This window comes from Varanus komodoensis, unplaced genomic scaffold (genome assembly GCF_004798865.1).
Source record: "Varanus komodoensis strain SLA01 unplaced genomic scaffold, ASM479886v1 scaffold1, whole genome shotgun sequence".
Lineage (NCBI taxonomy): Eukaryota > Metazoa > Chordata > Lepidosauria > Squamata > Varanidae > Varanus > Varanus komodoensis.
Window position 1 is genome coordinate 138,117,316 of NW_025335268.1, and position 144,179 is coordinate 138,261,494.

The following is a 144,179-nucleotide window of genomic DNA, read 5'->3' on the forward strand; positions in this document are numbered from 1 at the left end:
TGCCACATTCGCTAGCCACCTTGTGATGATAGTAAATTTGGTCCCCACCACCACTACCACCAAATGTGTGGCCACTTGGAATTGCAGCCCGGGAAAAAGCTTGGTTCACATGGGAAAGATGATCACTTGTTGAGGGGCTGAACATGTGAATGAGCCATCATGTATTAATGCCATAACACATATTAACTGCCATGTCACTTTAACCCACAGTGTTCTTCAATCAACTCAGTTCACACATCCAGCCAGCCACTAACAACTGTTGGGCATGCATGCATGTGCATTAACTGTTCCTTGTAACAGCAAGTGATGTCTTGTATATGCTAATAGCCTGTGGCAGACAGAGTTCATATCTCCCCACATTATTCATACCACAGACAAAGTTCACTTCTCCCCACATTATTCCAAACTAGGGTGATCACCCACATAAAGAAGGCTTAGTTCTTTTAACAGTTTCAGGCTGCCATTTATCCTAGTAGGTCTGATGTGATAGGAAATATAGTACAACACATCTTGGATTTCCCAGTTTGGAGAAGGCTGTGGTACACACATTTTTCTGAGAGTAAGCCCCAGTGAATGCAATGGTTAGGTTCAGACAATGCAATAACCCACCCTTAAGGGTTGAGTGTGGCTTAAGTGTTGGCTGTTGTTGGACCATGGGAGGTTATTGAAACATGGCTTGTCGCATTTTCTGAACCTAGCCATGATGACAAACCATGGTGAACAACCCCACTGCTCCTTATCCAACAGCATATCATGGGTTCTCTTCATGGGTTTTTCATGGTTAACAAGCCATGGCATGTTCATGTGGCCAGGTCAAGAACAACATATATTTCAAGAGCAATCCACTCACAACCCATTCTCTGCCCTTGAGAGTATAGGTTCTCATATTGTTTTAATCTAGTCAATGGGGCTTAACTCTGAGTGTAATGTGCAGAGGATCACGCTGTTCATGAATGAACCCCTTGAATAATAAGTGGTCATTCTGAAGTGGGTTTGGGGCGAGCGCACTTCCTCGGCAGGGGTCATTCCAAGAGAGGCATTTCCATCCCTCATACACAGCAGCAACGACATCTAAGATGAGAATTCTGGTCTAGAGTTTGCATAAGTGTTTGCATTAAAAAACAAACCAACAAACACCATTCTGCTCCCAAATGAAAGGTGAGCATCTTTGGAGTCAACCAGAGTCTTTCCATTTTGCCGGCCTACGTCGAACTCCAGGCTCTTCCGTGATGCCCCTTCTCACTGCCCATAATCCAGCGCAGAGTGATCCGCGGGTGCCTGGTCTGTGAGGGAGCTCGCTATGAAGGGCGAGTTTCTGCCTCCCGGGACTGCCGGGACTGCCGCCCTTGGCACTTCCGAATGCTACGCGGGAGAGGCGCAATGCGAGAGCCGGGCACGTCTAATAAAGAGAAGCTGCTCTCTCCGGCTTCCCTTGCCCAGTCGCGCAGGCTGGTGAGAACTGCTCCACCTGCTTGCATCGCCTTTTCCCCAGCCCCCATCCAGGGACGTGCCACCCAGCCTGGTGCCCCCCGGATCCTCTGGACTACAACTCCCATCCTTTCCAGCCAGCATGGCCGGTGCTCAGGGGAAATCGGGGCTGATCGAAAGATCTGGGCCCCCTCCAAGCTGGGGGAAGCGTCTCTTCCTGCGATGCCCCAGAAGACCCTTCCTGGAGGGGGAGTTGGAGTGAGGGGGCCACAGCAGGAAAGGGAAGTAGCACGCACCTGGAGAGCCTCGACCAGTTCTTTCTGTTACCAGACATGCTGATCTCCGCTCCCTGCTCTTGCAGTGGCGGGCGACTGCTCTTGCTAGTAGCAGTGCAGTTTTCTTCAAGGCTTTCGGGCGACCTCCCACGGCATCAGGGAAGAAGCCCGACCGGGCGCGAGGAAGGCCCCTCCCGCGCGCGAAGGCGAGCCCCGTGGCCCGAGCGGCTCCGGTCGCCCGTCTCCTTCCCTTCCCCGGCGCTGCGCACCTTTACCCTGCGGTGCCACCCGTCGACTGCCGGGCTGCCTGCATCACATGGTTTCTTATCTACCTTGACAGGCTGGGAGCTGTAATTTGCCTATTAGCAGCACCTTGCAAAAGGCACCCTGCGAGGGTGGGACGTGACCCAGCCTGCGCACAAAGGCAGCCATTCTTTGGTTGCCCGGGCTGGGGAAGGGTTTGAATTCAGCTCCACGTTCGGGCCAAGGCGCCCTGGATTTTCGGGGGCAACTCCCTGCTCAGAACCAGTTTTTCCTGCCTCGCCGTCTCTGCCTCTGGTTTCTCCACGACTGTGCAGGCATAGGGGTGGAAGGCAGTGAGAGGAGGAAGAAGGGGAGGGAGGAGAAACGCTCCATCAAGTCATCCGTGTCCTCCTTCCTCCGAAGCGCCCACTAGTAACCTCGTCCCTTTCATCTCCACTTCAGCAAGGAGGAAGGAAGAATGTTTGCTTCTGCAAGGAGCTCCTTGCTCACCATGAGCCTCCCCCAACTCTGGGTGTGTTAGGCTGCAACCCCATCATCCCCAGTGTTAGCCCAACACATCTGGAGGGCACCAGGTTGGAGAAGGCTTCACAGAAATCTGCTGTCACTGACCATTGGACAATGCTTTATTCTCATTTCTATCACTGCTGCTTTCTGTGAGTTAGAGCAATGACTGATTCCCAAGGAGGGAGGCCTGATCTACCCATGAGTTACAGAAGATGCAACACTTGAGAAATTAAGAGCCTGGAAGAAGTTGCAGGGGTGCAGTTAGAGCTGGACCTTGGGATCAAAGTCCAGGGTCCTGCAGCTCTGCCCACAAATGAGTGCTTGAAAACAAGCGAGTGATGAGGCATCAGGGAAGCAGAAGCAAACTCCATTTAATTCCTGCAGTCATTATGGTACTTTGATCTAAGTGAGTTTAAAATGCAAACCTGCACACATGCAGAGTCTTATTATTTAAATCAGGGCTGGCAAATGGTTTGCTTAGGGGACTGGACCTGCACTACTGCTCTTCTCTAGTGTGAATCCCAGGCTTTGCTCCAGGGGTTATCTTCAGAGGCAGAGAATCCTCGGGCATTCATACATGCATACTCAGCACCCCATGTCTGCAAGATCAAGAGATGGCCTGAATGTATGAAACTGGCATCTGAAAGAAAACTCATCTTTCTTGGCAGGATAACATGGTGCCTTCCTTTCAGTGTTCTGCTTGTACTAAAAGAAACAACAGCAAGCAAGGCAAGTAACCTATGCACACTTAGGTTGCACAGGTGCAAATCCATCTGAACTCAGTGGAAGGGTGCAAGACAAAAGTGCAGAAGCCTGTGGAACTCTCTACCCTGAGAGATCTTCTCCTCCCTTCTTTATGCATATCCCACCACCTTCTGCAGATTTCTTTATTTCAAGGGGCCCTTGACCTGCCTTTTGTTTGTTTATGCTTCTTCCAATTGTAGTTGATTTATTTTTCTGGCCTTTGGGGCTGCTTGGTTATTGTTTTTAATTGTTATATTGCTTTTAAAAAATTATTACATTGTTACTAGTTGTTATTAAATTGTGCTTTTTTCTTTTTCTCCTTTATGTGTGTCTGTTTGCCTCATTATGAAATGGAAAGTTGGGCTACAATCTGGAAAAAAATCAATTTCCTTCTAAGTAAACATGCCTAGGACTAGGCTGAAAAAAGAATATCTGGTCAGCCACCCTATTCACATCATGGAACATAGTCCTTCTGCTAAGTATTTAGCTCTCTGTTTTTGGAGAAATCCTAGGCACAGAACTGCATATCCAGCAGGGAGTGGGTAGATATCACAGGAGCTTACATTATGCCTTTGGTCTCAAGCCAAGGTGTGTGTGTGTGTGGGGGGGATCTTTTCAGGTGTGGACACCAGTTCTGTCCTCCTTTGCCCTGCATGACGCCAGGACACAGGGTCCTGCCCCTGCTGTAATCAGGTCCCTTTGTGGGGAAACTGAGGGAGGGCCATGGCCCCTCTCCCTTATGTGGGGTAGGATTTTGTGGAAAGGGCAGGGCTGCAGGTAGGGGAGGAGCCTTACCTGATGCTCTGCAGGCTCGATGTGTCAGCTTGGAAGACCAAATTTGGTCTGTAGGCTGCACTTTACTCACAGTGATATAAGGGAAAGAATACAAACAGTTGAGCCCAGTGACTCACCAAGAAGTAAACAGCTCCCTTCCATTACTCTGGCCAATGAGTTCGAAAGCACTGGAATCACTGACAACTGACAACATTTAATTCCAAGTTAATGCAATTATTTGATAACAGTAAGGGGCTGTATCTAAGGTTGGTCTAGCCTGAGCCCCACTCATTTCAGTGGGTCTAGTCTAAGTAAGACTTACCTTGGTTACAATTTTTAAAACTTAAATGCATCAGTTTATTGGGTGTCTTACGGAGATGGATTCTTGTGGTGCCTGTCTCCTGTAGGATCTCATGTAGCACCACAGGACTTTCAGCTGGCTTAAAGAACAATCAGTCTTGCCGCGCTCTCTTGGATCCTCTATAACCCTGCAAGAGTGTGTGAACTGCGGTTCCCCAATACCTTTTTGAAGCAGTTGCCAAGGGAAGAGTTCTGCTGCTGCTTTGTTTTTCGCCCCGTGGGAATCCAGAATGTGCTCACCACAGAATGTGCCACATTCTCACTCCAGCATTTTCACAGCTGAGGACAGAGCAGAGCTTGTAATACGCCTACGGCGCTCATTGCCAGGGACTGCTGCCCAAACCTCTCACTCCCACCCACTGCTGCACTTCTGCTCCCCTTGCCTGCTTATGGGCCACAGGCCTATGGAACTGCCTCCCCAGGGACAGGAGGTGAGGCCCCGCTCATTTGTGGCATTTCAAAAGGTTTTCAAATCACACCCATTGTTTCAAAGAGTTTTTAATTGGCGTGTTTCTATTTTTAATTGGTTATGCTTTATTGTGGAAACAGGCATGTTTGTTCTGAAAAACTGGCTGGATTTATATTTGAATACGTTGTTGGTTGGATTTAGTTTTATGGTAATACAATTTTAGTGTTCTTTTAGTTTGACGCTTGTATTTTGTTCACCAGCTTGGATTGACTTGGTCCAGAAAGCTAGCTTCTAAATATTTCAGCAAGCGAACAGGCATGCTCTCTGTGCTTCTTCTGCAATAACTGGGGGTGGGAGTTGAACCCTGAAAAAACATGTTTGTGTTCACTCTTATACAACATCTAGATTCAGGTCACTAGTAAAACATTCCCTGGACAGCTAACAATTAAAAAAAATATTTTCTTCTTAATGGCTTCCTGGCAGTCATATATTGCATGTACACTGAAGCCAGGAAACTAGAATGAGGCAAGATTTCTGTATAGAATAGATAATTTTGCATGCATAGGGGGAATGTACATATTTGATATACAGAGTCTTTCAGGCTTTCTGGATATACAGAGGGCTTAAAGAGGGAGAGCAATGGCAAAGAAAGCCTACTTCTATTTGCTTCTTATTATTAATGCAAGAATTAATGTTATTTTTAAAATAATAATCATCTCTCAGTTGAGATGCCTACTCCCATATGAAGGAGGAATGTAATATTTTACAGATGCAAGAATTTAGAATTTTGAAGGGTACAATCCTTGGCTCATTTAGAAAGGAAAAGGGACTACAGATCCCAGTATACCCCTGGCTAAGGCATGCTAGGAGTTGGAGACCTCTTTTGTGTATTGTCCCAGATTATGCCTTAAGTCTATTGGTATTCTATGCATTGACACATATAACTGCAGCAAATGCAAAACTACCCAGGCTGAGTTCCATGTTTGGAGACCATTTTTCTAGATCCTCATAAGTGGTGAGTGAAAAGGTTGCTGGAGAGCAGATCAAAATGGCACAATAGTACATGCTATGCTCTCCATTAAGGTCTCTGAAGCATATGAAGCTTCTCTTGGGTACAAACAAAATTGAAGGATTGTCCTTTTGATCCAGGGCAGTGGATTTTATATTGTAAGCCTAAAGACAAGACCTGCCTCGTTATTCAGCTTTGTAAACTATTCTCAGGCCTTTTTCAGTCCAGAACAAGGTAGAAATGTATAATCATATGGCATAGACTAGTGGAACTTGTTTGTGAGTTGGCAGTCAATTCTTTGCACTAAATTGATACATAAATTAGATAGTGCTAAGGAAAGAAAGTCCACCTTAGTGCTTAAATTATCACTGGAAGAAAACTGCTGGGAGAAGCATGATATGGCTCTAATTTTGAGGCAAGCATGAAGGAAGAAAACAAAATAAAAGGAAGTCCCAGGTGCCTAAGGGAACCCCTTTATTATTGCCCAAAGCATTTTAGGAATCTTAGTTTCCCTCATCAGGCCCGTCTTATCTTTCCCCTAATGAAGGGAACTAGCGTTTCCAAAAGGCACTGTGCAATGGCTCAGGGCTTTCCAGAGGCACTTGGAGCTACACCCCAAACACCGCCCCCCCCCGTGCTTTTTTGTTCTGTTTTTTTTCATGCACATGCCTACCCTCCTGTTTAACTAAACAAATTTGAGGCATCGCAGGCAGAGCTTACAGGGTTTTGTCAAGGGCTCCCTCAAGCACTGGGTGCAGCTCCCATCCCACAGCAAATGTCCACGCCTCCTTAAGGGGGTCTGCCTTATCTCCTGAGGACTCTGCATCTCCCCCTTCTATGGCCTTTCCAAAAGTTCTGTTCAGCGGTATGTGGCATCCGATGCACCCAAGCGCTCAACAGTGCACCTGCTCAGCAAAGGAGCAACTGAAGGGGTCTTGCTCAGGTGCTCCTGCAGACCAGGCAGGTCTCCCTTTCGCAATACCATCCTTGCTGTCACCTCCCTTATTATTATTCCCCGCATTTAATTTTCATATCCAATAAACCTGAGTGACTGGTTGGTTCACAAGCAGGCTCCCCTCCCGCAGGCAGAAAGGGAGGGGGATTTTCTTGTTTTTGACAGTTGAATGCAGACTGTTAACATAGCATTATTTTAATGAATGGTTCCTGGCTGCAATTATCCTTTGAAACGATAAATCTGTCAAAAGGCCTTCTTTTCCATTTTTGACAAAGTTTTCTCTATAATCTGCTCATCTTAAGCAATTTTCCATATGCACAGAAAATGCACTCCATTTGAAGCAATCCTTCGGAGTGGTAATGGGGGTGGGACCCACAAGGGCTGGAGACCCAAATCCTTCATTTGGAGCCCCTTATCTGACCTCCCCACCCTGCTGCCATGGACACTTGTTCAAATAGTACAGTGGCCCTGATGATCCTTTATGCAACGGATCGCCCGAATTAGTTGGCTCTGCCCACCTGTGGTCCACCTCCGGCTGCTCACGCCTAAATCTTCCTGCCCAGAATTTCTTTTGAAATCAAAAGCCTTCCTCTCTCTCTCCACACATTCCTTTTTACAAACAAGGGTGATCACAGGAGACAGGGCCTTTTAAAAATATACACACCAATTCTTATGCAGGCTTGCTTTTTAATTGATCTTTGCCATACCTTGCATTGCCCCATAATGATAATAACAGTAAGAATAATAGCTCTACATCTTACTATTTGTGATGGTGAAGCAAGAGACCTTTGCTTTACACACTCAAAACAGAATTAAGCTCAGGAAGTCATTGCCATAGGACATGGTTGAGGCTAATTGCTAAGCAGATTTTTCAAAGGGGTTAGATGTTTACATGAGTAGTGGAATCACCTATAGTTAGCATAAGCACTTCTAAAGGAGAGAAAGCTTCACACTACATGGATTAGCCATAATTGCAGTAGTATAGAATTTAACTATTAATATGTAAAGTTGCATTAATTAGCAGGCAGCTTTGCTTCTGCTCATGTCAGATTACTGACAAATGTGTATTAAGAAGATGCCAAACTGCTGTGTGAATGGATCAGGGCTGATGCCTATGCTGGGAACAGGCATCATAGGCACCAGGCCTACCAACAGCCGACACCCTGATAGGGGGCCACTGACAAAAGGCCCCTGGATTTGGTCCTCCAGTTCACAGCTGTAGCCTGCTTGTTTACTTGCCTAACCTACCTCATAGGGCTGTTGTGAGAATAAATGGATGGGGGAAGCATGCATGCTGCTTTTGGAGAAACAGGCAAAGTTTCATCCAGATGTTTTTCAGGAGTTCTGTTAAAGACAAAAGGCCATTATTATTTCTCACAGTGCTATACTATGATTCATCCTTAGTGGGATTAAAGGTTGACCTTTTGGCCTCTGTAGTCGTATTGATTCTTCCCTGTATGATTGTTTCCCTTCTAACCCCTAGAACATGTTCTGTGTTTTTCACAATTCCTTGTATCAGACAGAAATTAACAAGTGATTTTCCAGCATGGATACTGAATATTGAGAAAAGCATGCTTCCTTACCCAAACATCCTCCTACTCTTGTTTTTTGGGATACAGGTGGGAATTCACATACCTGTTGAAATTTCTGGAAACTGACCCAGAAGAACACCTTTGTGCCTATTAACAGAGACCTGTAGAATTCCTTACCACCTTTTTCTATCATTCTTTCAAATGTGAATTCTCTCCAAGACAGAAACTCAAACTTAGACCATCATAAAGCATCTGTACATTAGTAATATGTGTACCAAGAGGCATGACGTAGATCCAGAGAACATTTGACATTTGTGTCATGCAAAGATAGTTAATTTATATTTTCTCTTTTGGCTCACACTGCCTGCATGGTTTCCATGGGCCTTAGTAAGCTTATGAGCTGATCCTAAGACCTTTAAAACATGGATGGATGGTTTTCTATAAAGCTGTATGACTCAATGACCATTCTGGTTCGTCAGTGCAATGATTCCTTGTTTATGTCCAGGTATACTGTCTGGTAGGATGGAACAGGAAGAAGGACCCTGGCTCAGGCGTAGAGCACATTCTTTCATGCAGAATGCCCTTGGTTTAATCTCTGGCACCTCCAATGGAATGGTCAGATAGTGGGAAAGGGGAAGGACCTCTTCTGGAAGGAAGCCAATGCTCATCAGAATAAGCAACAGTAAGCTACATGGGCCAGTGGTTTAACTCATTATGCTGCCAATTATATACCTAACTTCATCTTTTCCATGGTGCTGTTTTGCCCTTGGTTCAAGCTAAGATGTTGCCATCACATGAGGGTGCACAAACATCTGGGAGGGCTGAACATCCAGATCCTTACCATGAATTAATTGCCCTGTTGGGACTATGGATAATGATTTTATGGCTATTGGACTTACCCATGTGGTGACAGGTCTGTAGGATGGACCCATGAAGAGGTGGTTCCCAGCAAGCTTCTGTAACACTGGAAGGGTACCTCTGCAGCTTCAGGCAGTGCACAATGGGCCATTAGCAATAGCCAGGCAGCAGACCACTCTCATACAGCAAGATAACATTGTCATATTGCCTACCAATACGTTCCATCCCCACCCACCCCCCAAAAACCCACAAAGTTCATAGCACAACAGTTGGGTTCTAACTGGATCACAACAGCAATTAGTTGCAGTTTGGACGAGTTGCCCAGATCCCACCCCTCTGTTTTTATTTTCCCAGTGATCATAAGTTTAGACTTTCCCTATCACCTACCTTGAGTCAGGTGAGTTGTGTGCCCACATCTGCCTTTCATCTCTACTAACCTGAGCAAGCAATAAAGTTTTAATAACCTTGCATTTGTGTCAGCAAGACAATATGCCCCTTATATCGCACCAGTAAGTTCCATTTATCCTGCTTCCTTGAAAGATTTATTATTCAGTCTTGCCATCCAAGAAGCAGTCAGCACCTAATATTTCCCAACCAGCAATTATTTTAACCTTGGGTTAACTTGATGCAGGGGGCAGGTTTATGGCTTGGATTGTAATAGTTTAGATTATCTACGACACTTTCCTTTTATGGCACAGTTGAAACTAAGATGCTTTTCGTGCAGCAACATAGCAAGCCTTTGTGGGTTTTGTAGCAAAAGCATCACACTTCCACTTTCTCTGGACTAATAAATACACAGCAACCACTTTCAGGTACTGGGACTCATTTGACATTTCTGAAATAAAGGTTTTGAATTTCATGGAAAGAAAACCTTTTAAGAGATCTGTTAAAACAAAATGGTACCAATAATTATGCACTGCAGCCAATAACATCAACCAAAAGGGACATCAGACCTTGTTGATTTTATTTCCTATCTGCACACTCTGAGGTTGGAGCAGATATGATGCCTACAAGGGATTGGTACACAGGTGTGCAAAGTGGAAATTGCAAAAGATGCTTTTTAAAGAGGTGTTAATGGCAAGATGAAGATAGATGATGGATTCTGTCTACTAAACACTGGGCTCTATACATAGTTCAGGGTTGAGAGAAACTGTTACTCAGTTGGAGGAAATGGGGGAGACAGAAGTCTGCAATTTGTGACAACTTGGCAAGAGGAGCCCTTAAAGGTTCCAAGAACATGTTTCCTCTACCTGCCTCACTCTAAATGTTTTGCAGTATGTGCTCAGGATTCCTGAGCCTTGGTCATACAAGCTTGGGATGATGGCATTTGCAGTCCATCAAATATGCAGAGCACCAGACTGGGGGTGGGGGGCTGCTTTAAAGACTAGCATTGCTTGGATGAATGGATGGCTACCCCCACCCACCATTATTAGACCTGTATATTTGTAAATGCTCAAGTATTCTACAATGTCATATGTTTCCAGCTTTCTCTGCCCACATGGGAACTTAGAAAAGGGTGACACTGTATTTTATTTCCATTTAGGAAAATGGGAGGGCTCTTAGGCAAGTGGCTGGTTTGTAATATTCCCCTTTTTGATATCAAAACTCAAAAATCCTTGCAGTTTACTGGTTTAAGATGTTTTAAAGTTATTGTAGGTTTTTAAATTATTTTGTCATTTATAAATGAATGGTGTGATATATTTTGGTTCCCTCCTTCCCTGTCATTATCAGACCTTCCTGCTCACCAAAAATTTTTTTTATTGCTCTCTTAGTTTTAGCAGAAGCTAAACTTAGCTATTTTTATCTCAAGATTACTCTCTCCACTGCCCTGCAGTGCACACATGCTTTTCAGCACGCTACACTCAATGTACACAAGTGCTCAGATACAATTGCATAAGGCTTAGGCTTATTTTAGCAATAAAATCAGAAAAAAATCCCAATTGCACTTCCAGTAGAATGTATAAATATATATAAAAAACCACTAGGTACAATTACCTTTTGTACTATGGGACAGTTGGCAAAATAGAGACATTCAGTAAATCAGGGAGCTGGATCATTTGGATGCAGTTTTGTGGAAGCGTCTCTGAGTGAGCTCACAGTCCACCTGCTACCCTGCAAATATAGACTAATTCTCCTGAGTTTACCTCAGTCTGTGGTGTGTGTTTTTAACAAGTGAGGCCAGAATCTGTCCTCAGATCTTTTCACTAAGCTCTTTGGCTACTGCCTTGTTTGTATGTGTGGCAAAGTTTAATCAGCAAGCCACTTACCTGCTCCAACCAGGGCATCCACTGACTCGCTGGGGGGCAGAGAGAAGGTAATGTTTAACTTTATCTTTGCTCTGCTTTTGGTACTTTAGCCTGGCAATAAGAAATGTAAAACAGCAGCATTTTGATTAAAAACAAAAAAACGAAACAAGCAAAGAAAACAAACTGTACTTCTGACCTAAGCAAAACTGGGGGTCACTTAAACTGCCTACCTGTCTTTGTGATTTGTCCACTTCCCAAAGTTATACCAAGTGCTACTGACTCTCAGGGAGAGAACAAATTATACTGGATCCCCAACAGAACTTAGAAGGTGATGGTGGACTTACAGGAAGATGTAGTCCTTACTATATCCTAGCCCCAGGTAACTGGGCCTCCACTTTGAATGGAAGCCAGTGAAGTTTCTCAAGCCAGCGAAGTTTCTCAAGTCCATTTATGGCTTCCCTCCAGGAGAAGTTTATTGAGTTCTACTGAGGTTTCTTCTTCCCTTTTCATTGTGAGTGGAAAAATTGTCTGTACACACATCTCTTTCTGGAGTTTGTATTTCTTTGCCTTTCCATCTTAACCAACCACAACAGGTATTCCAACAGGTGCAGTTTTGTGGGTTTGCTACTTTTCACAAGCCTTTGTTCTGGTATGTTGTGGTTTAAAACTAGAAAACATGGGAGCTACTCTGGAGGGTGATGACACCATGAAAGGGTCCTGCAAACTACCTGGCATGAGGGATCACAGCAGCACAATACATGCCACATGCACAGAAGCTCTTAAAGGGTGACGCCTTATCTCCTGTACCTGAAGAGTTCCTGTCTTCATCACTCAAAGACTCTGCCTTTCCTCTGAGTCCCACATCAACTGAAATTACGGTGCTCAGAGAGAGGGTCTTTTTGGTCATGGAACCATTCTTACAGCTTTGCTTCCCAAGGAGCTTTGTCTCACACCAACTGATGGCTTTCATGTATTTGAGGGACTGATTTGTAAGCTGTTTGATTGGTAAGCCATCCAGAGACCCACAACATAATTGAATGGGATAAAAATACCCAAATCAATAAAAATAAATGTACAGCTGTTTGTCCACCCATGCATTCCACCATATAGCATGAACTGCTTTTAAGACTTTTTCATCCTTCCACTTTTCTTTCTTTTTCACTGCCACCATGATTTGTTCTGCACCTTGTTTTAATTGTAATTCTACTGATTTCTGTTTTATCATCCTAATATATACCTCCCTTACTGAAGGATGGCTTAGAAAGCTCTTAACTAAATGCATTCTATATTTCTTCATGCAAACACTTGTTACAGCTCATTAAAATGCACAAAATAATTCCACATAATTTAGAATGGAAGTAAGATGCACGGATGCACTGACTCTCTTCTCAGCCATTATCATGTAATTCTGCTGTCTTTATGGTTGTATTTTTGAATGCTTGAATTATTTTTGCAACTGTGTTCCCTTATTATACATTCCTTTTTTGCATCACTGGCTCTTTCAAAATCTCATGTCAAAGCTCCTTTTGCCCACACACACACTTCCATCTACACATTTTTTTTTCCTGACATGCTGCATGAAAGGTATCAGGGTACACAGCTAGGAGGCAGTTCTGATGATGTACCATCCAGAATCAGGATGATCTAAGTCAAAAGAATAGAAACTACATCCATGGTACATTACAATTCAGGGGAGTATCACAAAGGAGAGGGTAGGATTAAATTCATGCCACCACTTAACAACCAGGAATCACATGACTGGGCAACAGGCTACACTACACTTTGCCCTGTGGGTACTCAATGTTTATGGCAAGTTGTAAATTTTACAGGCTATACTAACAAGATAGTGAAGTAATTTACTCTTTGATTTGCATGTATGGGTCAAAGTGGAATACTTGGGATCTGTAGGTTTTCTCAAAACTTTCCTTCCTTTTGATAGATTTTACTGATGGAGTGTCAGAAAAAAAGGGTCTTGTTTTTTAAAAAGGCATTCAGACACTGCTACTAATACCTAAAAGTGGGCACACCAAGGACTTTGCAACTTAGTCTTCAAGAAACACTTCTTTATTTTGAGTTCCCCTCTCAGCATTCTTTCTATTACCCACTACTGATTAGGTGGCACGCCATGAACTAGAATTTAGCTCACCCTGAAGGATAATGCTGTGAATGTACACTCTGTGTACATCTGTTTCTCTCCTAACAACAAACTATTCAGACTTCTGCATCAGACTTCATTTACAAGTTGGAGGAGAAACTTCTACAATGGGGAGCAGGGTTCACTATGTAATTTGGTGTTGCTGTTTTATGTGGTAACATTGTCTCTACTTTATGGCAACCGTGTGAATGCAGGCTCTCCAAAATGCCCTATCCTTGACAGCCCCAATCAGCTCTTGTAAACTTAACCTGTGGTTTCTTTTATGGAATCAAGTTATCTCATAACTGGTCTTCCCCCTTTCCTTCTGCTTTCAACCTTCCCTAGTACGGTTATCTTCTCCAGCGAGACTTGCTTTCTTATGATGTGTGTAAAGTAGGAGAGTTTCAGGTTCCTCATTTTTGCTTCTAGGAAAAGCTCTGGCTTGACAACCCATTTGTTCATCTTTCTGTTAGTCCAGAGTATTCACAAAGCTCTATTCCAGCACCATGTTTGAACACATCCGTTTCCTTCTTGTCAGCTTTCTTCACAGTTCAGGTTTCACTCCCATACTTAGTGACTGGGAATACACTCATGTGGGGGACCTTGGCCTTAGTCTCCAGTGAACATTCCTATACAGGATGAACTTCCCTAGTCCCTTCTTTGCTTCCTTTCCAAGTCTGTTCTCTGAGGAAAAACAGTTCTGCTTTTGCACTTTCATTTTCATCAGGCCTCGTGTCAGTTTATTGCTACTTTCTGCCAGTAAGATGATATCCTCTGCATATCTTATCATATTAGTGATATCTGTTCTGTCCACTTTCACGCTTTCTTCATCTGATCCTGTATTCTGCATACAGGTTGACCAGCCAGGGAGATTAAATACACCCTAGGCTGACACTTTTGTCTATAGGAAATGATTCTCTTTCTCCATATCTAGTCCTAACAGTAGCTTCATGCTGAAGGTTGCTGATTGTGCTTCAATCAAGTGCTGAAGCACACCAATTTCTTTCCAGACCTTCCATAGCTTCTTCTGATCCACACAAAAAAAGGATATTCTGTAGTCTAGAATGCATAGATTGATCTTCTTCTGAAACTCTTCAATGTAGACAAATTATATTTGCAATATGATCTTGAGTGTTGGGATGTGTGAGGGATCCATTTTGGGGTGGAATCTGTCAGATTCCCTGGGCTTGGTTCCCTGGACTCTGGTCCACTTTGTCATGGTCGTGAGTCTGAATTCCTGGTAAGTTCGCCCAGTGTTCATGCAGTTCTCTCCAGGAATCAAGCCCCTGAGATTGTTGCATGAGCAGTAGGCCTCTTCCACATCAGGTGCATGAGGCTTTGTTTCTGCTGCATGTGAAGCAGCATGAAGGTTGTACAGGTTTCATTCTGTGAGTGTTTACAGCCTTTCTCTCTGCTCGGTTCACTTTCTAAGACAGGGTTGAACTCAAGAGGAAGTCCACAAATGTTAAAGGGCAGAGCTTCATCACAACCTTTCTCAAGCACTCTTCCTTTTCAGAATCCATCTTGAATGCCCGGTATTTCTCACTCCATATAGGCTAATATCCTTGAACATCACTTTCCTTGCATAGAAAATAAGTGCAATGGTCCTGTAGTTGCTTTAATCTTCAGCATCTCCTTTTGTGGGGATTAGAATGTATATTAAATATTTCCAATCTATGGGCCATTGTTTTGTTTTCGATATTTGTTGGCATATCTTGTAAGGATTTGGACTGATTTGGTCCATTGGTACCCTGTCTACCCATGGTGCTTTATTCCTTCCAAGTGCTTTCAGAGCAGTTTTCACTTCTCTTTCTAATATTGCATGTTCTTTTTCTGCACTATTCCTCTCCAACGCGGTCTTTAATTTTTTATCTCTTCTGTATACTTCTTCCATATACTGTTTGCACCTTCTAGTTATTTTATCCTGTTCAACAGTATGTTAACCTGCTGTATTGCAACATTCTTAAAATAAGTTTGAATTTCTCTTTGATTTCTTGGATCTTCTGGAAGTGGTTTCTTGTTGTTCACTTCTGTTTCTTTGTATAGGCTATTGCAATAATTCTTTATGTCTCTACATGATAGTTACAGATTTGACCTTATTTCTGTCACCTTTCTCTTTTGCTTCTCACCTAACTAGAGCAATTGTGAGTGCTTCTTCTCTCATCCTCCTAGACTTTTTCTTTCATTTTGCTAAAGGAATCGTCTTTCTGCATTCTTCCCTAATAATGTTTCTGGTTTAGTCCATAGATCTTTCAGTACACAGTTCAGTAATGAAAATGTGCAAGTCTAATGCAGAATTATATTACAAATTTATACAAAAATTATTTATGCAATAAATAATTTATATTATATAAAGAATTATTATCCAGGAATGCTATTGAAGTTGTATTTTGGCATTATGCTTTTGTTAGTGAACTTTTTTCAGCTTTACTTTGATTTTTTGATATTAAGAGTTTTGGGTCCTGTTTTGGCACTGCGAATACAGATTTTCCATCTCTTACTTCCTATAATATAGTCTATTTTATTACTGTACTGCCCATATGATGTTGTACATATGTAGAGTCATCTGATGAGTTGTCTGAAAAACATGTTTGGGAGTAATCCATTTCCCTTTGGAAGCCTGCATAAAAATGTTTGATATCTTCTTCTTCAGCATGTGCTTGAATGATGGTTATGTAGATAGGTTTCCTGAGAATTCTGATTGATACTATTTGGTCAGACTTTCCACTGTAGACTCTGATTGCCATTCTTCCAGCCATGCCTTCCTTTCCTTGAACATTTTCTTTATCCAGTGACAGTGACAATTCAGAATCCCATTGGATAGGCATGGTTTTATTGTTGCTTCCCCCTGCTCTCCCCTTTGCTCTCCATATTCATTCCACTGATAAGTCCTTCTACATCTGCCTTGCAAAAATACTACCCATTCTGTTCCTCTGGTCATTACTACAGCAACCATCTCATATTAGTTGCACACAATGATTGTCCATTGTTTCCCTTAGCTTTCCTCTCTGCTTTCCAAAATTCTGCAGCTATAATCATTTGCCTTTGTCATTGCTCGGATAATATAATGCCCTGTCTTAAATCCTTACACTAGTTTCATAGACACCCCTCTATCTAGCACAAACTCCATATCCTTTAAGAACTTCCATGGCTGTGTCCTCCACCATCACTTCTTCACCATTACATCTTGATATATCTCTGATCATAACCTTTACTTCTCCAACCCCACCATTTCAGAAGTCCAAATGTCTCCAGTGCCTCAGACAACCCTGTCCTTTCTCCCTGATTGCTTTGTATGTCTTGAACCTGATTCTTGATACCTCTCTTCTTCAGAAAACACCTTTTTTATCAAATCTTTGGTACAACTCCTTCACTGGAATGCTCTACTTAAGTACATGTAATTATGAAATAAATGCATATTCTCCACAATTTTACTTGTATCTCCATTTCCTCTAAACACCTGAGGGCAAGAGGATATACTTCTCTTGTACATTATAAAGCATCATGGATTAGATGGAATAGCAGTACTTCTGCTGCTAATAATATTAATAATAAATAGTTGTAGTGAAGCCTATAGTAGTTTAACCAGATTTTCAACCTCAGACTGGACTGAGGAACATGTTAGCAGTTTCTCTAACTGAGACCAGAATGGCTACTGGCACATCTATTAACTGCATTCTTCTGGTATGATGTGGCCACATTTTTCTATGATGAACAAAGAACTCTGTGAACTTAGTTACTGGCAAACTGCAGCCCAGCAGGCAACATGGTTTGTGCCTAAATGCCCAACAAGGTGAAAATATGTTCAATTGAGGTACAAACTGCTTAGGATCAAATATTCTCTCAGGGAAAGCTCATGGTAGGTACATAATATGAACTTCAGCATATTTAAGGATTTAAGTTTCCTTTCTCACTAAAAAGGAACTGCAGTACTGGGAGCAGAAGGATTCAAACTAACTTAAAATTGTCCCTCCCTTCCCCAGGACATAGAAAAACTCGAGCATGTAGCTGGCAAACCCCACAGCAGGTAAACTGATGAGTCACAATGAAAGGCTTTATTGGCCCACCCAAACACTGATTGAGATACAGAAACTGCCAAGACACTTTCGAAAGTGCTGTGCCCATTTGTTTTGCCTGTCTTTCCTTCCTTCCTTCTTCCTACTTGACACTGCATAGGCAAGGGTACTTCAGCAGACACGATGCTCTTCTTCACCAACTTCCATGCCATTTTACTTAGGCTTGCACAGAACTTTCTCAGGCATTGGGAGATCTGATGACAAATCTCCCATGTCAAGTGTTTTCCTTCTCTTTCTGCTACTGACATGGGAGACATGTTCTTCAAATCGCCTTTGGCTACAGTCATGCACAAATATTTTTTATAGGATCAGAAGAGCCATAGGCAAGTGCAGAAGCACCCATGTATGATTCATGTCTTTTGAAGGCTCTCTTTCTCACAGTAGCATCTCCCTGAAAAGCCACTCAATGCTTGGTAAGTCTGGAGAGCTTCCACAGCAGCCTCTGCAGTAGTGGTAGAACCTGAAGTCTGGAAAGGGCTCCATGTGTGATACATGGAGAAGTGCCTGAGCAAGCACTTTGCATAGCTACAGAAATTCTCAGCTAGAAGCTACCATCCCAGTCATGAGACTTGTAGCACAAATCCCAATTTAGTAACCCTCAAAAAAAGACCTGAAGTTCCTTTGATTGTCAACATTGATGAAGGTATTTTGACAGTGCTTCATAAAGCAGTGAATCATAAAGCCGTCATTAGGGAACCTGCTTATATCAAGTCAGCCTTTCCCAACCAGGTGCCCTCAAGATATTTTGGACTACAGCTGCCATCAGCCCCAGGCAGAATGGCTGATGGCCAAGAATGCAGTGAGTTATAGCCCAAAATATCTGTAGGATACCACAGTTGAAGAATACTGTGCTAAGGCAATGACAATGAGACATTGCAGGAGTCCTGCTTCCCAGACTAGTTCCCTATGTTATATGGAGAAGAATGCCATCTGCTGCTAGTCACCTGAATTACTTTCTGCCCAGTGCTTAAAGCTCAGCCAAAATGAACATTTTAGAAACAGAAACTGCTAGTGCCAAAGACCAGAAATTCCTAAGCACTAATCTCAAAGTCTCCACCAGAGATGGGATTAGTGCTTAGGAAAAGGCAAACTTGGTGGTGTTGCATGTAAGAGATGGAATGATCAGAATTATGTCAATGAAATTATTTTTTTGAATTTTGAGTGTGTGGAGGATAGATGATGTCAGGGACTGGGAAATGATCCTGGGGTATTAGAGGACTGAGATGTGTGACCCCAAGCTCTCATGCTGCCTTTTGGTGTGTTGGAAGCTACTGTCTCATTACCATGTTGCTGCATGATTCAACTGGTGTGGTATGTGAAATTGGAAGAAGGGCGCTTTACCTCAGGCAGTAAAATTACTTGGCCCAACCCTATTATATACCTAATTCTCACTAATTTGTATGATTGAACTCTTATAGGAATTGCTATTTTACCCTGTAAGTGAGTGAGGAGGGAGTCTTCATGTGACTGCTCCCCCACTCAGAGAAATCTTATGCAGAGACAATGAGTATCAAGAACAAGGTTCTAACCTAGCTTTCTCCCTGATGTGTTTGTTTTACCTGTGTGGCAATTTTGGTTGCTCATTTATTCATAATACATGGAAGAGTGTCCACTCACTCAATCAGTGGTGCAGCTCAGAAACAAGTTTGCCACCTCAGTAAATTAGACCTGAGTTTGAGGATTCTGTTCCATACAGCTGGGTAGTAGAACGTCTGTTTTCTTGTTAACACCTGTATGGTTCACAGATGGTAGTGATCATGTGCATAGGGAATTTTTTCTCTTGGTAATTACTTCACCCGTTTTGTTGTTGAGCAGGCAACAATGGGGTGACCATGTATCCTACTTTGCAGAGCACAGTCTTCTGTGTGATGACATCCCACGTTTGAAGAGTTGCCAAGCCCAGATCCCAGGTAAAGTGTAAGAAACCCTGAGAAGGGAGATGAGCAGGAGGTCCAAAGCTGCCCATCCACATTTAGCAGTTGGACAGCAGGCGGAACAAGCAGACAGGGCATCTGGTCACAGGTTTCACTTCTTTGGTGAGATTTATACTCCTATTTAAATTGCTTTGAAGTTTGCAGCTAGACATGAAGGTTAGCCTAGGCAAATTTTATGCAAAAGGGTAGTCTTTTTGACATCTTTTTTGGCCATCCCATACAGTAATCACTCTCACTTTTCACTCCTTTCCATTCTTACATCGTACAAATACAGCAAACAGTCTCCCAATGTCCTTATCTCATTCTCAGGATGTCAGCAGCAGTTTAGTGGGAGCTTTTCAGAACCACTCCCAGGAGAAACATGCTACTGAGAACGCCGATAAGCTCTGCTTGGGAAGCCGACTAATTTCTAAAGGGAGTGAACAGTTTCTCCCCATTCCAGCCTCAATCACTGCAATTATATGGTAGGAGTAGATGCACATGTGGAACTTCTGCCTCCCTCAGAACAGTTAAAATATAGAGTAGGCCAGTTTTGAATATCCTCGCACCTGGCTTCCTTTGTTGCTGTTTGCACCTCCAGGAGGCGGAGCATAAAAGTGGTTTTTCATGCATGTCTGCATTGTTCATCTGAGTTTTCTTCACCACTTCTGCTGCTTGCTTCTGTTCTGGCTTCAGCCTTGCCTTCACAGTAAGCGGGTTCACCCAAAGCTGGTATTTTGCTGCAACATATAAGAAGCTGTATTCTACCAAGGCAGAGCAATAGATCACCCATCCTAGTACTGGCTAGACAAGAAAGAGGCTTTTCCTAGCCCTGCTATTTTGGAGCCTTTAACCAGTAAATTAAATCTAGAAGCTTACCCATGCATGCAGAGCATGTGCTTGGCGACTGAGCAGTGGCCATTCCACAAGAAGGGAGGCATGTTTCAAGAGAGTTTCAGTGGAGTAGGGAGCATAGAAACATAGAAACAGAGTGAGTCAGAAGGGGCCTCCTAGCCATCTAGTCTGACTCCTGGCTGCAGCTGGCTCTGCTCATGACTTGTCTGCCATGTGCATGTCCAGCCTGTTTTTGAACTCCCTCATCAATGGAGCTTCAACCATCTCCTGTGGAAGCCCATTCCATATCCTAGGGGTCCTAACTATGAGGAAGCGCTTCCTGGCATTCAAATTGAACCTTGGTTTCCTGTGCTTTGCTCCACTGGAACATGTCCTCTCCTCCTCCACTGGGGAAAACAGGTCTCGACCCATCTCTGTGTGACACTCCCTCACATACCTATATGTCACCAACAGATCCCCTCAGAGCCTCCTCTTCATGGGCTTCCCACCACTACTGAACTTTGTATTATCACCAACAGCAGCACAATCCAACCAATATCATGTAAAACAGGGGTGTGGGGCCTTGGGCCTGGGGACCAAATCTGGCTCCATGGGGTTTCCCAGAATATGACACCCCTTCCCCTAGCCTCACCCTTTTCACCTTGCACCAATCACTGAATGTTTCTTGCTTTTCTTGCTTTTTCTATGCCCTTTTCTAAATATTCGAAGTGCTTTAATGCAGCTGCTAAGGCTTAGCTACTAGCAGAAAAGCCTTTAAGCAAAAGTATGCTGGTATTTTTAGTATTCGAGACCCACCCCTTTTGCTTTGGCCCAGCCCACCCCTGAAATGTGGCCTCTAAGAGTTTCTCCAAACTGGAAGTTGGCTTTTGAGTTTCCAGACTCCTGAACTCTTCAGTCCTGATGCAAAGCATTTGAGAAAGCTGAAAAGAAACACACATTTTGTATATTTGCCCTGAATGCTGCTGGGTGTTTAGTTTGCTTGATTTTTTTTTAATGAACAGAGAGACACAATGGCTGCATCTCCAAAACTGTACAAGTCAGAAGAACTGGCATGGAGAGAACAGAGGACCTTCTGGCTGAGAAGAGCAGGCTACCAAAGCTTCCTTAGCAATGTCCTTGTCTGCATGCAACCAGTCAGTTATGGCAACACCGCAGGCCTTCTGTTGAGCAAAAGACGCATGACAGATGATCGTGTGTGGTGAAGTATCTTCCTTTTGTACTTAACGCATTCATATCTCAGGACTGGCATGACTCCAGCACAGCTGATATGGCTTTGGAGGGAATGCTACATTGCAAGATAATTGCAATGGTCATTCCAGGGACTCATGCTAGCAAGATACTGAATGTTTCTACTGCTGGTTTGATGGACTCATGAGGGGTCAAGTGGCATGAAGCGCAAAGATGTAATAATCTTTTAACAGTGTCCATAAATGCAGTGACTGTACAGTTAATGCAGGAACATGTGATAAGATAAGGGAACACCAAAGGGCAAAGGAAAGAGATGTACGCAGGCACTGGGGGTCTTCACATTTCCAAGCAGAACCTGAAACAAATGATCAGAGAATGCAAAAAACAGCTTCATTACATTGGAGTTAGCCAGTTGACAAAGTATTTCTAAGAAGAAGCCCTGTTTAATAACAAAACAGGCAGAAGAAGATATTCTAAGAAGGTGAAAAAATGGGTGTGTATCATGGTTGGGGTGACGAAACAGGTTGCCTGAGCAGATATTCCCAGAAGAGGCACATGTCAAGTTTCTGCAGAGGGATATACTGAGTCTGTATAAGGCTTCTCACACATCGTATAGTGCCAAGTGACAGAGTCAATGGTTTATTGCTGCCCATCTGCATCAGAATATGCTCTAGCTCACCACAGTTTATTTAAGTCATTATGGGCTGTGGCACTTGCTGGTGCCAGTGGGTGACTATGTTGAATATTCAGGCTGTGACTTGTGATTGTGCCTTGTCATTGCACCCAGGCAGCAGGGTTATGTGAGGCTTAAACAAACTTAGCACAACCCAAGGCCTGTTCTAGGGCTATGTGAAGACTTGAATATTCAAAAACTGCAGTGGCACACATCGCAGCCAATGAAAGATTAAGCAACCCATCATGGGCCACTTGGTTTTTGTTGCATAAAGAGCACTATGTCCCTCTCAGCTTGGAGCTGGCGACTGACAGATCCCTTGCCACAAAAGACACCACACATATTCAAGGTCAATGTTTTGGAAGACAGTGAGACAGGAGAATGATGGCAGTTCTGCTTATTCTTGCAGGACTACAGTATGTTTCCCTTTCTCAAGTCCTATGCTGAACTTAGTCCTGCTTCCCATTCAAATGATTTGGTCTGGAAATATAAACTAAGCATCTCATTCAGTTGTTATCCTACACTGTGCATACTGTTGAATTGAGGAAAAGATTATTTAGGACAACGACTTTCAGAAGGGTTGTTAAAGAAAGAGCCCATTAACTCGGATGAGTATTAATCCAATTTTGCAGAAGTCAATGGAAAATTTTTTTAGAAATCAAGAAGACTGTGGCTGGTTCTCACACACAACTGGGCAAGATTTGGTTCACTGTTTCTTACACTGAATGGCATGCAGAACCTATTAAAATATTAAACATTTGAACCCAAGTGTGTATGTTCAGCAAATAAACATTGTTTCACATCATTATCGCTAAGATTGTGATGCAATGCCCTGCCTGGTATGTCCATTACTGTACCAGCAAGTCAGCCTCCTGGATGGCATGTTAATGGGGCACTCTCATGCTCAGGCTTGTACATCTAATGGCATGGGGCTATAAATCCAATTTCCAAAGCTGTAAACTTTTTTTCTCTTTTTTTGGTAGTGTGAGATGCAAAGCCACAATCCACCATGGAGATAACATAGAGCACACCCCCAAAGAGCTCTGTAACTGTTTCACTTCAACAGGCAGTGCTGCTTACAGAGCTAAGACAAAAAGACGCAGCCCAAACTTCTGATACCGAATTGAAAGTTATCATTGGGCATGCAACCCTATGGACATAGAAGAGAATGCTGTTGAATGTGCTACAGTTCTAACTATCTGGTGTATTGTATGGGTTCTACTGGAAGAATGGTAAGCATGTTATTAAGGGTCAGCAAGTTGTATAGTGAAGTTTCCCAAAGCCCAAAAGCTAGGAGAGTTTCTTGAACCTATATCAAAGCCTTATAGCCTTTAGCTGGTTTAGGAGAATGAAAGATAATTGCTCTGAGCTGCTTTCCCCAGTTATTTTGCAGATAGTTTGCTGTGAAAACAAAGCTGTTTACTGAAGCAGCTTCACCTAGGAAGAGCAGTTAGAGCCTGTGAGCATAGTTCCAAACTTGGAATAGTTGGAGAGAGGAACTTTATAAAATCCTTGTCACTCAGGCAACTTTGGAGCATCCCCTGAACTCCCCTCCCCTCCCCTCTTTGCATGTTTATAGTCTGCATTCATACTTCATCAGTATTCAGCTATATATCATCTTTGAAACAGTTTGTTTTGTTTCTTCTAACTATGCTCAAATCTAAAGTGAAGCATCTTTCCTAGACAAAGCCCTGGAATTCCTACTTCTGGCATTAGCAATACAAGCACATTCAGCATAATATGGGGACTGGGTCTCTTTGCTGATGATAAACAAAACTGATATGGACAGGATACTAAGCAGATAGGAAGAAATTAAGAAAATGCAGTACTTTTCACTGTCCTGTTGGAGATTTGGCAGCATCGAACATCTTCTTCCTGCCCTCCATTCCTGACATGGCCTCCACATTCTTACGCCAATCACCCACTTCTACAGGACGCTCCTGTGAAAGGAAACCAGGAGATTAAATCCATGCATTAGTATGATAAGAACAGTATATTAAGGGTCAAATTCTATGTCCCAAGTGGAGACTGTGTACATTGCGTGATTCCATGTAATCAAATGCTGTATGTGCACAGATTTCAACTTCTTGAGAAGTCTGCTCTCACTACAAAGTGGCAAGTGCTCATGGTTGTAAAGATAGAATTGAAAATGGGTGAGCACTGCCTTGTGAAATCTCAGAATCCAGAAAGGAAGGACTGAGCAGAATTTTCAGTGGGCAGGAGTTGTGTTGACATCCGGCATTGTGCCTGCTTCCAACAACTGGCAGAAATAAATTACACAAGCTGTTTTGATTTGCATATTGCATTTGATTTTGGTGGGAAAGATATTATACATACTCTCATCCCTGTCTACCAGGCTTTTGTCAAATTACTGCTCATGTCTCTTCCCTGCCCAGTGGCAACCCATCACAAACAGCCATTGCTATGTACAAGGTTCAAGAGTATGAATGTCAGTGCAAATGTCCTAAGGAATAAGGATGTAACTGCATGCAAAAAGTCTAATCCTAAACTTTGCACTTTTAAAGGGGCCAGTAATCTCGACCAGACCAAACCTTAGCAAACACAGAGAACATAAGCTGTTTTCCCAGTATTTGCCACTTCATGCAAAAAGTAGTCTAGACCATATCAAGCTCCCTATAGACTAAGAACCAACACACATTGTGCGTATGTTCAAACAGCTGCCACATATATACAGTTACGTTATTCGACAGACTCAACGTGGCTTACTTCATTCTCCTGCTACTGCTCTCAGTCTTATTCCTACAACAACAACCCTGTGAGGTAGGTTGGGCTAGGAGTGTGACTGGACTAAAGTCACCCAGTTGGCTCCATGGCTGGGTAGGGACCAGAACCCAGTTTGCCTGAGTCCCAGTCATGTGCTTTTAACTACTCACAACACTGGACCTCAGACAGTTGCAGAAAAAGGCCCTCATTGGTGTTCATGGAGTTTAGAACACTGAGCAAACCATGACATATTTTGTAGGTCAGATTCAAAGTAATTTCTAAAACTGAATGTCACAGCTTAAAACATGTGATAGTCTTTGGATGAGCTTCATCCCAGGAATTTACCCCATGCTAACATTTTTCAGGTATGAATGACTTTACTGGTAATAAAGATGAAGAAACGGAACATTAGCCCTCCTGCTTCCTCCCTTTGCAATCTTGCAAAACTGGCTGTGTGTGTTATGGGTTCCTTTCCTTATTATGAAATATTCTGTGTTAACCTTTGATATTGGAAAAGCAGATATTTATCACAGATTCCAGGGAAAACTCCTTACATGCATATTTACAAAGTCAAAGCCATCCTGGGACATTTTTCCCATGTAGGATGGGATATAAAAGTTTTAACTAAATAAATAAAGCACAAGCTTTGCTTCCTAGGAAAATCAAATGTACGTAGGTCTGCATAGGTACATTATGTTATTCATAGAATGCAGATGAAAATTAATTTCCCATGATGGACACTCACTGCCCTAATGGTGACATTTGCAAGTGCTCACAACTTGACTTGCCCCTTCATGTTTCTAGCCACACCAGTGGGTAATGCCTGGATTAATTCATGAGCTTGGTAAGGCTTTGTGATGGATCTTGTTAACTTCATTGATGGCATGTAATTTCTGAATTTATTATGTCTTCAGTCATTTTTGATCTCACCTTGCAGACCGGCGTCCATCTCATCACCATAGGCAACTTCATGCATTGGATTTAGCTATAAAAGCTCATGGCACAATACATGGGTTAGTCTTTAAGATGCCACAAGCCTCATCGTTTTTTTCCATGCTTTCCGCACATGTTCTTGGCACCTATTGGACAATGTGTGATTTGCAGTTCATGGGATAAACACATGGAGGCTTTGTGATAAACACTTTGTCACCACTGTGATAGGGATCACTTTTTGTACAGGGAGACCCTGCAGTGACCCTAATACGGCATGTCAGCCTTCAGATTATTGCCTTAAGATGCAATCCTATACATGTTCAGACTGAAAAAAAGGTCCTCCGATTCCCAGCATGCCACAGCCAGCATTGTTGGTTGAAGGGATGATGGGAATTGGATGTATTTTTTCTATCTAAACATGCACGGGATTGAGTCCTTAAATATTTGAGCAAGTGCCCCAAATGAAGGATAACATACCCAAGTGGTTAACTCGACTCTGGAAACCCTTCAGAAGAGAAAAAAATCAGTCATGCACTGTCTTGACCATGCATGATAACAAGACATGATATAAGGATTGGGATAAGCAAATGTACAAATCACAGTTAATGAAAATCTCAAATATCCTTAAAGTTATTTACCACATACAGACTTTAAGCTGCCAGAATAAAAGAACCCATTTTCTCTAACTAAAATCTCTCTTTTTTTGCTAGTAAATGCTTGATTTTCCAAGCATGCAGTAAGATGGAAGTAGTGCAGAAGTTGCTGGAAACAGAAAAATTAAGTAAAAATTCTGATACCCTTGTTGTCTAGAATCTGTAACATTGAACCCAGACTGCAGAGGGCAATTGCTCTAACTTTAGCTGAGTAGAACAATTTCATCGAATACCACATCCTAGATTGGTTAACCAAAACACATCCTGCTAAATAAAGACATCCCTACAACTATCCCCCTAAATGTTTGATTAGCAATTGCTTACTTAAGATTTTAAAAGTTAGGAAGAATCCATAAAAATGCATTCATTTTACTTCCCTTTGTAGCCAATCGGATGAAATGAAACAGATATAATCTTTCCTACACAGTAACTGCAAAAATGAACATCACATGTGACACTGAGCAAAGCAGGCACGTGTGGGACCTCCCTTCACTGACCTTTTCCGTGTCCTCCTTCTTGACAGACTTGAGGTTGGCTCTCAGGTCCATGGAAACTTTGTGCTTAGAACCAAGCAGAGCCCGAAGCATGGCATCAGCAGAGACACGGACACGCCGCAAGGGAGGGCGCTTGAATTTTCCCCGAAGGTCAAGCACCTTCAATTTTAGATCTTTAATCTACAGAGAAGGAGATAAATAATCAGCCATGTAGCAACCTTGTCATTTCTAAAGCAGAAAGCATGGGACTGACCATCTTGCTCTAGCACAGGAAGGAAAGCTTTGGGAATGCATTTCTACTCAGAGACTCTCCAGACACAGAGAGGTATTCCTAGTAGCAATTTTACACCTGGAACTGCCATTGTCTCTTGCCATACGCAAAAGAAAAATATGCACAGAAGAGAAAGTGCACACTGACTGCCCTCCCCACTTTTCCTTTTGCATGTACTGTATTTGTGGCACTAATAACAGAATAAGTAGATCCTGAGCTGAAGCAGAAGAATCCCTGGGCATTAGATAACATCAGAAGTCAACCCAGTTAGAATCTAGAACAAAGGAGGACCCTTGACCTTCTTTTCAAACTAGTGTTCCAGAGTTCTTATGAAAGTTCCGTGAGATCCTGAAAGTTCCTGTTACCAGTCAAAAGTCAACTCTACTCTCATCGTTTCAAGCCTGGCTACCATATGAACCAGGTCCCAATCCCAAATATGTATATTTTATTTTGTATCGCACCTAATTTTCCACTTGCAAAGGACCCAGGGTGGCTTACATTCCTCCTCTCCATTTCATCCTCAAAACAACCCTGCAAGGTAGGTCAACTAAGGGTCAGTGACTGACCCAGTAAGCTCCATGGTCATGGGTTTGAATGTGGGTCTTCTGAATCCCAGTCCAGTACTATAAACTCTAGATGGGCTCTCAAATGCAGAGCAAAGCAAAGAATACAAATTTGCTGTTAATATCTGAGCACTGAAGCAGGTACAATTTTGCCTTCTTCTTACCTCCCGTGTATTATGGGTGCATTTTGCTTCAATATCATATCTCTCCTCATCCACAATGTCTACCTTCTCATGTAGCTCCCGGCACAGATCCTATAGAATAAAAAGGGAAGTGGCCAGTGGGTGTTTCTGAAATTGTTAGCCCTCTGTTTTGCTAAGTATATCTAGCCATAAATACTATTCCTTTTTTGAAGAAAATATGGGAAAACTGACAATTTCTAGAAATTGGTGTGGAGGAAAATATACTTTGATGCTCATAACAAAGTAATGTTAAGGCTTCCCACTGGCAAGGTGTTCTCATGACGCTTGGCATTGTAATTCCTGATATTCAGTGTATTAGATCTTTTTCTTGATACTTGCATACCTGAGCCACAGGAAAATATCTTGCTATCTTACATTGGCAGTAGCCAGCAGCTATATTCCTGGGAACTTCTCTGTCCTTCAGCCAGTAGTCTGCGACCCAGCACTGCTACACTGCCGCACAACCTGGCCCCCTTTAAGAGTGGCTAAGCACCAAAATCAGATTGTCTCCATCTAGTGTGATAGGCTTCTGGCATAAGCAGTATATGTGCTCAGACGCTCAGTTACAAAAATGCAGCATGTATGCACTGCATAAATTACAAGTTACATATCGATTCAAAAAGAGTCAGATATTATTAAAGTATGGCCTCTCTCTCTTTCTTGCAATTTCGAATTAGAGTTTTCCTTCATGAATGTAATGGAGAATGACATTCTTATCATATATTACATAAAATTAATAAGGCCTTCAGAGGTCAGATGGACAGGCCTCCTGGCTGGATGTAAGCTGCAGTCCACCTAGAGTGACCACATATCCTACCTCATAGCAGGCAGTCCTCTATTGACCTAAGTGATCATGTGGCCTCCATATACTTTATGACAGTCCAGTTTAAAGATAAAGAGCCAAAAGAAAAGAAAGCAGGAGCCTTGAAACTGCCCGCCCACACTTGGCACCTGGGCAATGAACCAGGCAGGAGCACAGGGCCCTTCGTCACCCCGCCTGGCTTTTTTCCTTCCAAGGAACTCAAACAACTCAATAACACAAATGGGTGTATTAGTTATATATTTATTTCTAAATCTATCTCTATAAAGGAACATATGCAAACTTTATGCAACACTGCACCATCTTTTATCCTCATTTCTGGTTATGCATTTCTTCCTTTGTTGTGGTATGTCCATGGCCGCTGTCTTATATACCTTCAATGCGATGGCAGCGGGGCTATTTTCTTTTCCCATTATTTACTTGAAACACCTCTAAGGTCTACATTAGGCAAGAACTTCTCAAATATAAATGAGAAGCTCTTGTCTTGGACATCTTTCCTACATCTGTGAATGACCATTAAACTGACTGGAGATCTGAACTGAACCTCCTGTTATGGGTCATTAGACCTCTCTAATGCTCAAACGAAATTTTCAGAAGACCTGAAAGAAGATTCTACCTGGAGCTGGGCATAGGAAAGTCCACTGGTATGCAGGGGTGTAATCCTCTCTGCTAAATATCTCTCCTTCTCTCCTTGTTTGTCTACTTGCTCTTGTTCCCATTCTTCTTTTGCTTTAGCCAGCATCAAACTCTGAAAAAGAGAGGTCAAGGCATTTCAAGGTATAAGATCTGTCAACAGGGAATATTTCAGCAGCCTTTTTTCTGAGATGCTAGCTACACCAGAGTATTAAGTAAAGAACTGACAGGTCTCTCATACAAGGCATGAGGCAGAAATCCCTACATAATCGCCAAAGCTGCATGGAAGAGCTACATTTCTGTACAAGCTACATTTTAGGTAGTGCCTTTTAACTAACATGATCACATGATTGCAGCTTCATTGCCTCTGTTTAGACAAGTCCAAGAAGGCTGGGATTGCATCATGACTCACCTTCAAAAGGAGTTTGCGCGAGGCTGTGATCTTGGATTTCCTCTGTGAAGGAAAAGTAAATAAATCAATGAAGCTAATTAAGAAACAAAGCTAATTGACCACACAGCCATATATAAAATTCTTAAGAAAAAATAATGCAGGAGTTGTTCTTACCTCCCTGCAGAAATTCATTTGGAAGAAATAATAAAGATAGGAGAAAAAAGAATAAACAAGGTGAATATACAAATTATAATCTTCTGCCTAAGAGATTGTTAACATGGAATTAAGTGATACACTATGAAAAAAAAGAATACATTCCATTCCAGCTATACTACCCACTGGTCCCAGCAAGTGTGTAACCCCCTCAGTAACCTCCTTACTTGACCCTGTTTTATGAAGCCCACCAATGAGACTCGCTCCATAAAAACCACAACTGGTCCCTACTTCCAATTCTTGTTATCTTCACTGCTTGCTGCTTGCTAATGGGTCTTGGTGGGCTACTCCCACTCAACCATGCATACTTCAAATTTGACCAAGATTTCATGGAACATTCCTCACCTTTCCCCTCCAGCTGTTGCTACGCCTTTGGATCTAGACTTTCCTTTGTCACCTGTCTTTTCCAGGCAGCAGGCTCTCAACCCCATCAGTTTCAACTCAGGCCTGACTCCAGATGTGGGGCCACCCCTAGCAAAATGACCTCCCCCATTTCTGCCCCCTCCTAGCTCGCTTACCGGCAGCAGGGAGGGATGGCTGCACTATGAGGTGTGAGCTTTCCAACACTGTGAATAACCACAATGCTCAGGTGTTACATCTTTCTGGATTATTATGGCCCATATAGAGTGGGGCTTCCCAGCTGCTCACCACTGTGACCCAGTCAGCTCCAGGATGCAGGCAGGGAGATGAGCCTATAATAGGCATCAACATTAGCAAACCCTGCTTGTGACTTTAGGGCCCAGGAACTGCCCAAGGATGCTGATACTGACTTGGACCTTGTTAAATATATGGTGACACTGCTGTGTCCAATTGGCATGGGGCAGGGGGAGACATTCTTTCCCACTCCATTTTAGAAATGGTCTTGGAAGCCAAAATATCCCCCCTCCAAATTGAAGCTCTTGCTGCCAGTAACAAAGCCTTAGAAGAAGCGCCTCAGCCCTTAAGAGTGGGAAAACCCTGTCCAAAAACCTAGAGACTACCAAAGGACTGGTAACTGGAGGAAAGTAGTGGCTATTAAATAAGTCCCAGAGAGCCGTATCAGGATCCCACATAGGCCAGACTTGGTCCATGAGGTTCTGCACTGCTGGGTTAGCAGGAGTGCCAGGGGGATGATGGAATATTCTGGTCAATCTGTGTATAATGCTGAGTGTTAATTCTCCATTTCTTAATAATCAATGAACAGAGCCCACAATTCCAGAAAGGGGAAGCTAGTATGTGCTGGGAGCATGTGCTGATCAGTTCTGGGAAAGAAGGGAAAATGCTAAGCAATCCAATGTCACACGACCCCTGTTGTGCTCAGAAAATACGTAGATATTGCATAGGCAAGATGCAATTTAAAGCATTATTTGGAATTTCTGCACCCTTTTGACACTCTGTGATAAAAATATCACAAACTCTCACTGGGCTTTCCATAGAGTAGGAGTATTCATATTCTGAACAGTGGCTCCCAAAGTGAATGATGGCTTTGTTTTCACAGCTGAGCTCGAACGCAGCCGGTCCCACTTCATAGCCATGTGTGCAAGCGGGAATGCGGGGAGAGTTGTTGCTGGGAAGGTGGCTGGTTTTCCAGCAGTGGATGTTGGCCTCACTGAAACAAAATGGTGGGATGGACTGACCATCCCCAGTTCGGTGGGGCAGGAAAAAAACCACATTCCCTTGGCAAACCACAGGGGAAATGTCGAAGAGCTGCGCACAGAAGTCCTAAGTTCCTCTCTGCCATCTAGTGGTTGGTCGTAGTTTTATGAGTTTTACTAAAGCTGAAAGAGATTTATTCCCAAAAATTCTCCCCCAAATTCCCTTTGGGTATTTAGGATTCACCCAGTGATAGCTGAATTCAGTGTTTCATATCAGACCATTGACATATGTGAGCATTTTTTGGTTGACAAGCAATGGTATTATGGAGTTGATTTATTTCTAAATTTCTCAATTTGTATGCTGCATTTCAGGGCAAAACCCTCCCAAAGTGTTTCACATCAAATCCATTAAAAATGGGACACAATTCATCAAATATACTACAATTCAAAATTTGAAAGATAACATTAACACACCAGCTGTTATAAACTATACAGAGCACCCTACATGTTCATTTAAAGCAGCTCGAAATAAATTGGTATCTAAGTTTACTTCAGAAGCCATTAAAGTTGCACCCATGGAGATGATTTCCACGGATGAGCCATCATGAAGAGTCCTATCTGTACTGCCCCCTGTTTGGATAGAACTTGATCAAGGCTGATCTTAAGGTACATGCTGGTTCTTATGGGTGACAGTGGTCCTTCAAATAACCTGGGCCAACCATTGAGGGTGCATTCCTACTGCAGTGATCCTAAAAGGGCGAGGGACTCAAGGCTTGCCTTTATTCTATGCAAACAGGGGGAGCAGTGGAAGCAATCTTCACATCACGCCCTGCGTTTTTTCTGCATGTAGTGAGTGTTCAGAGAGGGAAGGAAGAAGGCTGCAGAGACCCCAGATACCTCAAGATCTCCCCCACCCCAAGGCCAGACTGCCTCCAAACTTGGCTCTGGGAATCTGAAGGATCCCAGTGGACCCTCAGAGACTGTGTAGGGGGCATAAGATTGCTCCCTGCAGCTTTCAGAGCTGCTTTCTCATTAATGGCCCTCTGATAAGCTTCCAATGAACCCAAAATGCCCAAGAAGCTAGTGTGAAACGCATTGGTATTACGTTTGCCTATGCTTCTTTTTTAATTTTACTGCAATCAATAACACTAATGGTATTGGACAATATTTGAAAGTTGATAGGTTTTGATATCCAGCCAAAATAAAAACAACCAAGTGATGCCGACAAGCCTAAAGCATCCAGTTTTCAACTCATGGGTAAACATTTCACATTCAAATCTGAATCTGGATTTTGAACATTGGAACTTAAAAATTGGAAAAATCAACATATTTTGAATATTGGTGGTTTTCTCAAGATCTACTACTTATACAAAGAACAACACTATGGTTGCAATCCTATGACCAATATCTGGGAATGAGCACCAAGGAACTTTTTAGGACTTACTTCTGAGCAAATATTCCTAGGATTGCACTGTAAGATTAAACCAAGACATGATTCTCAACATGGGATTGCCTTGACTCAAGTTCTCCTGTCAGATGCAGGATACAAACAAGTTTGGACTTGGGCAGCACTGGAAGGAGGCCAAGTGTGGCGTCACCTGCATAGCATCTTCTCCTTGGGTGGGTGGGGAGTGCTTCCCCAGCTGTCAGGTCAGACTAGGCAGCTTTATTAAATGCTTGTCCCCTTCCCATTGAGGCTTGTTGATAGCAGAGCAGGTTCCTTGTTGATCCATCCTGTATGGATGATCCACCCTGTATATTGACCAAGAACCAACTAATGTCACTGGGTTGGGGTGTGCCTTATGATGTCATTTGACCAATGGAAAGATGGTTGAAGAGTCAACCGTCTCCGCATTTGGTTTCCATAGGGGTTTCCTACCCCTAACTTGCATTGTGAGTATGGTGATGGAGGGTTCAGCATTAGGGTGTCATTTTCAGCAGCATACCCTTGAAATTTCTCACACTTATTCTGCTTTAAGTCCCAAATGCCATGCATAAGGTCATGGGGACCAAAGCGAACCACTGGATCCAAGGAGTAAGATGATTAGCTCTGAACTGCAAGTGAATTGAGTGCAATCCAGCAAAATAACAAGAAGAAATTAGTATCTCCTACTTACGGTTCAGGCATTGTGCAAACAAATTGTCCGCCTGTAAGTTGAAAGAAAGATAATCAGCATCAATGAATGAAACTCAAACCCAGAATTTAAAACCTGATGCAAACTTTGTTGAATAACATGAGCAGGTCCCATTGAAGTTTTTGATACACCTTAAAATTAAACAAAGCAGCCAGCCCTGCCATTCTACTCTCAAGCTACTAAAAATTATTGTCATGAAGGAAAACAATTTTTACGGTCGTTGCTCATCCTCAAAGTAAAAGGATATATAGGAATATAATAAATTTAAGTAGATGAATACATAAATCATGATCTAGCTGTGGACATTAAATGCAAGAGCCTCCTAAATTTATTTATACAAACCTTTGCCTGTGAAAGATACACTATGACTGTCCTATTCTGATTAGTTTCATGAAGGCAGCCACCCTGCGTTGACAAAGGAACTCATTTCTGTCTTACACGTATAGGACTGGCAGCATGCAGTCTGTGCCTCAACTGTGTATGCAACTCAGTCTATCTCATGGCATTAGATTTGAAGGTAGGGTTGTCTGCACAGAAAGAGAAAGCAGTTCCGAAATGGTAGATTTTCAAGGGATTTTCAATCTGCCATCCAACAGCCTACAGACTCAGAATTTGCACAAAAGCATTTGGATGTATTTGGATAGTTTTGTATTTGCATAAATTAGCATTCCTGAAAATGTGTAAATTGGCTGAAAATGTGTAAATTGGTGCAAATCCCCCAATTTGCACATTTGTATAAATGGTTATTTGTATGCTTTACTCTGTAGGAAGATTTGCGCTGATTTTACTTTGTGCATTTTTCTGTGGCTAAATTTGCACAGGAATACACAAAATTCAAAAATCACTCCATAAGCCCCACATTCTATAAGACTCCATGCAGCTTGAGAAAGGTGATCCATTGCAAAATCTATAGGTTAGCTCCAACAAATCCAGACCCCTTGCAAATTTCTCGGACTGGTTACTTTTTATAGGTCTTACAATTGCATAGCACATATAATATCGTGCCTGCCTTTTGAATAGTGGATTCCACACTGTCCGAATGGTGCATCAGTGGGAGAGCATTATTATTCCACAGATGGTTTCATTCAATTTATTCTTGGCCTAGTAGTTCTACCAGTCCTCCATACAAGTAAAATCCCATTAATTAAAGAAGCCAAGAGATTACAATTTTCTCATAAAATGTTTACACAAACTATATTTAGGGATCCCTGATGGATTTCCCTTGCTCTGTTCAGACATGTTCCATGCTGTTCCAAGAAGAATTATCTAAAGGATTGGTAGATGAAGTGAAGCAATATGCATGCAGCAGCCTAACATCTGGTGGAAATGCAGACTTCAGGTCAAGATGGAGTGTTATATTCTTCAACACTTGAAAGCCAAGACTTCTATTGTTTATGAACTGCTGCCACCATAGCAGAGCAGTACGAGCAAAGATGAGATGTACAGAAAGGCAGTCATTAATAAAGAAAGAAAAAATGAAACAGAATGTGGATTACAGAGTAATTCCATGCATGCCAACCATTCAGCATTTGGCCTCAAGAATTCAACTTCTTCCAAATACAAATGTCTCATTTTTTCATGGTGTAAAAAATATTTCTTTTGTTTGCTACTTTTGGCATTAGGAACTTCCCTGGACGGAATCAAATACTACACTCGTTTGTTATACACATAACTTTTAAATAAATGAACAGATTCACACTGAAGAAGTGAAATTTGTGTAAAAGTAATTTGATTAAAACTAGTATGCATTTGAAGATCTGTTTTCTGCTTTACTTCAGATATTCTGTATGTGCAAAGGCAAGATAGAAATATAAGAAATTGGATGGATACCCTAAAAGACCTGCATTTAAGGTCAAACTCAGCTATAGGTTTCTTGGCTTTTGGCAAAATTGTTGTCATTGAAAGTACCATAAATAACTTTAAATCAAGTGGAATTTGGATTTAGGTTCAATGAATCCCTTGATTCTCCTGTATTCCCTTGATTAGAGGAGCTTAATTAATTTCACATATTGCAGTATTTCCAAAATAATTACAATACTGGCAACAGTATGATTCTCTTTTGTGCTGATGCAAAAGTCTCACTTGCACTCCAGCTCCCTTGGGGCCCGAAGAATATCATTTTGAGGATTTATATGCACACCTGTTTTTTTCCTAAATTGTTTCATATTTATGCCCTTCTTTGCAGCAATGCAAAGAATAACACAAATAATACACCAATTCCATGAATGGCACAGAGAGAACACAGAATCTGTAAATGAAACATTCTGAGCTGGTTATGTTTTCTCTTTCAAATGAATTCTCTTGATGCCTGGGGATCACTATGGATAGCACTCAGAAATAAATAATTCCTCCAATTCAGTTTCTGATCAGTTCTAATCAAAATTCTCTCATAAGTCTGTGGTAAGGCAGCAGATTTGTTTGGCTTCTTTATGTTATGCAGTCAAGAGAATACAAGCATCCTCAAAAACACAGAGAAGGCAAATTCAGTGTAGAATACTTGGTCAACTATAGAGGTGTGTCTTCACAGACACAAAAATCCTTAACATAATTAGAATTCTTCTATAAGAGCTGAATAAAAGCTGGAATTTGATGAAGGAGCAAATCCATTTATTTATTTTTTACACATGCCCTTTTCTAAAGACCCTATTGCAGACTATTACACAGTCAGACACTTTGTGCATTATCTTTTCCACTACAGATCATCTACTCCAGGAAGTTTTCCTTTGTGCAAACATTTGAGGATCTAGAGATTCACAGCCAAAACTTGCCCTTAAGCTTCTTGCTATTCTCTCTGCCTAGTATCTGCAAGGTGCTCAGGATAATCATAATAAAAAAATTATCTCAACTTGCCAACAACTACATTAATGCTTATGTGGCCCTGTCTTTGCAAAAGCAATTGGTTTAAACGGCACTTGCCTGGCTATATCCCCCACCAATCTTGTTAGCCCGCTAATCTTTCATCTGCCTTGAGCAAAATAAAGGAATAATTCCTTTCGGCCTGTTCCATCTCATAAACTATCACAGTTAATGGATGCATGATTCCCCAAGGCTAGCTGTTTGCTGCAGCACCTTACCTAGTGCAGTCCAGGCAGGAGGGAGGTGGTGACTGGAGGATGGAAGCTTTCGGACTGTGAGGGGATGAGAAAAGAATAGGAATATTAAATTGAAGACGGGCAGCAACTGGTCAGTAAAAATAGAACAGACACACACACCCTTTGGGTACGCCTGTATTCACAGTGCAGGAGATGTCCACATATAGATCACATACCCACAATGTGTATACTTTGTACGCACTACACACTCACCACACTGCCTTTATGTTGTGCACATTGTGTGTCACACTCTCTGTACATACCTATCAATACCTAGCATATATTCTACAGATCAGCTAACCTCACCAAATGCATTAGACTCTAGCTAGGGTGGTCACATGTCCTCTTTTACAGGGGGTGGCTCTGTAATTGAAGGGCTGCCAGAGGACTATGAAGAAATCTTTTGGAAGGCTGTCCGATCCAAGTCCAGTTTAATGGCCATAAGAACCAGCAGAGGCTAATGACTCCTATAGCAATTGAGCTACTCATCCATTGCAGCTTTTGAGCTTTATTGTGCCCCATGATGCTCCTATTGTAGTGAGCCTATTTTTGGGGTGCAGTTCAGCAACCTGGAGAGCACCCATAAAACTCAAAAGAAAAGCTGCAATAGGCAAGGAGCCCCATGACATAGGAGACACCAGCCTCCTGGTGTGAATGGTTGTCCATCAATAGAGAAACCCTGGACAGCAGAGTGGGCAGGAGGAGCACAGAGGTCACCTGATCAGAGGCCTCCATAGGACAATCAGATGTAATGCGTTTGCATTTACATTATTCAAATTATTTCAATATGTCACCAATGCATGTATGCCTGTCTATTCGAATGTTATGCAAATCATTGTCCTCTTTTTTTGATTATGCGTGTTCTCTTTCTTGATGATTCATAAGCTGCCACTCTTTCAACTCCAAGCAAGCCAACCCAAGGTGGCCAATAGACAGAAATGTGGACAGAAATCCAAAGCATCCGAGAAGCACCAGCAAGGCGGCAGCAAACATAATCCAGAAGTGAGAAATTTCAGGCCTATGGTCCAGTTCCATCCTCCTTGGGTCTCCATGTGGTCCTCCAGAGCTTCTCAAATAGCCAGGAGCCCTTCCCATGGCCCTGCAGCCTTCCCCACAACCACCCACCATAGGGTAGTTTCCCAGCTTTTGTACAGTTTTTCCCCAGTTCGAAAGGTTCAAATGCCTTTCCTAAAGCTTAGTTACTGGACAGAAAAAATTTAGGCTAAAATATGCTGGCATTTAATTTAACTTTTCCCCTCACCTCTTTTACCTTTGGCCCTGTGCTATGTGTCTTCAGCTCCTCTTAACACTGGCATGTCCCCACCCACCCCAAACCTTCCCTGCACTGGCATCCAACCTTCTGAGGTTGCCTAGTCCTAAGCTACTCAATCAATCAAACAGAATCCAATTTCAAATCAAGCAATCAGCTGCATAGCTCAGCTTCAGTGAAACAACCAACACTGAGGCTTGTGTTCTTGCAGCTAAGCAGGATCAAGAAAACGTAACCAGATCCACTTTCTCCTGCATTTTGCTGACACATATTTGCATCATCATCCTAGTCATAGCTGATTTATAAGCACCTATCATACTGAAAAGCATCTAACCTAAAAGCCATACAGTCTGGCCTGTAGGCTTATGATCTAGAAAAGTCCCATGATTTCTGTGGAGGAGAAGGACCCATAGGATGTCCCCAAGGAAAACCTAAGCGATCCTACCCTGCCACTTCCAGGGGAAAGGCAGCCTAGGAGCAACAGTAGCTGCAGCAGCAATAGAAGTGTGGCCCTGCACCAGCATTGGTTCTGGGATCCTAGTTCCACAAGTTATTTCTTAACAGCTCTTGTAAGAAGCGGCCACTTTATTGGTCATGTTACAAATGAAAATTCCAACAGCTGTGATCTAACAAGGTGAACTGCAGGTGAGCTGTTGGTTTTCGACATGGTGTTCCTTTTAACCTGCTTTGTAGACAGTCCCTATTCGATATCCACCTGCCCTCTTGCAAACTCCCCCTGGTCTTCTAATTCTTTGACTGAAACCAGGACTGCCAAACTTTGACAGTCATACCTGATATTAATTTTATCAATATTAATACTTTCATTAATTATATTTTATTATTGTGACTTGGGCTGGAGTCAAAGGGTAGACCCAGAAAAAGGGGAGCTAAGGCAGCACTAGGCAGGCTGAGGTCAGAATCTGATCTCCCCACCATGGGGTCAAAGTATACATGGAAATCCGTATGTTGTGAGGGAAGCTTAAAAGGGTTTGATGGCTTGCTCATTTTTCAAATTCCAGAAGCTGGTGCTGTGGAAAAGCTTATAGAGGAACACATTTTGACTGGGGAGGAGCATAGCTCAGAGGTAAAGAGCATAAGTTTTTGCATGGTCCCAAGTTCTGTCCTTGTCACCTCCAGTTAAAAAGCATCAGGTACAAACTTAGCTTCACCTTGTTGTGTTCTGGCTCTGCGTCCAGCCCTTTGGGCCACAATTGTAGCTGTATTCACATGTTACCTGCATATCAGGTTCCTGTATGGACAAGAGGATGCAGACCCCCCCCCACACACACACACTAGCATTCACATTTTGAATGGCTCATGGACATCAGCAAAGTATGTGCCATTGGGCGAAGGCCAGGGGGTCCACTCCTCTGTGGGATAGCCCAAAGCCTGTGGATAACCATAGTGAATAAGAGACTTTGCCTAGCAACAGAAATAATGGGCCAGGGTGCTTCTTGGAAAATCAAGAAGAAAAATGGGAGTCAGACACTTCTCTTCCCAGCTGGTGCTTCACTTCTGAGGTTGCTCTGCACCAATCTCAACCAGTGTGCTAACAAAATCGTGGAAAGGTGTCTGTGGACTAGCATAGAGGACCTTGCTAAGGGAAAATACTGCATGCATGCATTGTTGTTGTTGTTAATGTGGCAATATTTCCCAATGAAAGTGTACCCACCCTGCTTCCAGTTATGCAGAACTTGGGCAGAGCACAGGTCTGGGCTGATATTATTTGGAAGGGTACATGCATAGCAGAGTCTGAATGCAAATAGCAGGAGGTTATAGGTCATAGTTGATGAGATGGGAGCACAGAAGGGGAGTTCAGGAGTGGACAGTCCTACAACTTTCGGGGTCATCAATCCATAGAAAATTGAGGGCTAAGAAAGATACCAGTCCTGATTGATGGAGGCAGCCTTTGTTAAGCATCTCTTCTTTGGGGCATTGCTTTTTTGTCTCTGAAGAGGTTGACTTGAGCATGGGGTGTCTCTCAGAGGATAGAGGATGACCAGTGAGCTGCCTTTGCACCTGTTCTCCCATGTATTTTTAGAGCAGATATTATGAGAACACAGTTCTATAGTCTAACCATCACAATGCCTGGCATTTTAATCCATGCTGCTATTATGGTGTGGGTAGAGAATACAGGCAGGGGGTTTCAACTGCAGTGACTGACTGGAGCGATGGGCACAGCAGGGCCACCGGCAGCATGGCCTCTGATGGGATGAGCTGCAGGTAAGAGTGCATTGGACCAACTGGCTTCTTTTAAGCTAGCAATATTTATGTCATGTTCATACCACCCTTGCTCCAAAGCACTCTGGCTGGTATACATCACTCTGCCCTACCTTGTACATCTATGCAACATTCCTGCAAGATAGGTGGAGACAAAATGACCCTGTAGAACTAAATCACCCACCAAGCAGCATAGCAGAGAAGGCTGTTGAACCCAAGTCTCTCTGACACTGGCCCTGAAGCTATTACAACACACTACCTACAGGTGCACACTTCTGATGGGACTTGCCACTAACTAGCTCTGCAACTTTCTGGAAATATTTATTTGTACTATTTCACCATAGGGCTTGCTATGGTGCGATGTTGTCACTTTCCATTTAGATAGGGAAAAGTCCTAAACCTACTTGCCTATGCCAGCCTGTCTAAACATGCCTGGAGTTGTGCCCTAAGGCATGCCAAGGGTGCTTGGTATCAAAATGGGCCTCTGGAGCCCATAGCAATGGTTTCTAGTCCTGCCCCCATGCTGCTTTGTTTCAAGTGGTACCTCTTTGAACTGCCTTCCCCACCCTTGTGCCTTTCAGGTCTGTTTGGACTTAACACTCAGAATTCCCCGTCAATGGCCCAGCTGCATGGGAATTCTCAAAGATGTGGTCCAAATGCCTCTGAAGGCCACCAGAATGGGGAAGGATGTTTTAGAGGAGTAAAAAACTTTTGCACTGGACTCTGACCTGGACCTGCTAAAAAGTCCCTAAATCCATTAGAGACCACCAGGCCCAACTGAGGCCCTGTCCAGAAACCTTCTGTTTCAAGAGTTTGCTTCACCACTCGTTGTGCATATAGCCAGTGCTTTTGAAGATATGTGCATCTTGCTTTCCACTTCACATTGGTTCCGAACCATATTGCCCGTGTTTCGTTCCCACTCAAATCAATGAAAGTTCAGTTAAAATGCATTTGTCCCAATTTATTTCAATGGAACTTGGCAATAACAAATGTGCAGTGCAATCTTGCATACATTTCCTTGGATGTCCCACAGTGTCAATGGATCTTCACTTCAATAGCATTTAGTTTATGATTGCATCTTTAATCTAGATCCAGCCTAGTCAGTCCAAAGTTGTAGGGAAAGGCTTTCTCGAGAGAAGACAAGGCTGTAAGGCTGTCTTGGTGCCTGAAATCTTTGATACATCAGACCAGCCCTCCTCAACCTAGTGCCCTCCAGATGTGTCGGATCACAGGCCCACATCAGGAAGGAAGCAGATGGAGTTATATTAGACTTGCTTGAGGGTGTGACTTCAAAGAATCTTCTGTTCCTAGGAGAGACCATAGCAGCAGGTCTATCTGAGGGAAAGGATAAATAAGAATTTTTAGGAGAAGGATTTTATGATTCCCTCTCAAGACAAAACAGAGATTCTAGAGTCGCATTGAGTACAGCATACTACAAAAATGGCAGAGCAACAACTCCTTAGTAAAATCCATGTTTTATGAAGTTAAGAATAAAAGCAAAAAGACTGTTTTCAACAGGTTGAGGCAGGAAGAACTGCAGACAGAAGAGAGGAAAGAGCTGCCTACGCAAGCAAGTCCTGGCATCCATGCAAAGAGAAGGGTCGGTTACAGAGAAATGTTTACTTGAAACTCCGGGACCATTAAGTTACTCACAACACAATACAATAAAGATCTATTTTTAGGATAAAGCTTTGTTTTAGTGGTTTTCTGCAGGAGTTTGATAGAATCAACTCATTCAAGAATGGAAATCATTTTTTCTGAGAAACCATCAAAATATGTAGGAATAAAAGTTCCCTTGATCTGAGATGAGCTCTGATCCATTGCTGGGATTTTCCAGATGTTATCCAACTAGCCAAATTTATGTAAATTGGTATTCCCCTTTTGCCATCCTTTTTGGATGATTCAGAACTGCAGACACTGCACAACTCTAAGGGATAAGCAAATGTATGAGGAGTCAACAATTAGAAACTGAACTAAAATACTTTAAAAATTTATCTCTGTGTTTATACGTGTGTGTCTAATTATTTAAGAACCCACAACCAGTTGGTTCAAGTACAAAGCATTTATAGTTTTATAGGAGGGTTTTTTAATGTTCTTTATTAACATGCCAGAAGAGCAGAAGAACTAGTTTCTTCACTGAATTTCCAACTTAGTCTTCACACAGGAATATTAAGCTGGAAATACTTCTGCTGGAACCTTTATAAGGCAAAGTCTTGAGTGACTCCATGGGCTCAGCTTTTGGCCTGCTTTCAGGATAGCCATGCTGTTGCTGCCTGCCTGGAGGTTGGTTTCAGGGCTTGCGAGCATTAGCAAAGATTAAGTTGCTGTTCTTGGTCCATTGATCACTGAAACAGAAGACAGACACTGTCAGGCAAGGGGCTTGCTCATCTTCATCTCATTATCATGTCATGTTTCAGTGTCAGATTCCTGTTTTTGTTGCACTTCTAAGGGCAATTAGCCCTGCAGTCCTGTGCATATTTAGAGAGCAATTAGCCCTGCAGTTCCCAGTCAGTTCAGGAATGCTGAGAGCTGTAGAACCTACTGCTGTTGTACCATGAGTATACACATAATATCAATATCAGCAGTAAGCCAAGTGCCACAGAACAGGCTCACAAGCCATGAGGCCCATTGGATAAACTTAAGTGTAGAAGGAGTGACCTAATGACCTGGCTACCCTAAGGAAGGAATGATGGATACTGGAATTCTTGCAGAGGAAAGTTCATTGATGAGCTGAAAAGATTTTCCTCAAATAGATTAGGTAAAACATCCCTGCAAGGAATGGCAACAATTGTCCTGAGAAGGCACAATAAACCACCAAGATGTGAGGAAGAGGACAGTGGACACTTAGAAATTGTACCATCGATAGCAGATTGCAAGCATGAAGAAAGAACATGTCTTTCACCCATAAAATCAGAGATGATCATATAGCAGACAACAATTGCTATAGTCATCAAGAGCAATCAAGAACTTATCAAATAATTAATGTAGTTTTGAAAAAACAGTGGAAGCCTTCCCATTTGCACAGAAGCAAGCACAGGGGGGAAATATAAGAACATTTGATCCTTATACATGGAAACACAGATCTGGCACCCAGCCTGTAACGTGGAATGCTTGCAGCCCTCCTGCCCCCACAAGGGATTGCTGCTGAGAGTCTACTGTGCAGGACACCTGACAGACAAGAAGTAACACTGGGCTCCCTCTCTTTCCTGTTGGATTCAATCTATCTATAAGGCTACTAGGCAGAAGGCTCTTCGCCTTTTTGGAAATACCGAGTAAGATTTGGATGCAATAGTTGCCTGGGCAACATGGGGCTAAGAGCTTTGTGTTTCCTTCTGAGTAAACTCTCCTTTTGCTTTCTGAGAGTGGTGTGTGTGCGTGCATGTAAGACTAGGGCATGTTCTCTCTGGAGGTGTACATTAGACCCCAGCAAAAGATGCTTAATCTCCTTTTCAGGTCTCCTTTTGAGGTATACAGTTTCCAGCGATGGCCTGAGCATAACAATGTCTAAGCATTCATAGTAATATGTCCTAAATTATGGGGAGAATGGAATGAGGGAAGGGTCTCATAAAGGAAAGAGACAAAAAGGGTAAAGGAGTAGAACTGTCACTGAACAATGAGAGCAGTGTTTCCACAAACTTTCAAACTTAGAAACAGTTCAGAACCCCTCTATCTTCTGAGCCTACCACCTCTTGCCAAATCTTGTGAAGATCTATGGATGAAATGCTTGTGAAGATCTATGGATGAAAGCAGAAACAAGCAAACAAACAAAAAGAAGAAGACTGCTGTATCTTTTACAGTTGCAGGACAAGTGTAGATATTTCATGTGTAGCTTTTCAACCCACCTGGGAAAAGCTGTTCCTGCTACAGTTATCTGCTTAATATCAGATGTCCAGATATTAAGCAGAGTATAGGAAAATGCTGGGGAGGGGGGAGGTCTAGCTGGGGTACCAGGAGTGCACAAGGGACTGGGGGAGAACAACATTCCAGCCTCCAGATGTTTTTGTCAATGTCTCTCAGTATTGCTGAACATTGATGATGCCAGTTGATGATGGGAACTGAAGTCCAAAGTATCTGGCAGGAACCAGGTTGGAAAGGTTGTTAAGGTGGTAACTTTCCAGCTTTCTGAGCTGCTTGAACCAAAACTTGTACATAAATGTATGGGAACTGATGTTTGCTGACGTTTCCAGTCCCTTGTACCTGGGAAAATTGCCAAAGTCATTTTTCCCTAAAGCTGAGGGAAGCAAATGCGTGCTGAGCCTGAAAAAATAAACAGAGCAAAAACAAGCAGAATGGAGTCCATGGGTCCAGTCCAGGGTTGACAGGAATCTCCTCTTTATTTAGCAATGCAACCTGACACATCTGTTCAACTGTAAGCCCTGTTGGGTGTAAGGTGTTTTACTCCCAAGTTCCTGTGTGTAGGATAGCCATGGCTAATAGGCATTTTAGTTGCCCTCCCTCCATGAAGTTAAGGGGAGTGTACAAGATTCACTTCCTCACTTAATAAAAAGTCATAATAATCATTTAAAGTCAGCTAGGCTGTGGGAAGAGGATTGGACCAAAGACACCCATGAGTTTTGTGGCTGTGTGTGGATTCACACCTGGCCCTCCTGCTCCCAGTCTGACATTCTAAGCAGGGGTCCAAACCATGTGAAGGACCTGAGGTTGCCTTGGGCACTAAGCACCAAGACAGAAACAACTTCTGCCTCCATCATTTCTCCTGAGCCACTGTCAACTGGATCAGATGAAAGCTTAGATGTTTTTATGGGAAGGGGGTGCATTTGTTCTGTCAAATGGGGGGGACTACAAAATTCCCAGTAAATGGGAATATTTCTATCTTCAGCATGTTCAAGAGAAGGCCTGATTTCTCTCCTTCAGTTGTGCTAAACAGACATTAATACTAACTGAAGCAGGTCCACTAGGTGTTAAAACACTTTCTGATCAATGATTAACTCCTCCTCTGTGTCTCTGGTCCTAACATAATAATCTGTTTTCCACAAGAAACAGAGTCCACACAGAAAAACAAGCAACCAAGTAAACAAGAAAATGTAACTGTGGGTCATGGGAAAAAATCCAGTGTACTGTGGCAATGCTGCCACAGAACATTTTTATCTCTCTCTCTCTCGCTCTCTCTCTCTCTCTCGCTCTCTCGCTCTCGCTTTCTCTTACACACACACACACACACACACACACACACACAATTAATAATTACTTCAAAGTTAGGCATACCCTCCTGCAATCACAGAACAATACCTCACATAAAATGCTTGCCTGGTTGAAGCAGACCAAAGATGGACAAGTTAGCCCTTTCCAAATATTGGTGAACTACAAACCCCACTCATTATGCTGCTAGGGCTGATGGGAGATACAGTCCAAAAGCATCTGAAGGGCTACAACTTCCTGATGACTGATGGTACCAAAATGCTTCTCAGAGTGATCACTGTTTCTCTTTCTGTCACCCGTTTTCTCTCTGTTTCATCTTCTCCTTCTTCTCTTCCTGTTTCTTTCATGAAACAGTGTGGCCTTGAGTCTATTCCTGCTCCTGCTTCCACCTTCACAAGTAGGGGAAGAACATTCTCAGGATGCATGGTGCATGTACTATTATGAGTTGTGATCACCAGCAAATAGGCTTTCACAACAGCCAACTCCCACCAGGGAGCAAAAGTGTGGTGCATTAATTTATTTTCAGCAATGGCTAATATTCTCTGATCATTTCAAAGATTCAGAAATGAGCTAAGCTGAAAACACGTCTAGACATTTTTATTGCACCTCTATGTCCACCCTGGGATTTTTCAGATTATTTATTAGTTAACAAAAAACATTCCTAGTTGAGCACTTAAATATCTCAGATAGTTTGTAGTGCTCTCACAGCGCAAGCAAACAACATTGAAGATGAGTCTAAACACATTCCAGGACAGATGTTATAGATTCTTGAGAAAAAGACCCTATAATTTTCAACTAAAAATATGAGAGCTAGTGCAGTTTTATGATATTAAACACCATGATCTTAAGGATATTATTAAAAGAGGATACAAACTATCCCAGTATTATCAATTGTTGTTTCCAGTGTTCATGCTACATGCAATGGTAGAATGATCTAGTATACTAGAATATGCCTTTTTGTTCTTTTTCCAATGCTTTTCAGATTTCTGTCAAATTTATTACCTTGAAAAAGAGATGCATCTGCTGCTAATGAAAAGCATTTAATATATTCTTTGAATTTAGCAAGATACAAATTTTGAATTATTGGAAAAATCCCAATCCCCAAAGTTTAGACAAAGAAAATATCCAATGGATTTGTGTTTTTGAATTGACAAAATTGTAGTCTTTTAGTGGTTTAAAGGAGATATGGAGGCAAAAAGCACTCATGAGTTTCCCCAACACACAGTGGTCAACTCTCCTGGGTGTTAAGTTTGAAACTTAAAGCCTTGCAGCAACAAGATTTGCATCTCAGGCCCACAGAACAGGGTGAGGGGAGTACAAGCTTGCACATGCCAATTTACATATGCTGAAAAGTGTGCGTTGCCATATGGTGGGGTGACTTTAGTACCCCAGGCCCACATTTTATACAATACTTTACACATGGATAGTCCTACCAACTCATTCTTGTCTGAAGTCTCACTTAAAATGTACCCAAAAGTCAGCTTCCTACTTTTAACAGTTTGGGGGGGGGGGTTTGTTTTTAATATAAAATGCCTGGGTGACAAAGTCACCCCAGAAGCTCCATAGGGTAAGCTGAGTAGGGCAACTTTATGATCCCCAAACAGAGGCCCTAAAAAGGTGGAAAACAGGGTTCAATTCAGTTCATTTTGATCTCATCTTAAAGCTAAGATTAGAAGCTAAAACCTAGTGCAAATAAACTGAAATTCCATTAAGGGAAAGCCATGCTATGATTTTTTTTAATTTAGTAGAACCATTGTTTTGCAAAGGAACTCCATTTTTTGCTATTTTTATGCTGACTGCTATTTTTATTTAATCAGCTATTTTTATGCTGATTGCAACCTCAGTGAGAGTAAAGGCTTGTAGGATTCTACCTTTTTATAGGCTCAGGCACTTTCTCTGCAGTTATAAAGTCACCCCAGAAGTGACATTGGCGCGGGGGGGGGGGTGGTTATACACAGAACTAAAGGATGCTTCTTCTAAGGAAATTCCTACTTGTAAAAAGCAATATATGGGCAGGGGGAGATGGAAATTTGATTTCAGGGTGTGTGTGTGTGTGGGGGGGAACTAACTGGAAAGTTCAAGGATTCCAGAAGGTAGAATATATATGGACAAAATCCATCTAAACCAGAGATCATCAGGGCCCCTATACTTTTATTTCAGCAAGTGCCCATGGATTGCAAGGTGATGGTGCAGGCTGTCTCCCAGAGATTGAGGCTTCAAGTGGAAGATTCATGGATCCATCCCTAGCAGGCTGCTAATGCTGCCTTTAATTCTATCAAACCTCACCATTAAATACAGTAGATCAAGGCATGTCATGTCAGGTCCCTTGAACAACATGGAACTCAAAGTACTTATTTCCTACATTTAAAAAAAATAACTAGAATTATATCAGCCCTAAGTTCTGTGTCTGCAAAAGTTTCCAAGGGACCAGGCAGGAAACTCTCTTTGCACCAAAGAGCTGCATTCTTCTGCTCATCTTCTGGAATGCAGCAGGTCAGTCCTTCATTTAGACAGGAGACACGTACAACCCTGCTGCTTGGTAATCTGCCTCAACATGGGGAGTGGGGTGTCTCACAGCTTGGTCTTAAGATGCCTGACTTTAAAACGTGATGTCAAATCCAACCTTGTGCTCAGTAAAATACCTCCTCTCCATTTTCAGCTCTCTCTGAACAAAGGGATCATTTAGCTGCACCGCCCCATTGACCTTTGGAAAGGTAACGGCTACCAAAGTGAGTATGTGTGGGCCATCTTTAGAAACAACAGCTGAGCTTTTGTTGCCTTTAAAGACAGCGTCCTGGAGATAATGCCTTGAATATGTCCATCCCGGCTCTCCCATCCTGCTCCAGGGCCAGCTCCAAAATGTCACGAGAGCCTGGAATGCCGCCCAGGCAGCGGCAGCTGCTGCCAGAAAACGCCATTGTGTAGCAGGAAGAGAAATTTCTGAGGTAAGCGTTTGCACAAAAGGAGGCAACTGCCCAGGCTTTATCGGGAGTAAATGTCACATGGTGTGACTGGGAAAGTATGTATCTATTTGGGATTTTTTAAAGTGGGGACCCTACTTGTAGCACTTCCTGCTTGAGGCGTGGATGCGGTGCCACGTCTCTCCCTGTTCAAACGCACCCCTCAGCACCCCTCCCTTTGGTTGACCCGCTTACTGCTCCGCAATCCCAAACATGAACTACTGAGAAGTAAATGCCCTGAGTTCAATGGGCTAGTTCCCAGGAAAGCATGTGCAGAGTTCGAAGAATAGGTTATGGTTTTTATGCTTTTTCATTGCTTTGGGTGACTTTTTTGGGAGGAGAAATGTGAGTTATTACATTTCTCAATAAACTACAGGGATAGGTCCCTATCTATCCTGCAGTCCCCCATCCCAATTTCAAAAGTCCTCTGCAAGGGATTGGTTTGGAAATTTGGCAAGATGACCCGGAAGGTAGTCAGGATCTCTCCCTTCCTTGGCACCATGCTGGGTGTGGTGGAATAGAAAGGGAGGGGGCACAGGGAGGAAAAGGGGGCAGGAGAAAGAAAAGGGAGAGTACAGGGAGGAACGGCAGGGAAGAAGGGAGGGAAAGAGAGAAAAAGAGAGAAAGGGGGAAATGGAAACCATGCAGCGATGATCTTCATAATGTCGGGTTGTGCCAATTTACCCTCTGTGTACTCAACACTTTTCTTAGTCTTTAGGTCCAAGGTTAGATGAAAGGACGGAACACTTGGGCCCAGCAAATATGCACATTTGGTCTTAGTCCTCTGTCACTTTATGAAGTACCAAAGCTTTACTGCCTTCTGCAGAATCCTTCTATGAGCTGACCCAAGCCTCTGTAGTTTTCCAGCATGCCCAATTTATAGTGTTGCTATTGTTCACAGAGCATGTCAGTTCTGGTGTCTTGGACTGTGGAGCTTGAGGCAACACATGATAACCTTCACTCCAATATTGAACCAGCAGAGGGTTGATCTTTTTCCTGGTTTCTGAACAGGAAATGAATGATTTCATTGTTCTGGGGCAAAGCACTAGTCACAAATGGAAATGAAAAACATTAACAAGCCATTAAGTGGGGATGCCCCTATATAAAATAAGAGATACATCCCTGTATATTCAGAAAAAAAATGTTTCTGAGTAAGCATGCTCAGGATTCGGGTACAACTTTTTCCTCCCCACAACCTTCTTCAGCTTCCTGTCAATCAGTGAGAGTGATTTGCTTGCTCAGCCTTCAGACCCATCACTCTTCCCAGCAGGTGGTTTTCCCCGCTACCATTCACTGAGAGAATGTGACAGGAACCATGAGATGCAATGCCCTGGAGAACAGGCAAGATTCTGGCTTCAGAGTGAAATTGAGCATGTCCAAGATAACTTTGCCAGCTGTTGCCACTTTAAACTTTCATGGTGCAGAAAAACCTTGATGACTTTTAAATGACTGCTCAGAATTTCAGCTAACCAAGAAAGGCACACCTCCTCAATAGGCCTGAATAAAGTCCATCTGTAACTTCCACCCAAGCTTGAAAGAAATACATTTGTGTTTGAAATGTTGTGTCCTTGTAGAGCTCATCAGGTAGATGATGAGTGTCAAGTTTCCCAGTACTAGCTCCACAGGTATCCATTTATAAGCAGTAGAATTTTGAATTTTAGAATGGTAAAACCTGTTGGGGAGTTTTGTTTTTGTTTTTGACAACTCACCTTAAGTGCCTTTCCTGACAAGAATTTCTCAGGTTATGCTTAGCCTCCATCCAGAAGAAAATAATAGGAACAACTCTCCTGGATCAGATCAAAGACTTGTTTCATTTTGCTCCTACTGAGAGGACTACACTTGGGCACAAAAGTAAACACCTTCCCACCCCATTGACTCCTAATGTATGCCATGACATGCAGCTTCAGTTTTAAAAGTCCGGGGTAACCTTCACATCTCATAGTTTCCAACTGGCACATACCATATGAATTTCTCAAATTGATTTTTAGAATTTCCCTGAAGAGCCATGTCACCTTCTATGTGACCTGAAAGCCTATTAAAAACCTTTGTGGAACATTCTGGGCAGTACCCAAATGCATCCAACACTAGTGCTAATGACTCAGCATGAGTATAAACTGAGGATGGTGCAACATACCTACCACTTGCTAGAAGAAACATGGCAACTTGCCATTGAATTCAGCAAATTGCAGCTTTTTCCCATTCTCAAGCACTAGTGACATTGGATGGATGTTTGTTTTTGCTAGTGCAAGGTCATGGGCACTAGGCTTTGAGTGCAGTTCAGTTACCCGCTGTTCACAGCCTGCTGCCAGAATATACCAGCATTTATCTTGCAGTGATGAGGGGCTAAATATTGAAGCATCGTTTCTCAGCATGGGAGCTGCCACAGCCATGCCACCAAGGAGAGGCTCAAACTATAGGCAACTCTATTGATCCATGTCCATAAAACAATGCAAGCAGTTTTCATCTTTTCCAGGAGCAGGTCTTTGGTAGAGCTAATGATTCTTAATCACCCATTCCAGACCTAGCCACTGCAAGCACTTGTATTGCAGCAGAGGTATCTCACAACTGTATAGTGTTGCTGACAAAATTCACTCTGCCATTCCCCAGCTACTGTGAGGATTGTGGCTAAGCTCAGAAAGAACAGGGAGAGCACTGTAGGTCACTGGGAGAGCACCTGCTTTGTAAGCAAAACTGGGTCTCCCAGTTTCCATCTCCTGTATCCCCAAGTACAACTGCAAAAGACCCAAGTCCAAAACTCTGCAGAGCAACTGCCAGAGATTTAAGCTAGGCTGTACAGATTTTGCTGAATGTATTCATCTGTGTGTCATGTATTGTCTTTCATCCCATTATCTGGTCATTGGCAGAAATGGATTGTTTTACCAGAATTTCATTTTACTGGTGAATCCCACCAGTGAAATCTCACCTTCAGAAGGGAAAAACGCATCTGAAAGTCTGCAGAATCTTCATGACTTGGATAAAGCCAGAACATCCAGAGGCCAGATTCACAGAAATCCAAACTCATTTGAATTTGTTTTGGACACCCAACCTCCATAATTTAGATCAGACACCAATGAGCTAAACGGTGGCTTGGCAATGTAAGATAGATTTCTATGTTGCCTCTACATTCTCTCCTGTATTTTTGTCCTCTTTGCTTTGCCAAATATCAATCCAGGCGCAGCTTGCACAGAGCTGTAAAATTAGAAAGTGAAATCTTCTACATTTCATTCAGTGACAATGACAATGTTTGAAGAAGGCAAGGAAGGAAAAGAAAGGAACAAGAAATTGAGAGGGAGCTTATGGCTGCAGCAACATTAATGAGACGAAAGGAAATCAGCGAACAGCCTCCAGAGGGCAGCACAGAACAGTTTATGGAGCGTCTGGACAGGGAACCAGCTGGGACGCTGCCCAGGGAATGTCCTCTTTGAAGCACACGCTGTTCTGGCCAGTGAAGGACAGAGACAGCTGCACTGTTCCTGACCAGAAGCCAAAGAAAGTAAACAGGCTTTGTTTCTTGTATGGCTGTTCCCAGCTTAATCCATACCCATAGTGGGCAGTTGTGGACATCTGATTGCCTTGCAGTCTACAGAGGTTCCCTGCCCTCTAACTTGAATTGGCATGCTAGGTTCTAGTGAGGTCATTGCTCCCTTTCACGGGTGCAACCAGGTAACTTCAGCAGCCCGCACTTCTGCCACTTCCACAGGGCATGCACCCTTCTCTTCTCTCTATTGCAACATGTGCTCCAGCTCCTTGTGCTCCCATCACCACATCACAGCTCCTTTGCCTTTCCTTACTGCACTGCACCCCTTTCTTTTGCACCCGACCCCTTCTCCTCACTTCATGGCAGGCTCCTCCACACCTTCCCCTTACTATGACCGCACCTCTGGGTCAGCTATCTGGCTGTCCTCTCACTGTGGCATGTGTTTTGGAACATCCATTAGCCCTGCCTAGCTGGTGGCTTCTCCAGAACTGGCAACTCTGCTCTCCCCCCATGGCAAATGCCATGGCAGAAGGATGGCACCATCCCCGAGCCCCTGCTGGAGGCAGCAGGAGGGGATTTATTTGGCATGGCTTGGGGCAACCGTCATTATGGCATCTCCTCCTTCTCCACCACCTGAGACAGAAGCCATCTCACAAACTTAATTTTTAGACCCTGGACAAAACAGCTTCTGGAAATCCCAATAACCAGAGGCAGTGGGGGGGAAAGTTTAGATAAGCATTACTTCCATTGTAAAGTACACAACTAACTTCTTTTCCTCTCACCCTCCTCCATCCCATGTTTTACAACTGTTTCTACACTCGTGATATGTTAGAGCAAGGAAGTAAACAGAATTTGGCTTGCTGCCACTGATTTCTTTTTAAAGACATACCCTTAATGCGCAGAAGTCCATATTATAAACTCATGTTGATCATGGCACCATCATGTCCACAAGAATTTTTTTTTCCTGCTGCCCTGATGCTGAAAACCTTGGAAATGAAAGTCATAGAAAGAGATAGGAAAAATAATGATAAATTGAGCATCTGTAACCATGCATAGGCCTATACTCCCATCCAGTGCTATACTTTACATGCCGGTACTGAGGATGAGGAGGGGGCTGCAGCAGCCAGCAGCAGAGCTGGTGTTGTTCCCATGCCGATGCCTGAGCTGGTACTGATGCCAGGCTTGTCTGTCACTGCCCCAGCAACTGCTGCTGCTCTCTAGGCGATCGCTGGGGAACCTGGGCTGCAGGTTCCTGGATTTCACTGCCAAACTCAGGGCCTGGATGACAGCTGAGCCACAGAAAATAGCAGCAGTCCTGCTGTTCAACAGATGAGATGAACTGATAAACAAGGTAGCACAGTTGACACAGATCATTTATTTATTTGCATATATATACTCTGTTTCCTCCAAGGAGTGTCATCTGGGCTTCTTCCCTTTGATGCTTAAAACATCCCTGTGAGTAAGTTAGCCTGAGAGAGAAAGATTGGCCCAACGACTGCAAGGGAGCTGTATAAAAAATGAGAAAGGCCAGGCTTGGTGGCCAAGTCATGTCTGAGGCTGAGACACTGCCTAAAGGTGGCATATTCCAGGAGTGTAACGGCAGTGAACTTTTGAAGATTGGTTTTACCCACAAATAGCCCAACTTTCCCTGCTTCAGGGAGCTTATGGCGCCAAGAAATGAGAGCATCACCAAGGTGGTACTGGCATGTCCAGTTCACACTACAAGGTTGTCTGGGAGGGCAGTTCTAAAGCTGGAGTTGGTGAAAGCAAGAGCAGGGCAGCGGCATACATGTTTGCATTAAAGTTACTAAGGACATCCAAGCACAGTTTCCACAAACCTTTCTCAGATTTGCTGTCTGGTGTCCTCCTCCTAAATACTTCTCTGGAAGTTAAATGCAAATTCTTTCAGTCACACAACCTAATTTCCAGTGTGGACTGTTGTTGATAACAGCTCAGGATATTTTCCACAGATACTTTTCAATGCAAGTCTAATTTGCATTAAATTCGATCCCATAGAAAATTGTGTATTAGAAGGCCACACCTGAGCTGGACTGCCAGTTCTATAAGTAGAACTGTCATTTTCTCAGCATTTACCACTCTTACTTTGCATTTACCATGCAAAGTAAGCCATTTAACAATCCTTTAAAAAGCCATGAACAGTAGAGGCAACATTTCATTCCTGGGGTTGTTTCCTGGCTGACTGACCTGACTGGCTGGAAGGTCCCGGCATGGCCTGAGAGCCAATTTGAGTCTGGTATGTGTGTAAACATGATACTACCTTGAATGTCATCAAAGTAAGTGGGATGGTAATGTAATAAAACAAACTAAGCATATGTTTCTTAATCCATTTGTCCTAAGGACAGCTCTATATCCAACCTGAAACCAACCAGGTACTTAGCAGAGCTTAGTTCAAATGCCTGCTATCACTGTCCCCTTTCCTCTTCAGACTGTGACTGAGGTTTAAATAAGCACAGTGAAGCTGTGCCTGCTGGCCTGCTCTGTTCTCTCACAGGACCGTGTGGCCCCAATGCAAACTGAAATTGTGGCACACTAGGAGAAGATTTAAGGGGCCCCACTGCTCAGTGTTTTTTTTCCTATATTCAACCACTGGAAAGAGGAAAACTCACTTAGTAGCGGCTAATCAGGAAAGAGATCTTGGGGTTATGGTTGTCAGCTTGATGGAAATGCCAGTCTAGTGTTTAGCTGCTGAGAAAAGGGCAAACTCCATGTTAGGCATAATTAGGAAAGGAACTGAAAATAAAACTGCCAAGATCGTATCTCCTTTACACATGTCTTTGGTGCAACTGTACTTAGAATACTGTGTACAGTTTTGGTTGCTGCACCTGAAGAGTCATTATAGGGCTGGGAAAAATGCAGAGGAGGGCAACTAAAATGATGAAGGAGTTCCAGCAACTCCCCTATGTGGAATAATGATGCTAATGGGTAGCTCTCTAATAAATCCAATACATATATAAGTAAATAAACAGTCACAGTTCGGATTGTTTAACTTAGGAGAAAGTCAGCAAGGAGGAGGCCTGATGGATGTATTCAGAATTATACATTTTCTCCCTTTCCCGTAATACTAGACTCCAGAGTCACCCCATGCAGCTGACTGGTGGAAGATTCAGGACAGATAAAAGAAAGTACTTCTTCACACAGTAATAGTTAAACTATGGAATTCACTGCCACAATATGTACTTATGGCAACTAATTTGTTTGGTTTTAAAGGGGATTAGACACATCCATGGACTCTCAATGGGCACACTGCTCATTCTGTTGGTTATATGCTACCTCTGGTATCAGAGACAGGCAGCCTATGTACAGCAGTTGTAGAGGGACTTGGGCAGGAGTACATGTGTCCTGTTCCTGAGACCCTGTGGGCAGCTGGTTTACCACCATATGAGCAGAATGCTGGACTAGATGGAACATTGGTCCAATCCAGCATGGCTTTTCTTAGGAAAAAGCCTCTGTTGACTTGCAACAGGGAGGTAAAATTGTCTGATCATTGTCTGATCAGCAGGAATATGCAGCTCATGTGGTCAAGGTGAGGCAGCTGAACAGTCCATAGTCAAAAGCAAGACAAAGGTGTATTTCTTCCCAATTCATCAAAGCCTCCCTCAAAGTAAAATTCTTTATTTCCGTGGCCATCTGGAACAAGGAGCAGTATCCAGTGCAAATGAAAACTACTGAAACTACAACTTTCAGACTAGGACAAATCAGCAAATGTTGCAGAGTTGTTCCATCCCAGAAGCAGTTGTTTTGGCCACCTTATTGGATTGCACTAGCCTGTGCTCCTCTCTTGTCACATTAGCAGTTGTCTCTTCCAAGAGGCTTTAAGCAAAGTCCCTCACCAAAGACACCTGAGCAAACTTAGCAGTCACGGAATAACACCATGTGCATTGTATGGATCAGAACTGGTTGAACAGCAGAAAGCAGGGGGTAGGACTAAAGGGTAAATTCTCCCAATGGAGGGATGAAAACTAGAATTAGGAGTGATGGTCTGATCTGGCATCATTTTCTTATTTTTAGGGCTGTTATTTTGTTTATTGTTATTATTTGTTTATTATTGCTGTTGTGTACAGCTGGCTGCTTAAAGTCCTAGAAATATAGGAAGTTGCCATATACCAAATGAGATACTTTGTCAGGCAGTCTTATCTGTACCACATCCCCAACCCAATGCCCTCCAGAACTTTCATTATCCAGTTTTCTCCTATTATTCTATCAAGAGCCATTCACACTGACAGTGCAGTAACAGTTGCACCAACAACTGCAACATTTTTATCAATTATTTTATGGTCTTATGCAATGTATTCCTGCTATTCCTGATCAATGCATAATGGGAATACTTGGGAAATATTGTGGATGGATGGATTTCTATACTGTCCAATAACTGAAGTTCTCTCAGTGATAAACAACAGCAGTAATTGTAATTTCTGTTTAGCAACTCTGAAGCACTCAAATTGTCCACAAGAGGTCAGCAGAGGCATTAATCTCTGAATTCTGGACAACATGGAAAGGAACATCACTGTATTCTCACAATACAGTTGAGATGAAAGTAAGTTGTCATAATTATCTAACAATATGTTGAGGTTTGTAGAAACACAGCTTAACTATGAACCCTTCAAAAGAGAATCTCCTCTAAAGGTAGGATGAAGTTTGGGGCTGTTTTGTGTTGCAAATGTCAGCACCAGCAAGAGCAAAAGTGACATACCCTTTGTAAGACATTATCAGTGCTAAAAATGTTATATTCTCGCACCATCTCCGAGTCCTCTCCAAAAAAATGTTGTGCCAAACACCTTGAGTTTTCACTGCTCATTTCCCCTTATATCCATTCCAAAGCTGCTCACCAAGGCAAATGCGTATTTGAGTAACTTTGCTCATCTCCACAGCTATCTTCCTACAGTACTTTAGATAGTATATATGTATGCTCACTCCTGTAGTGTATTTTGTATGTCTTCTATTTGTGAACTCTTTTAATATACTTTATGGAGATGTTGTATTTTTCTGTTGTTTAAATTGGAGGGGCCTTGCTTGCTTGCTTGCTTGGCACAGGAGATTATAATTAAAACACACACACACACACACACACGCATATGCACATCCCTAGGTAAATTAAAGTCAGAATGAAAACCTGACCATTATTCTGCACTCAACATAATCCTGACCACTAAAAGCCACCCCAAACCTTTTGGGACACATCCAGGCCATCAGTCTGTCCCAAAAAGGACAGTACAGAAAGTAGGAGCTTACTATGGCATGAACACTTATGTCAGCCGCTCTCATGATGAAGACACATCACGATGGGTTGACCTCATGCGAGAGACACCAGCTTGCAATGTGCTTTAACTCAAACAGATAATGAGAAATACTATCCTAGTAACAGCACTGGTAGTCTCCAAACAGAGTATAAAATAATTGAAAAAAATAGCGCTTTCCATCGTCATTTACAACATGGGTCATTCCTAGGCAGGTAAATAATACCCTCACATTTTTTGCTTGCCAAATGCCCAAGGAGAAACAATGCCTATAACTTAAGTCCTTCTTGGGGGTTTCTCCCTGGTATCTTTTCACGAGAAAAGGCTGACCCTGGAAGTTAAGTCCATGGACATCTTTATAGAGCTTGCTTTTAAGGGACTGTGTCTTTCCCCAATAAATTAAGTGGCAGTCAAAGAAGCTATGTAAGAAGCCATACTTCCTTCTTGTCTTTTTCTCATATTTATGTTTTCCATTTGATTTTCCATTTGAACCCTAACCCTAACCCATCCCCCAACAAAACCAAACAAGAGTGAAAAACCATGGAGAATACAAGAGCAGAACCAAAAACTCATATACAGAAAAAAGAGGAAAAACAAAGCAAAGCAAAGCAAACAAACAAACAAACAACAACAATAATGCATATAGCCACAAAGAAGCAATCAAAGAAACGTTGAACTGTGTATACATATATGCTCTCACACACAAATATTTCTTCTTCTACTTCATTAATATAGATTGTGGTAAATTGGCCAAATGTCAGAATGAGTATTGAGATGAGGTTATTGTCAGTAGTATATTATCTCATAGGATGCCAGTGTGGTGAGGTCTTCAATCCATTGCATGGTTGGAAAAGATGATTTGTCTTTCTATCCTCATAGTATGAGTCTCTTAGCCACCAGGAAGGCTTATATAGGCCACTTGCAGTGGCCAAAATTTAGCTTCCAAGATGTGGGAAGCCACATACTGACATCTTTAAACAAGAATGATTTATTTAGGATAGAGATGATGTGTCTAACAACTTCTGTCCAGAAGGGGGCCACTACCAGGCATTTCCAAAACATGTGCACTAATGTTGCTTCTGCTGTCTCACATTGCTAACATTTATTAGAGGGTGATCGTTTTTCTGGAAGAGGTGCTGTGAAGTCCAATATGCTCAAAGGACCAGCTTTTGCTGTATAAGGAATGGTTTCAGGTCAGGGGGTATGGATTGTATAGATGGTGTAGCTATTTCCCACTGATGTAGTTGGATGTGGCATTCTAATTCTTCCACTCCACTCCTCTCTGAGTGTCTGGATGTCAAGCTGGTTGTATGTTAAGAGTCTTCTGTAAATATATAAAACTTGGTTGTCTTTGTAGAGATAGCCAAGTTCTCCAATAATGCTGGAGATTCCAAGGAAGAGAATGCTGCAGGCCATATAGGGAATGGAAAATATCTTTCCTTTGAAGGTATTGCCAGCGTGTGTTTTGGAGCAGTTGATGTATGAAGGAGAGGAATTCACAGTCTTTGGCAGTTAACTGATCTAAAGTGAGAATACCTCTCTCAGCCCAATGCCCCCAGAGGAATAGTTGTCTGGTGATCTTCAGATTTGGATTAAACCAGATTGTTAGTTTGGCATGTGAGAAAATGTAAAAGCATATTTCACAGATCAATATCTGCCATGTCTCTTTGGATGCTTGAATGGAGGGACTTCCTACCTGTCTTGCTCCTGTCTCTCTGTTCCTCTCCTCTCTCATCTCCTTCTGTCTCTACCCCCTCACCTTTCCTCCCATTTTGTATAGTGCTTGCCTGCTTTTCTTCCTACCCATTTCATCCCCTTTCTCTTTGCAGTGTGCCAAACTATAGCCATCAACACAAGCCTTGAATGTGCGTTGGCTGGTGCTATTATTCATCCACACTGGGCGAGTCCTCCCAATCCCTCACAACTTGTGATAAATTATATGACACTCCTTAAGGATACATTGGTACATTGGCACATGTGCACAAATGCATCCAGACCATTAACTGAAAAGGGAAAGTAAGAAGGTTCTATAGTGGATGAGTAACATGCTTTCAATTGTAAGGGTGCTTCCAAACAAAGCTTCAATCATACAGTTGCCCTACCTTCTTCAGATAATATTACAGAGATCCAAATTATTCTTCTCTTTGCACCTTTTGTGCGTTTTCCCACTGCTTCTTCCATCTTTTTGCTCTCCACAAATACAGCCATTAGGGACAAAAGGAAAGTACAGCTGCACGATGCCTTCTGAATGGTAGCGCTAGGAATCATTCATGTGGAAGTATCCTGAAAGAAGGAAGTATCCTGCATTGAGCAGGACGTTAGACCTGAAGGCCTTATTGGTCCTTACCAACTCTGTGATTCCATAATCATTTTCCTTCCCTTTGAATAGAAGTGACTGTCCTGGTATGCATTTACTATATTGCTGATAAGCCCTTTTCAGATACATAGTTCAAAAAGATGCACATTTTGATGTTATGTTGCATTATAAGAGCAGAAGAAAGTGCTTTGGTATGATGGGCCCAATCCAACTCAGACATGATGAGAGTACTATTTCTTAGGTTACTTTATCTGCCTGGGTTAAGGTTGATGTTAAGGTTGATGATTCAATTGGTCCACATACAAACAGTGCTAGCAAGGAAAGTGCCTTAAACTGATCATTAGTCATTATATTAGTTCATTGGTCTATCAGAGCTGCCCGTATTGAGTGAGGTGCCCGCATTGGCTTTCCAGGATTTCAGGTGGGATTCTTTCCTAGCCCTCCTTGGAGATGTTAGACATTGACCCTGGAACTTTCTGCACACAAAGTACTGAGCTGCAGGCTCCAGATCTCCCAAATACTGTGCAGCTTGTTTGTTTAAGCTGCAAAATTCATTCAGCGTGATTTTTGTCTCTTTGAGGACAGTTGTTCCAGTTATGACAATCAAGCTATTATAAGATCTTTCCAGTGTAAGCCGAGCTTTCTTTTCATCCTTCTTTTTGGATTAGTTACTTCCTCTGCTCTCATAAGACAATGAAGAAAGATTTAAGAAGTGGAACACTTTGCCAACTGTTGCAATTATTTCTCTCCCTCTTTTTGGCATTTACAAAATAACATTGTATCCTTTGTTCTGGAAGTTTTTCCTGGTTCCATGTGTTCTTGAAAGAACAAATCTTTAGTTAATTTATTAATGGTTCCATTATTATGGGCAAGTTTTAACATTTCCTTGATGGTTTTGTACCTTGGCATTGACTTGCAGATGCTCAAATGTTAAGCTTCACTTGCGTTGAGCCCCAGTACTTGACAGCAGGATAGATGTACTGGGACTTGGGTTCACCCAATCAGCGTAGCTGGCATTGCTTTCAGGAAGGACAAAATATGACTCCTGCTGTTATTTATTCTGGTGCCCACAATTCACGCAAAGGGTTCTGTCATGGAAGCCACATTGCTAGCAATTCTCAAGTTGTGTGGAACAGCCCTGCTCAGCTTAACAAGACTTATGGAATAGCAATGCCCCATTCCATGCGTGGAAAGGAAAACAGACACAATAGCATGCCATCCACTCCTTGATGTGGAGTTTTTTGCTGCCACCAGGTGACAAGCTTTTCCCTGGATGTCTAAACCAAACTAGCCTAAAAGATCTCTGAATGGATTGTCAAGGCATGCTAAGCCACCATGTCTTTGAAACCACAGCACTTAGCATATTGTCCAAAACTAATGCCTCCCAGAGGTGGCTTCTTTGTAGCCATGAAGCCCCCTCAGGAAGCCACAGCATGTTGTACCATTTTGTTGCCACTCCCGGGCTTGTCATGTTGTCCAGGTGTGGACAATACAAGGAGCCCAGGGACGGCCCAAAAGCCTTCAGAGCTGCTTGGCAAAAGCTGCAGAGAACCTTGTCACTCTTACCAAGTAGCTCTGATGACAGCTATCCAAAGTGCCCGAGCTTTGCAGGCGAGACATGTTCATGCTTTCCCCAAGTCTCCCCCCCACCACCATTTTCTTGTCCAATCTCCACAACTCCTTCTCCACCAAAGACCAGTTCAAGCAGCAGGCCCACTTCTCCCTGTTTGGCCCGATCTCCTGCCTCACAGTTTCAGCTTTCCTCAGAGCTTTCCTGGCTCTTGCAATGCCAATAGATTCCCTCTTCTGGGTCCCACTGTTCCTGACTCCACCAATTGCCTCCATTACAATTGCCCCAGTCAAAAGAACCCTAATCCTTGCTAGGTGAGCAGATGATGATGATGATGATGATTTTGGCTGCATTTGTGCCTGCACCTTCCTTCTGCTTTCACTCCCTGCACAACCTATCCGTTTTTCAGCTTTTCCTGCCATTAAACAAATACATGTTTGCTACAGCAAAGCCTAGCAAATGCATATTTATTGAATTTTTCTGAAAACAAAAACTATTAGGAATATGATCTTACTGCATTTACCAGTGGGGGAAGATACAGCAGGGCAGAGAGAGGCAGCATCCATACTGCAGATCCATCAGGCAGGGAAACAAGCTCTGTGTTTTAGGCCAGTGTGCAGATAACATGCAGCAAGAGAAAAGCACTTCCAAGAAGGAAGGAGAAGAAAGAATCATAGAATAGTAGAGTTGGAAGGGGCCAGAGGACCATTGCATCCAAGCCACTCCTCAGTGCAGGACTCCAAGTTAAACCACCTTCTCAGATGGCTGTTCAGTTGCCTTGTGACGGGAAGTGAGAAATGTTAGTTGGGAGGGATGACAGTGGATGTGGCCAGCCAGATCTCGATAAGTTGGTAGGTAGAGGGTTAGCAAAGGGTTAGCCACAACGCAATCTGTTGCTAGGCAGACCTTGGGAAACAAGTTTGTCCATATACACAGGAGTGGCGACAGTTTTTCACAGCTGTTGTTGCCACATGACTCATTAGCCAATCATACAATAGTAAGTCATGGTCACAAACTAACCACTCTACATAAAGTGCACTAGGGTTGGATGACATTCCAAGTGATGGTGGCTTCAATATCCACCATGGTTCAGTGTGTCATGTGAACCCAGTGGACTTGCACAACACAACAATTGTGTAGATAGCTATAAAATGTGGCTTGTTTGCCCTCAGGCCTACAAAGTACCCAGCAGATTTTGGGCACAGATGGGGTCTTCAGGCGCTTTCTTTCACCCTCCCTGCTCTGTCCTGCAGCCATGGGAGCACTGAGCAGCATGGAACATAGATGGCAACTGCTTAAAAGTGCCCAAGAGTCACTTTTGGACAAGTGTCAGAGGCTCCCTAATGCTAATATGGGCAGAGAGCATTTGCTCAGCAACACTTCTCTGCTGGGGCCAACAGCAGCAGGACAAGTGGATCCCCCAGCCCTCCTCCTCCCGTTCCTGTCACATGCAACAGCTCAAGGTGCCAGGCAGAGGGGGTCATGTTGGGGATTGCCCCATGGGGCGATCTGCACGATGGGCAAGGGGACTGTGTTTTCCTGGCCTTTCTCCCAGTATCACTGCATTCTCCATGGTCTTCATGGGAGGAGCCCAGGAGGATGTGGCTTGTCCCCCAGCCAACATGGCGGCCATTGCTGGTAGGAACAGAAGCTGGTTCCTCAATGGCTCCACCTGCCATTTTGGGCCAGCAGGGGTGAGCTGAACTAGCTTAGTCTTCCAGATTCCTCATTTCTCTATTTTCTTGTCCTCCTTTAGAATCACTACTATCTCTTTTTAACTAGCCTGTATTTGAAACTTGAGACTTCTTTTTTAGAAAGGTTCCTAACTTTTAGGAAAGGTTTTTCCCCATCCCTCAGGGGAAGAGAATCAGAAGCAATTGTGAATGTCAAATATTGCTCTGTTAATACCATTTTTAAGTGACACCCACATTATCTGACTTTAAAGCACAGGTCAAATTTACTGGAAAACTATGGTTTCCCATTATGAAAATGAGACACAGAACTCCCTTCTTTTCTTTTGTGGGCAGGAGAAGCAGACTGAACACATTTGCTTTTGACCTTAAACTAACCACAGTTCCCTGTGTCATATAAATTTGAAGAACTGTGGGTTGTTTTAAATCATGAACAGGCAGGAAATAGATTTAGATTGATAGGTTGATCTCTGGCTGATTTGAACTACCTGGCAAAGATTTCTGGGCCTTCTCTGTTGCCTTTACTCACCACAGGAACCCCCAACCCAACTTTGCTTTAAAAAGAGGCAACTCTGGAACATATTCCTTTCCAAGTGAAATTGCCTACTTTCAGCCAGAAATCTGGTGGCACAACACAGATGAACATGGGACACAAAAATACCATTGAACAAGATGTTGTCTACTTCTGGTTTAAACAATATGCAATTTCCCAAATGTGAATGTCACAGGAACTTGTGATTAGTTTAAACTGGAAACAGAGGCTTAGTTTCCCCTGCTCTGATACCCTGAGGAGAAAGACAAAAGTGGAAAGTGCAGGCCAATGTATACCCCATTTGGTTCTCAGTGGGAAGCCATGGTGTCCCATTCATTACATCTGAACCAGGCCAAGAAGTAAACCTTTGCAACTGGGTGAAGTGAGTGTACAATTATGCGCCTCAGTTTAGTTTTCCCCAGTGTTGCCTTATCTGAATACAATTTCCTCCAGCTGGTGATCTTACACAACCACTGCCTGTCCATTTTTTCTTCTTTTTCTTAGGCAGCTGGTGCAAGAGCTTTAAAGGTCAGTGAGCAGGATTTATCCTTCACAGTTCAAGAACAGAATGACTCAGAGATTTTCTAACAAAATAGAGGGTTTTTTTTCTCCCAAACAGCTGCCTGTCATTCCAGCAGCTATGGTTCCTAATGGCTACAACACTGGGCCTCCCTTTGACCACCCATACGCCACTGGTGTGCATTCATGACCCAAAGATATCCATTCATCACTATTGAAGTGCCTCTAATGCACAGGAAAATCTTTTCTCTGCTACCACAAAACCTATATATAACTTGATATTCAATGAAAGCAAGACCCCATTCCACCAGAGGAGAGGGTACGGTCAGCCTTTTTTGCTTCTGGAACAGCACTTGGTGGAAAACCAAGAACTGGCAGCAAGAGACATGGCACATCTGTCTGCGTGGGCGAGAGATTTACAGATTGGCAGCTGAGTCAGGACATGATTGCTCCAGTAAGAAAGAAGGGAAAAAGGGAGTATGTATGCTGTGCTGTGGAGTGAAAGATTCCTTCGAGGAGGCAAAAGTTTATCTCTGTTTTCCTTGGGTGGAATCCCAGAAGCCCTACAGCAAGCCTATTAAAATAATAAATAATACTGGGATATTTTGATTCACAGACAAAGGCAGTGGCTTCCATTCAACCCAGTGAGGTATTCGCTCAGGCACATGAGATACAATGGAGATAAACAAACTAGCCAAATTGAGGTGCAATCCTATGCAAGCTTAAACAGAACTACCACCCCCTACAACTCCAGCATGCCTTAGCCAGTTGTGGGCCTTTTTCTGTCTCAACTTGCATAGGATTGTGTCATTAGGCTCTGATGAGCTTCATTACATACACCCAATATGTTAAGGAAGCATCAGGAACTGAGACACATACGGAAAAGAATATGATTTGTTTCATATCATACAGATCTTATTTTGTCAATATATGCAGATAGGGATATGCATTTTAAATTACATAAAACTATCCATAATCTGGCAGTTTTCTAATGGATGAAAAAGTATGAGTAACTCGAAAAGCTTTCATTCTTTTAAACTATCCTACAGAATATATACATTTCAGTGTCCATATTCAAACATTTAGATCTTGTTTAAGGAAGAGACATTTTCTTATGTCCAAGCACACAGCAACACATCACAGCTCCTGGGAGTAAGGCTTCTAGATGCAACCCCATTTGTTGAGGAATCTATGATTTATCAGCATTGTTGTTACAGGGTAGTAGATCTACTTTGTGTTGATTTCAAACCAAAGCCACATGTGCCTAGAAACTAATCTCCCACTTATTTCCTTCAGCAATAGACTCTGTGACTTTGCCCTTTGTTAAAAGAATCTTAAAAAAAATCAGTGCCCAAAAGCAGAGAGAAAAGTGATGTGAACTAACCAATCCTACAGTCTCGCATTTCAGTGGAAATATTAATCTCCTCTGTGCTAGAGTGGAACCCAAGAGAAAGAAACAAACTCTGAGGCTAATTTAGAACAGATTCAGGATGAATCTATGTAGGCTTCAAGGACCCCAGAAGAGGGGAGTAGTGGAATGAGATCCCCCACCCACTACAGAGTCGGCCAGTGAGGCTGAGCCTCCTCCCACAAGGATGATTAGGTCAAGAAGACTGCTATGGTAGGTGAGGAGGAGGAGGAAGTGCTGTCCCCATTTTTTAGGCCCAAGCAACGTAGGGCAATGACTTACTTGGTTCACCTTGGCAGGAAAGCTTTGCTGAAGAGAGTGGAGCCAAGCTGAGTTGTGTATTCATGAGGAGAGTGGTACAGCGAGAGGGAAGGAGACCTAAAGCTGAGAGGAAGGAGGGAGATCCTTAAACAGTGAGTTTTTGTTCTTCTCCCATTCTATAGCATTCATGAACAGCTTCAGTACAATTGTGACCCTTTTTTTTTTCTTTTCATACTGGGGCATCTTGACCTCCCTTCCCACCTTGAAAGCACCTGGAAGATCTCTGAGGGTGACTTCAGTCTAGAAGAACTTAAAGGTAGAATCTGGATGGAATTCTGAGGCAGCAGTAGCTAGAAAGGCCTATTTGAAGGGCTGACCTAGCAGAACACCCTTGATTTAAAATACATGAACATGTAATGTGGGAAAGGTAGCATGCAATTCTATTCACATCAGGACACTAGTGGAAGACAAGACCTCAGAAGCTGGTCCAGGACTCAAACATCTTTCACCTTCTAGAAAAGGATGCATCTGCTATCTTCAGTATGTTACATTTTTTCCAGTCTTAAATTAACCCAGGCAAAAGCCTAGAGAATGGAAATTCGGAAAGGGCAGAATGTGTTAAGCTTAGGGCTGAAATAACACGAGCCATGGGATAAGAAGGAGAGCCATTTGGCAGACTGGGTGCAATCCTTGGGAAAGTGACAAGCAGGATCCGAATGCAACAGCACCCTCCCATCACGTTTCCCAACAACTAGCACAGTGCATTTATATGCCCTAAAAGGCAGCATTTAAATGTTTGCCTTGCTAACTCAGACTAAAATATATTAGAAGATAAAGGTCTGTTGAAAAGGGGCATAACAACACAATGGAGACTGAATGCTAAAGTTTAATGTCTGCAGTTGCTCATTGCTTGGTCCTCATGAGTCCACCTGCTCATTGCCTTGCCCTGCTTTTTTTATACTCAGTCCTGTCAACTGGAGTGGCGTTTCGTGCAATCTAGGTATCACATATGAAAACAAAAAGCCCTGTACATGTTTTCCCAACTGGACACAGAATTCAGGTGTTCTTGGCACAGAGTAACTCCAGTGTTATCCACAGGATAGTGTTAGCCTGATTAAACTTCCATGAGCAGAGCCTCTTTAAGTGCCACTTGTGATGCAACAACAAAAACAGCCTTGGGACCCCTGTACGGTACAGGCATTTTATGCCAGGGCAAGCCCATGCAGCATCCTCATGAGTATAACCACCATCGCCCAGGTCCCAGCCCAGAAATCTGGCCTCTGGGGACTTCAGGAGATAGGTGGAGTCTGGATTTCTGTTTTAGTCAGTTTTCTCCCATAAAGTTCAGGGGCAAGTTGAAGTCTGTACAGAGCAACACACTGTCCCTACATTCAGTGCAAGTTTTCAAGCATGCCTTGAAGATTTGTTTCTTCAGGCTGCCTTTCTGAGACAAAGGCAACTGATTCTCGAGAATATATTTTGCCTAGTAGTATGGTATTCTTGTGGCTTGACAGTTCAAATGGACCTTCATGAATCTCCTGTTGTTGTTATATGCAACTTTTAAGGCCTATGTCCTAAAAGGCAGCATGTACTTCTTTAAAATAAAATTAACCCATCTGGCTTCCATGTTCACTTTTATTAAGCAGATGGTTTCTAGGGTGGTGCCCTAATTTTTAATTTTTCACAGAGATGACATGTTACTATGATACTACAGTCCACTTTGGCTTTATAGGAGAGAAATATTATACTGAGTACCATTATCTTTGAACATCTCCACATTTTCCTTGTCTTCTTTCCAGCACTGTCTGATCAGCCTTTTCTAACCTGGTACTCTCCAGATACCTGGAATTATGAGTTCCCTGACTGAGGATGATGGGAGTTATAATCCAACAACTGGTGGGCACCAGTTTAAGGAAAGCTGTTTTATCCTGTTTAGCTTCAGTTTTGGGTAGAAGCTTAGGCCAGGTTCAGGAACAGGTTTATCAGTGGTACCTCAATGAGATGATCAGAAATGATGATTGAGCTTCCCTGGAAAGAAGCACCGCAACCATGATCTCCCTCCACAATGCGCAGCCCCAAGGGATTGGTTGCTATCGTTCTAGGCTATGACCTCAGTTCTTGCAGGACAGCCGCAAAACCTGACAGGCCTGGCCCATTCTCCATGCAAATTTGCTTTGGCTTTGGGTGAGATCCAACCTCTTGACCTTGCTCCCACTTGGCAGGAGCACCAAGCTGGTAAGCGGAGAGCAGCTGCTGAAAAGTTTCCTTGTCAGCCTATGCCAGTGTATTCTGAGATATGTGCTGGAGGACTGAGTGGGAGAGTGTGGGGGGGGGGCAGTGCCTGAGGACCCCTGTTGTGCCATTATTAGTCAAGCACAGCTGGGGCTCCCGGCAACTTTAAGTGCAGGATGGCTACAAAGCCATCCTGGGCTTAACATCCATGTCCACCCAATATCCCAGTACTCCCAATGATTCTTTGGGAATCTGAAAAGGATTCTGCACAGGTAGACCTTTCTAAAACCACTGCCTTGGGCCATTATACAATTCAGGAGCAGAGGCATGTTTTCATGCTTGTTGAAAACCACTTGATCTTATTGTACCTTAAAGACTAATCCACTTCAACAGCTTAAACTTTTGAAAGCATTGCAGACCATTTTGTTAGACACTGAAAAGTGGTGTGGCCATTGTGGTTGCACTGTCTTTTCAATGCATGGCCTCATTCCTTCAGCATTCCCATGCATTTTCATTATAGTCCCTTCTTTATAAAATACATTTAGTTTCATGTGGCGAACAAGAAATGGAAGCCAAGCTACTGTGATAGTCTTCAACTGACTCATGTCTACAACTTAGCTTTAATCCCATCATTGAGTAAACATGGGCTCACCTTTAATTGTTCATGGTATATTCCCACTTGGCCAGCTGGAAAGGACCCTCAGTTTTACAAAAGAAGGATTTTGGCATGGGCAACTTGCCAAGCAAGAATTCTCAGCCACTGATATTAAAGGTCTTGGCCAGTTTTTGCATTTAGTATCTCTCTGTGTCAACATTACTTTTTAAATGCTGATGATACGAACAATGTTAGGTCATTTCATGGCCCTTTTGCTCTTCTTGTTTCTCCAGTCATCCAAAGCAGGGCTAGATAGCCTATAGTCCTCCAGATACTAAATTACTATTTCCACGAGCCCTGTGACCATGGTTAATGGTGAAGCTTGATGGGGACAGTGGTTCATCAATATCTGGACAGCCACAGGTCCTCCAGCCATAGGCTAAAGCAGGGGTCGGCAACCTTAAACATTCAAAGAGCCATTTGGATCCGTTTCCCACAGAAAACACCAGGAGCCACAAAACCCTTTTGACATTTAAAATGAAGATATCAATGCATATATCATTTTTTTACCTTTATGCTATGTATAAAAACACTATAGTGTGTTGCATTTATGAAATCAATGAATGATTCTTTTATATAATCTCCATCTGTGAGCGGCTTCCCGTGCCTGACTATTTCCTGAGCGGCCACAAAACTAGCATATATAGTTGAATTTGCAGACTTGATCCACTTCTTGAAATGATTCTTGCTCAGATCAACCTTCCGCATCGCTTCCGAAATGGCTTTTGTTCTCTCATCTTCAGCCAGATATTTTTCAGCAAAGCCTGTGTGTTTATTCTGGAAATGTCTTGCAACATTCGACTTTTTGTTGTTTGCCCATTTCTCACCACATATTAAACATACTGGTAAACCAGCCTCGTCAGCAGTGAAAGCAAATGAATCTGCCCATGTACCATTAAATGCTCTGTTTTCTTCTGAAACTTTTCTTTTCTCGGATTTATCCATGGTTGGCCTACTGGGGGTCGAAAAGCTCAATAATCCCGTGCCAGCGGGTGTCGCACATTGGCGGTTGTGACGCATATTTTGAGCGACAGGGAGCCGCAGCAAAGGATGGAAGAGCCACATGCGGTTCCGGAGACGTAGGCTGCCGGCCCCCGGGCTAAGGAATGAGATTGCACTAAGCCCAATTGCAACAAGGTGCAAAATAATGAGCAGAGCTATTACATAAAGATTCTTCCATGCTGCTCCCTCTTTTCCTCCCACCAAGGTTTATAAACCATAGTTGCATGAAATGTGATGCAGGATGAGTTGGAGGCATGTACCACTCTTTTATTACCATGGTGCAGTTCCTCTTTGTCAGAACATGGGTCATTTCGACCAATATACATCTAAATATGTAGAACACATATTTTTATTACTGGCCAATCCTTTCACCACAGGCTGTCTTGATAAATGACCCCCCTTTGTGATCCCAGGTACTTTGATTCATTACGTACTGTTTTACAGCTATAGGTCCATGTTATCAACAAAAGTCAGGCAGCTACAGAGTGATGTGCTATAGAGGGGGGGCCCAGCTCTTGCATTTTAGTCTACTCAAACAGATTTGTCTGATTCTGAGGGGTAGGCAAAAAGGCAGAGGTGGGCAGATGGATTTGCTGTCTCAGACAGAGCATGAGAACCAGCCCAACTTGGGAAAAAAGGGAGACATTTCATAATGGGTAGGGGCAGAATCGAGGACGAGAGACGGCAGGCAAAGTGAGCAGACCAATTAAGAAGTGTCTGACAGTCTTGCCATCTAACCCTCAAGCAGCAGGATGGAGTCAGAATCTCCTGAAAGGGAGGGATGGAGGAGGTGATTCAGTTTAGATTCAACTCTGCACACAGGTAGATAATTCTCCCGCATTTCAAAGAGAACACTACTTTGATTCATACTGTTTTGTCATCTTCTAAGCTCTAACAAAAGGACTGTGCTTCTAAAGTCTTGTCTAAGACTGCTGGAGAGGAAACAAGGGAGAGGAAAGACCTGCCCATGACATGCACCTAACTAGGAAATTATAGTAAAGGCAGTTTTCTAATGGCAGACAAATAGGTTGTTGGTTTTCTTGAAATGTCATTAGTAAAGCATTATAGCAGTAGATTTCCCAAATAACAAATTACCTGTAAGATCCCTTCTAACTCTAGGACTTTATTATACATCAGCCCTATTCAAGCATTTTGCCTAAGCAGGAATTATCAACCTATGTATACAGCATAACACCATGTGCGTTGGTCCACTCCAACGTCCCCCATGGGCTGAGCCCAGTGTCTCTGCTCCCAACCTTCCTGTGCTGAGCAGGAATGGCAGCAGTAGGCTTCCCCAGGCATTCACTTGAATGTGAATAGAACTCACCATGAGGTCAGGAACCCTGATAAAGCATGGTTCTAGGTGGGGGATTCTTCTTTGGGGTTCCTAGGACTGCTAGTCCTGATGGACAAAGGTTTGCCAGGTCAAAGGGAATTCCCATCTTCCTGCACTGGCCCCTTCACTGTTTCCCAAAGTAAATTAATAGGGAAGGGGTCAATGGCAGTGGAGTTCACAGACAGAGGAGAGCAGATCCCTGCTCATCTTCCTTGCATGAATGCAAATAGGGATGCTCACTTTTCTGAGCATTCCTATTATAATGCTCACAACATCCCTCCCTGTGATCCTGCTAATAGCATTTAATGCATCTAATGCGATCAATTGACCAGGTTTCAGTGATGCACACTGGTGTGCACTGGTGGGACACTGGTGTGATTCACTGAGCTCTGTCCATACTCTCCTTGTTCTCTAGCTCTAAGTAGAAGGTTGTCAAGGTACAATGCTAAAAAGGCAACTTATTTAAGGGCATATCAAAACCCCCTTGATGGGCTCTTTCTTAAGGTGCTTGCATTTCTTATTCGGCTTCTGCTTCTAGTCCTGCAGACATCTTCCTGGTAGCATGTGACTTCTCAAATTAGAATGGCAGGCTCACAGTTGCTCCTTCTGGGTCACTTATTCAGTTCACCAAGGATGGCTGCTAGCTTTTAGCTCTGAAGTCATCAGGCAGTCACTGGTGTGCACAGCTTAAGTAATGAGTTTCACTCCCTTCATCCTTATGGTTCAGCTCATTACAGCACTGCCCATCTAGCACAAGCCTGCTAGAACACCAAACAACAGCTTATCCTCCTGTCAAGTGCTACATCTGTGACTTGAATGTAGCCTACAAAGTTCAGAGGTGCATCACTGTATATGAAGCTACTGAAGGCAGATGCTACAGCAGTGTGCCAGGAGATTTTGTCAGGAGCTGGCAAATGTCACAGCAAGGACAGTGCAGGAAAACAGAAGCCCATTCTAGCTATATTTGCAATCCAGTTTTTGCTGGATGTTTTGGTGTCACCTTATCTTCTATCAGGGATGCCACAGAAGATAGCTAACAGGTTCATAGTCAGTTGCAGCTGGAAATTGCCTTCTGTCCATTGGCAGTTGCATTCACAGTCATCAGCTCCTTTGCCTTCCCCATGTTGAGCTGAGGGTCTGCCTCCTTCGACCCATTCACTAGAAGCTGGCCGGTTGGGGCTGCCTCTTCTTGAAATGCTGGAAGTAAGAAAAGAACTCATCAGTTGATACAAATTGAACAGGAAACCCCAAGCTACTGCATCAATGGACAGTGATGCAAGAAAGAATACATACTGGATTGTATCTTATATTATTTATTTATTTTACGCATTATATTTATATCCCATCTTATTCCTGTAAGGAACCCAAGATGGCTTATACAATTCTCTTCCTCCCCCTTTTTATTGCAAAACAACCCTTGATGTAAGTTAGATTAAGAGTCCATGACTGGCCAAAAGTCACCCAGTGAGATTAAATCCCACCGAAATGAATGGAACTTAAATCAGACTAATTTGGGATGCAGCCCACTGAAGTAAAAATTCTGACTGGTTCATTCCAATATAAATACTGTAAAACACTTTGTCATCTGAGCAATGCTACCAGGATAACATTAGAAATATTAAGTGAAAACCATATAAAGTAAACAAAAGCTGGCTTATAAATCAGGTTCTGTCTTTTTTTTCTTGAGCAATACCTGTCTCTAAAGATACACCTCTCCCAGTTTAATTTTAAAGTGTATAGAAAGCAATTATATCAGAAATTGTACTGTGCCACAGATACAATTAAAAATAATGCTTAATTGATTGGGGTTGGTTATGGATGAGCTTAGAGAAAAGATTGCCTTGACAGACACCGGCCTTTTCACAAGGGGAGGTTTAATTACCAATGCATATACATTCAACTCTTTTCATTCTAGCAGAAAACCATATTTATGCCAGGAAGGAAGATGCATTGAGTATCACCCTTACTTCTGTTCCTGTACAAGGAAGCAGGTCTGCTAAATACTTCCCAAAAGCAAAGTGGGGCTGTCAGATCAAACAGCATGGCTCCCCATTGCTTCTTCCATAAAATATGGGCCAGCTTCTGCTGAATGTGGGAGAAATTTCTTGCAAAAGGGCCATGGTTTTATCAGAGATTTGTTGGATGGAGCAAACTATCCACAGCTCACCAGCTCACTTGTCTGGTCATGTATTGAACAATGAATGGCCAAATGTATACTCAGAGACTGATGAGGCTTTGTAGCAAACAAGTTAGAGCAGGAAACTAAACACAGACTTTGGGCAAGGAGATGCGTAAGGGATGGGACAGGGGCTGGGGAAATCACCTGCAGCCCTGACAGCAAAGCCCAGGAACAGTTTCTTCCTGTGGGAGACAGAAGTCCTGGCAGATGCCATTCTTACAATGCTTAACTGGTGTGAAAGCAGATGACAACAATGTTGTAACAAAGAAATGCACCGAACATCAAGAAAGCTGCAGGAACGATTTTTAAGCAAAAGGGGTGTGCAGGTGAGGTGTGCAGACCACAGACAAAAGAAGGAAAGGAAGCACGGGAAAATAACAGGGGAACAACACTCAGACTCTCATCTGAGTTCCCCTTCTCGACTGGGGCAATTCCACATTTAAACACACAGAACTCTGCCATGGCATCTTGTTTGCCACTTAGTGATCCATCAGGCCAGCAAACTGCATTTGAACAGAAATAGTGAGAATGTACTAAGGAGTGGAAGAGAAAACAGCCAGTGTCTGAGAATCATCTGCTTTGCCTACCTAATGGCAACGTTTATAATCATATAACAGTAGAGTTGGATGGAGCTAATAACGTCACTGGGTTAAACCCTTTGCAAAATGCAGGACTCTGCAAAATGCATTTCCCCAGCCCCTGTCCCATCCCTTACGCATCTTAAGGATGGTTTAAGTTAAACCATCCTTAACAGACAGTCATTCAGCTGCATCTTGAATGCCTCCAGCATAGAAGAACCCATGACCTCCCAAGGTCACTGGTTCTGTTGTCATACTGTTCTAATAGGACATTTTTCCTCATGGTCAGTGGGAATTTGGCTTCCTGCAACTTATTTCAAGTTCTGCACTCTGGGATGATCGGGAAAAGATTCTGGACTTCCTCTGTGTGACCTCTGCTCAAGTACTTGAAAAATGCTATCATAGCTCCCCTCAGTCTTCTCTTCTCAAAGATAAACATGCCCAGTTTTTACAGTAGGACCTCATAGGACCTTATTTCCAGTCCCCTGATCATCTCTGTTGCCCTCTTTTGCCGTTTATCTTTCCTAAATTGTGGTGCCCAGAACTGGATGCTGTAATCAAAATGAGATCTAACCAATGGTGAGTATAGGAATACTATTAATACTTCTATTACTGCAGTCGTAAACAGCATTTTCCTTTTTTTGTAGCTGGATGACACTGTTGACACATATCTAGTTTTGGATATACAGCAGTTCTAGGATCCTTCTCATCTACAGTACAGCGGTACTTTGCTCACGAATGCCTCAGTTCATGACCAAATTGGGTTGCAAACAGAAATTTCATAAAAATTTTGCTACAGGTCGTGAACTCTGCATCGGGTGACAATCACGAGTGTGCCTGCCTTCCCTGCACGGGTGTGTGTGTGTGTGTGGGGGGGGGGATGGCCACGTTTGTGCTGGGGCGAAGATGGCCATGATTGCACCCGTCCATGATTGACTCCCCCCAGAGCGCCCGTGCCCACCTCCGCCCCCCAGTGTGCCCACGATCGCGCCCCCCTCCCCCCTCCCCACACAATCGCTGGGGCGGGGGAGATGGCTGCAATTTTTTTTGTTCTTTGTCACTTTGCTTCACATTTTTGTGAGTAAAAAAAAAATAGTTGCAGAACGGATTAACCTTATTTACATTGATCCTTATGGGGAAATTTGATTTGGCTCAGGGCCAATTTGGGTCACAACCAGAGTCCTGGAACGGATTAAGTTCATGAGCCAAGGTGCCACTGTACTGTAAAGCCAAGTGCTCCACATCTTGTAACTATGAATTTGTTTTTTGTTTCCCAAAGTGCAGGACTTAGCATTTGTCCCTGTTAAATTTCCTTCTGTTGTTTTCAGTGCAGCACTCCAACCTATCAAGATCACCTTGAATTTTGTTTCTGTCTTCCAAGATATTAGTTATTCCACCCTAATTTGTGTCTTCTTAAACCAGGGTGAATTTGATTTAAATTATGATTTAAATAACTAGTAAGACTAGATTTAAATCATGATTTTCTACATAATTTGCATGTATGCCTGCCTTACCCGTAGGTAGGGGAGTTTCATCTAAATATTCCCAGACTGGGTCTCTTTTATGACCTGCTCCCATTATAGGTTTTCTCCTCCAGAGAAAGTGTAATATGATAAACCTCAGGCTTTACACAAAAAAGCCAACGATTTGTGGAATATTCTGCTCAAAAGGTTTCACTTTCATTTTTACTGTTTACCTCTCCTTCCTAACACTTAGCTTCTTGTGCAGATCTATTCCACTCCCAACAATTTTCTATTCATTGATTTTTAATTTAGCACTTAAGAAGCAAGGTGTCGATTTTGTGTGCATAGATTTGCGAAGGAACAATGGGATTAGAGTTGTTTTTCAATTCTGTATGTTTATTTTATAACATTTTTGCTGTGAAGAAGAGGCATGTGATCTCTACAGACCCAAATAAACATTTTTGTGAACTGTAAAGCCAAGTAATAATATCTACTAGACAGAAAAATAGTCCAGTAATCTTAAGAGAAACCTCTGGAAGTGCATGATCCATTGTGAATGGATTAATTGAATTTGTTTACCACCCCCCACAAAATGCCTGAATATTAAAGGATTAAAAATGAATCCTTATTTCATGATGAATAACCTTTGGACTATAATGCATCTTAAATGGAAAACTATCTTTGGATAGATTTTTTCTCAAAAAGAATTTTATTTTAAAAATCCAATTTAAATAAAAATTCAATTTAAATAAAAACTTATTTAAATGTTTAAAATCTGATTTTTTAAACATTTTTAATCATCCTCTCTGAAACCGAATAAGCATTGCCTGTACCTCCTCATCCTAACCAGTGGTATACATGTTGAAGAACAGTGGGCCTAGTTCTGAATCTTACAGTATCCCACTTGGTTCCTCTCCCCAGTTTGAGAAGATGCCAATGACATGCCTTCTTTCAGTTTGATTCTGTAATTAAGGATCCACCTAATAGTTCTTCCATCTAACCAATTTTAGCTAGCTAATCAGGATATCATGGGATACATTGTCAAACGCTTTACTGAATTCAAGCTATATTATGCACAGCATTCCCACAGTCCACTGGGGAGGTTACTTGATTTTAAAAATGAGACCATTCTCATCAAAGCAAAAAGAGATGCAGTAACTACCTCTTTTCCAAGAAGTTTTTCATCTAGCATCTTAAATACTGCAACAGCCAATAAAGAGGCTAGATAAATATGAAACTTAGTTGAACAAGACAACAAAATGGCTAGTGATGATGGAATTTTATATTTAGATCTGCCTTTTTCCTGCAAGGAAACCAAGGCAGCTTACAAAATTGCCCGCCTCTCCTGTTTATCCTCACAACAGCCCTGTATGATAGGTTAGGCTGACAGTCAGTCCCAGGCCCAGTCACCCAGTGAGCTTCATGGCTGAGTGGGGATCACGACACAGATCATCAGAGTCCCAGGCCAGTAATCTGACCACTGCACCATACCAAGCTCTCTCCAGATGTACTGGAGTTGTAGCCAATGCATCTGGAGGGCACTAGGTTGTAGAAGCCTGTGCAATGGTTTCTTCCTTCACCATTGCTTATGATGCCGTATGCTATCCTGCCTCTTAAATGCATCCCAAAGTCTTTATCCTACACCATAAAAAGAAGGATGATCAGTGAACTCTACCAGTGAAGACTGAGTGGGGACATTCAGAAACTGCAGCTTCTATCCATGCCACAGCTATCTGGTCTAACGGTAAACATCAGGGAATCAGAGCTGGCCTACATTTGATGCATCCTCCTGTTAGACTACTTTATCTGGCCATTTAAGATTGAAGGGAACCATCAGAGGGCAGTAAAATAGCTATAATTATATGTGGTCACTAAGGGGGTGCCCAGGGCCAACCCAATATATTTTGCTTTCTGAGGCAAAGAATGAGGCGGTTCCTCTTTCCCATTCCACGTAAACAAGCGGAGTGCACTGGGGCCTGAAGTTCTCTTCAACACTGATGATGGGGCAGCTTGCTCCAGCCACCCCTGGAAGCTGCAGGCTAGTTTAGGAGCAGCCTGCATGGCACACAATTCTCTCCTCCAACTCCAGGCTACCACCTCTCCGTATCTGCTGCCTGAGGCAGCTGCCTCAGTTTGCTTAATGTACGGTGCCACTGAGATTTTCTGCTCAACCAGCAACCTATTTTGAGCCTTCTCTTCTGATAGTCTTTCTGTAGCCACAGATCTTTGGCTTCACCCAGCAACACCCAAGGCACACACTTCAGAACACTTAAGGAAAGTTACTTTCCCCCTAAGACTCTCTAACTCTCTTTCCCCACATCCACAGTGGCTGCAGTTCAGAAGAGGATCCAATGCATGCTAATAGACTGATGACCACAAACGTGGCCGCAGAGAGACGATGCCTATTATATGAATGCATGAAGCTATCTTCTGTGCTATTAGACCACCTAGCTCCGTGTTCTCTGTGCCGGTTGGCAGCGGGCCCTTTCCAGTTCTGCTACCCAAGATCTGCTCAGCCGAAAATAGCCAGTATCGAACCTGCCACAGCTAAACAAACATCACTTTAACTCTCTCTGGCAGCTGTCTCTCCTTCTCCTTCTTTGGATTGGTGTAGTGGGTGCCCAGTCTGGGTCATGGGGTTTAGTATCACAATTGGGCCCGCTACTCTGGAATAAAAGCTGGGGTGGGGGAGATGTAGTGGCTGAATACAGATGCAAAGGAGGGCTACGGGCCTGCCCCACCTCGCAGACCCGCGAAGACTGGCGGCAGAGCGGGGTCTCGCGGTGCGCGCCCACGGCCGCCCGGCTCCCCACGGCGCTTACCGGCCCTGCAGCTGTGCCGGGCGCGCACCACCTGCACCGCCTGCTGGTTCTTGAAGCGCACCAGCGCCAGGGTGATGTCGGCGTTCCAGCTGGGCTCCTCCTGCGAGCAGCGGAAGTCGATCTCGGCGCCGCCGTCCGTCACCACGGTGAAGTAGATGTGCCGCTGCTTCCACTCCACGCACTCGACGGCCTTGACGTGCGCGAAGGCGAGCTCCTTGCAGCGCGTCGAGCCGCGGCCGCCGGCCTCGAAGAGGCGCAGCCCCTTCTCGCTCAGCAGGCAGCGCTTCTTCTTCCAGAGCTGCAGCAGGCCGCCGCTGCGCTTCTCCAGCACCCCTTCCCGCAGCACCTTCTCCGACGCCATGGGGCCGAGGGGCGGCGGGGAAGAGCGATGCGCGGGACGCGGGAGCCGCTGCCGCGCCGCGCGCCGCCAGCGCCGTCCTCCCGGCTTCCGCGCGGAGCGAGGGCCCTCCCAGTGCCGCGGGAGGCTGGCTGCCCTGGCCGCTGCGCTCGTGGGATGTGCCGCTACATGCCCGCCGCCGCTGCCGCTCGCACTTTCCTCTTCCCACTCGCATTCCTCTGCAGCGCAGCCAGGGCCGCGCCCCGGCGTTGCCTGCCAGACACCGCTCACGCCCAGGCGCGGGCCGACTCTGCTGGAAGCCCGAGGGGCCGGGCTGGGCCGGGCTGGGCCGGCGTGCCCGCCAGGGCGACTCGCTCCTTTGCTGACTGGTCGGGGTCGCGGCTGCTGCGCGGCAGCAGGAAACGTCCCCCTCGCGGGGCCGCGGCCGGTCCGTCGGGTCAGGCGCGCGTTTCTGGCGGTCAGTTGATGCCAGAGGCAGTGAGCGGGGCTCAGCTGCTTGGTTTTCTCACAAGGCGGGAGACACGGGCAGCAGCGCTTGAATAGGTGGGCACGTGTGAGCCCTAGTTTGAGAGCTGGCTGCCTGTTACAAGCAAATGCGTGCAATTCAAAGCCAAGGCAGTTGCAAGTTCTAAACCAGAGATGGGGAATCCGTATCTCCCCTGATGTTGCTGGTTGCATCTCCCATCATCATCCTCCACTGGCTATGCTGGCTCGGACTGGTGGGAATGACAGTCCCCTAACATCTGCAGGTCACACCTACCCCTCTAATCAAGTTACTGCAAGGAGAGAAGTTTTGCAACAGAAAACTTTTTCTGGGAGGAAAAGGGTTGCTTCACCCCAAGAGCAATCACAGGGAGAGAATCAAGCATCCCTTTTACTATCTGCACATACTGCAGTGGGAAAATTGACAGTGATCCCCACTCTGAAAAGCCGAAGGAGCAAGTCTGGGATTTGTGGCTGTTGGCTGCTGCATGTCTCAGCATTCAAGTTGTGGCCACACAGACATCCCGCCACAATTCCTCCACCGCTGGGCTTCACCTGCACACTTCATGCACTTCCCGTCTCCCTGGTTCTGTGTTAATGACTAGCAGAAGCTGCAGGCAGCTGTTGAAAACAAGGGGAGGAAGGGTGGGTGGGCAGGAATGTATAAACTATTCTGCACCAGCCAATTTCTCTCTCCCTCTTGAACACCCAGCTGTTTTCTACTTCTGCTTTTCTCTTAGCAGGAACCGTTGTTTTTTGTATTTTGTATGTATGTGGGGTGCAGAGAGGAGGAAAGCAGCTTTATTGTGTTTCTTGATTGGAAAGAAAGCTGGGGGGTAAAGTTATGTCCCTTCCCTCACCCCAACTTCCTCTGTTTCTAGTTGCATCCTCCACACACTTCTTTCACTTGTGTATGAGTGTGTTTGTGGGGAGGGAAAGAATTCTTTGAAAGGACATTTAGCTCTCTCTCCCATCCCCAACATACAGTTAGAACTGCATACTCAGTCTGATACAGGGCTAGCAGATAACAGTGATCCCATTTCTGCAGTTTTCCAGAGTTTTGTCTCACTGGAGCAAAACAAAGATGAGTGTCTCTTGACGGTTTAATAGTAGCTGTAGTAAGCTTGTGTTTTTACGTTTATAAGCCCTAGTATGCAAAATACTTTCCAAGGAAGCTTAGCTGTGAATCCTTCTAAGAGAGAAGTGGAAATGAGGAAACATGGCTTAGAGTGACACATCACCATGAAAAGCACTTTTTCAATCAACTCACTGGTAATGCCTGTGATGTGTTAATTTTGGATAGACCATGGAAGAGAAGTTAAATAAGTTGGTAGCCTGTGAGATGCCTAGGGCTGTTTGTAATGCTTTCTTGGCTGTATAGTAGAAAGGCATTTCTTTTCCAAACCCTCTGAGTACTAGGAGTTTAAGGGGAAATAACTTGTATTTTCTGGGTGTTGGTTGAGGCCTACCTTCTAAATTGTGTTGATGACTCCCCGCAGCAAAAAAGCAGCTCAAAGCTGGCGCTTTCTCTGTACTTTGCAGATTAAAAAAGCTAGGCAGTCCAGATCTGGCATGTGTAAGTTTAACAAAATGTTGAGTTTGGACGTGATTTAAGGTTTGCATGCAACAACACATCAGCCCTTTTTTCCAAATAGCAATCGCATGCTTTTTCACACTGATGTAAGTGTAGAGCAGCCTTCCCCAACCTGGGGCTCTAGATGTGTTGGACTACAACTCCCACCATCTTCAGTCAGTATAGCCACCTGCCTGGTTATGATGGGAGCTATAGTCCAACACATTTGGAAGGTACCAGGTCAGGGAAGGCTACTACAGAAGAAAGCATGCAAGCGCATTCCGAAATGGCCAGATTGAAATTTGACTAAAATTATAACCGTAATTATGAATAGTAATATTAACAGATGCTAGACTGGCAGTGCATTGCATCCATCTGGCTGTTCCTAATACTGGGTTGTATCCAGTAGTGCAATTCTATGCAGAGGATATACTAGCAAAAACCAAGATCTAAACTACATGCAAGTAAAGTTTTATTTCTTATGAACATGTGTACTGCCTTATCCATAGAAAGTCATCAAAGTGGTATGCCAGTGCTTGCTGATTTTAGGGTGACAAAGTAGTCCAAAAGCTTGTGCGATTGCTTGTGCAATGAGAAAAGAGTGCATAGCTCTGCTAGCACAATACATTCTTCTGACAATGGTGCATTGGATTTAGGCCACTGTCATTCATAGCTTAAGAATACAATCCTATGCTTGCTTAACTTGGAAGAAGGTTCCATGTATACTTATATTTCAGTACACATTGAGTATACTTGTGTTGAACTATAGAGGTCTCATGGTAGCCAGTGCTATTGCAACACCCTGAAGCATTGAAATCCTGAAGCCAGAGACAGGATACTGAGCCTAAATATGGTGCTCCCTTGTATTCCTTCAGAACGGGGGGGGGGGGGGTCTGCTATTATGTGTGAGACACTGTCTGGCCTCCCATCTGACTACATGGACACAAATCCTCTGCACATCTCTTTCAAACTGTACTGTTTACAAAGTAAAGAACTTTACAAAGTAAAAAAAGAAAGCAAAAGTAGGCTGCTGCTGAAAAAATGAGCACAAAGTAGTTTGGCAAGATAGTATGCAGAGCAAGAATTCCTCCGCTAAGTCTTAAGCATTGCTGTTTAGTTATGCTATGTTGAATTGTACCTTACTAAATTATGTAGTTCACTTAAGTAGGATGTTACAGTTCCTTTGGTGGCTGAAAGATTTGACTTAACAATTTGGTGTGCAGTTTCAGTGTAGGATGAAAGCTGGCTTACATGAGCAGTATTCTCTGTGCATACAAATGAACCTTCTGGTAGGTTTCCTTTTAGAAAATGTGATGATGCAATGAGGAAAAAAATCTGGAAGACAATTTCAGCAGAGGAAGAAGCCTGAGCTTTGTGGAACACTGCTTTGTGACAAACAGTGATGTAGGTGCATATCAAAGCTGTATAGATTGATTGTGGATGCAAGGGAAGGCTTTGTGGTTGTTGTTCTGAAGATGAGATGGTGGTAATGTGTGTTGCGGAACTGGAACTTCACTATACTGCAGCCTGAAACACAGGGGACTCAGTGGGACCTATTTATGAGCTTGCATGCATAGGAATGAATTACCCTGAGAAATTTTTATTCCTAGTTGCCTAGAGAGAGAATGGTTTTGCTAGACACCTGAGGTTTGCTGAGAATGGGGGGGGGGGGTTATGAACCATTTCCCAAAAGGACCCCCACATCCTTAACCTAGATGCTGCTATGAAATTTGTAGCCATAAATTTGTAACTATAACACATAAATGATGATCCTTCTTTTACGATGGGCTGCTTCTTTTGATTTAATATGCTTTTGTCTGTTCAGTCTGTTCTGTACAACTGACAATTTTAAAAGTAGAAATTCTCCCTGAGATTCTGCTTCATGTGCTGCCATATGTGCTCTCCTGAAGTTGCTGCATGTCTTTGGGAAGGAGATTGACTTGAAAAGGTTCTCAAGAAAGGCAAGAGCTACAAAACCTGGCAAACAGGCACATCCTGCAAATAACCAGAAGAAGCAATGGTCCCTTTAGGGCAAAAGGCAGCTGAAAAGAGAGTGAGTCAGAGCATGTGTACAAGTACTTTTGTTAGTACTAAGAGAACTGTGAATGTTAATCTTGCTGTAATGATGCTAGCCCAGAAACCAGTTCAGATAAAATCTAACTGTATAGAGTGGTATAAATTACAGTACTTACTTCTTAGACTCTCTTGTACTTTGGAATTATTATGAAGCCCATCAGCAGGTTATCTTGGATCCATCTTTGCAGTTGGGTAGAATGTAAATAGACAATTAGCTGTGTTGGGGTTTCTGCTTTGCCATCAGTTTTCATGTATCACATGACACAGCAACCAATCAGTAATAATGGCCAACAATTGGTTGTCATCTTATGTGAATCCAGTACAGGTTACCCATAGTGGTTTGTTTGTTTTTCAAAACAACCCATGATGGGACGGTTAGCAGTGGTCTCCTAGGCGCTTCTAGGCTTTTGTCACTCCAGTTTTTCCTTTATTTTTGTGAGATCATGGTAACAGACGTGACAGCATTTTCCTGATCCCCATTTGGGCAGCCTTCACCTGTCCCTTCAAACTGCCCAGCAGCATCTTGGAGAGGGCTCTTGTGTCTACCCAATATTTTAAAACCATTTTTATGCACAGTGATGTGAAAAAAAATCCAATTTGTGCAAAAATGTGCATTTGCTCAAACTCAAGTTTAGGACTGGCTTTAAGCCACGACTGGAGAAATGTCAAATGCCTATTGCCAAGGGGCAGCCAGTACCCACTGTAGGTACCCAAAATAAATACGTTTTCAGGAGACTCTGAAAAGAACACAGTATTGATGACTGCCTGACCATCAAAGTCAGGGAGTTCCATAGAAATAGAGCCACTACACTGAGCATTCTTCTCTGGGTGGACCCCAGTCAGGCCATAGCTGCATGTGGTATCACCAGGAGGATGCCATCCAGGGACCTCAGTGATAGGGCAGTTTGGTAAGGGATAAGGTGCTCTCTCAGATCTCCCAATCATAAGCTGTTGGGTGCCATTATTGCACTAGAACCAGAACTTTAAACCTGGCCTGGTAGCAAAATGGCAGCCGGTGCAGTTCCTTCAGTAAAGGAGTTGTGTGTAGGTGTGGCAACAGCCAAGCTGCTACATTTTGCACTACTTGCAGCATCTGGACCAGCCCTAAGGGCAGCCCCACACAGAGCACATTGCAGTAATTCAGTCTTGCCGTTACTAGTGACTGCACCACTGTGCCCAAGCTACACCTGTCCAAGCTACACCTGCCTGAGATGGTGAGTCAACAGAAGTAAGTACATTGCAATCACTTAGGACTCCAGGAACAGTGAGGGATCTAGTGGTACCTGCAAACTATCAAGCCAATTCCTTTTAAAGAGAGTGCAATCCAGACAGGCTCCTGGGCCCACCCACATGGCTTTTGTCTTGCCAGGATTCAGCTTCAGGTTATTGGCCCTTGTTCAGCTTAGCACTGAGTCCACACACTGATTCAGGACTTGCACAGTCTCACCTGATTCTGATATCACTGGGAATAACTACTGTGTATCATCAATGTACTGGTGGCACTTGGCTCCGAACCCCCTGACTGCTCCCAGCAGCCTCATATAGATGCTAAATGATATGAGGAACAAAATAGTACCCTGTGGAATGCCAAGCGGCAAAGAAATAGTCACCAGTGTTGTTTTCTGAAAATGACTGTGCGGGTAAGACAGGAATGTTCAATGCCCATATCTTGGAGTTGATCCAGGAGATTACCATAGCTGATGGTATCAAAGATGATGAACAATCAAGCAGAATTAACTGGGTTGCACTCTTGTGTTCTTCTCCTGGTACTCTATCAGGGCCACCTGATGGATGGATTTGGTTCCATAACCAGATCAAAACCCAGGCTGGACTGGGACTAGGTAATCAGTATTGTTGAAGAGTGCTTGCAGTTGCTTCACCAGGTCCCTCTCAAGTGCCTTCCTGAGAAAGGGGCATTTATGACTGGGCAGCAGCTGTCCAACATCACTATGTCCAAAGTGGAGGCACTACTGCCCACTTAAGGGCACTGGGAACTTCACATTTGGAGATGCATTTGCCACTCCCCGGGCCCAGATAAGGCACTTCTTTATGACTCTATGCTGAGTCACTTACTTTAAAAAAGTTTATAGTACTAGCCAAGGCCATGGCATACTCACTCACTTAAACCACTATACAGTATTGCTCTGATCTATAGTTTACATAGCAACTGCTTTGTCCAAAATGAACGAACTGGTGGCGTCCCAGGGAATAGCTGTACAGAGCCACCTGGTGAGAACTGTGTGGAATTGTCCCAAAGTAATCAAAGCTCTTCTGTTCCTTTTTTCTAGCTGGAGTCCCCTGGAAGCAGCAGCTTCTTTGAAGGCACATCGCTATGTATTTAGAAGATAAAAAGTCTTACAATTTCTGAGATTCCCCATCCATCCATGCTGGCTGGAAAATACTGAGATTTGTAGAATTTTTCCTAAGTATGCATAGGATTATTCTCTAGTTCCTCTACCAGTACAATCTCTGCTGCTATTTTAAATTGTTGTTGTTGTGCCCCAAGGTGGCTCACAAATGCAACTTAATAGCTCATCATGATTTAAAAAAATGAACAAAACAGAGCAACCTAAAATGCCCCATAAAATGAATTTAAAACCAAGGCTCATTCCTAAGGACAATGGTTTTGCACATTAATTCCCAGGATTTTATTCGCCACTATAAACTGGAATCTTAACATGCAGCAGTGGTGAGGAATATGTAGGCTTCCAAATGTCACTGGACTGCAGTTTTCATCAGTCCTAGGCAGCAGAGTGACACAGCTTTAGTGTGTTCAGTGCTGGGCAAAATCTGAGCTGCCGCTTTCTATACCAGGAATCTACAGGAAAATCCCAGGTCGTAGAACCACCAGCAGCCAAGTTTAAATGCAGCAGTCATTTGCTGACTGGATGATTTTGTAAGCATGCATTGAGCCTTACTTCTTCTTTTTTGTATGATTTTGTATAGACACAATTTGCCTTGATGTATTTTTTGTAGAAAGATAACCAACAAATTAAATTAATATGAATAATACATACCAGCCAATATGCAGGGAAATTAGATATATAACCCCATTTGAGTTGTCTTGCAACTGCTACCCATTTTGCTCCCACTGTTACAATTTTGCTTTAATGTTCTTTGTTTAGAAAACTGGCCTACGGCTGTTGGATTACACATCTCCTATCACCCTGAGGCGGTTTTATATTTTTATTAACTCAAGGGGACCTCATTGCTAAGCTGAGCACAGACTGATTTTAAATTTTTACCCATTGTTAGCCACTGTTTTCTCTTTGTTGAATGCATTATCTTCTCCTAGAACTCCTCTTTCTACTCCTCTCTCTTTCTCTCTGTACTTCGTAGAGGGCTCTTTCCTTTTACCACAGCCCACAGTACATGCTTTCTTCTTATTATGTTTTATATCACCAATTATCTGCAATCTGGTCCGGTCCACCTTCTTTTGCCACACCCCCACCTGTATTATTTATTAATTAAACTTCTATTCTGCTGCATTGGCCCAAGGGTCCTCTAGGCTGTAGGAACTTTCTATACCTCTGTTCACCCCTCACCCTTTATCTAAACTTTCACAAAGTTTAGCAACACCACTGATCACTCACCGCCTCACACCAGTTAAAAAGGTGTGGATGCTAGTAGGTATGTGTATATTTCTCCTTGCCCAACTTTTTTCCTCTTGAGAGGAACCCAGTGCAGCCTACAGGGTCCTCCACTCCATTTTATCTTCACAACAGTCCTGTGAGGTAGGCTGAGTGCAGACTAAAGCCTGGCTCTCCCAGATTCCCAGTCCACTGCTCTAACCACTGCACCACTCTGGCTGTTGCTAAAATCACTGAGAACATTGACACTAACACAGCACATGCTTCTGAATATAATGGGTTTTAGAGAAAAGTGCAGGCCTGGTTACACAGGCAGTCTCCACTCTGACTGTTAGCAGGACTGGATGGATCTTAGCTGGTTTATTTACTGAGCTGGGACTGCACACAGTAATTCGTTCAAGAGCCCACAAGTGCAATTGTAATCGGGCTTATTTTGCACAGGCCCTGCCTAGGGAAAGGATCCGTCTTATCTGTCTACTTAAAAGACTGCTGCGTGTAAGTGGCACCTCACATACCTGCCACATTTCATACATAGCAGTGGGTTGCTCCCTCTGCCAGGGTGTATGTTGTGTGCCATCAAATTTTCTCTGACTTATGGTGGCCCTATGAACAAGTGCCCCTAAAAGGACCTGCTCTTAACAACCCTATTCAGTTTTTGTAAACACAAGGTTGTCACCTCTTTTAGAAAATTAACTCATGTCATATTTGGTCTTCCCCTTCTTCTACTTTTGACTTTTCCTTGCATTTTTTTCTTCTCCAGTGAATTTTGCCTTCTCAGGATATGCCAGAAGTGGCAGCTTCAGTTTTGTCACTTTGCTTCCAGGGATTGATTTATCTAGGACTCGTTCATTTTTCTGTCAGTTCAGGGTATTCACAGTCATCCTCCAGGACCACATTTTGAATGGATCCATTTTTCTTCCTCTCAGCTTTCTTTACTGTCCAGCTTTCATGCCCGCATGATTGGACATACAATAGTATGGATGATTTTGGCCTTGGTCTCCAATGAAATATGCTTACACTATATTATCTTTTCTAATGCTTTCATTACAACTTCTAGTCCACCTTCTGCTGATTTCTTGCTGCAGTCACCATTTGAACTGAAGAGTGAGCCAAGGTATGCAAAATCTTTCATATAATTATCAATAAAGACGCATTAAGACAAATACTTTTGTTCTCTTCCCAAACTGAAATTCTTGACAGCATATCTGGCACATAAACTTTGTGGCTTGACATTTGTGGATTCTAAGGCATCCATAACTTGTAGTATTCAGTGCACTGCCAGTAGAGGTCAGCAGACATTCTGTGTATGCATCTAGTAAGACAAGAGAGCAGGCTTAGCATATGACCCTTTCTTTAAATGCAATCACCACTCCTTATTTCAGCATTTTAGCATCACACCAGAAGAAGTCTGGAACCCCAGGACCAAGGGGTTGATTCCTCCCAAAAACAAGGGGAGGGGGGTAGCTTCCACCAAGTAAAAACTGAATGGAAGGAGCTGAGATTGGTCATACACTGTCAACAGAAGGCACACCCCTTGGAAGAAAGCTACGTGCAGAAAAGGCTGAGCAAAAGGCTGAAATGGATGTATTCAGGGTCTCCAGAACAGAGGTGGGTAACCGGTTGCTCCTTCAGCAGGCTTCTGAGTGGGAAGGAAGAGGAAATAAGTAATGAGCAAGCCTTGGGTCCAACCAGTTTTCACTCTGCTGCTGTCCACCGGCTTCAGCCCCACCTACCACCAGGATGGAAGACTTGATCAGGTTGTTTCCTAGGGAAGGTAGCCTTCAACAGAAAAAGGGTTCCCTGCTTTTCCACACCTACATATTTCTGGCTACAGGTTTCCATTATTAGAAAAGAGTCCGACATTGATTCCTTTTGATTGCTTTATTGAATATATTTTTGTTCTTTAAACATAGCTCTTTTATGTAACAAACATGTAAAAATGTTACTGCTACAGTTTCTTATTCTTGTAACGTGTACAGATTCATAGACTTTTAACTTTATGCTAATCACCTAGAGAGAAGAGTAAACCATTTCCTTTAGGCTGCATTCTAAAGGAAAAGATACAGGTATTTAGCTCATACTAAGGCTATTTAACCTAAAATGGGTTCATATCCAACTGGGCAAAATATGGACTAGAGTCTGTATTTAAAAGTTCCCAGCCCATTGGGGGATCATACTTTGGATGTAAGAATTTCCCCCCTGAGTTTCATAAAAAGACGACTGTCAACTCTGGATCAACATGTCAACATGTTTGGATTTTATAAAATCTAACACTTATTTGATGTACAAATGTTCAACCCACCACCACCATTTCTCTGCAGTTTGATGGGGTCTCTTTGACATGTGAAAGAGAAATGAAACCAGTCTTGTTATGCACTTCCTTTGTTCAAGGGGGAAATATCACAGTGGAATGATGATGAAAAACATCAATTTTCTATTATCAGTGGTCCCAGTTGCTGTAAATAACAGAATGAAAAATGGAATGAGGGTAAATTATATATTTTGACCGTCTCCAAATTCATTCATCTTTCAGGAGTGAATGAAGTACTGAGCAGTGTCACTAGGAAAATAACTTCCTATCAGCTTCTGAATGATTTGTTTTATATAATCCAAATGGTCTAAAATATATGAAAAGGTCACTAAGGATAAAAGAGCAGATTCATTCAGTCTAAATATGAGCTTACTGAATTTGCACCTCCTGCACCTATATGTAAAATAGTTGTATGCTTGAAATCAGTACTTTCCAGAATTTTCAATGGAATTTGCCAGTAACAAAATGGGCATAAAATAAGTATAAAGGAAAACGGTAACAAAAATGGATCATGTTGAGCAATGATCACCTACATTAGAAAAATTATGTACAAAATGTGTATATTAGAAGTACACATTAAAATGCAATCACATTTCCATGTGGGCATCCCCATGCTCAAATTAGAAAATTAAAATGGGCCAAAATGAACACAAGATTGGAAAAATGAGAAACTGCATTATACCAGAGTTGACAGATTTCCTCACCCCAATGGTCACTGTTGAATTTATCAACCTAGTAATAAATCTACTGAAAATGAACATATTAGTGTTAAGACTTTTATCCATATTTACTCTAAAAGCTCCAGGAGTGTCTGTATTTACACATTATATATGCTCTTTTGCTATAACCTCAAACATCTGACTAGAGTCTTAGTTTTCAGATCTCTTTACACTTACAAATTATGATCTTTCTTGATATTTCACATATAACTTCTTAAGACTTGATAAATCACAAAATTTGTGGCCTTTCCTCCCTAAAACAACCTATTTTAGCTCTGCCAGAAGAGAGGTCTTGGAAACTATTGTGCTGTTATCTATACAGAGTGATCTGTGCTCTCTGTTACCTGTAGTATGACATAGGCTGAAAGAATGAGTGAGGTCATTTTGTGAATGTGAGCCAATAGAGCCCATTGCAGATAACTGGAGATTTTTCATGCTTTCAGGGCTCTATGGAAAGGGTTTAATGGGAGCTGAGCCAGTCATACATTGGAAAGCAGCAAATTCTGTTACTGTATTATTACATTTGCAAGAATTGGTGAAATGAAATGGTCTTTTCTTTGTGAGGATCAGGTTGGATGAACTCAGCATTGGCAAAGCATTTAGTGCTGGAAAGGAGACTTGAAGGCTGCAGCTCTTCACTGGGAATGGACAAGCGCACCAGCTCCTTGCCCAAAGCCAAAGCCCTTGGGTCCAAAGTTCTTGGCATAGCAGCCTGAAAGAGGAGAAAGGCAGAGAGAACCAAACAAAAATTAAAATGGTTAAGACTGTCAGGGGCTTTGCTTAGAGAGGAATCCAAACAATTCAAAGCCTTCATGAGCAGGTCATAAGGATTAAGAAACTGTTAAAGATATACCCAAATCAGCTTTCCTGTTTCAGGGCCAGTCTGCACACCCAGCTTGGGTAATTCTCCCCACACACCATTTCCTTGATACGATATTCAGCAGCAGATGTTTCAACTTGCAGCAATTAGGGTATTCATTTTATAAAAACAAAACAACCCCCTGCCCCACTGGAGGCACTTTTCCCACCTCGATCACCACTCATTTCCCATGGCTTCATTTCAGGGAAACTTTATGCTTTCATGTGTGTCTTGGCTCTCAGATATGCCAAGTAACAAGTGGCTATGAAGAAGGTTTTTATACACCCACTCATTCTTAGAAAGTATCTACAGGCTGGCAAAGTTGAGTCAAAGGAAGGGGGACTCTCTGCCCCACAGTCACATTACAAACCAGACTGTTACAAATAAAACAGAGGAATCTAGGCTCCCTACTTCTGGTCCACTGAAATGTAAGTGACTGTTCATTTCATAAAGAATATCACCTTTCATGACCATTTTGCTTGCTCTCCAAGATGACTTGCAGAGGGCGAAAGCACCCTTTGCATCTGCATGCATTTGACAACTGACCAACAACTAACCCAGGTCACTAGTTGCCCAATGTAAGTGAGACATCCTGAAATAACGCATTTTACCTTTGCAGTAGATTTCACCATCCTTATCAGCCAAAGTAGTGGACTCTAAACCTTTTCCACATTTTGCACATCGAAAACAGGATTTGTGCCATGACTGAGGACAACACAGGAGACAAGTTACTAAAAGCACAGGTAAGAGAATTCACGAGAACACTTTGTTCTCCTACAATCTTTAACTGCACTACATAACAACCAACAAGTGATTTATCCAGATTACCAATGCAACCTGTTCTGAAATATTCCAAATGCTTTGAAAATAGTATTATGATTATACTCTAAGAATGTAATAGTTTTACAAAATGAGTAAAAATGTATCATCTGCAGAAAATATACACCTGTCTCTGCTGGTTACAAGTAACCACTTAGATGTTCTAACATTTTAATGTTCATTAGATGTGTGCACAGTTAAACACTACCTTGCCCATATTTATCTAATGAATTAGGTTCTTGTCTATGGAAAATTGTGCCACTCTTCTTGGTGCAACCAGCTAGCCTACCATGAATATTCTTCTAATTTGATAGAGGATAAGTTGTGAAATCTTTTTTAACATGCTAGTTATAGAGCAGCCAGTAAAACTGCCTCACACATTATGAATTTCTTACTTGATACTATGTTCACTCTTAAGATGCCTAAGTCCTACACCACTAGCTGAGGAATGCTGGGTGTCATTGCACTTTTTCTGTCTAAACATGGATATGATGGGAGCGTAATCCTTTGCCACACCACTCTGCACATTGTAATGCACGACAAGTAATTTTTTGTCTCCTTAAACAAAAGCCCAGCTGGCAGTGGTTTCCCATCACATCTGTGTCTGGTTTATTTCCAAACTAATGTGGGACTGAAACTAAGCTAGCCTGTAAGCATTCAGCTCATGTGAACCACTGAGAGCAGATTTTTACCTTCCCAGCTCCAACCACCTTCTCGGCTGCATACACAGCCTGTCCGCAGCGGGGGCAGCCATCAGCACTGCCCACCTTCTGTGCCAGCCGGGATGCGTTGGGATTGTTGGTGGGATGATGGGGCTGAGCCCTGCAGAGGACAGGCAGGAAAGCAACAGTCATTCTGTCTGCATGTGTGTACGCAAGGTCTCTACAAAGGAAGAAGCCATTTGGGACAACCAGTTCCAGTTCTGACTGAAGAAGGCACAGAGAGGAAAAAAATATTCCTAGAGACAGGCAATATAGGTCAGCTGCCGATGTTCAGTTTTGGTGTTGAATACAAGCTCAGCGATGAAGCGCCATGCATCTCTGATTCTGAAATAGCGGTACTGAGAATCATGATACAGGCTTGACTTACAGAGACTTGGCTGACTGAGGCATCTAGGCTGGTGTTACCAGAGAATCTCATCCATACATTGAGTGCAACAACAGTCAAGAGTTAGCACTTTGCAGGGAGTTACAACAGTTTCTCTTTTGTTAAAATGGCTTGGCCTTGTCCTGCACCTAATTCACATGCTATCAATGAGATGTTGCTTGTCCTAGAGGCACAGGATGGGTTGGGATTACTTTGGCTGGTTGAAGGCTATGTACCAGTCTTCAATTTAAACATCTGTCGACATGACAGAAAATCCTACGCAGATGCAGTTGTAGCCCACTTCATACTTTTGCCTCCCAAGTGCCACATCTCCCCAGCCACATCTTCTGACCAGGTTTACTTTCCATCTCTGAGCCTATTTCATGGAAAAATATACAATTGGGGGTGGGGGTAATTGAGTAGGATTCCAAAAACACCCAGGATATTCACTATTCTGCTCTTAAAATAATTAACCCCACTCCACTGCAATGTGAAAAACTTGCATTCAAACTGGTATTTGGGATCTAGGGGAAATTTGAGGCCTGTTTTGTTTTGAATTATGAGTATGTATGCATGCGTGCTGATTTTTGTTGTTTTATTAGTGCTTATCCCCTAACTGGAGCTCATGAGATGGGATACCAAGGATGTATACTTAAACCAATATATATCTTAGGTGAAAAAAACCAGATGAAGTGCTTATTAATTCCCCAAATGCCTGTCTTACAGTTCTTTAGCAGGAATGGTCAAGCACTTCACAAATGAACAAGTATTATTATATTTTAATCAGATCTGGTTTGTGGTCAGGATGAACTTTGAAAAGGGCTTTTCCAGGGACACTTTCCAAGTAGAAATGAAACAGTTGCCTCCTTGTTATAGGAAAAAACAGCCCCATTTGCTACCAAGATAAAGAAGGAATTGAAACTTACTCTTCATGTTTGATTCCCAGTCCTTCCCCCTTGTCCATGCTCAAAGTACCGGCACCCTGTCCATATCCGTAACCCTTTGGTCCATATTTCTTCCCGTAGCATGACTTGCAGTAGATCTCTTCTCCATGCACAGCCACTGTAGTGCTATCCAAGTTCTTTTTACAAACCACTGGAGAGAGAGAGAGAGTTGGAGAGAGAAAAGACACAAATCAGAAAGTCATTCAAGCTTAAAATATGTAGGGTTAATCTGGATGAAGGCAGGGATCTAAGACCTAGTGGTTTAACACTGAACACAGTTTGTTTAAAGTTGTGTAGTCTACAGAACATACCTTTGCTTTTGAGAAATTTTCAGAAAAAAAAGAAGCCTGGAGATTTCTGGATAATCATTAAAATACCTTAAGATAGCCTTTCTCAACCAGGGTTTCAATGTTCTGTAGAAGGTTGCACCGGGAGTGTGGGGGAGTCCATGAAAGATTTTGAAATGCACACACAGTTTTTTCATATTTATAATATAAACTTGCACAAATGATTTGATCTTTTCAGTATTTTAATGGCATAAGGTCTAAATGAATTGGAAACAAGTGCACCATAATAAATAATTTGTTTTAGTTGTTTCTTTTGTTATGAGAACTTGTGGGTGGAGCAAATGGAGGCAGGCATAAATGGAGGGCGGGGGAACAGGCATTTGATAGATGGAGACAGTGTCATGAAGGAATACCGCACAGGTCACTGAGCAGTACACTAGTCCTATTAGTTCGACCTTGCAAGCGGCTTGTTGAATGCCCTCTTCAGTCAAAGATTTTTTTGATGGCTTTGCTGCTGCTGTAAACATCGCTATTTGTCAATAAATGTTCCTGCCGTAAATAGCACTAATTAAGATCAATGTTCAGTCTTAATTTGTATATAACCCAGGGCCTACCTTTATAATAACTTTTATGCATGGGTTTCCTCAGACATAAAATTATTTCAAGGGTTCTTCCAAGGTAAAAAGGTTGACAAAGGCTACCTTAAGATATTATAGAGCAGGATGGGACCACATGTAGCTCCCCAGGGCCCTTTCTTTGGGCCCCATGTGACCCCCCCCCCACTGTGTAGCAACACCAACAGTGATCCGTTGCAGGACTGGGAGGAGGGAGTACAAGTGCATGTGAGTTATGTATATGTGGGTTGCACTCAATTCAGCCCTGGCCTTGAGGGATGTTGTCCACCCTGCCAGAGAGATTGTGGTCAAACTGGATATAAGATAGGAGATGTGCAGTGGAGCTTTCATGTGGCCTGCTTCTCCTTAAAAAAGAAAAACAAACCCCGACAGAGCCTCATGGGTGCTTTGGGAAAATCGGTCATAGGCTTGTTTTGTTGCACTGTGGATTCTGGTATGCTGACTGACAGCTCAGGTGAGGGAGCACGGAGTTAGGTGGTGACAGCTGAAGTGGGTCTGGAGGAGAGCTGCAGCTACCAAGGGCCAAAAAGACATCACTTCAAATCCATAGCAAGCACCTCTGGGTTTTTTAAATATTATTTTTACTGTAGAGTAGACACTCCCAGCATGCAATCCAGATTGTAATGATACTGTAGGGAGGCTTTGAACCAGACTGGACCAACTGCACCTACTCTAGAGTAAAAATGCAGGGTGTGAGGAGACCATCCTGCTTACAATAATGCCTGCTTTGGGCCTCGGGGATGATCAGTGCAGGCCCATAGAAACCATTCCTGCAGCTAAGGCCAAGACTGATGAGCCCAGCAGTTGCTAGAGCAACTGCTGGCATTTACAGCCAGCTCAGGAAAGTTCTTCTGGAGATTTCACCTCCATACATCCATCCACTTTGTTTTGCTTTTGAGCAGCCAGTGTCTTTTTTCCTGCAGTTGCTGGCTTTCCCTTTGCAGTGAAGGTCTGAGGAATGAGAAGTTGGTTAAGGAAGCTCCCTGCTCATAGGAAAAATCCAGTGTCTACTCCTCACAGTCAATGGGGGGCGGGGAGTATCTTCTGGAGATTGTATGGATGGGGAGTATGATCAGATGTGGAGGAACAGATCTGTCAGGTTCCAGGATCTGCTTCTAGCTCATTGGAGCAGCTGGCACTGGAAGCCTCAGTCTGCTGCCCCAGCTCCAAGCTAAGATAACAGCAGCTTTGGGGGGGGGGGGGCACTGCAGAAGCCAAGGACACCAGGACCTCAGACTGCAAAAGGGTAGAAATAAAATAACGACTATGAATCTTCAGTATCATGGCTAGGCAGCATGGCAGGGCCTCTGTTGTTCCCTTCTGCCCAAATATGGTATAGCTTGAGTGTTTGAGTGATTGAGTGTTTTTCATAAATCAGAAGAAAAAATAAGCTGCAAATCATCTTGAACCATTTGCTCATCGGGTACAGAGTTATTAAGTTTGGACTTAATAAAAGTAGGTTGTCTTTCCAAGTTGGCCTTGGTTCAGGCTATAAGCTTCACTTGTGAATATCTATGCATCAATCTGTGTTAAAACCTGCCAGGTAAAGCTCAGAAGGAGGTGAAATGTTGCAGTAAGTGGGATAATGAATAGTGGTCACAGTCAAACATTGGCTTTGCAGGAGAGCTGCGGCAACATGAAACTTGCAAGCTCAGTGAAGGGAAAAAGTAATACTATTGGCTTAACCCATGATTAAACTGGCAGGTGCCTGGATTAACCAATAACTGGCAATGTCACTGTCACATTTCCCTCCTAAACGCAAATTCTAACCTAAACTTCATTCTTCATAGTGTCTTCTTTTAATGCTTGCTTTGGATTTTGGAGTCGAATAACTGCAAAGAATGAGGAGAGGTGAAAGATGGATGGTGGCACGGATGAGCGAGAGATCAGAGTGGAGCTCAGTTTAAGCTAGCAGAAAACTCCTAGCTGCAAATTAGACCGTTGAGTCCATTCAGATTCTGCTGTTGCTGCCAAGAGCAGTCAGTCTTTACAACCTCAGGAGCCAGAAGCTTGTCTCTTTGCCCAAAGTAAGTTAACTTACTCTTAAAGAATGCAAAAACAAAACCTAGTACTCCCCCAGGAATTCTACAGTAGCGACAGTAGCCTCTCTATACCTTGTAACTAAATATGGGGCTGCAAGGACTGCATTTCCCATCCTCTTTACCATATATGGTTCCTTTCTTCCCTGACGGTTCAGGCCTCTGCCCACAGAATTAGCAAGAGGAGGAGCAACGAAAAGTACAGCCATGAAAGGTTATTAGAAAGCTCTTCCAGTGGAAACAACTAATGTGTCTGTAACTGGTCTGGAAGGGAGTGGAGTTTTGTGTTTCCCTTTACAAATGTCCTGTGAAGCACTACAGTTTAGGCACAGCCATCATAAGGAGAATCAACTTGTATCAAAAATTGTTTTAAAAAGCTGGATCCAAGTGTGCCTTCCTTGCATTCCAGTCTTGCCCTCTTCTTAGAAAACAGACCATCTGCCAGTCCTGTGTCTACCTCTTTGAAAGACCATTGCCAAATGCTAATCTATTTCTTTGAAAGCAAGCCTTCAGTACTAATTTTATGAAGCAGAGATTCCATATGCAGGTGGTTAGAAAAGCTAAAAAGTTGAGATTTTTGTTTTGATTTATTTGATAATGACAGCTGCTTAGCATACCCTTCACATTTTTAAAAATGGTGTTTGTTTTAATGTATTCCAAGCCCACCACTTATTTACACTTGTTTTTCTACAACTGAGTCACCAATGAACTATGTTGCTTTCTGTTGTAATCAGTGAAACATGAACCAATTCTTCACTGGTGTGTTCCCATGACTGTCTAGGAAGTTGATACATTTAGAAAATTATCTGCCCACACAGAGTTCAGGGCCTGAATCTCATTCTGAGCAGTTAAAGGTTAATTGGATTCCATATTCTGTATCCGCTTCCATTTTAGGGGTTTAGCTTGGACCTTCCTCTTTTTTGCAAGTTTTCTTGAACAGATTAGAGTCTGTCTTTTTTAATCTTTGTACTTTTAAAAAATTTCAATGTGATGCAACTCATTGCTGCTTATTCTTTGTTCAGTTAGAATTAACTTACATCATTTTATAAGTTCTTAGCTGGAAAGCAGTGTGAAGGTTTTATAAAGAAAGGACACGGCAATTTTATTCCATCCTGTTCTACACTTGTACCATGGCTAATAATGCTGCTCTTTCTTTGGGGGTAAGCAGCCCTTCCACATAGTTTGAGGCTCTTTTGGTCTCCTGGTTCCCTGAGCCTGGAAACAAGCAACCCATTCAGCCTGGAAATGCTATTCTTATGGGCAATAAGTATCTCTAATTGTTCTAAGTATCTAAAATATAAAGGACTTTAAAAACAGGTTGATGGACAGGCTGCCCCATGCTCCACTTACAGCACTCTGCTTTTTTGCTCAGGCACTTATCCCTCCAACCTGCTCATTTTGATGTAAAAAATAGACCCCCATCTTGTTCGCACCATATGTCAAGGCAGATGGCAGATGACCACTAAATGATGTTGCCTGATCATGTCTAGTTTGTTCATTAGTTATCGTCTAAACATATTAATGTATATCCCGGTATGCAACAAACACTTGAAATGCACTAAGAGGGCAGCACAGCTTTGTTGTAGATGCCTGGACCATGCCTGTAAGAAACAATGACAACAACAATAACAACAACGACAACAGGTTTCTAACTGTGAAGGTACGAAACAGCTGTTGCCCTGGGTAGATCCACCACTAATAAGGGCAGTTCCTTCAGTGCTTTGAAAGATTAGCAGGTCACCACAACACTTAGATTTATTTCATTTCACTAGTTTAATTTATTCAAAATCAAAGCAAGTATTAGCTTATTTGGGATTCTCAGAAGTGGATCACAGAGACAAGTGGACAGCAGACCTGCAGCATATAAACAAAGACCAATGCATACAAATGCAGTATTCATATGAATATAAACAAATGTGGGATGCAGTTCTGAGTAGGGCACAAAAACAAAAAGCTTTTCATTTATAAGCAAACCACTAAACTAAATACCAGCTGGCTAAAGAGGCCGTATCCTTAATTCTCATTTTCAACAGGCAAGTCCTCTAAATGTACAAAGTTTGAAACTGTGGCTATGGAGCTAGTGTCAATGAAACTGACATCACAGTAGTATCTAGAGAGTAGGCCAATATGAAGCTATCTTATACAGCAACTTCTAACACATATGTCACATACACAGATACACAGGGAAAGTATATATTTAGAACTACACATGTATTTACAGGTTTGGTTCTAAAGACTGATAAACAGGTTCTAAAATTAAGCAGTCTTTAACACATTGGAGAGTATCCTGTTGATGTCAGTGGAATGTGCAGAAGCATTCACCCCCAGCCTTTGACTTTTTCACATTTTATTGTGTTATGTCCTAGAATTGAAATGGATTTAACTGGTATTGTTAGCATTTGATGCACACAAGTTACTCAATGTTAGCAAAGTGCAAAACATTTTATTGTGGCACAAAAGTAAACTTTGATAAAACTAAGTAAACTTAAACATCTGGCTCTTGTTGGTTACATAGATTTTCACCCTCTTTGTTAAATATGTTCTGATGCAACTCGCTGCCTCTAGAATTCGTCTATTATAAGTAAAGTAATTTATTAGTGTCTCAGAGTTTGTTGGAGAGCACATCTAAAAAACAGCATTGTGAAGTTACGACTTATCAAAACAATTCCAGGAGAAAGTTGTGCAGAAGCACCAGTCAGAGTTGGGTTATAAAAACATATCCTAGATTATGAACATTCTTCAGTGCACCACGAAATCCACTTTAGCAAAAACAAATAATCTAGCTCCACATGACTGCCTAGAGAATCTATCAAAAGCAGTGACCAGCTAAGGAAGGCACCAGTCAGAGACGCAACCAAGAGGCCAACAGTAATACTAAAGGAGTTTGAGAGAGCTGCAGCTGAGATGAGAAAAACTGCCCATAGAACAACTAGCACCCCAAAACTCCACAAACCTAAGTTTTATGGAAGGTGGCGAGAAAAGGGCCATTGCTGAAACAAATCCATATCGAAGTCCATTTGGAATTTGCAAGATGGCACATGGGATAAACAGCAAAAATATAGAAAAGGGTCCTTGGATCTGATGATACCTACACTAAGCTTCTTGGCCTTGCTACGAAACACTATGAGCAGTGCAACACCAGCAAGGCCCATTGCTGAGCACACCAGCCCCGCAGTGAAGCATGGTGGTGGCAGCATCATGATACAGAGATGTTTTTTTCTGGGCAGGGTCTGAAAAAGCTAGTCAGGAAAGAAAACATGCTTCTGTTTGCAAGAGACTTGGGACTGCAGTGGAGGTTCACCTCCCAGCAGGCTGCTGACCTTATACAAGCAGCCAACCTGACACTGAAGTAGTTTGGAAACAGGAATCTGAATGTCTTAGAATGGCCCAGTTAAAGCCCAGACTCAACCTGTCTGAGCAGCTATGCTAAGACGTAAAGTTGCTGTGTACCAATGGTCCCAATCCAACCTGTCAAAGCTCAAACAGTTTTGCCAGGCAGAAAAGGTAAACTTTGAAAGATCCAGATGTGCAAAGTAGATGGAGACTTATCCAAGTCCAAGAAGACATGCAGTTGCAATTTCTGCCAAAGGTGCTTCTATCAAATATTGACTCAAGGAGTAGATCATTTTTGTTTACTTACCTTTTGTGCCACATTAAGAAATACTTCACCCTCATAATGTTGAATATCTGGTGTACATGGGTTGGCAACAATGCCAATTAAATCCATTTCAATTCCAGGTTGTAAAAAGCATGGGAAAATCAAAATGAGGGGAGGGGGAGTACTTCTGCAAGGAACTGTATGTCTCAGTAAATGCTCAGAACTGCTGCTGTATCTTTTATTGTGGTGGCTTTGCTTGTGCAAGGCAATACAGTCGAGAAGGGCGGAAAATTAAACTTCTGAGTTACACAGAACACTTATTCCTGCTTACTTGCTTAACTGACCAACATAGCTGACCTGATATGAACAGTATCAATAGAAACCCCTTTGATTCTTCTTGTGGGCACTGTCCTAAGAGAATATAATCAAACATCATTCAAAAATGTTTCTCTTTTTGTTGAGAGGGTGCAGAACAAAAACATCTGCAAAAATTTAATCAACTTTCCTTCCTTTCTTCTCTCTTATCAAAAAGATAAGAAACCAAAAGCTAGGTTGCTCCTTAGATCTGTGGCAGCAAAGCCAAATATCATCTTGTAACCCACAAGCAACTAAAGGAATCTGACTTTATTTACCATGGTAGCAACAGTAAGCAGACTGGAGTAAGTAGAACCCTTATGAACCAAAACCTCCCTTGGGGTGCTATACTTACTGCACAAGAAGCATGATTTGTGGAAACTGTTGCCTTCACATTGTACCTCCTCAGCAAAGTATACTGTTTTCTGGCATACGCCACACTTTTTTCCTCCACCCCAGTTTGGCATCCTGTTAAAGAGGATAAATAAGAAAAATGTTAACTGCTTGAACACAAATGAAAATGTGGGGTGGGCAGGGGCACAGGGGGGGTTAACTGAAGTTCTTATCTGAACTGACAAGAAAGTATTCAAAAAAATCTATTAAGGCACATAATCACCCTGCAAGAACTAGGGTTCCTGCATATGTCACAGCAAACTCCTTTAGCACGGGCCAGATGCTGGAACCCTGGAAACTGCTAGCACACTACTGTAAGAAAGGTTGTGTCCATATTACTGGCCCACTTTTTCCCTGCTCGGGTTTGTACTTTGACTTCCATTGCTTCCTTGTTCCTGCACTAATCTGTGTGCTTTTACAGCACACCTGTATGAAGATAAGCACAGGAATAAGAGGAACAAATGGTACCTCCCAATGCACATGTGATTAGGATGGTCCCTTCTCTGAGCCAGCAACAGAAGCATCTGGGATAGAGGGAGAGCGGTATATTATATGACTGTTGGCTTCAGTAATCTGCAGGCAGGCTTCAAGGAGATTTGAAGGAGTCTTTGCATCGCACGTGGTCTCAACAGTCAGTGGCTTGCTTCCTGTGGTTTCCTGTCTTGCATTTATTTCTGTACCAAGAATGTTGAGGATGAACTGAATAGTTAGATACAGCAAACACTACACAGGGGAGGGAAGTCCCTCATTCTCTCCCACACGTAGCAAGCAGAACTCCAGTGTGTCATAAGCGCAAGTAAGGAGGACGTGCAGAAGGAACAGGGTCAGGAACTGGGCAGAACAGACTGCAGCCACCTCATTGTTGCTTCATTGGGAATTAAAGGGCAGAATGCAACACTCTTGAGTTGCAGCCAGGCAACACTACTCACTTGGCATTGCAGAAATGTGTTGTTTGCTCAGTACTGATGCCCTCTGAGCAGTTAACAACATCTGGGGATCATTTTACAGAACAAGTGCCCTAAATACAATGCTTCATGTGAATAAGTTTCCTAAAGAATAAAATTGCCTCTTCCTCAGCTCCAGATGTAGCATGGAACATGTACTCCAAGGCAAAGGGTCCCAAAAATCATGAGGCCAATTTGAATTCGCCAAGCTAGCAACACTAGTAACAAATTGATAAAAGTTCCCTTTAATATGTCCCCAAGTTGAGAGAGCATTTCTGGATTTCTGAGAGTGTCATGGATGCTCTTACAAAATGTCTACCATGGAAAGGGATTGCCCATTCATAAAATGGTTAACATAGGAAATCAAAACACACTCATTTTTCAGAAGGCAAACAGGCAAGACAAAAGGGGGAGGATCTGAGTTTTAAAATCCAAAACCACTGTCTTGAACCCAGAGATGCCACTGGCAGATAGCCCTTTGCTTTGCAGCAGGACAGCTTCTCCGTTTTTGTTTTTGTTTAAATAAGAAATAAAAGAAAATCAGCAGTAGCAGGGGGCTTGGCAATCAACAAGAGAGGTGTCCATGTGTGGACGGGCAACACACTGGGGACCCCAGGCCATAATTCCAAGGATTTAAGCACTCAAACAATACTGTACTAATACATTGCCATCCAGGATATATACATAAATCTGCCAACTCATAAAAGAGAACGACATCATAAAACAGAAGGGCATGTCAGTGTAGGGGCAGCCAGCACTCATTGTTGAGGAGGAAACAAAGACAATCATTAGAAGATAGAGCATCATTTGAGAGCACAGGAACTTTATCTCCAGATCAAGCTAAAAATGAAGTTGCCATATGCACCGGATGCATGCTATTGTTTCAGCCTCTAAAACTAGAGATAGAAAAATCAAACCTTCAGAACACGTCCAAGTGCAGAAGCTGCTCTTGGTGCCTAAGCAAGAAGGGTTTTCCTAAGCAAGTTCCACACAGAGACCCAGTTGATACTATTTGCTCATCTGGGGAAAAAGTGTATGAGTGTCAGGTGAGGAGAAGATTTTATCAACTGAATCTTCATTTCGACTAAGAGCTTTCTATACCAGTCTGCGTTTCGTTTTGCAAATATAAGTGATCTCTTTCTTCTTACTGTAGAAGGAAAGTAGCTTGGACTGAACACCTTCTCCTCACTAAAAACAAAGCAGTCAAATAATAGTTACTAACTTTGATTTATAAAAAGGAGAACATGGACCTTAGTGAACATGCGCCACATCATAACTTCCCTTAGCTGTATCCAGTAATCTTTAGACAAAGACTGATCCGGACATATGGAGGATCTAAGCCCTTATTCAAACTCTGTATAGACAACCGTTACAACATTTAGAGCTAGATGTATCAGGTGGCAACATGTTTTCCTTCACAGAGCTCTTGGAGCTTCAACTACCATAAAAGACAAAAAGAAAGTGCTCTCCCTCACAGTCCTGTCTCCCAAGTCCAGAGGCATGGAGGCTAAGGGGTGGGAGGATTAAGATCCATTTTGGGCCATCTACATCCACTCTAGCATAAAAACAAGCAAACAAAAGGCAGAGTTAAAGTAATGTGTATTTTGATACACAAGTGCAGTAGGTTCAGCACCATAGAGAGCATGCCAACAGCTCAAGTAAAGGCAAGTTTCCCCAGCACTGGCTTAGAGCAGCTGACAGCACTGTATAGTCAGCCCAGGAAGGTCATTCTGAAAGTTCCTTTCCCAGATGTGCAACTTTTTTTTAATGAGTGAGTGGCCTTTCTTGTGGTAACTGGTTCCTTCCAGGTGGTGAGGGTTTGACAAGGTGCAGTCCTTGGAGTCAAAGGGAGGCAGCACCTCCTGGGTGTCCAGAGGACAGGATGTATGAGGGCCCCACTTGCAAGGGTTGGGAACTGTTTCTGATTCCTTGGAGGCACTGCTGCCGGAAGTCTCTGCTTCTGACAGTTCTCTTTGCTCCAGGCGAACAATGGATTGGCAGGGTGAGTGATCCGACTGGTGAAACAGCAAAAGAAGATAAGAGCACCACAGCCCAATCTTCAGAAAGCGCTATATGGGGCTGCTAAAAGAGAAAAAATATGGAAGATGCTGCCCATGGATCGCTTATGTCATGCCTAGTGAATATAACAGGAACCAATTTCTCACTTTTGCAGCTTTATTATTGTATAGTTTTAGACAACAATTGACCCTTTTTTTCAGAAATTAAATATTTCAGCAGAAACAGATCACAAGAAAGAACATGCTTCCTGAGTAATTTTCCTATCAGGTGCAATATTTTGGACTTGATAAAAATGGCATGTCTTTCCAGTTTGATCCAGAATTGCTTGCAAACTTTCATGCAACTGTCTGCATCACAGGATGCCAAGTAAAGCAGAGGGGGTGATGAAATGCCACAAGCAAGCACTAACTTTGCAGGAAGTTGGCATCCACATGAAAATACAGATAGAACTGTGAAGGAAAAAAAAGAATGCCAGCTGATCAAACCATAGACACTTTGCAGCCACATAAAAGAGAAAATTCAGAAAAAAGCTCTCTCCATCACTGTACTACCTTACTAGGGAAAGGCTGTGCATGCAATCATTCAAAATGACCTTCTCCCAAAACAAGGGGAAAGACTGAAGCGTGCTGGCTAAATGACAAGTTGCTGCTTTTATTGTTGCTGCAGCTGCAAGCTAAAGGTCTCAGGTTTGCCTTAGCAGCTCCTCCAAAATTCTATGTTACACTGTACAGCACAGAAGGAACAAAGGATGGGGGATTCTGTGGCATTTGAGCCAAGGCAGCTGTTTCATGCTCTGAAAGGCCCCGACCGTAAGTAAATATTTCCCTCAGTTGTCTGTCTTCATCAGTCTCCCCACCTCAGTTCAACATATCTTGAACATTTGCTTTCTGTGTTCTGCCTCCCGCCCTCTCAGCCAAGTTGTTCCAGCTGGGAACCTTGGATTGCCTTAAAAGGAGATGTGGCTCAGAGTATCTCATTTCTCTCTGCTGGGGCAGGAGCCCAACAGGAAGGAGGCCAGTTCTGGCTTTCAATAGAAGGGAATGTGGCTAAAGAACATTGCAGTTCCCTATATAATGGCAGCCACGAGCAGAGCTATGATTAGCCTACTACTGCAGGTAACACTAACAGGACACAAGCTCCATATACTTCATATCCAGGTATACAAGACAGGACAGTGTCTTTAATAGCTGTGCATGTGCTACATGCTGAAGTCATTCTCTTTTGTGTGAATGACATGTGTTTCCTCTTCTGAGTTCAGGAATGGTTTTGTTGTGGATTGATGATATGGAACATTTCCTGGCCCCTTTAAAGAATGTTTTAAAATGCTTGTGCAACTCTATTGAAGCTACTTTCAGGTTGTCAGCTGCAGGTAAGTGGATGGAGAAGATTCCTCAGTCAGCCATGCCAGCAGCAACCAGAGAGCTTGGAGCCTGGGATTTTCTGGGTAAATTCTGTCCCTTCTTTATAGTCCATCCAAGTTCTGTTCACCACAAACTTTTAGATCAGGAACTATATTCTATGTAACAAAGAACCTCTACTTTATAGGTTGGATATAGTCCAAGGGACTTCTCCATACAGCCTGGCAGCTTCTTCCACAGGCTCTGCTCCCTGTTCCCAGAAGGATAAAGTTCTTATCTTCAACCAGCAGTTGAGATTAAAGCTTTTCAACCCCAGCACAATGTCAAAGGCTCCTTTTCTCCTTGTGCAGTGGGGGAAACAGTGGGTGGGTCTGGGAAGGAAGCTGCTGTGTGATTTTGTTCTGAGGCTTGTTCTGCAGAAGCTTGTTCTGTTTATTTAGCTATGATTATGGCCTTAATTGCTGCAAGCTCTCCAAGAAGTGATACAGAGATACAAACATGAACTAAGCTCCACCTGTTGAAGTGGAAAATAAATTAGTTTGATGATCCTCCATGTGAAACATTTTCAGCAGGCATTGGTATTAAATATTCATTATATTAATTTTCAAGGATCAAGCCCTTATTCCAAATATCTCAACCATGCAAATAACTGTCACATTATTTGTTGTGCATCACAGTTGGAAATATGACAGTACTGTGTTCTTTTAACTAATTTGTTTTATTTGCTTTCTTAAACTCTAAGAGGGTCTAAACAGGGTCATCAGAAAAAAAAAACTAAACATATATTTGATAATTCTGATAAACAGTTTTCATGTTTCCTTTAAAAAATTAAAGATTTACCGAGTATAGAGATAATGTATTTTGTAAAAGGTTTACCCTGACATAATTCCATGTGGAGCAGGTTCCTCCATATAATTCCTAGGACTTCAGAGGGCAACTCCACTCAATATTCAGAGAGGTATCCAGCGCTGCCCACATGCTGGGCAGAGCCCATCCCTAGTGCAGTGGGAAGCGGGCACATCCCCGAAGCAACAAAAATGAGTGGAAACTCTTGTTTCTGGAGTGAGGCAGGGATTGCAGACGTGAATGCCAGCCTGCACTCTGCAGAAATGAGCATTTCTGCTTGTTTCTGGGGTTGCGTTAGGAACTGCTAGCAGGGGGTCCCACCAGTGGTGGCAGTATTACATAGCACCCGTGGAAATCATATAAACAGTTTCCCAGTAACTCCCACATGGAAAGTTCACTGGCTGGTTATGGGTCAATCACTCACTCTCAACTTCACAATGTGGTTGTTGTGAGGATAAAATGGAGCTATCTAAGCCATCTTGGGTTCCTCACAAGAGGAAACAAGGCAGGAGGAAAAGGAGGAGGAGGAACCTGTCTTAACAAGTGATTATGACTATTTCAGTATCGGTATTTCTGCTTACCATATCTATGCCAAATGCATGCTTTAGCAACTGGAACACTTAAATTAAAAGGGGAGAGCAGCTCTTTTCTGTATATTTCCACGACATATGGAAGTAATTCATTCTAGGCTATGAAAAGGCTGCTTGTGAACACATGTCATAATAGAACATCCAGCTGTTGAGTCCACTGGGGTTTTATCCAGTGCTACCAAAGAAGCATGTTCAAGAATGCTTGATGTAGTCAACTATCCTGTTGAATATATGAAGTCACCTTAGGCAGTAAGCAGATTATCAATCTATTTAGTTCAGTATTGTCATTTCTGGCTGATTTACATTGGCTGTGGCTTTCCAGGGCATAATAGCACCAGAAAACCATCCAAATACCTTGCTGTCTTGTATTTTACAAATCAGGATGATGAAGTCTTAGTGATTCCCTTGTTTACTCACTTTCCCTCATCCTGCTATAAGAGATTCTTTAACTGATAGTGCCAAGGACTGAAACTGGAACCTGCTTTGTATGCAGAAGGTTCCTGATTTATTCTCTGGCATCTCCGGGTAGGACAGCATAAACTCCCGCATGGAGAACTGTTGCCAGTCATTGTCAACAATTCTAGGCTAAACATTGGCTAATTTTATATAAAGCTCTGTTCCAATGAGTTCTGAATCATTTAAAGCAAGGGCAGTGATGTGATCCTGCACATCAAGTGTACACATTAAAAACTATCAATTCTAGTATTGTTAAATCCTTAACATAGATCAAAAGGCTATTTTCCAGAGGACTTTTGCCTGTTTAACAATATCTTTACAGCAGGCACCCCAAAGCCCTTCAGTTCCTTCTGCTTTTTACTGCAAGCACCGAAGGAAATAGAAAGGTGAATTGAGGTAGCACAGCAACAAGGTAAGCTCTCTGGCCTGCTGTGTTCTTAAGAGTATTGCACAACCATCCACAGATGTTGCTATCTTGTATTTTGCACATTAGTAAAGGTAAAGGTTTCCCCTTGATGTGAAATCCAGTCATGCCTGACTCTAGGGGCAGTGCTCATCTCCGTTTCCTAGCCGAGGGAGCCAACGTTTGTCCGCAGACAGTCTCCGTGGTCATGTGGCCGGCGTGACTAAACACCAAAGTGCACGGAACGCTGTTACCTGCCCACCGAAGCGGTACCTTTTGATCTACTTGCATGTGCCTGCTTTTGAACTGCAAGGTTGGCAGGAGCTGGGATGGAGCAACGGGAACTCACCCCGTTGTGCAGATTCAAACGGCAACCTTTCGATCAACCAGCCCAGCAGCACAGCTGTTTAAACCACTGTGCCACCTGCATCCCATTTTGTGCATTAGGATGATGTTAATTCATCTGCAAATCCCAGCTAAGTCATAGAACATGCAGTCTATTTTATTCCACCTCTCCCCTGAAACTGCTTGCTCAGTTGCTGTCACAACACAGAACTGGATTTACATAGTTGTCCATTGTATGTCAACGCCTGTTCAATTCATTCACTGAAAAACAGTAATCACAAAGTGGGAGGGAAATGTACCAAGGAGCCACAGAAAAAAGGATAAATTACTGCTCCTCATTATTAGTAGATGTACAAAGAACCTATACTACACAGGCAAACCTATACTACATAGTTAATTGAGAGAAATATTAACATATCTAAAAATCAGGCACACTTTTGACATGTGAGCCAAGGTGGAGCTTCCCTTTCAAGGATGGAAGAATATGGAGGAAGTAAACACTGAAAGCCAATTTTAGACATGTTTACTGTAGAATGTTCTTTTGAATGTCTTCTCTGTCATGACCTGGTTTGCTTTGACTTCTGTGCAGAATGGAAGACAGATTGTTTGATGGTGATATGACTGCAACAGAGACAGGAATTCAGGGCTCTTGTACAATGGAGATGATTTCACTTCCTTTCCATGTGTTCTTCCTTTGCAACATCTAACATTATTTTAACAATGTATACATGAAATAGGTTTTTCAAAGGGAAATCCCTTCAACAAAGGGGTCTGCCATACAATTAAAATGATAAATTTAATTTAAAGACATTCAATATTCAGTAAAAAAATCAACAAAATATACATTTTGATGGTTAAAAAGCCTCCTCCCATATCAACGTTTTCAGAGAAAATCTTAAAGCAAGAAGAGAAGGAAGTTCCAAAAGGGTGGGGCCACCACTGAGAGGGTCCCATCTCTTACTCCTGTGAGTTGGGATAAGTGTTCATTCATGCATTTATTCATCCATTCTACTTTGATACTACCAATAGATAAAACTATCCAGGCAGTTTATAATAGCCCATAAAATACAAATAGCAGTAAAACATCTTAAAATTATAGTACAAAATTTAAAGGCCAGATTTGAAACCAAATCTAAACAAGCACAACAGGTAGCACAAATTAAGCCATAGGATCTGTTAGACAGCTGACCTACTTCCCCCCATAGGTTATTTGAGCTGATTAACTATCCTAGCAAAGAGGTCAGTGGCCTTCAGTGGGGAGTTTCTTTCATAGGGGGGCGTTGAAAAGGCTGTCCTCTTAGTTGTCAGCAACTGAGCCTCCTTCAGTGGCAGCAGTCAAAGGGAGGCCCCAGATCATGTAGCTGAGCGGAGTCATTGTGGCCCCAGGCCATGTAGGACTTTATAGGTTAAAAGCCACACTTCGAATTAGATTCAGAAAAATACAGAATTTCTCACCACTGCTTGTTTCAGGTGGAATGGGACGACACTCTCTTGTAAAGAGGCATCGATCATCTCCCTGGACAAGCCAGCCTTTCCCTTCCTGCTAGCTTCATAAGCCAAAGGAGGCATGGATCCAGTATGGACATGCTTGCACAAACCTGTTCAGCCACCTTGCCCACATCCTTGTGCTGACAAACTGGAACTCATCCAAGAAAATTTGACCAGGCTATGTGCAACTGTGGTTTCTAATATGCCCCACTTACTAACTTTCCTTCAATTCACCCATCCCTTTTCTAGAAAGTACAGTTGTTAACTACCTGGGCCATGCTCCCCTTTACCTGGATAGCCCTCCACCCAATGCCATATCTCCCTCTACCTATCACAACACTGACTGACTTCCCCTCAGAACTCCTCACTTGGCTCCAGTTCCTAGGAAGGTGAAAGCAGCAAATATAGAACACTAGAAAAAGGCAGAGACAGCCAAAATTGGCTGAGATGTCAGACAGGTAACCTTTTCCCTCACTGAGCAGGTGGGCCTTGGGGCAGTTTCCCTCCCCAGCACCTGGGCTTTTCTTAGGTAGTACCCGAGGGGAAAAAACACACCACTACAAATGCACGTATGCTGGATACTGTGCACCAAGAAAAAGGCTGATAAGATGTTGAAAGAGGCTAGCAAGGTGAGAGGTCCAGCATTCTCAGCTTCCCTGAGACCATCCAGGCAGGTCTGTACATTTAGAGCTACAAGCATCGGGTTTTTTAAATGCTGTCTTCTAACCAACATAGTTGTGTTTAAATTAGATTGTCAAATAGATCTTGGATTCTTATTGATACACCATCCTGCAGACAAGATTATTTTTTGTAGCTGTGCTTAGAAATTTCAGCTGTGCTACTTTAAGAAAGTGAAATGCAGGGATGCATGAATCGCTTGAGTGCCAACATTCCACAGAAGAACCCCGATATTTGTATTTTTGCATAGACAGACATGGATTACTGAAAGCCTCAACAGGTGACCATACTGCAAAGATAGATAAATAAATAAGAGGGTGGGGAGAAGCAAGCAATGATGTGGCAAGTTACAACTTCTCTAGGAACTGGGCTCTAAAACTTGACTATGCAGTAGTCTGACTGGAATAGTCATATGAACATTCCTCATAAGACTATACTTCTAAGTATCTCAAATTGTTCGAGGGAATTCGTTACACAGAGAGGAGGTGTGGGTAGGTGGGGAAATAGTCTTGTCAGGACATGATTCACTGGATCAGAAAAGAAAGCTGTGATAAGTTCACACAATTGCTGAAACATTAAGGATCTAAATTGCACTTGGCTACTGAGAGATCCTATTCTGGTGTGATCATGAGTGGCACTAAGCAATAACACCATCACCAGATTAGGCTTTATGCATAACACTCAGGATGTGGAAGAGAATGTTGCTCACATTGCATTCTGGCTAAGTAAGGTGGATAATGATATTGGCAGTGAAACTGAGAAGGATCCGACTGTGATTTCTATTAAGCCCCACTTACTGGCTTTCCTTCAATGCACCCATCCCTTTTCTAGAAAGTAATCCAAAGCCTTGTTCATTTTGCTATAGTTTGTAGCAGATCCATAGCACAGCTACACTTTATTTATGTATTTAATTTATCTATTTACGCTTCTACAGACAATCACAATAGCCTCATGGACAGTTTATACAATTTAAACTATCAACAAAACACAAAAACAAATTAATAATAAAGCCTCAATAGCAATAAAAACATCCATTCCAGCAGCAGGAGCACCAAACAATTTGATGTTGGATGTGGGCCTGACATTAAACATCAAAAGGAAAAGACTCCAGGTTAGCTGGTGGTGTTAGCCTCGGACCAGCACTGACTCATGATAACCTAGCAGCATACACATACAAGAAATATACTTGAAGTAGTAAATTACAACCACTGAAGCTTAATAGTAGAAGAGGATAGTCAGATATAGAGCATCTACAGAAAATGAGAGGTTAAGCATCCCTATCCACAGTGAAATTAAAGTAATTTGATTTACCCCAGTTTAGTCTCATTAATGTTAATGGGATTCAACAGGGCTTACATTTAGAGCTGGGAAAATGAAGACTAGATCATCTATGCCAGCATGGAGTAAAGAACCTTCTAGTGTGTTACAGTAATTCTGTAAAAATATGTTCAAACCTCCTTGTAAGTAAATTGCAACAAAACTGACAACAATGACATTCATGATAAATAAAAAAAGGAAAGGTAGGAAGAAGATCCAAAGTATCCTTTAGAAGAGCCAGAATTAACTCCTTCGAGAAAGTGAAAGCCTTATTTGAGAAAGGGAATTAGGAGCTTGTCATACACCTCTCACATAGGGTGCCTGCTGTGTGCAGCCTCCCCATTCATTCTGAACAAGTAGTACGTCAGATTTGGGGAGCACTTTAGGGTGCAGTCCATAGGACTTCACTGGCTGGCCACTGAGGTTGGCAAATTAACCAACACAGAAGGAGAAAAGGCGGCATTCCACTGGCCAGAGAGGAGAGGAAACCAGAGAGGCTATCCTTTCTGTAGGGCTGCATCCTCATGAGATAGAAGCATGCAAGCTCAGAGGCTTCTGTGTCTTCACTGCCCTGCTGGACTGAAGCCACCAGGGTGGAAGGAGGGATGGAGGAAATCTTCATTTCCCTTTTTTCTGATTGTTGTGATCCTTCTCTTTCTCACTAGGCAGTCATTTTAGAACATGAGAGAAGGGGGCTTGCAAAGACTAAGCGTAGCCTCTTGGGACTCCTCTCCTCCCTGACCGCTGGAATGCATGCACCCCTTTCTCCTTCTCTGAGATCATTTTGACAACCTCAGAGGCCAGCCAGTGAAGATCTTTCCATGCTGGGTGTTAAGGGAGGACTTTCTACTCCCCCTTCCGAAGTCAGATGCTCTTCGTGATCTTGGATGGTCCCACTATCTTATGGCCCCACAGACAACATTCATGGGCCACAGGATTGTTCTGTCCAATTGTTCCGTTCTGTCCAATTTGTTGCCTCATAATTGTATTGTGCTTTACTTCACAACAACTGTAAGGCAATTCAGGCAAACACTGTTTTTGGGAAACTGATTCTGAAAAGAAGGAAGTGGATGACTCAATGACCGAAGAGGGATATTTGACCTGGTTCACAGACTTAGAATGTCACTTAGAGTAGCATGCACACTGCCCAGTTGTTCCACGCAACATTCTCCACAGCCAAATCATTCAGTGGCAAAAAAGAAAGAAAAAAACCTTTTAAGAAACTTCTAAACATTTTGTGTGGTTGCTGAAGCAAAACCTTAGCACTTATAGTAAGTTGTGGTCAGAAAAGTTCTAAGGAAGGAATTACTAAGGAAGGAACACAGACACTCATGTCATTATCAGACTATTGAGCATAGCATACTTTACCATAAATGGATATTCTTAAGCACTAAAGTAAAGCAATACGGCAACTAGACCAAACAGGATGATAGTAATTCCATTCAGCAGTGCCGCGCCCCATTCTGAGGTCTGTTCAGTACCTTTCTACAACTGCTGGATGCTTAGCTGCCTTTTCCTTGTTCAGGGTAGATCACAGGTTCCCAATACAAAGTTTGGCAGTCTATGCATTTGCTGCCGTTAAAGAAATGATCTAGGTGTATGGAACTAGTTCCAGCCCTCAGCTACTCTCTCTCAGCCTCAGTTCCTATGCTAAAATGGGAACATTTGCCTTAGGATGTGTACTGAAAATGAACAAATGCAAATGTCACTTAAACTTAAACAAAACAGCAGGAAAAATCATGTTTTTATTGGAAACTGAATTTGCAACATGTTGCAGCCAGTTGCAAAATACATTTTATACTTCTTTTTTCTTTTGCTGCTATTAGAGCTTTAAAAACAAAACAACTGTGCATATTGCAAGAAAAACACATTACTCCTCCCTCCCAAATCTATCCTTCTTTCCCAAATATATGATAACGTTCGGCTCCATTAAAGTCAAAAGAAGTTTTGCCAGGAACTTTAGTGGAAGGTGACCTTCACTCCATGAATATTCTGTATGTACCTTGCCACTGGAGAAATGAGTTAGATTTCTAAGGAATCCTCAGTTAGGCGGGCCCAGTTTTTATATAGAAGCATAGTGCTCAACAAGTACCCAACATGGTGAGGTCGTTTGAAAGTGTAGCTGCAACAGGGTCTGCAGATGATGGACATTCATTTATGCAATTGTCACTTAATGAAACTGGCAGTTTAGAGTTGCAACTGAAAAGGTGATATCCCCAGGGCACTTATCAAAGAACAGAAAAGCCTGTTTTGCTATGCAAATCAGGCAATTACACTACTCCAGAAATGAACACCCAACACTGACAAGATTTCATCAGACTGTTTCTGTATGTCTGTAAGAGCACAACCCTATGTGCATTCGCACAGAAGAAAGTCATACAACTCCGAGCATCCCCAGCCAAGCTGGGGCCACCACACAACACAGTGTGCCAAAGTCAATATTCCGTCTTGCTGCACTAACTGGAAGACTTCATTTGGAATACTGTATCCTGTAGGAGGGCAGCTTTTAGTTGAACATTAGTGACACTTATTGGTGCAAGCAGTTTAATTGTGGAACCCACTATGGGTGAGGGAGGGATGCTCCTCAAACAGAGGCTAGGCAGCTACGTGCAGGGGAGCTCTGGATTTTCTGCTCAGAACAGCAGATAAGTATCTATTTATGTATTTATTTACAATATGCATCTACAGTTCCACACTGAAACAAATTCTGCAATGGTGAACAATGAAAAGGTGTGAAAAGATTAAACATAATAAACCGCTATATGAAAACAGAACAGCAGCAAAACCTATGGTTAATTGATCAGGGCTAAATTTCTTGTAACAGATGTTTTCAGGAGATGTAAATACGCAGCACTGTTACCATTGGTACCCACACATCCTCCACAGGCAGGGAGTTCCACAGAAAGGGCCATCTGGTCCATAAGCACCCAACCCCAACACTGTGATTCTAGTATGTACTACAATTTCTAAGCAGGGAGAAAGTGCTCAGCCAGGAATGAAACACATCCACATATCTGCAGACTGTTGCCTTATCCAGCAGTCTCAGGAAGCACCTAAAAGAGGGCACAAACACAGTGTTCTATGCCTCCCTAGTCCAAGCAAGGGGCAGCACCCAAACCTTTAAAGCGGCAGGAAATCAGCAGCCCTCCAGATGCTGCTGGACTGCAGTTTCTTCTCACTTAGGCTGATGGGAGTTGGAATCCAACTGCATCTGAAGAATCACATGACCCCTGCCTATGCTCTAAGATGTATGCCCATTGGCTACATCAAGGTTACAAGAGAATCCACTACAGAAGCTGTCTCCCTGAGGCCATCTTGCTTCTGCTTCGTATTGATATGGAGCGGGGACCAGTGTCCTGATTCCCGCTGACCCTGAATAGCTCTGCCACACCGCACATTCGCAAAGGATGCAAGAACTCCACAATCCAGCCGGGCACACTTTGGGAGCCAGCCCCACGGCCCGCCGGGGCTCCTCTCCGCCAAGTTCCCGCGCGCAGGATCAGGCTCGCCCGCGCCTCCGGGAGGAATACGCGCAGCGAGCGAGGTCGTGCGTGGCCGCCGCTGGGCGTGCTCCTGCCGCGAAACCGGCAGACTTCGCCGAACATTTTGGAAAACTTAATCGGCAAATTAGGTCCCCCTTAACAACAGCTTGGCATGCTTTAGAGGCTGCCCAGTATGGCAACCTCTAAAGCCTGCAGGGATCCTGCGGCGACCTATAGAGGCCGACCAAGTCACGACAGGAACTTCCCCAGATCGCGCTGCGGCGGCGCGCCTCAAGAGGCCGCCTGCCGCCCTCCGTTCCCAGGGGGCCCCGCCGGCCCTGGAAGAAGCCGGTGGCAGCAGGGGCGCGGCGGGGAGAGCGCCGCACTTACCCAGCGCCTGCCGCCGCCCTTCGCGTCTGGCTCTCCTGGCTGCTGCCGCGACCGCTCGCTCGCTCGCTCCACCAGAGCTCACGCCTCGAGACACGGGCGAGATTTTGTTCTCCGCGGGAGAAGGCGTGTCCCCGAGCGACACCCCGCCAGCCCACAGCGACTGGTTGCAAGAGGAGGGCTGGGCGCAGCGCTTCTCCGTGCCTCCTTTTTGCGCTCAGCACCACAAAAGGGCTGATGTAATTTTCCAGAGGAAGCAAACAACGGAGCCGGGCGCGCAGGGCGGAAGGCTGGCAAGAGCAAGGGGCCGCGGTGGGGTCTGGTGCACATGGAGAGGATGGGGAAAGCAAGCCAGCAGCAACTCGGGTTCTCCGGGGCATCCGCGAGCTGCTCCGGTGTCCCCAAAAGTCTCCGTGGTTCTTCTATTATAGATCTTAGCGCTCAGCTGGGTGATCAGGGCAGGACTTTGCGGGCGGAGGTGCAAGCCCCCGCGCTGCAGATCCCCCTGCTCCCTCTCAAGGCTGCAGGGCTGTCTTAGCTCATTTTGCACTAAGTGGAACAATACACATGGTCTTCTAACGAGGGGAGGCAGCCATGCGACCACTAAGGGCGGGATCCTATGGATGTTTAGACAGGGGAAAGTCCTACAACTGGTGCTGGACTTCCTTTTTTCTGTCCAGACACTCATGGAATTGTGTCTTATGCTACACTGAATATGCTACACTCCTCTAGAAATTCATAAGAGAAAGTCACCAGTAGTTTGATACTTTCCAGTCACCATTTGGGAATTCAGTATATTCCAGAAGTCATTTAGTATTATTCTTAGCTGGTCTTAGAAACTGTTGGCAGAGTAGGATGGCCATCTTCTTCCCCCTTGAAAATGTTCTTTGAGCAGTCATAAATTCATCAGGAAGTGACATTATATGCCTATAGCTATCATTTACTGCATTGCTACGCAAAAAAGTCTTTCACCACATTAATATTGTTTTGTGGGTGCCGACACTTGAAGATCTTGGTGCATGACTTGTATTGTGGACAAGGAGCTATTGTTAGGGCATATTATGGAGAAACTGGATGGTTTTCCTTAGGCACGGGCATCAGACAAAGGTGTATTTTATCTCCCTATCTGTTCAGTCTGTGTGTAGAACATATAATAAGGAAATCTGGATTATGATCAGAGGAAGGAATGAAAATTGGTGGAAAATGCATCAATAATTTAAGATGTGCAGATTATACCATAATGAAGCAGAAAGCAGCAATGAATTGAAATGACTCCTGATGGAAGTTAAAAAAGCAAATTGCAAAAGCAGGACTGCAAGCTGAATATTAAGAAAACAAAAATCATGTGTACAGAAGAATTATGGAACTTTACCTTGAAATTGTAAAGATTTAATATACCTTGGCTCAATTATTAATTGAAATGGAGATAGCAGCCAAGAAATTGGAAGAAGATTGAGACTTGGAAGGGCAGCAATGAAGGACTTCGGAAATATAATCAATTGTAAGGACATTCATTGGAGACCAAGACCAAAATCATCCACACTATTACACTCCCAAGCACTATGTATGGGCGTGAAAGCTGGACAGTAAAGAAAGCTGACAGGGAGAAAATGGATGCATTCAAAACATAGTGCTGGAAGAGAGTTTTGCAAATACTCTGGACTGACAGAAAAACAAATTGGTCCTAGATCATGGATCAAGCCAAAGTTTTACCTAGATGCCAAAATGAGGTTTTCATACCTTGGGCACATCATGAGAAAACAAAACTCCTGAGAGAAGGCAATCATGGTAGGGAAGGTTGAAGGCAGAAGATGAAATGGAAGACCAAACATGAGATGGATTGACTGCATAAGGGAAGCCAGAGTTGAATTTAGAGGAACTGAGCAGGGCGATCAGGGACAGGACATTTTGGAGAGTTTTTATTCATAGGGTGACCATAAGTCAGAGATGACCTGATGGCACATAACAACCAAAAATAACTGCCACAAACATATCTGAACACACACACACACAAACACAAGCTGCTAATATGAACCATTCTTTAAACTGGTATTATTAATTTGTCAGATGCACCAACTGAGCTCCCTCTTGTCCTCTGTCTTAATTTTATAATCCATTTCTGTGCTCTTTTCTGAATCTCATCCAGCTTTATCATAATCCCCTTGAGGTGAAGTATTCTTGAGAACTTACAGCAGGGCTTTTGAAAAAGGGCTGGCAGTTGACTATTGAAGCATTTATGCATTCTTTAGTTGAGTTTTCTTTGCAACATTCAGTGCGAGACCTTGTCTACCTCTCCAGGAAAGAGATGCATGAATTCCAGAGTGATGTATGTATTCTCTCACTAAACATTGCCTAAGAAGTGCCTGCAGGGCGTTGTGAGTCATTTGTACATTCCATGTTGGTGCTTCCATGTAAAGTCAAAAGTCACTCTTATGCTTACTTCACATACATTTATTATGTAAAGCATGGTGAGCTTAAGAAACGGCAATGAAATTTCTAGCTCCCATGTGATTAGAAGCCACTGATGATAGTTTTTACACCTTCTGACAGACACTGCTCATAAGAATCTCAGAAGTTCTGCAGTGCGTAGGAGACAACTATCTATAGGGTCATAGACCAGAAAAGGCAGAAAGCAAGGAAAGGAAAATTTTATTGTATAGAAAACCAATTTGGTTGCTGTGCTCCACTGTTTTATTGTAAGATCATCCCAAGACCTTGGTAGTGGATGGTATATAAAAGTTTTAAATAAATAAAAAATACATAAATTAAACACAAGGTGAGTCTTCATTTTTTAGACAATCAAAAGGAAAACCCAGGTTTGATCCTATGCAACTTGGCATTCTCTATTAATGTGTATACTTATGGTATGGAGCATGATTGTCTAGGAGGATGGCCAAAAGTTGAGTCTGTGAGCCTGTAATCCTATGCAGACTTACTTGGAAATAAACCTCTGGGAAATTCTTCTGAATAAGCCTGTACAGGGCTGCACTGTAAAAGGTGCATTATTTTTCCCCGTGTGAACTATGGCATTTATTGATCTCTTACATTTTTGATGTTTTACAAGACACAGTTTTTTAAGTGGAGCAAGAAGTGACTTAATTTTTTGTTTATGGATCCTTATGAGCTTTACAATTCATTATATTTCCTTTTGCCTTTTATTTTTGTTAGCAGACTTGAGTAAAAGAAAAGAGTGATAAAAATAAGAATAAATAAACATATGTTACAAATCTCAAGTGTTATTTAGTAATATGTAACATTTTCCTCTCCTAGTTTGAGAGAAGGAAAAATACACAGTGATACAGCTGTTGTTTTTTGCTTCTAATTTTGGACAAGTCTCAAGGGTGTAGTTGCCCTCTGGTGTTTAAATTGCACTATTACATTCAGTTCTTAAAGAATATCTAGGCCTCAATCCAATGCATGTTTATCCAGAAAATAAGTCAGCTGACGGGTTTAGGAATTTTTTGTCAAAACAGGCATAGGATGGTGCCCCTAAGTGGTAAATAGCTGTATTTTAAGACAGACAAAGAAAGGTCTGGGGAATCAAACAGTAAAAAATATGTTATACTTCTAAATGTTTAAAGGTAAATTCCTTTAAAATTAGGATGAAAAACATCTATGGAGGAGATCTTGAGCATGGCATATATTGTATTGCATATATTGTACTGAATATTGTATTGAGTATTGCAGTATTGCATATAGGGGCTGTTCAGCTACTGAGATGGTACCCATTGCAATTTACCATCACAATATACCATTTGCAACCTGGAAAGCTGCTTATTTGAAAGCAAGTGGCTTAGATGCCACAGTTATCACAGCATCAGGTGAGAACTATATCATGCCATGTTCCAGTGCATTTCCAAACTCAAAGTGCTTGTATTGGCCTTCAAAGATTTCAGTGTTAATGATGTGGTTCCTTGAAGAACCATCTGCACTCATAATAATCTGTCAAAGTAAGAACAGTGCACTGGAATCTCTATACGTGCACCTGCATGCCAGAATATTTTGTCTGATTAGGGAACTCTGTCCCTGTGGCCCTGCTTATTTTAGCTTATAATTGAGAATTGAAGCTGTAGCATTTATTTATTTATTACATTTATTTAACACCCCTCCCCAGCCCAGAGTGCTCCTTGGGCAGTTTACAATAAAATACAATAAGATATTTTATTTATTTATTTATTTAGGAGTCTTCTATGCCGCCCCATTCGCTGAAGCCTCGGGGCGGCTCACATTAAACAGTACATTAATAAAACAATAAGTAATATATGGTACTGTCTGGTTGGAACTATTTCTTTTTATTTTATCATTGCTTTGACATGTTTTTAAGGGGCCTGCTCATAACCTTGAAACTGAGAGTATCATGGAAATCTGTGCAAGGCAGGAGGAACAGCAAGTCATTTCAGCCATCTAGCTAAGCTGCTTTGGACAGAGAGGGAAGGAGGCTGGTATACCACCAGGATATCTGCCAACCTGGCAGAAGCAAATTCTTTCCTGCCCCCCAGAATGGCCTCTTCATCCCTTCTCTGTGGTCAGCCTTACAAACCAGAAGACAAGCCAAGGCAGTCCTGTCTGTGCTGGCTGTAAAGTAGGAAGGAGATCCAAGAACAGACACCAGCTCCAAGGTTGTAGCTTTTCTTCAGTTTTGAATCTGGGAATCTAGATTCTGTCTCTGGGCCATAGGATCACTCTGTCCCTGTTTTGTTTATTTCTGTTTTTCTACCATTCTTTTTAATTTTTTATAATTTTTGTTGCATGTTGCCATGGGAAGGTTTGTCCCAAAAGGGAGCTTATACATCTCTTGAATAAGAATTTTCAACCAATGACCCCTGTCATGTTCCAGTTAACTCTTGCTGTTGCTGTGCTTTAATGCTCCCAAAGCAGCTCACAAAAGTATACAAATACAAATGTGAAACAATACAATAAAATACAAGTGTAAGGCAGCAATACCAGAGCTGAGAAGTAGGATCAGCAGCACCAGGGACAGCACCAAATGCTGTTCCAACAATCTGCAGTGGTGAAGTATGTCCTTATATCCAGTTGGTGGCCTAATAGTTGCTCAGATGTCAAGCCTCACCTTGGTGCTCAGGTCTTTTCCTCTTGAGATCATTGAGTGGACTCTTACCTTGTGATACAAATTAAAGCTACAGTTGGTATAGTGATGCAGAAAAATGCTTATTTCTTACTAGAAAGATCTAAATAGCTAATTTTATTAACATTGTATTCATCTATATTCACAACCTGGAAATATGAGACATGTGAATTCCTTCCCTTAGACAGCATTTTTAGTGAGCTTGGAGATTGGTCCCTCGGCTAGATACCTCTCCCTTGAAGTCACTGTTCAAAGGTTGGTTTGTGAAATCACATTAAAACTTAGATAGAAAGCCTTATAGTTTAACTTTGCTTCTAAATTTCCTCTGTGCCCCCTAACCAGGTTTCCTCATTCCTTTCCCTCTTTCTCTTAACTCTGTATGGCTGGACACAGTTCAGGAAGAAGTGTGGGCTTCCAGCCTCCTGCCATATTGATTTCTTAAAGAATTTCCTCTATGGGCTCAGAAGCATTCTGGAGAAACAGAAATGGTGGCTGCAGGCCTGCACTTTCCTCTGCAATACTCCCAGGGTCCTTTCACAATACTGCAGTTCTGTTTTCCTTAGCTTTCCATACTTCAGCCTATCCACAAAGGTTTTTTTTTTTTTTTTTTGTCCTAAGAGCCTGTGGTTTCATCCCAGTCTAATTGACTACTCTCTCATTTTTCATCAAATATGTTTTAAAACATTCCACAACATTAAAATCAGCTTAGGCAGTGCATGACAGGCCAGAGACTTCTCTGCCAAGCAGTACAGTACAATGAGATATTTCATTGTAACATTTGTTTGCCTTTCTAATGGCTGTCAGAGGGCCAAGATATTAATTACAGTGATTCCAGAATATCTCTCTCTTATGAATGGTAACAGGTGCTTTATTTATTTATGTATATCTATACCACCCCAAAACTGTAGTGTGTGATACTTATTTGAAACATTATTAAAATTTCAAATAAATCCCTAGAACACTAAGAACTATTATCACCCACAAGATGGAGCTAATGAGGCGAGATGAGCTTGGAAGCAGCCTTTTAAATAGCGCTGGACATCGTAGTACCTTGAAAACCATATCGCAATCTCTTAAATCTCAAGAGGGCTCTCTCTCTCTCTTCCACTTGTCGATATGTCAGTGCTTCTCACTTTTAATTTATGTAGTGGTATCCATGAGCAGCACACTGATCAGTTGCTACTCACATTTATTGACGGAGAATTGGCGTGAACAAAAGGTGATTTAGCCGATGCTGTGCCCTGAACCAACGGAAGAAGCATACTTTCTAAGCGTACTCGGGTCCCAGTCTAACTGGGGCCCCGGAGCCGGGGCACTTGGGGGTAGCCATCACTTCTCCATACGTACATAAGTGTGGACGGATGAATAGGTTGTGTTTACACAATGCTGAGGAAATTATTGTCTAGATGTGCTCACTTTAATGATGCTGATGGTGGTGATGTTTCAAGGCACCGAGAGTCCACGGCTGTAACTTAGCCTCCTTCCCCGCTTCCTTATAACGTGCCTTTCCTTTTCTTCCCTTCCCTGCTCTTAGCCGGAGAACGCAAGCTGCAGGTGGGAGCGCGGCACAACCATTTCACTACAATTCCCATGATCCTTTGAACTGCCTGTCTGCGCCCGCGCCGCAGTAACCTAGGGAGGGAGGAGGCGCGGAGCTGCAAAGATGGCGTCGCTGCCGCTCCGCTCTCCTCCGGGCTGAGGCGGTCGGTGGGGCTCCTGGTACTGGGGTGACGAGCGGGGGCTGTCGTGGTCGTCCAGTGCCGCCACCGCCACCATGTCGGAGCCGGGGCACTTGGGGGTGAAGCGTGCCGAGTCGGCAAAGCTGCGGCGCGCGGAGCAGCTGAAGCGCTGGAAGGGCTCCTTGACCGAGCTGGAGCCGGTGACTCCTGCCCGGAGCCGGCACCGCGGCGGGCCCCGCGTTCGCTTCGAAGACGGCGCCGTCTTCCTGGCCGCCTGCTCCAGCGGGGACACCGACGAGGTGAAGCGCTTGCTGGCCCGCGGAGCCCGGCTCAACACGGCTAACGTGGATGGGCTGACGGCGCTGCATCAGGTACCCCGGGAAGAAGCATTCTCCCCGAACACACGCCTCCTCCTGGAGCCCCAAATCTCCCCCTCCTTCGGGTGGGCCGGCGGCGGCGCGGGGGGGGGGGGCGTTGAAAATATGCGATCTTTTTCTGCCTCTTCTTCCTCCTTTCTCGCCCCTTTTTTCGCCTCCGAACCTTCTAGGGGCTGATCCTTACGGAGGGGTTGATGATCACATTGTCCAGTCATTTCCCCTTGCTTAGGGTAAGGGTGGCCTATAGATAGATCGGGGAATAAGCAGTCGGGGGCGAGAAGAAGGCTTGGAGGGCTACGTCTCAGACAGGCAAAGACTGCCTGCTCAGTAAATGGGAACAAAGTTCCCCTCCAACCTGTCTTTTTCTCTCCTTTCCTTCCTCCTCTCCTTTTTCTGTTGCTTTCCTTCCCGTGACTGACCCACGCACAGATGGAGAAACGTTCTCTGTGGGAAATCGATGCTGACTCTCCATAGTCAGCGGTGTGCACAGTTGCACCAAGGATCCACAGCATGATTCATATTCTGCAGGATCTCTCTTGTCTGCCCACAACGCAGTAATTTGAAGGGGTGTGCGGCTTTCTCTTTTCTTGCCTGTCCCCGAGAAATAACCTAGGTGAGCTGACAGCTCCATGCAGGCACACTCCTGTCAGTTGCTGTGCCCTGTAGGATTGCAAATGGGTAGTGCCTTGCCTGACCCATACGAAGTGGGGGCAATGCACCAGTTACTAGGCATCAACAGGGGAACTTAAAATTGGCTTGTTTCTTCCCAACTCTCCTTGAGTTGAATCTTAAAAGACCTTGGCTCAGTGATCCTATGTAACCTTCCTGTGGCTATGTTTGGAGAATCACCTTTCTCTCCAGTGTAACTCTAACAATGTCTTGCATGTTGTCAGCACTGTGCTCTTGCTATCTGTTCCTTTAGTAGAGGTTATCTGGATAGCAGTTTCCACTCAGATTGTGTATTTTTACCCCCACTGTAACACAAACCCCATTTTTTTGCTCATATGTTACTAACACATTTGTGTGTTCTCTTACCTTGGATTCCCAGTGAGAACATGAAAGGCATCATAGTGAATTCAGCCGGTCTAATTCAAACCTATCCTTTCTCTTCTTTTATCCCTCCCAAAGGATGGAAAATATGGAGAAGACCATCTGGATTGTTTTTGTTCGTTTGCTTGTTTGTTTAATTGTGGATCAGGTCAAAGCCAGACTAATTGGATAAGTGTGGTCTAAAGTTTCATGCATATACCTGATATGGTGAATTATACTAGGTTTTTGTTTGATTCTAAGCTATGTTGGTCTGTCTGGACCTACAGGAGGAGCCATCGCTTCCAATAGAATATGCTTCAGTAAAAAAAGACTGTCACAGCTATTTATAGAGGGGTTTCCCTATCTTCTGTTTATCTGACTCTTTGGCATTCTACAACACTAGAAGTTACTATTGTAAAATAGAAGTTACTATTGTAAAATAAGAAGCTGCTAAAAAAGTTGAATATTTGGGAATGGTTTCACCTTGAGGTTCTTATGTGCTTCTAAAGTATTGAAGTCTTCTGAAGTTATGATAATTCTTGGCTCATTTATAAGGGTTCTGCAGTGTTGGTGAGCTTGATATTATGCCTTGTATACAGCCTTAATGGGACCTGTGTAGGAGTTGCTGTGATACTTTTGACTTTCAAACCTTTTCTCTTGGTAACCTTTACAGAGAGCACAAGGTGCCAGGGTCTAAGACTAGCACCACAGAATACTATTAATAGAATTCCTCGGGTGCAGTAAGCACCAAAAGTATCTTTAAGAGTCTCCTTCTGACAAATGCACCTCATTTTCAGTCACCTCTTCTATGGTTTTTGTGTCATTTTTCTCTTTGTAATGGCTGGCTGTGTAATGAGCCTGGGAAATATCTGATAACACATGTATCTTGCCACTTGAACAGATTGCCAATGTAAGCATATTTGTCTGTTTGCTATTTTATACAAGCAGAACAGTATGCCTTGATATTTTCTTACTACCCTAACATCTCTGAAATGGGAGAGAGAAGTTTTATTGAGTGCTAGAAGAAGACAGGTGAAAAAATGGAATTAATCTGTCATTTTATTTAAAAAAAGATGTTAGTCTGATAAATGATAAAGAGCATACATTAGCTTTCAGTAAACATAGATAAGGATGCATTATGTAAAATAAAAACATCTACCCATATTTGCATACTTTTATGCATGAGTAAGGACAAGGAATCATTTAGGGTATGGAGCATTGATCACTGGAAATCTTTTGTACTTCTTATCCACTTCAGCTTTTGAAGACTTCATTGCCAACATCCCTTGAATATATTTGCAGCCATAAACAATTAAAAAAATATAGAGTGCTGATGACTAACCTAGTGCTAAATTCTATACCTGCTGTAATTGTAGAATTCAAGCACTGAATCCATCATTTAAACTTACACAGTTTCTCATCTGTTTAGGTGTTGTGTGTGTAACATTCTCTATAGACTGCATATTTAGTAGCACTTTAGTAAAATGGGAATTGAAACTAATTATGGTCAGCAAATGAGTTAAACACACAGTATAATTGAAAACAAGTTAGCTGTGCATGTTTTGGCAACAGCAATTGATTTTGCTGCCTGCATTCAAGGTTTGAAATATTATGACATGTACAACAAGTGGTGCATGTTGTTGCACATGAACAACTGTCCCATTTTGTCAGCAGATGTGGGAAAGTTCAAGATGTGACTTTTGGCCTTTAATAATGCCTTTGGGTTGCAATAAAATGTTGCATCCAGTCAGAAAAGTGACTGCTGGCACGGTGACATTCACCTTGTTCTTGCATTGTGATCCCACTGGGCTAAGTATCAAGCCTGGGCAACCTTGAACACACCAGAAATCATTCTATTCCATTTCAAGTAAAATATTTATTGCCCTCTACTTGACTTCGTAGCATGAACAATACTCTGTTCTGTGGTCTTAAAGATTCTCTCTGTGAATTTATGATTGAACCCTCTCTGAAGGTCAAAATCAGAGTATTTTCATCATTTGGAAAATACTTGCACCAACCTCAAATATCATGCTGAACTTTGTGCTCTTCATTCTGACTCTGATGTCTGCCTCAGGTTGGATATAAGGCCTCCATACCAGCCTTGGTGCTAGGTACTCTCTGTTACTGGCCTTGATATTTGGCAGACCCACACCACAAACGCTGTATGGCATTCAAGCCTGGATTAGGACTCTTTTGTTTGGCATCAATTTTGTGTCCCCTCTGTGCTTTGACACTAGTGTATCTTGTAATTTATTCAGTGAATACTTTTGGAAACAAGCAGAAAAATTCTTACAAGAAATTTTTCAAAAATGCTCTGCAGATTTCAAAAATGCTCTGCTCCTTGTTTGTTTCAAGGGCTCAAAGCATTGGGTCTGACTTTTAAAGCTGTTCATGGTTTAGAAAAATGATAACTAAAGGGCACTTAACTCCACATGTACCTGCCTATACACTAAGATCATTCACAGAAGCCTTTGTTTTGGTGCTTCTGAGATGTGGTGGGTTGTTGGGAATGGGCCTGTGTGATGGTGGTATCCTGACTATATAATACTCTTCCCAGGGAGGTTCACCTGGCCATTATTTTGGTGTCAGGTAAATATCTTTTTATTTTCCTGGACTTTTTAATTATTTGTACATTGTTTTTATACTCCTTATGGTGTTTGATTTTAATTCTGTTGATTGCTATTATCAACAGAATTAAATTCTGTCTGTGTGTATCTTTTTAAATATTTTGTCTCTGTTGTAAATTTAATTTCTTGTAAGCTGCCTTGGGAAACTCATTAAAGGGCAGGAAATAAATCAATAAATGCATCTAATAAATAATGTAAGCTCTGCAAAGTACAACCATTGATGAGAATGGTTTAATTTTTTCACTTCGACTATGTGAACATGTTAAGATGAACTTTTACGTAATCTTGCAAAGTTTTATGGTTTTCAGATGCACTTTGCTGTGCATGTTAGGGCTGTTATTCCTTCTATATATTTCTTTAGAAGATTGATATCCTGTTCAAGGTGTTGGGTTGGATCCATACTAGCGTTTTCATGAATGGGACGGCTCTTTCTGTTTGTGGAAGAGACTGGCATCTAGTGCAGGTTTCCCACTGGAACAAGGAGAAATTTCTCCAACTGCCATTTTTCCCTGTTCTCATCTCCTACCACCACATTGTTCCAGCGCAGATTTCTGTAGATATAATGGGCTTCAGGGAAAAGGGGGAATCAGAGGAATTTGACTGGACAGGATGAGACCTTCACCTTTAGTTTGGGTTGTTTGCTAAGATGCTTAAAGCAAAGCACTAGCATCAGAAATGGAAGTGGCATACTAGTAAATTTGGCACCCTTTCTGTTTTATTGCTTTGCCTGGTCACTGATTTATGAGATCAGAGTATTAAATGTTAGTTCTTGAGTTTCATTTTGTGTTCCAGAATTTCAGTTGGAAATACCATGGGAAGAAATTTTAAAAATATGTATCTTTAGTTAGGATTATTGAGGTGATGTATACACTTTGTAAACTTATTTTGAACACTATATAAATGCCAAATCTGCTTTAATTTACCAGATAGAGTGGTTTCTGGTATTTTAGTTGAAAGATTACATTTCATTTAATGAGAAACACTTCTGAGATTAGCTAATGTATGGATAAATTCCATAGTAATGACAGCCTGTATTGTTTTATTGTTGTTTGATTTAGAATAGCAATGAAAATCAGACTGGCAGAGACAACAGTGTAAAAAAAACTATATAATGATAGTTGTTTTTGTAGTTGTTGTTGAAATATGCATTTTGTGCAAGGAACTACTCATTGGGTATGAGCCTGAAGTTATGAGCCCCAAGCATTTTCTCCCTTGATCAAGAGATGCAGTTGAAGTCAGTTTGACACTAAGGTGAACATTAGTTTGGGCAAGTTGAAGTTTTAGCCATTGTAAACATTCTGCAAGAGCACAGAGCAACTGAGCGATACATTGTTCCTTACTTGATTAACAGCTACTGCACAAACACTTTAATACTTATGTTAGGGGAAACCTTGCATTGACTTCTGGTATATTCAGTTGGAGCAAATGGCATTCAAATGTAGCTTTGAACCTTCAGGTTTCTTGATGTACAGCAATCACGTTGCTGCAAGTTTAGTTTTTCAGCTGATGTTGATGCTCGTATGGCTATTTTGGATGTGAAGAGCAGTGTGTGTGTGTTTTAATTTTACTAATATTTTTTCCAACTATTTATGTTAAAGGTTAGATATGTATTTTGACTTCACCCAAAGAACTTATGGTAGCATTTATGGTACATAGGAAGCTGCCTTATACAGATGGTCCTTTGAGCCCAGTATTGTTAGCACTGACTGGCAGCAGCTCTCAAGAGCTTCAAGTCCTACCTAGAGGTGTCTGGAATTGAATTTTGGATATTCTGAATGGAAAGCATGTGCCTTACCACTGTACTGTGGTCCTTCCCATGTTCCTTTCATCCCTGTGACATAGGTTATTGGCTCAGTTTCACCCAATAATCTAAACTGTCACATCTGGAAACATTGCAGTTTCTTGACATAACTACTATGTAGTTGAGCATCCTCCAATTTGGTACCTGCCAGGTGTGTTGGATTATGATTTTTGCCATCCCAACAGTATGGGGATGCTGAGTGCACCAGAGTGCACCAAGGTAATGGAATGCATATGTAGACATTTGTTACGCATTGGTAAGTAGCTTTGCCTTGGATTGACTCTGCCTTACATATGAATGTATCTTGCAGATATTCAGAGGTTAATAGTCATAAGAAGAGGCTTGTTTCTGTGACAGCTTCAGCTATGTGGCATTATAGAGAGATAAATAAATGAATAAATAATATGTTGTGAATAGTGGTGTTGAAAATGAAACAATCCCAGATTGTACATAATTTGTAGTTTTTGCTTATTGAACTCATGAATTGCAGGGTATGAGTGTCAGTGAGTATGATGTTTTTATGTTGCTTACGTAATGTTCTGGATTTGGATGTCACACTAAAAACATATGAATAGAGTGACTCTAGGCTTTTAATAGAAAGCAGAAGGGGTAGGCTGTCTTGCTTCTACCTCTAACCTACAGTTAGAGGGGGGCTAACCTACAGTTGCATATTATGTGCAGAGTGGGTCTACACAGAATCATAGAATTGTACAGTTGGAAAGGGCCATGAAGGCCATTGGGTCCAATGCCCTGGTGTTTCAGGAGACCAATTTACACCATTCCACTCCGATGACTAGTTTCTTTTTGAATGTCTCTAGTGTGGGAGAGCAACATGTACAATTGTAAGTTGAAAAGTAAAACATAGTTCTGATGTGAAAACTTGAACTAGCAATTTGAATATACTTAGTAACCCAAACAACTCATAGGCATTCAATACTCAGGCCTTGAACTGAGTAATTATATTAACCCAGAAAAAAAATCTGTGTTACCTTTGGTAGACAGATAATGTTTCCTCACCAAGTTACTTTGTGTACTAATATGCTTAATAAGTACGAGGTTTATTTAAACTCCCAGAGTGAAGCACTCAGTATTGGCAGAGTTTTCTTGGAAGTGACTGGTGATCCAATTCAAATTGTGTGACTGCTGTGAAAAGGAAAATTTGATATAAGATTTGATACTTAGAAAAGGCATATAAATCCAAACAGCCAATATTATAATTGATTATAAAACTATCAGTGGTGCAACCACACTTGGAATACTGTGCAAAATTCTTTTTACGCCAGTTGCTGGGAAGACAAGCGGGAGTGTACAGTTGCACTGATGGCCTGTTTGGGACCTTTGCAGAGGCATTTGGTTCGCCACAGTTCCAACAGAATACTGGACTTGGTGTGATCTAGCACTGTTTTCTTTATGTTCTTATTGACTGGCATACAGTTGCTTTGCACTGCATGCTTGAAAGGGGAGAAGAACAGGAGATGGTACTCCTCTTGGGCCATTTTAACTAACTATCCTTAAAAACTGTAGCTTATCTTTTAAAGTAGTGGTTCCTTGATTGCTTGGCAACAGTTTAGCTCCCTTGACTAGAGAATTGTGCCTGAAGAAATCAGAGAATATGGCTTTTAAAGGATATCTGCTGCTGGCTGCTAGATTGCTGATGGAAGTTCCTAATACCTCACTGTTTTGAAAAAAAACGAGTGTACAGATCCATCACAGTACCCCTTTAGGAAAATGAAGCATCAGTGTTACTTTGAAGGAAAATGCTTGTAGACTATTTCTAAATGGATGTAATAATTCTGCTTGGGGTTAAAATGTGACAGCTTTCATCACTTGTAAAAGATTTGCCTTTCAGTACCTGAAAGGCAATCATGTATGTATGAAATCATTGCATAAGAACAGTTATGTAACTTTTCAGTGGTCCAGTAACCTCCACATTTGCTTTTCTAGCATTCATCATTAGAATTTATGAAATCTTCTGAATGAAGAATGATCACCTGTTATTAGTCTTTTATATGTCACTGTCCTTTTGAATCCAGACTGAACTTGTCTCACAGTTACTTTGAACTACTGAATTGATTTGACACAGCAACTGCTCACTATCCATTTCCGGACCATATGAAAAACAGGCTTCTATTAATAACTTGTACACTTTAGTCTCCCAAGTAGATACTGTTGTTTCTTTGCAGTGCCTTTGAACTTTAATTTGATCTACAAAGATATCACAAGTGATTTACTGAATGATTTCAAAATCAGTCTCTGCTGTCCCTAAGCAAAATAAGGCATGTTTTGTCTGAATTAGTCTCAAGTGACAACGTTTTAATCTATCTGATCACTTGTGAAATTAATGTTTTGGTGGGACAGAAAGGTAGTTGGGTGCTTTCCACACACTTATCATGCAAGCATGCAAGTGCACATTCGCTCTTCTAGTGATTAGTTTCATTTTACATTGAGGCAGTAGTCAGCACAGCTTTATGTGGTAGCCCTGTAATTATGTTTGGCCACTGATGAGCCCTCTTCTTAATGTGCAGTGTTGTGGGAATGGTGGGATCAGTCTGTCACATGATGCACTTGTGCACTCACATTCCGTCACCCATAGAATTGCCACCTTGCACTTGCTTAATAGAATATACAGAAAAGCTGAGAAATATGAATACCAGACAAAAAGCCTGTGTGATGCACTTTTCCTTCTGCAATGAAAATGAAAGAAGAAGCCTCAGTAAAATGGAAGGTTAAGCCCTGCATGTAGTAAAGCCGTCACATTGTGTTGAAGATATCCAGAGGAGTTCATATCTCATAACTTTCCATAACATGTGGGAAGTGAGGGCCTACCCTTTCCTGCAGCTTTTAACACAACTCTCTAGTTGTGTACCTGTACTCCCTTAGTACACACAACTAAATCTATAACTTAGTACATATAACTAAAATAATAATCTGTTGTTTTTCTGTTTCTTCTATTTTACAGGCCCACATGCATGTGTAACATTCACGTATACAGAAGGAATGTGTCTTTTGCTGGTTCTTTAAGTGTTGCAGCATGTTATGGAGAAAGTACACTTATATCAGGCAGCTTAAACAGTGGACTAGAGCTTTGAATTAAAAATATACAGTTTTACTACAAATCAATAAAGAATTGATTAGTATGCAGAATGGTTACAGAAATGAGAAACATGATTACCCAACCAGTTTTCAGCTTGGACCAGCAATTGTTTGGTTAATTCTAAGAGGAGACATGTAAAGGAAGAACCTGATGCAAAATGCAGAGATGAGATGGCAGTAGGTACTATGTACACATGCAAAAGAGGAATACAGATACTGCTTTTCTTATAGTAAAGTGAAATGTTTTTCCTTCTGTTTAATATTGTGGATTTAAAAATTGCCTTTGGCATCAAGGCAGTGAGTGGAGCCCTCACTTTACCAGCCCTTTTGCTGGCAGAAGCCTAAAAGGGAATCACAAATATTGCCAAGCCATGCATTCCCTTTGGATCCCTGACTAAATGGAATGGTGTGTATCTACCCCACCCCCAGGAAAAGATAAGAGGAGTAGGCTTAACTAGGAGACAGCCTAGAATAGCCTGGACTGTCCACAAAGTTGGCCAACTCAGAATAACCAATGGATAAAACCATTTTCTGGCAATCTGGAAGAGGCCATATCTGTGTTCCTTTTTTGTACATATATCTAGTGCCTACTACCGTACTTCTCTTGCCATATTTGGTATTAGGGTCTTTGAAGATAATACTAACTTCTAATTGTAGATTGTTTTTATAGAGTCAGTTACTTGAAGGAGGATTTTGCCCAAAATCAAAGAAAAGAAGGGCACTCTTAATGCTAGTGGGATTGTCTTTTTCCCCATTGTAGGTGATGAGCATAAGGCATAAGATATCTTCTGTGTGCAGCTTTTGGGTAGATGTTGCTACCTTTAATGTGAGTTTGTGTGCCTACTGGTAGTGTTTTCCCCCACCAGGTTAATTCAGGATATGATCTGTAAGGCTTAAAGAGGTTAGGGACTGGGCAGGAGGAAGGCATCTGCATATATCCGGAGGTCTCAGGCTGCTATGCATAACTGGCTAGAAGCCTTCCTACTGATTAATGTAGTTAGAGGTCAGAGAGTACAAACTAATCTTTTTGTTCTGGCTGTTCCTAAGCTTCTGCTTTAGTTAGTATCCCCTGACAAAATGGAATCTGAAATCAAGAATTAAGTTCCTCACAGCATCTCCCTCCTTTTGCTCCCCCTTATATGTGCTTCCTCTCTACCTCCAGTGCTACCACATGGAGAGCTGGAATTGACTTTCTTATACTTTGTAAAGGTACCATGCATTCTGAGGGCACTAAATAAATGAATAAACACGAGCAAGAGTCATATTGCTTCTGAGGTCTACTGCAAAGGGAGATATAAACCCATGTGCTTTGTCCATTCAAGAGGGGTTAGAAATGGTCTAGGTTAATCTGTCTTTCACACCTGGCACAAGGTGAAATCAACCTTTTCCAAATTCTCTGAGAAGTATAGATACGCTGTGCAGTGTACTTTGTTTCGTAAAGGTAAAGAACATGTCTTTCAGCTTCCATGTTCTGAAATGCCTCTGTTCTTCTTTGCATGAATGCAGAGTACCATGACATACAATGCCATAAGTCTGCCCTCTATTTTTAATTTGTGAAAAGCAGATAAGCAATCATTTATCTGATGAAGCTGAAATAAATAAAAGGTTAGTTAATAAGATTTAGAGCAACCTTCCCCAACCTCGTGCCTTCCAGACATGTTTGGACTGCAACACCCAGAATTCTCAGTCAATGGCCCTGCTGGATAGGAATTCTGGGATTTGCACTCCTTTGAAAGCCACCAGGTTGGGAAACGTTGATTTAGAAAATATGGATTTTAGTTACTCTGTTTTTCACATCTCAGCAAGCAAAATTCCTGGCTACCCTGTGATCCATTAAGCAAAATAAAATAATCTACAACTGCCCTATGTTCAGGGCAGATCACATAATAGGAACATATACTGAATGAGACCATTTGGCCCATCTAGTTTTAGAATTGTTGAGACTGGCTGGCAGCTGTTCCCCAGAATTTCAGCAGGATTTTTCCCCAACTTACCTGGAAATGCCAGGGACTGAATTTAGGACCTTTGGCATGTTCTGTTACCGAGCTTGGATTTAGAAGGAAGAGTGTGTAGAGATGATCTTTCCATAAGCAAAATGGGCTGTATTCTTTTATCTGATATCCAAAATAATAAAAAGTGGTCATATACCTTCATAAAGAACTATTCAAGTCACTGAGTCTTAATAGGAACCCATGCCATTTTATGTTTCATCTTTTATTTCCTGCATTGAATAGCTCTAGTTCTTCTCATTTTCATTTATACAATTTTCTTTTACATATTACAATTTAATAGCAAAGTCTATTATATTTTGAGTCAGTGCTCCTAAAACAGTTATCTAAACATGCTTCCTTAAATGTCAGTGGGATTTGTTTAAGGGGTTCATACTGACTGACACAGTGAGTTAACAGGACCAGTCTTAATCTTGTTTATATTACAGCCATGCAAGGCAACTTTAAGACCACTTAAAGTTTATTCCACTGAAATATTGGAGCTTCAGCTAGGATATGTTTAGGATCAGAGTACAAAATGATGTCTGCATCTTTTTGAGGCACCAGTTTCCTAGAGGATAGCACTAACGTGTTATGGCTTGCTTTTGTTGCCAAATGTGGTTAATACTGGCAAAGCATTGCTGCAATGACCCCTCCTCCCCTGCTTTGTTTGGTGATAAACACTCAAACAAGAAACAAACCAACATTTACAATGTTTGAAGCTTGTTTAATTTAAATGTAAAATTTGCATTTTCTGAAGCTTATGGAGCTCAAAGTGAAAGCTTTTTAAGAAGCTATGTAATTTAAGATACCAATTCTTCTTAAGAAAATCAACTTGAGCTAATTTGATTTATTGATGAATAAAATTTATACTTAGTTAAAGGTATGTTCATTTTAAAAGTATATTTAAAATTATAGAAAGAAAAGAACTTCATGTTGAAGGTTTGCAACTCTCAATTTATGACCTTGTTCACACATAACTAATTGCAGATTGTTGATTAAATAATTAAATGGGGATTGATTAATGTACAACTTGCTATTTTGTGCTAACTGGAACTATGAATCATACTTAAATTGGTTATGATTGGGCGGGGGGGTTGGCTAAACATAGCCTGAAAAAGTTACTGTTCATTGTACTGAAGAAATGGTATAAAATAAAAGTTAAAAAGAGGAAATGCATAGAAAAATCAAATGAAAGTCTGATTGACAATACATGGTGACATCTTGTATCCCCTGCAAAAATGCTCTCAGCTGACAAAAGCAAATCAAACTAAAAAGGTCTTGCATTGTTTCTTGAAGGGAAGAGAATTCTGTAAAGATAGTTACAGAATTCGTTAATCCTAATCTGACAAAGAATAAAACAAGGAGTTTGTTTTGGTTGTTGTAAAGTGATTTAATTCAGATGTCATACTTCCAAACTTCTGAAGCATGGTTGTAGAGATTTGGAACATACCTTAGGGCCACATTTTTCTCCCACCAGAATATTTCCTCCTCTGTTTCTTAGTTTGCTGTGACAGACAAAGTGCAGAAACTACAATTAAAACTAACAAGGATTTTTTCCCAGTAGTTTGAAAACATAGTATGTATGGCTTTACAAACCTAGTCCAATTTCTTCGTATTTGACCCAATTTAGTTATCTTGGTTAATTGATTGTACAAATCAGAGAAGGAAAGAATCCATGGGAGAGAAGGGAGCAAGAAGTCGATATCTTGTGCTTGCTGCCATCCCTGGTTTATCCCACTGACTTATTTCAGCTGTTTATATGTGCAGTCTTCCAAGCCATGCAGACCTGTTTTTTACCCACCCATGTTTCTTCTAACTGAGTAAAATATATTTTAACGTCATCACACCTAATAAAATTGAAGATCTATGAGAATTTGTATTAGAGATGTTATGTGCTACTTTTTGTGATGCATCCAGATTGTGCATAATTGGACTTCATCCTTGTCTAAGCATAAAAACCCTAGTCTTTGTGGCTGTAGAGAGTACCTCCCACATATTAGAGGTAACAGGTGCAGTGAGTAAGCATGAGTCAGCAGGGTGTCTCACAATATCTTATGTGGACTCCACTGTCAATCTTACTTGAATGTCAGTTCTGAAGTTCACAAGTGACACAATTTCAGAATTGTCTCATTGGTCTTTTAAGCAGATAGGCAGGAGAAGAAATTAAGCATGCAAGCTTGGAAATTACTACAGATATGAAAACACAAAGGAAAGAACAGATGGCATAGAATGCATAATGGCACTGACTTCTCTCTTCAGAGTAGATGAATAGAGATCACCAGCTAATCGAAAGAGTTGGAGGCACTTATCTGTGTTGAATATGGGGTTGTGAATACTGGAGATTGTCTGTATATTACGGGAGTAGTTTTCATTGTCTATCCCAGTTTTTAAATCTTTGTTGTTAATGTGTATTTACTCTTTACAAATAAATAAAATGCATCAATGGGTCTGTGCGTAATGGTAAGGATGAACCCCAGTGAATTTTGATGTGTCCAGGGAAAACCTGAGCTCAGAATTTGGATTTGGGTTAGGTGAAAGGTTGCTGATTTCTTTTTTTAAGAAAGCAGAGGGAGGAACTGGCTTTCCCTTGTTGGTGTTGGCAGTGGGCCCAGAAAAACACAAACAGGCTCACACAGTCAGGCCATGTTGTTCTCATCACTTTATAATCTTAGACCTGTGGGCGATTTACCAGAATTACATAGGAGTAAGGCCCATTGAACAAAGAGAAACTTTAGAGGACTGTCCTGATTGTCAAGTACTCATCTGTCAAACACAGTGGAGCATGGAAATATCTATTCTGATTCACTTTTCACCTCTAGTGTTTTACTGTATTTTGACTTTATTTATTTAAAACTTTTGCTGTGTATTTCACCCATGGCATTTCTCAGCAGCTAACATCAAACATTTAAAATACATTATTAAATGATAAATCAATAATATTTGTTAGTATAAATATAAAACCTAATAAATTTACATTAAATTAATACAACTGGAGGGTTAGGTAGTGACTAATAGATGTTAAATGTCTTTTAAAAAGGGAGATCTTCGCCTGGTGCCAAAAAGAGAATAAAGAGGGCGCCGGGTAAATCTCCTTAGGGAGAGCATTCCAGTTGTGGCGAGCAGCAGCAGAAAAGGCACTCCTCCTACCAGCCACCCCCTGACCTCCCTAAGGGGAGGTTCACGTAAGAGGGCCCCCTGCACTGATGTTAAAGGCCAGGTAGGCATATATGGGTGCAGACGCTCCTTTATATAGCAGTTGTGATCCCTGTGATACAGTAATGCGTTAGTGGAACCCTTGTGATCCGTTAATGTGTTAAATTGGCAAAGTATGCAAAAGTGCGTAGTTGGGATTTCAGCACAAAGTAGCCTTCCCAATGTTTTTGACTTCCAACAACCATCAGTCTAGTCAGCATGGCTGGTGGTCAGAAATTATGGAAGTTATAACCTAAAATAACTGGCGGATACCAGATTGGGAAAAGCAGAAATAAGGCATGAGTAACTTATGATCCTGAATGTACACCCTTGTTTAAGAATGTAACAAGCATTTTTCTGGATTACACAGCAGTCCATCTAATCCAGTATTCCTTACATGAATTCTAGAATCAAGCAGGCATTAAATGGCCTACTAGAAATTGACCAGTGGTGTCATTCATCTACCTTCTGTCTAATGCTTTAGTAGCAAAATATGTAAAGTATGTGGATATATTTGTTCATGGTGAAAGCCACTCAAATTCTGCAAGAGGACGAATGTCAGAGCATAATGTTTATCTTTCTTTTATATTTTTAATGCTGCCCTTCAATATGAATGTTACCATGGTGGCTTACAATAGAAAATATTAAGGCAAAAATAAAGAAAGAACTAAACAGATTAACAAAGTAAATAAAGCTAGCAATAGTAAAAACTATCACAGCTGAAAATCTTTATTTACAGGTTATTCCCTAGTTTCCAACTTCTTTACAACATGGTTTTCTAAGCCTCACTTGGCTATTATCCACACATTTCAGACCTGCCTTATAACTTGTTTGTGGCACCTCTGCCAGATTTCAGCTGAACACTTATTGTAGGCATTGTCATGTTTGTGTGCTGAAACAGCTTTCTCTATGTAAATGGTCTAGTACTGGAGAAGATCTAGTAAAACATCTTGCGCTCTGCAATATTATTGCACCACATGCTGCCAACAATGCAAGGTCTGTTGTCAGTTGGGCAGAATGTCATGTAGTAGTTTTGGTTCAGCAGCAGGGATGGGAAACAATAGAAATACCCATAATACTAGGGAAAATATTGATGAAGAACTAACTGCAGGAAGGATGCATTTGCATAAACTGGTTGTAAATATGGGCAAAGTTATACTTTTCTTTCTTTGCAATTAATGTGAAATACTGATTTTTATTGGTACACAAAATTGCTGTTATATTGGCATTTGATAAACAGATTTTGCACAATGTTTTTGATTGACCATGGCCATTGCTTACACTAATACGAGAGTGTTAATATTTCAGTTACATTTTGTTTTTTTGTTTTTGTTTTTCCAGCTAAACTGCAGAACATGCTGTTGCCTTGCATTGTTATCTAGTACTCAAGGTTTGAAGGTTACAGTTTCATTCTCATGGGCACCTAGATATTTTCTGAAAGGCTTTGTTTGCTTTGGGTAACACATGAAGTCCACAGTCGTTTCCATCAGTGATTATTCTTCATTAAGCCGAGGGAAGATTTAATCATATTTTATAGCTGTCAATATGTATGAAATGTTTTCAGCTAATAAAGTGACCAAAATATTTCTAACATGTCTGAGAATAGGTGGTTTGATTTCCAGTGATGTGGATCTTCGCTGGCGTATACAGTAATGTGATGCATTCCCTAAGTTCCACTGTGTCCTCTGCTTATCACACCAACATGCTTTGTGTGGTGTCCACAGGTCAAGCAAGCCACTATGGCTTGTTTAAGCTGCCATGCGTGCACCATTTGCCTAATTATCTGTCCAGGAACAGATTGCCATATAATTGAATTCTGACTAGTATAGTTTGTTGGAGGAGGAAACAACCTATGACCTGTTGTTGAGTCATTTGAGGGAGCATTTCCTCTTCCAGCAATTTGCTACCATGTGTTTAGATGGCATGACAAACCATTCCTGGATGATTATACAAATCAGACTTACTTCCATCTTCTTCAGATAGTTTCACCAGTTTCTGAGTTTTGTAATACGATTTTTTTTAAAAAAGAGCACAGTGTAGGGGATAGAGGCCGGTGCTGAATTCTAACATCTCTCTCAGCATTCTGTTAACAAAATAAACTAATGCAGTCTTGGGACACAGTTGAGAAAGGGAGAAACCCAACTTCCATGCCAGATGCTGGGTTCATTGGTGTCTGTCTGCCCTCTCAAATGCATTTCTTTCATTTGCTCAGAAGGTTTTCTGAAGTGGGTAGCATAGAAATGGCTATAATTCAGGGAGCAAAATTATGCTATGGAATTCTAACTAACTAAAGTAGGTTAGTTCCTAATCCTTTGAGCAGAATTTAAGACCTTGTAAGAATCCTAGTTTTCCCTTTTATTGAGTGTAGTTTGGGTGTTGTTTGAATATGCAAAAGCAAACACTTAGGATACAGAAAAATGCCCCCTATATTGAACAGGCTGTCCTGCCTTTACTAATACAGCTATAATAATGAAGTTGGATTGCAAGGGTTTTGCAACAAAATGTTTTGTTGGGTACAGCACCATAAAATTGCTGAGTGGTTTTATTTTTGCCAGTAACATTTTAATCTAAGGCTATAAGACCAATGATAGATCCATATTCTATCTGTATGTATTTATGATATCTGATTATCCTTTTAAGGCAGGAGAAATCTTCCGTTTGACTGATGTTAATAAATCCCCTGTCACTGGAAAAGAGAGGCAATATGGAGAGTGATTAATGAAAAGCATTTGAAAGAATGAGTACAAGGTAGCTAAGACTGGTGTGTCAATAGTGGTTTAACCATTGGCTGTGCTGGTGTTCAACAGGAATGTCTGGAAAATGTTTGGGGCAAGTCCTGACTATCTCCTGGAAGAAGAAGAAAAAAAAAAAACCGTGAGAGTTGCCTAAACTGACAGAATTGCTGACAACTGTACTGCTTTCTGTTGGTGTTTGGAGATTTACCTGAACGTTTTCTGGCAGCGTCACTTCTGATGAATGTTCTGAGTGGTGAGCTCTGATCATGGGGCATGAAGGCAAGGGCATACTCTCTGATGCTGACAATTCCTAGTGGTGACAGTTGCAGGTCTATTTTGGGCATTTTATTCTCTCATTCTTTGAACTCATGTGTCTGCTTCCAGACGCTATTAACTCTGACACTGTTCAGCTGTCAGGAGGCTTGCCTTTATGTGAAGGAGATGTTTGCCCACTTAACATTCATATTGACAAACTAAAACTGCTGCTTTCCTGCATGAAACAGAATTAAACGTTGGTCCCATTCTCACCACGCTGACAGTGGCTTGAAAACAACTTCCCTGTGGCATAATCCTGTTCTACTAATGTTATGTGTGTGATTATTGAAAGCACATGTGTGGATCCAGGCATGTCAGTCTTTCCACATAACTGATCATTGTTCTATATTTGGATTATTAGAAGAAGGCACCCATATCATCGACCCTGAGTATATATTTCAAATTACAGGGAAAGAGCTCTTGTAGGTCTCTTGGTATTCTTTCAGAAAGTTGGGTATAATTTTTTTAAATTTACTGCAGAAACTGGAATTTTATAAACACGGACCTCTTATACCATTCAGATAGCCAGTGTCATATGGTCAGAGCATTGGGCGTGGACCATGGGGTGTGAATCCATATCAAGGCTATGAAGTTCAGTGGATAAACTATCATTTGGAAGGGCTGAGAACAAAAATAGAAAGTTCCTGCTTCCTCATACAAACCTTCACATCTCTTTTGACTGCTCAGATTTGATTCAGGGTATAGATAAAGCTACATATTCTGTAGATATAGAAAATAATAACAGTAATAATAATAAGGATGTTTTGGTTGCTTTGCAAGCTTTCTGAAAGGTGGTAGAAACAAATCTTCACAATGATTGTGCTGTTTTAGGTTTCATTTGCTTATGGGTTTGAGTATCCTGCTAAATATATTCTTTCAGCAACCAGATATCAATGCCAGTGCAATAAATGAAAAACAATTAAGTTGATATCTCAGGGTTTTATGCTGAAATGTAAGGATTTTTCCTGTCTGTTTTTGCTAGCTCACAGTTCCATACTTCTGAAGTACCTTAACTTTCACACATTTCTCAAACTCACTTAAAGCTGAAGTAAACAAATGTAGATCAAATGAAACATTTAAAAAGAACACTTTTACTTCAGTGTCTTTTAAACTGTTGTGTGGAAACCATTTTGTGCTCTCTGAAATGTACTGAAAAAGAAAAAAAAGGCTAAAGAGGCAACCCATATTTAAATTTTTAGTGAAAAATAACCTTGTCTCCAACCATGTAAGCTTGGGGCTTCACAGAGCAGCCAGCTATTTGATCAGTTTTACTTTTATGCATAAACAGGTAACCTCTTTGGTAGCTTTTTGACAAAAAAGGGCAGTATAGTGGTGGTGGTGGTGGTAGTAGTAGTAGAAGAAGATTCATGAAGTTTACTAGGTCATAAACATTTTAAGGATCTACGCACTGATGAACACAAGGTGGTAAAATGTAGTAGTCCATTATATAGACAAACCAAACTAGCATTTAAAAATCACTGATTTGGGCCAAATGTTAATGTGTCTCTGATTAGTAGAGTGGGTATTGTTTTTATCTCTTCTAAATATGTTTTATGTCTCCTATAATCCCTTCTGTGGAAAATATTAGTCAGCATTGTCCAAAGCAACCTTTCTAAGTTCGTTGGTGATTGTTGGACATGACAGAGTACTGTATTTTCATGTCAAATGAAATTATTGACACTAATTCAGCAGGCACCAGCTCAGTGTTAATTGTACAGAACTTCTGATCTGATCAAGTTTTGCATTTTTAATAAGTTCTGTTTCAGGTCTAGCTTTGCTCCGTTTCCACTAAAATGGTCATGTAACATGAAGTTGTATAATGTCATCAATAACAGAACAGTAGTCTGTTATTGTATGGCACAGTAGTCAATGAGGTAGATTGGAGCTAGGCGTTTGTTCTGAATTAAGACCAGATGCTGGAATGCTCAGATAGCATCATTAAAGCATAAATACTTCCAAAGCAAAGAAAGATTCCAGTTCTATTTACCTCTTAAACCTGTTCTGTAAATCTTTCACTATCCTCACAAATGAAGTTACTGTATTATAGATCCATTGCAAGGAACAGATGGGGATTTAATATGTTTGTCTTCCTTCCAGTTTTCATTCCTTAAGAATCAAATGGGATATTGGTTGGTAATGACCAAAGTGGCAAGAGCTACATAGGAATCTAACCTTTTTATTTTCTGGGATCTGGTAAGCTTTCTTAGATCCCAGTTAATCCAATAATGTGTATGTGTGTGCGCGCGCGTGTGTGAGAATCTATCAGTTCCTTTGGATGATGACCAACCTGAGCAATTTAGTTGTTGCGGTTGTTTTGTGTTGAGCAGCACTTTCATTATATCCACCATGTTCTCAGCATATCACTGCATAATACATTGATAAACAGCAAACATCCTCAGTATTACAAGAAGAAGAGTTCTGCATGGACCCATCCAGGATGTTGTAACACTAGGTTAGATTTGCATAGAGATTACAACCCCTGCTGTGCTCAGACTAGGCAACTTAGCATAGTTTACCACACAGCCATACAGAATGTGATGCCCTTGACATCTCCGTAAACAATGCTGACATAATTTCCAACAGCAATTAGACAACAGTCTCCTGGTGCTCTATGTTGTCCTGATGTTCACCCCAGTTTCAGGCACTAATACATGCTAAAGAACATTTTTATCATCCTTACTGAACACAGATTGTCATGTTCCAAAGATGAACACTCTCCTGAAAACCAAATATGAGAATTTATAACTTAATTTGTTATTTTCCATACTACCTTGGTTCTCTCAGGCATTCTTCAAAGATGTTACACCCTTCTGCAATTGTCACTAGTACAGATCTCAAGAAAATGAAAATCAATGAACTTGGGAATTCTTGGAACTTCCACAGCTCTCAGAAACTCATTCTAGCACAGGTGATTAAAAAATCACATGGACTGTTCACATTTTGAAGATCTTAATTCCAAATGCCAGTGAATATTGGCACTTAGACTTTGTTTATCACTAATGAGAGAGTGATGTGTCCCCCTCCAGCTCTCAACCTTACCTTAAAATTTAAAAATTCAGATTCTCAAATAGGAAGCCTAAGCCTGAAGCAGGAGCACTATTTCAACTTCATGGTCACTGTGAGCCACACATATGGACTCTGCATGATTGTGTGGAACTGATTTGGGTAGCAAACACATTCCTTTGCCCATAAGGGCCCAGCAAATTATATATTTGTGATTGATGTCAGGGAAAGGAGTTGCATGCAGTTGACAACTGCAGGAGAAAAAGGACCTTTAGGGTCAGGAGTTCTTAATTCGCTGTAAGGTGAAAGAGCCTTTAAAGAAAGCATGTTTGTTGGCGAGGGAAACACTGAAGCAGAGGATGAAATAGAGAGGGACATTGACAAGAAAGGGATATGCTAGGCTAAATTCAAACACAGTCTTGCAAGAGTGCAAAATCACAAAAGACATTCTATAGAAAAGTTTGCAAATGTGTTACTGCATTCATAATGGTTCAGAAAATGCGTTTCATTTTGTGAATTGATGTGGGGAGGGAGGCGTTTCACCCAGTATGTGCTAACCTCACCAGAAAGGAACAGACTTAGGGACTGAGAAAGTCTGTCACAGAGGCTCCTGGCTGCACTGGAGGAGTGAGGGAAGAAGGAAACTATGGGAGCCACAGAGCATCTAATCATTTGCTGCTTTAGTGACTGACCAATCAAGGAATGGCAGCTTTTTCTCAGGATAGCTTATTGTGACAGGTAAGCTTGGTCACTGAGTGTACCAAGTAAACTTGGCTTATCAGGTGGCTAGCCCTCACTTTTATTTATGTATTAATTAGTCATAGACTGCTTTGATAGTCCTACCAGACTCTCACATCACTTATGCCCAGCTGGATTCAAGGGAGTATATATTGTTCTATTTTCTTGACAGAGTTGGTACAGACTCAAATTCAAAACAGTATGGATATGACCAAGACAAATATGTTTTTGTACTTTGTGCACTGCAAAGCTCAGAAAACTGATAAAAATAAGTTGAACTTACGCAGTTAAGTAATGGCATACTTTTTAGGAAGTAATAAATATGCATAAGTCTCATGATAGATTCCCAGTTTTTTTTCTGTGGCTTCCTATATGAAAATAAATCGCCTGTGTGCAGTACTTTTGAGTTATGTCTTACAATTTCTTTCCAATCATGCTTGTGATCCACTTTTTTAATTCTTACCATATATCATTCTGTTGAGTGTCCTGACACAATCTCATTTAAGCTTTCTTGGAACAGCATGTTCCAAACCTTGCCCTGCTCCATGGAATTTGATGCCATTCCTAACATGAATACTGAAAGATCACTTTACATTATATCCAGTCCTCCAGTTCTTGCGGGGAGGGGGAAATCAGGAAGGCAAGGTAAAATTTTATGGAGATGTCAGAGCAAGCTGTCTGAGGCAGGCTCAGTATGGGAATGATGCCCCTAGTATCATTTGCAGCTATTAAAATGGAAAATGGTAGTAGTTTGCTAATTTTAATACCCTGGTCTCTCTCTTCCTTCCCTACTTCCCCTCTTTCCCCTAAGGCCTGTATAGATGAGAACCTGGACATGGTAAAGTTTCTGGTAGAATATGGAGCCAATGTAAATCAGCAAGATAACGAGGGCTGGACCCCACTTCATGCGGTTGCATCTTGTGGCTATCTGAACATAGCAGAGTGAGTGAGTTTCAGTGTGACCTGGACGCTGGAAATAATACATGTGTTCTATCCTTTTGGAACAAGGGTGCCATTTGGTAAATTTTAATTTAAGATAATGTGCCACTTGATTGGTATAAAGTGCCTAAATGAATTATAGCCACAATAGCTGAAAAGTGTGCATTTTTGTGTGTTCAGGTAAACCTTATGAAACATTAGCAGCAATAAAACTAGTGGCTGAGCCCCTCTGAGTTTCTGTGGTGAAAGAAAAGGTGTATAAACTTGTTACAGTGAGAAGTATCCAGTTGTTCCCAGTACTAGCACTAATAAAGCATTAGTGTAAACCAAAGCTTGCACAAGTTAACTAGCACTTGCTAGTGCAATGGGAAAAAGCAATGATTTGCCTTTAGATTTCAGTAACATATAGCTGTTTTCCCAAAGTCCTACCAAGTGCTTGCTGTATTGTGCAAGCATAGGTTTAACACTAATGTTTAGTGCTATTAGTGCTAGCACTGTGGTACTTTTGGGTAGTACCCAGTATCTGTTATGGTAAAAAAAAAAAAAAACCCTTACTTCACTTTTCTGTGTTTGAATTTTGAGATATTTTTAGCCACCCAGCACAAACAAGAAGGGTTTCCTCTAGGGCAATCGTGGGAATCTAACATAAATCAATATTTTATTTAGGATCTGACATTATAAAAACACAGATACAAGTATCCAGTGGGACACGTCTGTCCCTCATGTTGCTGTTGTTTCTGCTGAATGCTAGATCTCTCCTCTACAGCTTGCAGAGGAAAGATCTAGCATTTCCAGGGAGAACTGAAAATGAATGAAAATGCTCTTCTGTCCTTAAGGATGTTCTCCTAATTTGTCCTAATCCAGAAATGGCTTTCCCTGCTAGGGAAATTGCTGTTATGCAAGCAGTGGGTCTGCTTGGTCAACTGAACTGATGGGATCCATCTCTTCTGCAACAGAATCAGTGGGGCACAATAGAATTTGTGGGGCTATAAGTGCTCCATTGGTTACTGCCTTCATTAGTACACAGGCAGGTCCTTGGAGCAAGCCTATGAAAAGTCAGTGGTATCTTTTGGTATGTTTATACCAGAAGCTAACATGCAGAGCTGACGGCTGTTATGGCATTAAATGGGCAGTTAAGAGGCTTTGTAGTACAAGACTGTTTCTATCCTTCCCTACAATTTTGAGCATTAGTAAGAGGAGCACATTTCTACTGAAATGTCCATTTGAAAGTGAGCTTTATGGAAAAATGTACTGCATGGAAATTATTTGGGAGGAAGTATCTTCTCCTGAATTCATGGTAATGAGCTCTGCAATTGACAGCCTTATGGAACATTCTCCAGTCATTTTCTCTGCA

General features: G+C 42.2%; 4 protein-coding genes and 1 long non-coding RNA gene across 5 annotated transcripts in view; 2 read left to right on the forward strand and 3 right to left on the reverse strand.

Moving 5' to 3' along the window:
* Window positions 1-21,718: 21,718 nt before the first annotated feature.
* On the reverse strand, window positions 21,719-38,812 carry TNNI1 (troponin I1, slow skeletal type). Its single transcript, XM_044432143.1, is given in 9 exon segments — window positions 21,719-21,879; window positions 24,027-24,137; window positions 27,005-27,181; window positions 28,000-28,089; window positions 29,454-29,585; window positions 29,883-29,924; window positions 33,762-33,796; window positions 36,858-37,008; window positions 38,747-38,812. Coding segments are annotated over 8 exon segments (801 nt in total). The 3' UTR covers window positions 21,719-21,879; window positions 24,027-24,029.
* A 9,551-nt stretch (window positions 38,813-48,363) lies between these two features.
* Window positions 48,364-67,140, forward strand: LOC123032291. Its single transcript, XR_006416460.1, has 3 exons — window positions 48,364-48,470; window positions 56,405-56,518; window positions 65,555-67,140. It is a non-coding gene; the product is annotated as an uncharacterized LOC123032291 (long non-coding RNA).
* A 2,511-nt stretch (window positions 67,141-69,651) lies between these two features.
* PHLDA3 (pleckstrin homology like domain family A member 3) lies at window positions 69,652-84,499 on the reverse strand. The gene is made up of 3 exons (XM_044448063.1): window positions 84,198-84,499; window positions 77,784-78,129; window positions 69,652-71,938 (listed from the first exon to the last, which is right to left on the reverse strand). Exons 1-3 carry the CDS (start codon window positions 84,216-84,218, stop codon window positions 71,790-71,792), a joined length of 516 nt encoding a protein of 171 aa, XP_044303998.1. The 5' UTR covers window positions 84,219-84,499; the 3' UTR covers window positions 69,652-71,789.
* Window positions 84,500-87,729: 3,230 nt separating this feature from the next.
* Window positions 87,730-114,377, reverse strand: CSRP1 (cysteine and glycine rich protein 1). Its single transcript, XM_044448051.1, has 6 exons — window positions 114,224-114,377; window positions 99,870-99,982; window positions 92,584-92,752; window positions 91,264-91,393; window positions 90,364-90,457; window positions 87,730-89,605 (listed from the first exon to the last, which is right to left on the reverse strand). Exons 2-6 carry the CDS (start codon window positions 99,979-99,981, stop codon window positions 89,529-89,531), a joined length of 582 nt encoding a protein of 193 aa, XP_044303986.1. The 5' UTR covers window position 99,982; window positions 114,224-114,377; the 3' UTR covers window positions 87,730-89,528.
* A 6,601-nt stretch (window positions 114,378-120,978) lies between these two features.
* The window catches only part of LOC123024435 (protein phosphatase 1 regulatory subunit 12B-like), a 41,273-nt gene continuing 18,072 nt past the window's right edge, over window positions 120,979-144,179 (forward strand). Inside the window, exons 1-2 of the mRNA XM_044432155.1 lie at window positions 120,979-121,356; window positions 142,698-142,828. Of these exons, the coding sequence (XP_044288090.1) occupies window positions 121,081-121,356; window positions 142,698-142,828 (407 nt within the window). The 5' untranslated portion in view covers window positions 120,979-121,080. The remainder of the gene's footprint in view (window positions 121,357-142,697; window positions 142,829-144,179) is intronic.

What these genes read in the sequence shown, in the direction of transcription:
- PHLDA3 (XM_044448063.1), bottom strand. Translation starts at nt 84,218, where the DNA reads ATGTTGGACAGCTGCTGCCCA. An exon ending in TGTTGGACAGCTGCTGCCCA is followed by an intron (nt 78,130 to 84,197) that starts GTCATAAATGCC and finishes GCGTCGGAGAAG; the next exon opens with GTGCTGCGGGAAGGGGTGCT. An exon ending in CCGGCACAGCTGCAGGGCCG is followed by an intron (nt 71,939 to 77,783) that starts GTAAGCGCCGTG and finishes TCTTACTTCCAG; the next exon opens with CATTTCAAGAAGAGGCAGCC.
- CSRP1 (XM_044448051.1), bottom strand. Translation starts at nt 99,981, where the DNA reads ATGCCAAACTGGGGTGGAGGAAAAAAGTGTGGCGTATGCCAGAAAACA. An exon ending in CTGGGAATCAAACATGAAGA is followed by an intron (nt 91,394 to 92,583) that starts GTAAGTTTCAAT and finishes TGTCCTCTGCAG; the next exon opens with GGCTCAGCCCCATCATCCCA. An exon ending in AGGTGGTTGGAGCTGGGAAG is followed by an intron (nt 90,458 to 91,263) that starts GTAAAAATCTGC and finishes TGTTGTCCTCAG; the next exon opens with TCATGGCACAAATCCTGTTT.